Source organism: Erythrolamprus reginae, chromosome 1 (genome assembly GCF_031021105.1).
Source record: "Erythrolamprus reginae isolate rEryReg1 chromosome 1, rEryReg1.hap1, whole genome shotgun sequence".
NCBI lineage: Eukaryota > Metazoa > Chordata > Lepidosauria > Squamata > Dipsadidae > Erythrolamprus > Erythrolamprus reginae.
This window is the reverse complement of record NC_091950.1, coordinates 314,488,808-314,632,986: the sequence shown is the minus strand read 5'-3', so window position 1 is coordinate 314,632,986 and position 144,179 is coordinate 314,488,808. Positions and strand designations below refer to the sequence as shown.

The window sequence follows — 144,179 nt, the reverse complement described above, 5'->3', positions numbered from 1 at the left end:
TCATAGAGATTGCTTGCTTGTAAGAAAATATGGAATTTGGACATGTAGGACATCCACGGTTCTGTGTCCGGATTGTAGAATGCCTGTGCTTGAGCCATGACCGAGCTCATGGTTGCTCAGCGGGAGTTCGACCTCCTCGTCACCACTGTTAAATCACTGCACCAGAGACTGCTTCAGTTTAACAGGTTTATTTCGTTAGGCATAATTGAGTGAACAGCTCTCTTAACAATCAACTCCCAACAAAGGCAATGGCTAATCCGTAGCCCTATTTATACCTTTCTTTTACGCGGGAACATTTTCTGACAACCGTTTATTTTTGGCGGCATTCTAACTCAAGCCACGGTTTAACCAATCAGCGATTTAGCCATTTAATTATTTCTTACAGACATAACACCCCCGTCCAGGCAGTAGCCCACCCCTGGATAGCGCGCGCACACAGTCTTTTGGCACCCAAGGAAAAAAAGATTCGGCATCACTGGTATAGGCAAAAGAAAATGTGAATACTACTCAGCAATGGGAGAATGGACTCCAGAACTGTATTTGCATTGACCTTTTCCATCATTATTATATTTGCTGTGATCAATCCTACATGACAACCTTTTCAAGGTAAAAACAACTGCGCAGCCAGACTATGCTGGACCCATCTAATACCTACTCGGTTTCTCAGAATGTCTCTAGACTCAACAAATGTTCAAAAGTATTCCCTGCTTATGCATGAATTGCTTGATCTCATGCCAGGTTAGATAACAATACATCAGGGAAGCAAAGAACAATGGGCTGGTCACTCTCCTTTGCTGTATTACAATCCTGAAGTTATGCTCCAGTTCTTGCATTTATTGAGCTAGGAGAAAAATTCAATAAGGAGCACAGATGCAAATGCAGATTTTTATGAGCAATAACATTTACCAGGAAGAAACATTTATAGTTTCCTTTAATTTATAGCTTTTAAATGCAAAGATATAATGCAAATAAGTTGTCTCTTCTCCACTGCTCAGCTCATGAATAAGGCTGAAAGGAGCCTGGACACAGAGAGAGCTAGGAAGAGGAGACTGACAAAGAATGAGGCTTGCTTTCGCTTGCTCCCCCATCCGTAACTTAAAATGTCACAAACTACCACAGGATTCCTCACCACTCAGCATGAAAATTGAGTGCATCGCACAGAGGGGCAGCATACAAATCGAATTAATAATAATAATAATAATAATAATAATAATAATAATAATAATAATAATAATAATAATAATAATAATAATATACCACCTATACCACCAGGCATGGGGGATTTGAGACATCTTTTCCCCAGGCTCATTATAATTTATGTTTGGTATGTATGTGCTGGTTGGTTTTTAATCATGATAGGGTTTTTAGTTATTTTTAATATTAGATTTGTTTGTGCCATTATAATATTGTTTTTATCGTTGTTGTGAGCCGCCCGGAGTCTTCGGAGAGGGGCGGCATACAAATCTAATAAATTGAATTGAATAATAATAATAATAATAATAATAATAATAATAATGATAATCTTTCATGCTAGCACCATCCTCCCACCTCAGGCTTTGAAATGAGAGTGTGGTTTAGCCGCTTGTACAACCAAAATGGATGAAAATGGACTTGACCACCAGAAGGCAGGATGTTTACTTTGCAGGTGAAGCTATGTCTGTAATTAAACAACTGTTGCCCCAACAATGATTACCTAAATATTAGTGCCAGGCTGTCTGCCTTTGGTATCAGTACAGTATTCCCTCGATTTTCGCAGGGGATGCGTTCCGAGACCGTCCGAAACAGTCGAAATTCCGCGAAGTAGAGATGCTCCCATTCTTTCCTTCCTTCCTCCCCCTCCCTCCTTCATCCTGGTTTTACTTACCCCCAACAGGGCAGCAAGCAGGGGGCTTTGCTGCGCTCGCTGCAGTGGCATTGGGTGGCAGTAAGCTCGGCTTCAATTGGACCATACCAACGTTCCGAGAATTAAAGGGGTGGGATCGGAAGGCTGGGGTGGAAACGGAGCTTTTATTTAAAGAAGCAGGACAGCTGAGGTGGAGGGGGGAGGAGGAGGAGAGTTAAAATGCACAGTGTGGCAGCCCCAAAAACCCCTTGGTGTGCAAAAAGCCACGGAGTATTTTTTTTAATAATATTTTTTGAAAAACCATGGTATAGACTTTTTGCAAAGTTCGGACCCTCGAAAATCAAGGAAACACTGTACAGCATCCTAACAGTCTGGCTTAATATTATTTTACGGCCAGTCATTTCATCCAGCAAACATTATTTGGCTTTAATTTAATTTATTTAACTTCTAAGCTGCCCAGTAGCGGGCTGCTGCATGGATGGTCCGGTACGCCATCCCGGTAGAAAAAAGAGAGCTACCCACATATCTCCGCATGTCCGACGTGTGCACGTGTGCGCCCACTTGAGATTCGGCTTCTGTGCATGCGCAGAGAGATTTTCGCTGATTTTCAGTGGGTTTTTTTGCTTCTGCGCATGTGCAAAAGCAAAGAAATCACCGAAAATTGCCCAAATCTCTTCCACGCGCAAGCATCCTCACATGAGATTTTGCTTCCTGCACATGTGCAGAAACTGAATCTTGTGTGGATGCGCTCGCCCCCCGCACCAATCACCAGGAGTACACCAGTAGCACTGGCAATGGGGACCCCTTCACTAAAGCTGCCCAATTCCTAGTGGACTCTGGACGGCGTACAGTCATTGGCAATATAAAACAATTAAATATATAACATTAAATAACACAAAAAATCTAAACCAGTAAAAAAAAACCAAACCAACATTCATTCAATAATATTCATCTTTCTGGAGCCAAGTAAGCTCAATCCAGACAAGACAGAGTGGCTATGGGTACTGCCTCCCAAGGACACGTCCATCTGTCCATCCATTACCCTGGAGGCGGGGAACTATTGACCCCCTCAGAGAGGGTCCGCAACTTGGGCGCCCTCCTTGATCCACAGCTGACTTCAGAACACCATCTTTCAGCTGTGGCGAGGGGGCATTTGCCCAGGTTCACCTGGTGCATCAGTTGCGGCCCTATTTGGACAGGGAGTCTTTGCTCATGGTCACTCATGCCCTTATCACCTCGAGGCTCAACTATCGCAATGCTGTCTACATGAGGCTACCTTTGAAAAGTGTTCAGAAACTTCAAATCGTCCAAAGTGCAGCTACGTGAGCAGTTTTGGCCCTTCCAAAATATGTCCACATCTCTCGATCACTCTGCATTGGCTGCTGATTGGTTTCCGGACACAATTCAAAGTGTTGGTTATGACCTATAAAGCCCTACAAGGCATAGGACCAGATTATCTCCGAGACCACCTTCTGCCGCATGAATCCCAGCGTCCAGTTAGGTCCCACAGAGTTGGTCTCCTCAGGGTCCCATCAACCAGACAATGCCGGCTGGCAGGTCCTAGGGGAAGAGCTTTCTCTGTGGGGGCCCTGGCACTTTGGAATTAACTCCCCCCAGAGATTCTCACTGCCCCCACCCTCCTTGCCTTCCGTAAGAATTTGAAAACACATTTATGTTGCTAGGCTTGGGGTCCTTAGACCCCAGCCTCTGTCCAATAAATGTATTCGGTGTTATAGTATGTATGTGACTTTATTTTATTTTAAATGTTTAGTTTTTAAGATAATTTTTAAATTAATTATTCTTTTAAATGGCCTAGAAATATTTTATTTATTGTATCTTTTTATCAAAATGTTGTAAGCCGCCCCGAGTCCACGGAGAAGGACGGCATATAAGTCAAATAAATAAAGTAAGTAAGTAAGTAAGTAAGTAAGTAAGTAAGTAAGTAAGTAAGTAAGTAAGTAAGTAAGTAAGTAGTGGTTCTATGGCCCCCAAGCCTGCCGGCAGAGCCATGTTTTCACAGCCTTTCACAGCTTTAGTTCTAAAATCAGCACACTATCACCCAAAAAGTCACACTCTATTTTGTTTATCTTAATCATTATCCCTTCACAGAAAACCAGCCTGCCCAGGCCCCATCAACAGAGAAATATTGCAAAGCAGATGGATTAAGCTAATAATTATCTAACTTTTTATAGAGAAGTTCCAGTAACACAATAGTTTGAGAAAGTTACCCTCTTACTTAATATCAGCTTTTGTGGCGGTTCAACAGCACAGCTTTCGTTGTCTGTGCATTCTGCTCTAAGTATGAATCCTGTATTGCACAGCAAGAAGAGCAAGGACATCTAAGTAAATACAAAGAACTTTGTACTCTCTGCACAAAAGATTGTAAGTCTCTTATATCTACTGTACAGTGGTACCTCATCTTACAAATGCCTCTTCTAACGAACTTTTCAAGATACGAACCCAGTGTTTAAGATTGTTTTGCCTCTTCTTTCGAACTATTTTCACCTTACGAACCCAAGCCACTGCTGCTGGGATGAAGGGGTTTCTTTTTTTTCATTTTTTGAAGAAAGAAAAGGGAGGGGCGGCTTGGAGGGGGAAAGACTTTGCAGAGGACAGCGTGCTTGCAGAGGCACTGAAACGGTGTCTTTTGAAGAAAGAAACGGGAGGGGCACCCCCCCCTTGCCTTTCTTCCTTCCCACTCACCCTTTAGCCTAGCCTTGCTTCTTCCACCTGCCCCCTTTAGCTGCTCTTCCCTGCCCTCAGTTCGCCTCCCTTCTAAAGTTTGGGATTTTCCTGAAAGATTTGCACGCATTATTTGCTTTTACATTGATTCCTATGGGAAACATTGTTTCGTCTTACGAACTTTTCACCTTACAAACCTCCTCCTGGAACCAATTAAGTTTGTATCATGAGGTACCACTGTATATCCAAAAATTAGCATAATTTAAAAACGGGGTGTCAAATTGGATTTCTTTGTGGGTTGGATCAACACTGTAGTTCTCTGCTCTGGGCCAGCTGGGGTGGGGAGATGGGACTGATGCCTCTTGCAGCACCCTGACAGCCAAAACAGAGCGTAGGGGCTTATGTGCGGCCTTCCGTGCCCTGTTTTCACCAGCATAGTGCTGCAGGAAGCCATCCAGGCTCAAAACAGGGTGCAGGGAAGCCTCACATAGCCCCTCTGTGCCTTATTTTGGCTGCTAAAGGCATCACAGTCTGCTTCTTTGCTATTTCCAGGCTGGTCCATGGATTTGGTCCCTGGGCCTTGAGTCTAAAAGGTAGGCTGTCACATGTAATGGACTTGTTCTCTGTTGAAATCAAGGTCAGGACAAGGCCGGGTACAGGTAGTCCTTGAGTTATGACCACAATTGAGCCCAAAAATTTCTGTTGCTAAGTGAGACAATTGTTAAGTGAATTTTATCTCATTTTATAACCTGCCTTAGTTATCAAATGAATGATAGTTGTTAAATTAATAACATGGGTGATAAGTGAATCTGGCTTCCCCACTGATTTTGCTTGTCAAAAGGGTTGCCAAATATGTTCACATGACTACAGGACACTGCAACTACAACATACTGTCATTGAATTGAATTGAATTGAATTTATTAGATTTGTATGCCGCCCCTCTCCGAAGACTTGGGGGGGCTAAATATGAGTCAGTTATTAAGCACTTGAATTTGATCACATAGTCACGAGGATGCTGCAATGGTCGTAAGTGTGAAAAGTCACTATTTTCAGTGCCATAGTAACTTCGAATAGTCAGTAAATGAGTTGCTGTAAATCCAGGATTACCTGTAGGTTGAAGTAAAGGAGATCCAGGTTGAATATTAAAAGAAATTTCTTGAGGGCAAGAGCTGTTGAGCAGTAGAACTGTGCACCAAAACCAGAGGTGGACGATCATTTGTAAAGGTTTGTAAGTGAGTTGGTTGGCTCTTTACTGGACACTACCAGATTGAGCAGGTGCCTGGACTAGCTGATTCATAAAGTGCCTTCAAACCCATTTCATTTCCTATGAAATATTTATGAAGTGCTTCTGGAAAGCAGTTGATACTAGCAACAAATATTTATTATGATTTAATAGTGTTACACACTGACGTACAGAGTAAATTTGCATTGGCCAATATAGTGGCGGTAGAATTGGCCAACGTAGCGGCGGTAGAATTTAATGGCTATCAATGGCTGGCTGGGTTTCAGGGAAGCCCTTAAAAGCGGCTTGTTCTGCTTCAGCGTCGAGCCCACCAAGAAATACACATGCATAAACTGTTCTAAACACACGTTGTTTACTACTATTAAAACTACTAAAACTTTTTTAGCAGTTGTGTCTCTTTAAACTTCATGAAATCATAAATAAGTCATCTCAGTGTGCCAGCTGTTAATTAATGCTTTAACATCTGGCCAGAGTCCAAGCACAAAGCAAAGCAAACAATCCAACAAGTTAGTCTATCAGATATCCTTCACTTGGACTTATGACGGTTGGCAGAAAGCCCAGAGCAGCAGAAGAAATGCTGTTTGAAGTCAAAAGCCGAACAAGATTGTCAAAGAACCAGACAAGACCTGGAATGAATGACTCCTACACTGAAGCTTGGCATGGATAAACCTAAAATAGTCTAAGGGCATGGTCAATTAGCCTGCAGCTCTACTCATGAGGAGGCCTCCTCTTGTGTGGCCACTCTTGCCTTTTAGCAGCCCTGCCTGCCCTAGCATCAAGAAGAGGCTCATCCTCGTCTCTTGAGTCATTCATGTGCATCTCAGGATGTGCAGAAGGCCCAAGTTGCCTTTCAGCCTCTGACATTGAGTTCTCTTCGACGTCATCGCTCTCGGACTCAGGTGCAAGATTCATGGGTCAATGGTACCATGCCATTACCGCCTCTTGGTCCTCGTGAACCATGACCAGCTGCGTGGAGTGTGAATGGGCCACAACATGGCTTCCCTGCAGCTCACCAGCAGTTATTTTCAAGTATTAGCTGAAGCTCAATAAAGGTGCTGTTCTAAGTCTCGATTCTTCATTCCTGCTCAAATCTAACAAATAGATTAAATTTCCAGTTTGGTTAATTGTCCAACTGATTTTGGAGCACTTCCCATGGGTACTTCTTTGAGCCCTACTCTCACAGATAAGTATGCTTCAAAGCATTTCTCTCCATGCCAGAAAGGCACACATCTCTTGCAGGTAATTTGGGTGTGCAGCAAAAAAACACCATATCCTTTTCACACCCATTAAGGCTGAGTTGTGTTTTTTGCTTAGGTGTTTCTCTGTGAGTGAATGTATGATTATTATAATCCACCATACCTCATGTAGTGGAATGTTTCAGGCAAAGGACAAGGAGTTTAAAAGTATCTGATTTTCAGAGAATGGAAGAGCCTATTTGAGTAACCCTAAAGAGAGAGAAATAGGAAAAACAACTGAAATTTGCAGTAAATTCTACTCAGAACAAAATCTCAGTTCTGAGTAGAATTTATTGCAAACTTCAGCTACACTGCCTAGATGGATGGTTAAGAAATATGAAGTATTAAACAAACAAATTTGAAATATTAAACAAACAATTTTGTTCCTAGGTAAGTTATCAGCTTCACAATTAGTGAAATACCAATGAGTTTAATACATACGTAAAGTACATAATGCCTTTGCTTTCCTATACTTCTTGCACATTTCAATCTTTTTTTTCATCTTTTTTTTTGTGTAATCTTAGTATTTTAAGTATATATTTCATGAAGAAAGATCTTTTGTTGCTTTGATTGTTTCCTTTTCTAAATTCTGCAATTTCATATAAGCATTGCCATTATAACGTCACCTCATCATAAATGTGGTCATATTTGAATTATTTTGTAAAATTCAAGGAATTTTGAAAAATGTTGTCAGAACCCTGCCATGATTGGTAATCTGAGATGAAATTGTATCCATTAAAAGTTTATTTTGTCTAAAAGAAAGTTTTGAATGGACAGCATGGAACATAGAATCTTTTATTTCTTACACCCCAATTTCTTATGCCAATTAAAAGATTCTTATACCTGGGATATAAGAATCTTTTAATTGTCACACAAATGACAGATACAGCCTATTTTGGGATGGGCATATTGACATGCATATTGTAAAAGAAAATATAAAAATTATATATTATATTTATTTGAATATATTTACATATAATTCAACCCTTTTAATATTCACATTATCAAGATGTATAAAAGTCCCTGATCCAACCCTCAGAGTACGATTATTTCAAGCTTGTATTTTATATATAGACACTAATTGCTATGAGTAGTCTTTCTGAAATCATTTAGTCTGGATTTAAGCACTAATTTTTAATGGTATAACAGTATCTCCAGTTCTCTCTCTCATTTCCTACTGCAGAAAGAGCTGTTAATACTAACCTTATTGTATGTTTCATTAAGTAAGAAAATATACATATTGATCTAATAAAATAATTTAACCTTTGAAATTAGAAATGTATGATCAAACCAATAAAAATCAAGTCTATGACTTGTTTGGTATATAGAAGAATACCAAATCAAGATTTATATGCTAGCTGTATAAAAACATGAGACAAAAAGACAGGGAGGATAGTTATTTATTTGTCAGTATAGTTTAATAATTATTCAGTGCAACAAAAGTATTTATACACAAATATGTTTTATACACCAATGCAATTAATGAGACAGCATTTAAATGATTACAATTGTTTTGTAATTTAAAAAAATCACATAAACTCAGAAAAGGAAAAAAATGGGAATACAGGTGTACTGGCAGGTTTGAAGAACTGGTAGTGGAAATTTTGAGTAGTTCATAGAACTGGCAAACACCACCTTTGGCTGACCCCAAAGTGGGGTAGGAATTGAGTTTTTGCAATATCTTTCCCCTGCCACTCCCACCAAACTACGTCCACAGAACCAGTGGGGAAAAATTTTGAATTTCATTCCTGGTGTAGACTTATATATTTCAGCATCCCGGTAAATTCACACTTGAACAAACTGAATTTGCAGAAGACCCTCACTCAGTCAAAGATCTTGGAGTGCTCATTTCTAATGACCTAAGTGCCAGAGCCCACTGCAACAGCATTGCCAAAAAAGCACTGTCACAAACTTAATTCTATGTAGCTTCTTCTCTAGAAGCACTGTTCTATTAACCAGAGCATACAAAACATTTGTCAGACCAATTCTTGAATACAGCTCACCTGTATGGAATCCACACTGCATAACAGACATTAATACAATTGAAGGAGTCCAGAAATACTTCGCAAGAAGAGTCCTCCAATCCTCCTCACACAACAAATTACCTTACTCCTCCAGATTTCAACTATGTTTAGAAAATTTACAGCTACGCCGCCTCCAAACTGATTTAACTGTTGTTCATAAAATCATACATCACAATGTACTCCCTGTTAGCGACTACTTCACCTTTAACAACAACAACACAAGAGCATGCAATAGATACAAACTAAATGTAAATCGCTTCAAACTAGACTGCAGAAAATACGATTTCAGCAATAGAGTGGTCAATGCCTGGAATTCACTACTGGACTCTGTTGTTTCTTCCCCCAATCCCAAAATCTTCAATCTTAGGTTGTCTACAATAGACCTCTCCCCTTTTCTAAGAGGTCTGTAAGGGGCGTGCATAAGTGCACCGTTGTGCCTACCGTTCCTGTCCTAATGTCTTTTTTATCTTTTCGATCTCTACTTTATATTTATATTATGTTAAACATACTATAATACAATACTATATTTGTATGACAAATAAAATAAATAAATAAAATAAACTTTTTTTATTGAGCAAATGCAGTTGATTATCCAGTCTATTCTATTCCATCTCTTTCTTTCTATTTCACTTTTAGTGTTACTTTCAAGTTACTGCTAGCAAAATGAGAAAATACAGGGATAATATTCTTCAAATGCCTATTAACATAGAAACATAGAAACATAGAAGACTGACGGCAGAAAAAGACCCCATGGTCCATCTAGTCTGCCCTTTTACTATTTCCTGTATTTTATCTTACAATGGATATATGTTTATCCCAGGCATGTTTAAATTCGGTTACTGTGGATTTACCAACCACGTCTGCTGGAAGTTTGTTCCAAGGATCTACTACTCTTTCAGTAAAATAATACTTTCTCATGTTGCCTTTGATCTTTCCCCCAACTAACTTCAGATTGTGTCCCCTTGTTCTTGTGTTCACTTTCCTGTTAAAAACACTTCCCTCCTGAACCCTATTTAACCCTTTAACATATTTAAATGTTTCGATCATGTCCCCCCTTTTCCTTCTGTCTTCCAGACTATACAGATTGAGTTCATTAAGTCTTTCCTGATACGTTTTATACTGCAGACCTTCCACCATTCTTGTAGCCCGTCTTTGGACCCGTTCAATTTTGTCAATATCTTTTTGTAGGTGAGGTCTCCAGAACTGAACACAGTACTCCAAATGTGGTCTCACCAGCGCTCTATATAAGGGGATCACAATCTCCCTCTTCCTGCTTGTTATACCTCTAGCTATGCAGCCAAGCATCCTACTTGCCTTTCCTACTGCCCGACCACACTGCTCACCCATTTTGAGACTGTCAGAAATCACTACCCCTAAATCCTTCTCTTCTGAAGTTTTTGCTAACACAGAACTGCCAATGCAATACTCAGATTTAGGATTCCTTTTCCCCAAGTGCATTATTTTACATTTGGAAACATTAAACTGCAGTTTCCATTGCTTTGACCATTTATCTAGTAACGCTAAATCATTTACCATATTACAGACCCCTCCAGGTCTGTAATATGGTCTGTAATTAACCAGTCAACGAAGCAGTGGAAGTGATGTGCCGGTGCCTGGAGGCTGTTGGGGTCTGGATGGGTGTCAACAGACTCAAACTCAACCCGGATAAGACAAAGTGGCTGTGGGTTCTGCCTCCCAAGGACAATTCCGTCTGTCTGTCCATAATCCTGGGGGGGGGGGATTATTGACCCCCTCAGAGAGGGTCCGCAACTTGGGCATCCTCCTCAATCCACAGCTCACATTAGAGAAACATCTTTCAGCTGTGGCGAGGGGGGCGTTTGCCCAGGTTCGCCTGGTGCACCAGTTGCGGCCCTATCTGGACCGGGACTCACTGCTCACAGTCACTCATGCCCTCATCACCTCGAGGTTCGACTACTGTAATGCTCTCTACATGGGCTACCTTTGAAAAGTGTTCGGAAACTTCAGATTGTGCAGAATGCAGCTGCGAGAGCAATCATGGGCTTCCCAAGGTATGCCCATGTTACACCAACACTCCGCAGTCTGCATTGGTTGCCGATCAATTTCTGGTCACAATTCAAAGTTTTGGTTATGACCTATAAAGCCCTTCATGGCATCGGACCAGAATATCTCCGGGACCGCCTTCTGCCGCACGAATCCCAGCGACCGGTTAGGTCCCACAGAGTTGGCCTTCTCTGGGGCCCGTCGACTAAGCAATGTCATTTGGTGGGACCCAGGAGAAGAGCCTTCTCTGTGGCAGCCCCGTCCCTCTGGAACCAGCTCCCTCCAGATATCAGAGTTGCCCCCACCCTCCTTGCCTTTCGCAAGCTCCTTAAAACCCACCTCTGTCATCAGGCATGGGGGAATTGAAATTTCCCTTCCCCCTAGGCTTACAGAATTTATTCATGGTATGCTTGTATGTATGAGTGGTTCTTTAAATTGGGATTTTTTATATTATTTTTAATATTAGATTTGTTTACATTGTCTTCTTATACTGTTGTTAGCCGCCCCGAGTCTTCGGAGAGGGGCGGCATACAAATCTAATAAATAAATAAATAAACCGAGGTCAGTATTAACCCTGGGGCAGGCGGGAGGACTTTTCTCAAAGCAGAGGAGGAGGAAAAGCCATCTAAAAAACGAAAAAAATCACAGAAAATTCTGAAAAAAAGATGGCGGCGTACACAGACCAGCAGAGACAGGACTGGATCCGTGTTGCCAAAATTATATCACCAGCGGGTCACTAACAGTTCGGGCGATCTGGTCAGAACCCACCCCTGGTTTGATCACATGACTGTGGGAATACTGCAATAGTCATAAGTGTGAGAAGTGGTCATAAGTCACTTTTTTCAGTGCCATTGTAATTTAGAATGCACTAAACAAGTGAGTTGACGACTATCTTTATGGCACCAAATGAAAACTCCATTTTATTTACTGGTCCCTCTGCAATATTTCCATAGAAAAGTATGGTTTTCATTAGGTTATTGAGGTAAACATTTTACATTGAACAGGTTTTTTTTAAAAAAAATTCATATTCTTTTAGCAGTAGTTTCAACCAACTGGATAATTCAAGGAATGACAACTCTATTGAACTGATAGAAACATAGAAGATTGACAGCAGAAAAAGACCTCATGATCCATCTAGTCTGCCCTTATACTATTTCCTGCATTTTATCTTATGATGGATATATATTTATCCCAGGCTTGTTCAAATTCAGTTACTGTGGATTTACCAACCACTTCTGCTGGACGTTTGTTCCAAGCATCTACTACTCTTTCAGTAAAATAATATTTTCTCATGTTGCTTTTGATTTTTCCCCCAACTAACCTCAGATTGTGCCCCCTTGTTCTTCTGTTCACTTTCCTATTAAAAACACTTCCCTCTTGAACCTTATTGAAATCTTATTGAATCGATGAGGACCTATTATCTTCAGGGAAGACAACCTGGTTTTTACCAAATATGTTAAAATAGATGTTTTCAGTTTTTTCCAGAACCTTTTAAAAAATGCCCCAAAGCCCTGACCAAGAGACAAAACTCTAATTTGAAAAAACTGGCTCAATTAAAGTGAAGGGTTGTTATTTTTTTTTTCAATGGGTGAGATGTAGGGGTGAAATGCTATACATTCAGCCCAGTTTGGGCGTGCCAGTAGTGGTAGCCACCGATGGTTCAGAGAACCAATAGCATTGGTGATGCAAAGCTCTGCCCACCTGCCAGGACGCAGCCATTTTTGCTTTTTAATCCTCTGCGTATTCAATGCGCAGAAGGAGAAAATGTATGGACGCACAAATCACGTGACTTCCGAATCGCTAGGGAAGATAAGTATATTTCACCACTGGTGAGATGGAAGTTTTGCCCTTAGAGAACCCATCAAGTCCTCACAGCCGCTTATGATTCCACTGAACACAAACTGAAATACCCTGTTTCATCCCCAGTTCCCTGATCTCTCCCCACCTTCCTCATTACATGGTGGAAGGTTTCATGGGAATTGAAGTCCAGTTACTTAATTTGAACAGAATGTTGATTTTCAGGTTGCTTGCTTTGGATATCATATTGCCAAAACTTGCTGCATTCTAAAGCTGACCAGGTTACCTACTTTGCTACTTTCAGAAATGCCTTCAGAGTATAATAAACAAATTTTATGGAAATGAAGATTGCATAAGATTCTGCTATAAATCAATTAATGTCTACCATGTCACAAATTTGTTGTTTAAAGATTATTATTATTTTTTAAGTATCCAAAATAATATAGTTCATCAGTGAAAATTAAATAAACCACCACTTATTTGGCAGGGAAAATGTCCCTTAGCAAGATGTCCTCTAGAATAAATTTCTGTAATATAGGTGCAATATCCCAAAACATTTTGATTATACCTGGTTACCTATGCCTAGCATAAATTGCATTGATAAATTCTGAAGTTTGAATTAAACAAAACAATAATCTATAAATTATTGTATTGTATCATGGATTAAATTACATTAATGCATCAAGGTGTAAAAAATCATGGAGAAATTACCAGTATAAAAAGAAGAAAAGAAGAAACAAGAAAAAAATCCATTTAGATATGTCTTTTGAGTTATAAATTTACATAATTTGTTTCATTATTACTAGTTAAAAAGCACAAGTGCTTCTCTTTTCTTGTGTAATTTCCAGCTACATAATATAATCAATTCTATAGATTTAGGGGATTTTGAAATTATTATTATTAGCATTAAGAAAACACTTCTGATTTCCCTGCTCATTATTTAACATTTCCTGCTGATACACTCTGCTGGTAATACTGGGTCAGTTCCTGTATTACACTGACTCCAAGTGGACTTACAGAGGAAGTACAATTTTGTATAAAATAGCTGGGATTGTTAAATAAATCCTGTTCCAACATTCTTCTGCCTAGTGTCCAGCAGAAGCACAAAACTTTAATTTGCTCATTTTTATTTATTGTTAGAGTTGAAAGGGACCATGAAGGTCATCGAGTTCAACCCCCTGCCCAAGCAGGAACCCTATAGTACACCAGTCAAGTGGCAGTTCAATCTTCTCTTTAAAATGTCCAGAGTGTTGGAGTTCACAACGTCCTCTGGTAGGTTGTTCCATTGGTTGATCGCTCTGACCATCAGGAAGTCCCTCCTTATCTCCATGTGGAATCTCTCCTTGGTCAGATTCCAGCCATTGTTCCTCGTCCGGCCCTCTGGTGCCCTGAAGAATAAAGTGATCCCCTCCTCTCTGTGACATCCCCTTATATACTTGTAGACTGCTATCTTGCCCTCCTTTTCTCTAGGCTATCCATGCCCAGTTCCCTCAGTCTCTCTTCGTAAGTCTTGGTTTCCAATCCCTTAATCATCTTGGTTGCTCTTTTTTGCACCTTCTCCAGAGTTTCAATGTCTCTTTTGAAGTGTGGTGACCAGAACTGAATACAGTACTCCAGGTGTGGTCGGACCAGGGCGTAGTAGAGTGGTATTAAGACTTCCCTGGTCTTGGAGTGTATTCCCCTGTTGATGCAGCTTAGGATTGTGTTGGCTTTTTTAGCTGCTGCTGCACATTGTTGGCTCATGTTTAGTTGATTGTCCACCAAGACTCCGAGGTCTCTTTCGTAGTCGCTACTGCTAAGAGGGGTTTCTCCCAGGTTGTATGTGTGTCCAGGGTTTTTTCTGCCTAGGTGAAGGACTTATATATTTGTCCTTTATAATGTCATTCTTGCTTCACTCTGCGACAAAACCCTTGCATTTGTGGCCTGTGGGATCCATTATGACTCCATGCCAAATCATATCCTCAGGCGAATCAAACAGCTACAGTATGTTTTAGCTATAGCAGTGGTTTCTTATTTCTACTGTATTGCCATTCTACAATTGTACATCATTAGCAGGAATGAAATAAACACATATGGGAACAGTTTTATGTATAAGGCACTATTCTGGCATGCTTGCAGAATTTTGCACGTGTGAAATTCAGTTCCCAGGACAATATGGAGCACTGATGGCGAACCATCACCATTAAAAGATGGATAGAGAAAATATTAGGGTTGTGTGATAGAGAAAATAATTTTTCTCTATCACACAATACTAGGACAAGGAAACACTCCCTAAAGCTCATAGGTAAGAAAGTGAGGACAAACCAAGGGAAATATTTCTTCACCCAGAGGGTCGTTGGTTTATGGAATTCACTTCCAGAAGAGGTCGTGAAAGCTGTCAGCCTTGATAGATTCAAGGCAGGATTAGACAGATTCATGGATGCCAAGCATATAGATGGTTATTGAAACGGATGTCCAAGTGCTGTCTCTATGTTGGTTGAGGCAGGGAGGATTCCCTTGAGTACCACTTGTTGGGGGTCAAGGGAAAGGGAAGGTCTTGCCTTCTCTTTCTGCTCAAGATTCCCATGGACAACTGGTGGGCCACGGTGTGACACAGAATGCTGGACTCAATGGGCTTTGCCCTGATTCAGCATGGCTCTTCTTATGTTCTTATGTTCTAACCTATGGCATTGGTGCCACAGGTGGCACGCAGAGCCATATCTGCTGGCACGCAAACCATTGCCCTAGCTCAGCTCCAACATGCATGTATGTACCAGCCAGCTGATTTTTAGTTCGCACAAAGGCTCTGGGAGGACATTTTTGGTATCCAGAGTGCTTCCAGGGGGATGCGGGAGGGCATTTTTACCCTACCCCTGCTCCAGGGAAGCCTTTGGAGCCTGGAGAGAGCGAAACACAAGCCTACTGGGCCCACCATAAATTGGGAAACATGCCATTTCCAGCAACCAGAGGACGTCTGGGGGGGGGGAAGCTGTTTTCGCCATCCCTAGGCATTGAATTATGGGTGGGGGCACTCATTTTATTTATTTATTTAATTTATTTATTATTTAGATTTGTATGCCGCCCCTCTCCGCGGACTCGAAGCGGCTCACAACAAGACACAACAAATCGTAACAAATCCAAATAAATTTAAATATTTAAAAAATTTTTAAAAGAACCCCAATATACTAACAAGCACACACACAAACATACCATGCATAAATTGTACATGCCCGGGGGAGGTGTTTCAGTTCCCCCATGCCTGACGGCAAAGGTGGGTTTTAAGGAGTTTACGGAAGGCAGGGAGAGTAGGGGCAGTTCTAATCTCTGGGGGGAGTTGGTTCCAGAGAGTCGGGGCTGCCACAGAGAAGGCTCTTCCCCTGGGGCCCGCCAACCGACATTGTTTAGTTGACGGGACCCGGAGAAGGCCCACTCTGTGGGACCTAATCGGTCGCTGGGATTCGTGCGGCAGGAGGCGGTCTCGGAGATATTCTGGTCCAGTGCCATGAAGGGCTTTAAAGGTCATAACCAACACTTTGAATTGTGACCGGAAATTGATCGGCAGCCAATGCAGACTGCGGAGTGATGGCGAAACATGGGCATACCTAGATAAGCCCATGACTGCTCTCGCAGCTGCATTCTGCACGATCTGAAATTTCCGAACACTTTTCAAAGGTAGCCCCATGTAGAGAGCATTACAGTAGTCGAACCTCGAGGTGATGAGGGCATGAGTGACTGTGAGCAATGAGTCCCGGTCCAGGTAGGGCCGCAATTGGTGCACCAGGCGAACCTGGGCAAACGCCCCCCTCGCCACAGCTGAGAGATGGTCTCTAATGTGAGCTGTGGATCGAGGAGGACGCCCAAGTTGCGGACCCTCTCTGAGGGGGTCAATAATCCCCCCCCAGGGTAATGGACGGACAGATGGAATTGTCCTTGGGAGGCAAAACCCACAGCCACTCCGTCTTATCCGGGTTGAGTTTGAGTCTATTGACACCCATCCAGGCCCCAACAGCCTCCAGACACCGGCACATCACTTCCGCTGCTTCGTTGACTGGACATGGGGTGGAGATGTAAAGCTGGGTATCATCAGCGTACTGATGATACCTCACCCCATGCCCTTGGATAACCCCGTGCGCTATCATGCATGCACGATAGCGCACACCGACGCTCTTTTGGCACCTGAGGGAAAAAAGGTTTGCCATCATTGATATGGAGGATTTCTAAAGTAGCATGGGGGGGGGTAATAAGTTTATGCACTATTTATTGAATACTTAATAGTTTTTTTTCATTGTCCTTCCTTCTCTAGTACCTTAGTATGATCCTTAATTACTTTTAAAACAGGAAATAATTAAATAGTATGTTTTTACCCATAAATGCTTTAATCATTTTAATCATTATGTAGAGCTGAACTTTTATAGCAATTAAAGATAATTGAGTTACTTGCCTAATCTGTTATTATGCCCATTTTATTATTGCTACTGTGCTCCTCAATAAATAATGCTGTCTATCATTTGTCCTTTTTGTGGCTATTCATTAATCAACTGAAAAAGAGTCCAAGCACCTACATGAAAACCTATCTTGGTAAACCACTCTCACCCAGTCACATGACCTTTAAGCCAACCCCTGTCACATGATTGTCAAGTCACTCCCACCTGGTCACATGACCGGCAAGCCACTCCTACCTGGTCACATTACCATTAAGCCACATCCACAAAATAAGCCATGCTCACAGTGTGGCAGTAAAAATTTTGGCAGCCCATCACTGCCCCTATGTATGCATAGATTTGACAGCAAGCTATACTGTCCTCTCCTTCACTGTCTATTACTAATAACTGTCAGTTACATCCTCTTCCTTGTCTCCATTTCCTTTGTGAAATGGAAAGCATTTCTTAATTTCCTTCATAGCATGATTCATCCCATGCTGGTCCAGCCTTGTTTTCTGCTTTGTCAGTGCATGCTTCATTTGTTTTGCTTTTTCAGTCATATGCTCAAAGGAATAACTATGATAAAAACACAAATGGGAGGTATCAGCAAGCTTAAGGCAACTCCAACATCGGCCCAAAGAAAATGGCTTGGAACTCTAAATAGAAATCTATTTTCTCACTCCTTCCTTCTTTTCTTTCTGCTATCTATGTCCACATTTTATTATTTAATAAAATGTTTATTATAAATAACATGTTTATAGTGAATACTAACTTTTACTTTGCCTTGTTTCAAATGGTTTCTGGGTATTAAGACATTAATTTGGCAGGACCCAGGGGAAGAGCCTTCTCTGTGGTGGCCCCGACCCTTTGGAACCAACTCCCCCCAGATATCAGAGTTGCCCCCACCCTCCTAGGTTTCGTAAGCTCCTTAAAACCCACCTCTGTCATCAGGCATGGGGGAATTGACATGTTCCCTCCCCCTAAGCTTATAAAATTTATGCATGGTACGCTAGTATGTATGATTGGTTTTAATTTGTGGTGTTTTTTAAATTAACTTAAATATTAGATTTGTTTTACATTGTATTGTTATTGCTGTGAGCCGCCTCGAGTCTGCAGAGAGGGGCGGCATACAAATCTGATTAAACTTAAATTTAAACTTAATTGATATATCTAATGACCAAAATGCCAGTAACAACATTGCCAAAAAGGCACTAAGAGCTGTTAGCATAGTTTCTTCTCTGACAATATTACAATGCTAACCAAAGCACACTGAACATTTTCTAGAACAATTCTCAAATACAGCTTACCTGTATGGAACCTGCACTGCATATCGGATGTTAATACAATCGCATTAGTCCAGAAGTATTACACAAGAAGAGTCCAACACTCCTGTGCATGCAACAAAATGCCTTAGTCTATCAGACTTGAAATTTTGGGCTTAGATATCTTGGAACTACATTGCCTTCGTTATGATCTAAATTTAGTTCATAAAATCATCTACCACAATGTCCTACCTGTCAATGAATACTACACCTTCAACCACAATGATACACGAGCACACAATACATTCAAATACAATATAAATCGCTCCAAATTCGATTGCAGAAAATATAAATTTAGCAATAGAGATAAATGCCTGGAATGCACTACTTGACTCTGTGGTTTCTTCCCCAAACCCCCAAAAGCTTTAACCTTAGATCTGTCTACAGTCAATCTCACCCCATACCTAAGAGGTCTGTAGGGAGCGTGCATAAGCACACCATTGTGCCTACCGTGCCTGTCTTACTGACCTATTGTCCAAATTTATCTGTACCTACTTTGTTTATATTTATATTTATACCAATGCCTTCTATCTTGTACATGTTTTAGACAATAGTTTAGTTATAGTTTATAGTTTATAGTTTATTAGATTTGTATTTGAAGACTCGGGGCAGCTCACAACATAATAGTAGTACAATACATTACAAATCTAATAGTAAAAGTTACATCAGTTTAAAAACATTAATACATATTAAAATCCCTAACTATACAATCATACACATTCAACCTAATCCATCATACAGTGAGGCCGAAAACATAATAAAAAAGGGGGGAGAAGGTGGTAATTATCCCCACGCCTGGCGACAAAGGTGGGTCTTCAGCATTTTACGGAAGGCTGAAGAGGGTGGGGGCTATTCAAATATCTGGAGAGAGTTGATTCCAGAGTGCCGGGGCCGCCACAGAGAAGGCTCTTCCCCTGGGTCCCGCCAGCCCACATTGTTTGGTCGATGGGACCCGGAGAAGGCCAACTCTATAAAATAAATCAAAATAAATAAAATCAAAATATACTTCTGATGTTAATACAGTTTTTAAATATTATAATTCAATACATAAAGTTGTTTATAATGTCAGGTTTATTCTGACTAAACTGTTCTGGGGAATTTCCTTAGGCATTGAGCAAATGTATGATATAAATAAATCAAACTAATAACCTAGGCCTGTACAAGCAATGCCCTTTTGTTCAAACAAGGCCACACCTATACCAGGAAAAAGCTGTCGGCACTGTGATAATATCACACAGCTATTCAGGACTGGTTTCACTGATCCCTGAAAAGCTATCAATTCTTTGCTGGTATCTCCCTTCACTGATGTTATGAATAGTGTCCATATTATGTACCAACATGGGATGGGACAGGCGTGAAATTCAATTTTTTTTCCTTACCAGTTCTATGGGCGTGACAGGAAAAGGATACTGCAAAATTCCCATTCCCACTCCACTCTGGGGCCAGTCAAAGTTGGTATTTGCCGGTTCTCTGAACTACTCAAAATTTCCTCTACCAGTTCGCCAGAACCTGTCAGAATCTGTTGAATTTCACCCCTGGATGGGACTAAAGAAAGCAATGACTGGAGTGTCATCTATGTAAAATCTTTCACCTGCCTAAGGATGCCTTCCCTATGCCTGCTACATTCTGGATAGCAAAAACCACTTGCTTGCAAAAGCCTTTTGAAGGGCACATGAAACTAGACTGAGGTCTACTGAATTCCAAGGGTCTCCAATTGTCTTCTCCTATTCCATGGCTTCTAAGAAGCAACATCATCTTGAAATCTCAAATTCTGATCTGCTGGTGGACATGAAAACCTAATGCTTTCTCTTTTCTTATGGAATGGGCGGTCTTTTAACATTTTTCTCATGGATCTCAGGTTTGATCCCATATAGAAACTGTTCTGTCAGGCTCTCTGGCAGACTCCTCCTCCAAAAATTCACAGGTACAAATTTCAGACGCACACACGTTTGAAAATTCAAAACAATGTTCTTTATAATGAAAATTCACTTAAACTAACCCCTCTTTTGGTATAGCAAAGAGCACTCGTCTCCAAACAAACTGGTAATTTGTACAAGTCCCTTATCAGTTCTGTGATACTTAGCTTGCAGCTGTGAGGCAATTCACAGTCCTTCTTCTTTCACAAAGTGAAACACACTTTGCTCTGGTTTAGTTTCAAAGCGGGGGAAAATCAGCACACAAAAGGTCAAAGTCAGTAAAGCAGTCACGAAACATAACGATCAGATAATCCTCCACAATGGCCAAACCCACAGGCTCCTCAATGGCCAAACCCTCACTAATTACCACAGCCCCACCCAACCACAGGTGGCCTCATTTTCTTTGATAATAATCTCTCAGTTGTTGTTGCCTATGCATCGCTCTCCGCATGCGTGGCTGTATCATTAACTCTTGTTCTGAATCCAAGGAGGAGCTAGATAATTGATCTCCTTCTGAGCTGTCTGCCACACTCTCCTCCTCCCTGTCACTCATGTCTTCTTGGTCAGAGGAGCCTTCATCATCAGATTCCACTGGGGGCAAAACAGGCCTGCAGCATGTGGATGTCTCCCCCACATCCACAGTCCTTGGGGCTGGAAGTGGGCCAGAGCCAACCACAACAGAAACCAGCTGCAAAATAATCCAGTTTAAAAAATTCCTTTCTGGATTTTACCCCATTCTAGATCTGGCCAGAATGATGACTTGGTGTTCTATCTGACTGCCCTTACCATGACCTTATTAGTGGCTTCCCTTGCTTCTTTGTTTTACCCATGTACACAAACAGCAATTGGTTTTATTTCCATGGACAATTTCCTATAGATAGATTATATCTATGAGATAAATTCTATTATGTACTGCTCATAGATAACATTTTCTTGTCTGACATATCCAATGGGCCTTCCTTTGTGACAAATAACAAAGAAGGAAGGAAAACACCATAATTTTACCTTGACATTTACTTTGATTCTTTCTTGACGTGGGCTAGAAAGTGTAACTGGCAGAACCTCTGACAAAAAAGGGGAGGGAAGGAAGGCCCAATGCCTCACAACTCAGAACTTTTAAAGAGGATTCGGGCGTTCACCATTCTGCCAAGGAACTTGTATTAAAATAATTCCCAGTATTTCACTGTCCCACCATTTTTAAAAAATGTCTAGCATTTCATTGGTTCAGCATTTGAGGAAAAAATATTGGTTTGAGGTATTCAGTCAGCCTTCCCAAGTAGATCAGACAGGAATGTGTATGTTTTTCAATTATGGGTTTTTTAGTTTTTAAATATTAGATTTGTATTTTACATTGTGTTTACTATTGCTGTGAGCCACCCCGAGTCTACGGAGAGGGGCGGCATATAAATTTAATTAAATAATAATAATAATAATAATAATAATAATAATAATAATTAATAACAAACACAACCAGATACTCCAATTCTTTTCATGGTATCTTATTAAGAGTTGCTTGAACATGCATCTAATCTGTTCTCTCCAAAGGCTATTCTGAAAGCTTTGCTGAGGGATTATAAAGCAATTTTCCAAACCTCCATAAATAAAAGGTAGAAACGGTAATATCAATATACAGAACATGATTAGGATTCTTTCTTTAGTTTCACTTGTATATTACGAGGCTGAGTCAAAAAGTAATCCCATTTCATTTAAGACAGGTATAATTACCAACACAGCAACATGTAGCATACATCAAAATGAAGCTGGTCCTCTATGGATCACATCCATACATCTCAATATAGTCACTGTTTCTCTCAATAGCACCTTTGAATGAAAGCATGTATTCCTGCTCTTAAAATTTTGTTGACTGTTCTTTGAGCCACTTCTTCACTGCAGTTTTCATTCCTCGTCACTGGAATACTGTTTGTCTCTCAAACCCTCTTTCATGGGGCCTATAATCTAAAGTATTGTCCTCAAATATATTTTGTAATTGTCTGTGAATGTTCGCAAGGTTTCCCCCTCAGCAACAAGGAATTCAATCATTGCCCTTTGTTTTTGACGTAACTCTAACGGAGCAGCCGTTTTAAATTTTCCTCGCGAGTCTACAAACTGAAAAGTAAGAAACAAAATATTTCAAAACATAAACTTATAACTGGGAAAAAATTCAGGTATTTTTATCAAAAACTTCACTTGAAATAAAGAAAATAGCATTACTGTTTGACTTACCCTGGTATTTATCAAGACTTGATAAATCCCTGTCTTGCCAAGACACAAAGCTAGCAAATATCCTTATTTATGGTGCATTAGACATGTTCAAAACAAGGTTTGGTGGATTCCTTTGTTTCCTTCCTCTCCCATTGACCTACTAGCTATTGGGGAAATTCTCACTGTTGTATCTTGAAATGGCTACCTTGTATTTCCTGTAGATAGTTTGTTCCGTCTTCCAGCGCTGTCTGAGCTAAAGCAGGAAGTCGCTCCTGATTGGCTCAGACGCGGCTGGCTCTTGCTTTGGCGGGAGCCGCAAAAGTATAAAAGAAGCGGTTTCTCCAAGCAGAGTCAGTCGGTACTAGCTGAATTGTCACTTGCCTTGCTGAGCTGTCACTTGTTCTCTGAGCTGAATAAAAAGTACCGATTTGTTTGAACCCTGTCTGTGGGTCCACTTCACTGGCGACGACGGATGGAAGAAACCTCGCGTGCAACATGAGCAACGTCCAGATCGGCCGGGCTCCAGAATTCTTCGACCCCGAAAAAACGTCCTGGGACGAATACCTGGCTACCTTCGAGATCTTCCCCGAGGCGGCAGGAATACAGGACGCCGACGCCGATCGCAGACGGGCTATTTTCTTAAATTACTGCGGCCCAGAAATCCGTGGCCTTGCCCAGACTCTCACCGACCCGCAGCCAGCAAGAACCGTCGCTTGGGACGTCCTACAAGCCAAGCTAGCGAGCCACTTCAAGCCGACCAAACCAGCCATGGTTTTTCGGCATCAGTTCTCCATGATGGCTCAGAAGGAAACAGAATCAATCAACCAGTTTACAACGCGACTTCGGACGGTACTTGCACAATGCAAGTTTAAAGACATGGAAGCTCGCCTCACCGATGCCTTGGTTTTCGGCATGAGAAGCGCCACGGTGAGGAACAAACTCCTCACCGAAGACGAACCGACTCTACAAACCGTGATTAAACTAGCGCAAACCGCTGAAGCCGCCGACGCAGCGGCTAAGGAATTAAAAGAACACGGAAGGCGAGAACTCATCGCCAAGATTGACTCCGCGTCTCCCCGCGCCGAGGGATCAGACGACCTCAGCCAACCAGCTCACAACGTGGACAACTGCTTCCTGGTACAAGACCAGCCAAGACACCACAGAGCTACTCACCCCCCAGCCCCCTGCGCCGGCTGCCGAGGGAACCACCAGCGCCATCGATGCCCCTTCCGGGACGCCACATGCCACCGCTGCAACCGTCGAGGCCACATCGCCATCGCATGCAGAGCATCGGCACCAGAGGAAACATTCTCCACACCGCGCCACCAACGGCCACAAAACCAAACGCCCCAGCCGCGAGAAAACCGACCGTTCCGCTATTCGGGTCAAAGGAACTACTCAGCCGCTAACCGCGACTACTCAAGAGGTAACACTCAATTTTCCGTGAATAACACGGCAACCAAAAAAGGGGGCAAAATTGTTATCTCGCTGTTACTTAACAACCAACCATGCTCGATGGAGCTTGATACAGGGTCTAAGTATACCATTATGCCATGGGAGAAGTTTAAACTGTACATGCCTAACCTGTCTAAATCTGATCTAAGGCAAACCTCTTTAGTAATCAGAGATTTTCAAGGGGGGGTAATCTCGGTCCTGGGAACAGCAAATGTACCTATTGTATTCAAGAATGTCAAATGTACCCTACCCATGCTCATTGTCACAGGGGCTAAGCACTCTCTCCTGGGTTTGGCTTGGATGAAACCTTTGGGGATTGAAATTTCTGGTGTTTGTACTGTAAACTGTGATAATATGCCTAACTTCGTGCAAGAGTTCCCTGAAGTGTTCAGCCCCACCTTGGGATCGTATAAGGGGCCCCCTATATCATTTTCTATTGACCCCAAGGTCCCACCAGTCCGGCTCAAACCTCGCAGGGTAACCCTCCCGCTTCTCCCCAAGCTAGACCTGCAGCTAGATAAACTTATAAGCCAAGGTATTTTGGTCCCTGTGGAACAAGGGCCATGGGAAACGCCCATAGTGACGCCTCTAAAGCCAGATGGTTCTTTAAGGGTTTGCGCTGACTATAAATCCACCCTTAATAAGGCTCTCCAACATCACCCCTACCCCATCCCGGTGGTACAACAACTCCTACACTCCCTGGGGGAAGGGAAAAGGTTTGCAAAAATTGACCTCGCGCAGGCTTACCAACAGCTTCCGGTCGATGAACAAACAGCAAACGCACAAACGATTGTAACACACAGGGGGGCTTTCAAATGCACAAGGTTACAGTTTGGGGTAAGCATAGCCCCAGGGATATTCCAGAGTATTATGGAACGCCTATTGTCAGGGGTAAATGGGGCCATCCCATATTTTGATGACATCTTAATTGCAGGGGAAAATCAAGAACAAGTAAACAAAAGAATAAGGGAAGTACTTAAGAGGTTACTGGATAAAGGCTTAAGGATCAAGCCTGACAAATGTGTCTGGGGAACCAACAGTATAGAATTCCTGGGGTATAAAGTGGACAAAGAAGGTATCCACCCCACAACAGAGAAACTGAGGGCCATTAGGGAAGCCCCAGAGCCACAAGATAAGAATGAACTGCAGGCATTTTTAGGCCTCCTTAATTTTTATTTCGTTTTTTTAAAGCAGAAGGCAACAGTAGCAGAGCCTCTACATCGTTTACTCCAGAAGGAAACCCGTTGGACCTGGGGGAAAACTGAACGTGAAGCCTTTTTCCAAGTAAAGCAATTATTAACTTCTAAAAGTGTGGTAGTCCAGTACAGTACTTCACTACCCATTAGGCTCACGTGCGACGCTTCACCGTACGGCGTAGGAGGAGTCCTAGCTCACGTTCTGCCTAATAATACAGAGGCCCCAATCGCATTCTTTTCCAGCACAGAGAGGAATTATAGCCAGTTAGATAAAGAGGCTCTAGCTTTAGTGGCAGGGGTGAAGAAATTTCACAATTACATTTTTGGAAGAAGTTTTGAATTGGTTACAGACCACAAGCCCTTACTAGGCCTGCTAGCCCCCAATAAGCCCACTCCGCCATTTATGTCTCCAAGACTGATCAGGTGGGCCCTTTTCCTCTCAGGGTACCAGTATGAACTCACCCACAAGGGGGGGGAAGGAAATCAATCATGCAGATGGCCTCAGTAGGTGCCCCATAACAGACTTAGTGGAGGACCCTGCTCCTTCCACAGATGTATTAATGATAGAGCTCGAGGATAACCCACTAACCACGGCCAAAGAGGTAGCTGCACACATGCAGCAAGATCAAATCCTTAAACAAGTGGTCAACTGTGTACTTAAGGGATGGCAAAATGACTCTGTGAAACCTGAATTGTGTGATTTCAAAACCAAAAGACTTGAGTTATCATATGTAAAGGGTTGCCTGCTGTGGGGAGATAGAGTGATCATCCCCAAAAGCCTAAGGGTAAAGGTACTCAAAATGTTACATGTGGGCCATCCTGGGATTGTCAGGATGAAGAGCCTAGCAAGAGGGCATTTATGGTGGCCAGGTTTGGATGCTGATATTGAAAACTGGGTATCAAAGTGTGACCCATGCCAAGAATCACGGCCCAATCCCCCCAAAACAACTCCAGCAGAGTGGGAGCAGCCTGCTGGGCCTTGGTCAAGAATCCACATTGACTTTGCTGGTCCAGTGGGATCCCAGTATTTCCTAATAGTGGTTGATGCGTTCTCCAAATGTGTGGAAATAATAGCAATGAACAACATAACCACAAGTGCCACCATCAAGGTATTGAGTAGACTGTTTGCCACCCATGGTTGCCCGGATATCTTAGTGTCTGACAATGGGCCACAGCTAACAGCCAGGCAATTCGAATTGTTCCTAGACGGCCTAGGGGTCAGGCATGCCCTCATCTCGCCTTACTCGCCATGGGCTAATGGCTTGGCAGAACGTTACGTTCGTGTGGCAAAGGAGGCATTGCGCAGGTCAGGCCCTGGGGATGTACAACAAAACTTGGACCAATTCTTGCTCACCCAACACATCACCCCTAACTCTCACACACATGTGAGCCCTGCAGAGTTATTAATGGGAAGAAAATTAAGGTCACCACTAGATAGGTTGAACCCAAGATTCTGTGTTAATAATCAAATGTTTGTAAAACCTGAAAGAGAAATGTACTTGGGACAAAATGTATATGTAAAAAATTTTGATGGAGGTGCAAACTGGATGAAGGGAATTGTTGTTAAACAAAATGCACCAAAGACTTATATGGTAAAACTAGAGGATGGTCGACTGTGGAAACGACACATCGACCACATTCGGAAACGAACAGAAAATCCTTTACCACAAACCGCTGACATGGACTCTCCCCTTTCAACAGACTTTAACACATTGCCCGAATTAAGAGACACACAAAGGAACTTATCGGGCCAGGGAGAGCCATCCAGCGACGCCGAGCCATCCTCCTCCTCCGAGGTCCTCGTTGGGCCCGCCAGGCCAAGTCCACTGCACCGGGAGAACAACGGCGAGCCATCCTCCACAGTCGGTGTCGAAGGAGAAATTGAACTGCGCAGGTCAGAGCGAGCTTCACGGAGACCCCACCGATTGGACGACTTTGTCACATGGCTATCGTGATGGATGTGTCCAACTATGAGGGGAGGGGTGTTGTATCTTGAAATGGCTACCTTGTATTTCCTGTAGATAGTTTGTTCCGTCTTCCAGCGCTGTCTGAGCTAAAGCAGGAAGTCGCTCCTGATTGGCTCAGACGCGGCTGGCTCTTGCTTTGGCGGGAGCCGCAAAAGTATAAAAGAAGCGGTTTCTCCAAGCAGAGTCAGTCGGTACTAGCTGAATTGTCACTTGCCTTGCTGAGCTGTCACTTGTTCTCTGAGCTGAATAAAAAGTACCGATTTGTTTGAACCCTGTCTGTGGGTCCACTTCACTCACCAACCTCTTTTCTTACTCTAGATGAGGTGGGGGGGACAAGTCAGTCAGATTAAGAGGTGATACTAGCTGATGTCTCCTTTGGGGCACAAGTTAGCACTCTTCTACACTGCCTAGTAGGAAGAAAAAAGTGGACACGTCCCAATGGGCTGGAGAAACATGGGTGGGTTCCTCCTGGTCTGGACCACCCAAACCGGTAATGACCTGGTGGTGATGTCACAATGGTGTCATGGATCCAGTTTGATCAGTGCTATTTCTTGGGCACCGCCATCTTTTTTTTTCCCCTGAATTTTTTCCTGTTTGAAAGTTTTTTCTGCTGCTGCTTGAGAAAGGGCCCTCCCACCTGCCCCCGGATTTATACTTACCGGTACCTTTATTCCTTCACCCAAAGCACAGCTGATCAGTTTCTCAGCTGTGTTTTAGGCTGATTATAGCTACTGAGCATGCGCAGAAGCACAATTGCACGAAGGGACATGTGCAAAACGGTGCGGTGGCGAAGGTAAGTGGAACCACCCCTTTGTACAAACCAATATATGCCAGGCTGAATTTAGGTTTTGCTTCTAGCCAGTACCTAAAAAGTTTCAAACTAAATTGTATCTACTTGAGGTCTGTTAAATAGAGAACTGTTGCATCAGTACTACTAAACATGATTGAAAACTGATTCAAGTATTAGCAGAGAAGTAGATGAAATCTGATAGAAAGGTTACTAAGGAATTTGTGTCACAGCTAAGAGACAAATAAGGAAAAGTTTGTGGGATGTTTAGGGTCACTTGCAATGTATAAGATTAATCCATTATTTAATTAATTAATGAAAGATATTAACTGATAGTGTAACATGCATAGATGACCTGGGAGCATTTAAGGTATTTAGAGTAGTATTCGGTGTATGTAGTCTTGTTATCAAAGCTTTTACACTTTGCCATTGAAAATTTTCAAGGTAAAATAAATAAATAAAATAAAACCACAGTTTAACTTTAATCTTATTAAATGCCTTTGCTGTATTAGAGGATACCTTGGATGTTTTATAGAGTATACCATCAGAGGTTTTATTCTGGCATTAGAATAAGTATCTGTTTTACTGTTAAAACCACTAAGAAAATACATTCAGGTTTAACACTTTTGGTTATACTTTCACTATGAGGTAAACGTTTCCTGTGCTGTGGTAAATTTGCAAAAATGCAATGAATTTGTTTCATAATCTGTTTAATATGCATGACTAAATTCGCGAAAATTATGCATTAGTATTGTTAATGCAGAATTACATACAGTATGTAAATATTTCTATTGTCTCGATATACAGTATATTCCCACTGCTATTAGCCTTTCATGCTTACCACTTGCCTATTATAGGGTATTGTAATGTTTATTTTTGGTTTTTTTAAAATAAAGTTTATTAAATATTTACAATAAAATCACACATTATAGTACATATAATACAACACAACGTACACACAATTGAAATAGAAGAAAGAAAAAGAGTAAGAGAGAGGAAAAAGGTGTGAAAATAATGTTTATTTTTGAAGGATGCCTATGTAACCAATATAAACCCCACAGGTAAGGTAAAACATAAAAAATAAAGGAGTCATCTCCATTTTTAGGTCATTGAGCCACTATTGTCCGGAGACATTTCCACAGTCATGTGGTCAGCATGATGTCACCAAGCGATCTTACTTTCCCACTAAAGCGGTACCTATTTATCTACTGTATTTGCATTTGTATGCTTTCGAGCTGATAGTTTGGCAGGAACTAGGATGGGAACAGGAGCTTGCCCTGTCACATCTTGTCATATCTGTCATGTCTCAGGTCTTGAACCCAGGCTGCCAGCTTTCCAGCCAACAAGCCCAGCATTTTAATTACTGAGCCACCGCATTGCCCAATATAAGCCCTATAGACATTCCTTTAAAGATGCAAAAGGTTATTAATGGACAGCTTATTAAAGCCCAACTTTTCTCTCTTTTTTTTGTCATTGTGAAAGTATCTTATAATAAAATGGGACATTGAGAGCAGTGGTGGGATGCACATTTTTTTACTACCAGTTGTGTGGGCATGGCTTGTTGGATGTGGCGTAGTTTGGTGGATGTGGCTTGGTGGGCATGGCAGGGGAAGGATGCTGTAAAATCTCCATTCCCCACTCCTGGACAAGGTTACTGCAAAATCCCCATTCCCTACTGATCAGCTGAGACTCAGGAAGCAGAGAATAGATGGGGCCAGAGCCAGGCAAAGGTGCAGTGAGGGGCTACCAAAACTTGGCTTATGCAGGATGCCCTGCATTTTCTTTGAACATCTTTCACTGCAAAATGGGTACTCTGGGGTGGAGCTCCATTTTCACTGCCTCACTGCATTACCCCCCACCCCCGTCCGGGCACTAGTCTACCCTGAGTGAAGGGCTGCAAACATTTTTACTACCACACTGTGGGCAGGGCTTATCTTGTGACTTGCCAGTCATGTGACCAGGTGGGAGGGGCTTGATGATCCTGTGACAGGGGGGTGGCTTAAAGGTCATGTGACTGGCTTAAAGGTGGCCAACTTGACATCACTCACATCAAGGGTTAGGGTGCTTGGCCTTTTCTCGCCTCAAAGAGATATAATTTCCCTGTCTATTTACTCAGTGAAGGGCTACCAAAATTTTTACTATCATACTGTGGACGTGGCCTGCATTTTCTTTCAAAATCTTTCAGTGCAAATTGGGTGCTCGGGGGTGGAGTTCCATTTTCGGTAACCCACTGCGTTCCCCGCCCCCCGTCCAGGCAGCAGGCCCCCCCTGTATTTTCTATTTCTGAACATCCAAAATATACTATTTAATTCTATGTATATATGCCATATGTGTACATACATATTACACACAGGCACACAAAAATATACATTATCTACTATATAAACTGTATGTGTGTGTACACACACAAATGCGCACACACAGCTCTTCTAAAATTATACACATTCAACCTCATTTACTGCGGTAGGAAAAACATACCCAGAGCCCAGAAGGGGAAAAAAGAAAAAAATTCAAAAATTTTCTACCGGTTCTACATACCTGACCCAAATTTTTCTACCGGTTCTGCGTACTGACCATACCTGCAGAGGTGATATTTACTGATTCTCCAAACTGGTCAGAATCTGTTGAATCCCACCTGTGATTGAACTCTGGGTGAAAGCATATTATGTAATGTGTTCCTATTCCTGAGCATTTAGCAACTGCCCTTTGCTTTGTCCTAGTATGTATATACTGCATGTATTTATTTAGTTATCATATTGACGTGCCACCCATTTAACCAAATGTGACTCAGTGGTGTTTAACAAAATAGGCATGGCCAACTGTTTGTGTGTGGGCTTTGGGGGCATTGGCACTTGGAGAGTGATTCACAGTATCAAAATGGTGGGTGTGAGCAAGTGAAAGAAGCTCTGCCCTTTTTATATCCAAGCGATACAGATTTTTAATCAAAGAAGATTGGTTTTAATAACCTGGCTTCCTCTGCCATTTCAATTAAAATTTAATTTAATGTAATGTAATGTAATGTAATGTAATGTAATGTAATGTAATGTAATGTAATGTAATGTAATGTAATGTAATGTAATTTAATTTAATTTAATTTAATTTAATTTAATTTAATTTAATTTAATTTAATTTAATTTAATTTAATTTAATTTAATTTAATTTAATTTAATTTAATTTAATTTAATTTAATTTAATTTAATTTTTTAATTCAATTCAATTCATATTTATATTTAATTCATATTCATATTCATATTTAATTTATTTATTTTATTTGACTTCTATGCCGCCCAGTCCCGAAGGACTCCGGACGGCTTACAATATAAAATTACATATAGAGTTACAAAACAATAATAAAGAAGTCAAGAAATCTAAAATCTTAGTTAGTGGCTCAACAACACACATGTTCATCTCATTCATGCAAAGTCATATTCATACAGGTGGTCAGTAGATGTTAATTTAGGGTCCCCAAGCCTGCTGGCACAGCCAGGTCTTTGTGGCCTTACAAAAAACCAGCAGAGTGGGAGCAGTGCGAACATCGGGTGGGAGTTGATTCCAAAGAGCCGGAGTGGCAACAGAGAAGGCTCTCCCCTGAGGTCCCGCCAGTCTACATTGCTTGGCTGATGGGACCTGGAGGACGCCAACTCTCTGTGCTCTAATTGGTCTCTGGGATGTATGTGGAGCCAGTCGTTTTCGAACCGAGGCCGCCCATCGAGAAGATCCCTTCGCCCGGAGGCGGAGGCGGCCTCAGAAGCTGCAACAATTCAGCGCCAAGAAAGACCGGCTCTTGGTTCCTTGAGCTCGCCGCCGCCGCCTCCGTTCGGGCGAAGGGATCTCCTTGGTGGGCGGCGGCGGCGGCAGCTTCAAGGGACCAAGAGCCGGTCTTGTTTATTGCCCCCTCCAGATGCTCTTGCAGGGCTTCCAGGCTCCCCACGGGCAGCGAAGAAGCAAAAAAGCAGCACTCTCCCGCTCTCTCTCTCTCCCTCTCTTTCTTGCGTTATTTCTCTCTCACACTCCCTTTCTATGTCTTCCTCTTTCTCTCTCTCTCTCTCTCCCTCTCCGCAGCAGACCCCCCACATGCCAAAAGTGCCCAAGCGCGCGCAAACCTCACCGGTGCAAAAAAAAAAAAAAAAGCGGCACTGGAGGGACAAAGACGATCTGCAGCTGAGCGTCTGGAGGAGGCGGAAAGCCAGGGGGCGGAGAGGAAAGCAATTGGCCAATTTCTTTCTCAGAGGAACTGTTGCTGCTCTGCCATAGGGTGCTTTCCTCCCCGCCCCCCTGGCTTTCCTCTTCCTTGCCGCCGCCAGACGCTCGGCAGCAGAGTGGAGATGAGATTCGGGAACTTCGTATATTATAGATGGTAAAATCTCCTACGCTGCCGCGGGCCGGGTAAATGACCTCAGCGGGCCGCATCCGGCCCGCGGGCCGTAGTTTGGGGACCGCTGCCTTAGGCAGTAATTTGTCTTTTCATATTCTGAGTAAAATGCACACTCTGTAATACTGTATGAAAACAGACCTTAACAAATCATTTTGATGCAACTTTTAAGTCTTCTTAGGAAGCAGAACTGAACAACACAGTACAGTAAATCCTGCCAGTAAGACAAATTGTGACTTGCCGCCAATTTTATTTTTTATTTTATTTTATGATTCCTGTTTACTTATTATCTACTTGTTATTTATGTATTAACTCCTGCGCAAAGACTATATCCAGACTATAAAAATCTGGATGAGATCAAGTTTTATATTTCCCTTTGCTGTCCTTACAGCGCCCGTGCGGTTGTTTTGCAACCCCACATATGGTAACGAAAAGGGGGAATGAAGGGGACACAGAACAATGACCCTGAGCCCAGTGCAGATAAAAGCTTTCCTCCAAAGAAAACTGTGTCCTTGAAAACACAGTTAAAATAATAAAACGCAAAGCAGGCAGCACCTAGGCCCAACTTACAAAATTTTATCCTGAGCATCTCAAACCAGCTACCTACTGAGATCCGGATTACCCTACTGGCCTTTCAGAAAGCTCTAAAGAGCCAGATCTTTACAGCTTTCTGGCAGGCCTGAGGCCGTTGATCTGATGGGGTACCGTTGAGATCCGGCCATAAATAGCATGTATGGGGTTTTTTTAGCTGTGGGATTTAAATTGTTTTCAATTTGTTTTTTAGAAGTTTTAATACTATTTATATGTTTAATTTTTGTTGTGAGCCGCCTAGAGTCCCTAGGGAGATGAGTGGCATACAAATCAAATCAAATGATGGATGGGTGGGTGGGCGGGCGGGCGGACGGACGGACGGACAGACAGACAGATTATAGGTAGATAGGTAGATGATAGGTAGATAGATAGATAGATAGATAGATAGATAGATAGATAGATAGATAGATAGATAGATAGATAGATAGATAGATAGATAGATAATAGGTGGGTGGGTGGGTGCATGGATGGATTGATTGATTGATTATAGGTAGATAGGTAGATGATAGATAGGTAGATAGGTAGATAGATAGATAGATAGCTTGATTGATTGATTATAGGTAGGTAGATAAATGGGTAGATGATAGATAGATAGGTAGGTAGATGATGAATAGATATATAGATAGACAGACAGATAGATAGACAGATAGATAGACAGACAGACAGACAGATCAAACAAACAAGGTAAATTTATTATCCTTTTATTCCCCGACCAATAAATACAAGTCAACCTTCCCTCCCTTCCTCCGTAGCCGGGTCCAATTAACGGGCATTCTCCGACAAAAGAAATCCAGCCCCACCCCTTCTTAAAAAGTGCCAGCTAGGTGGAGCTCGTCTAAGGCTGGGGAAGCGGCTCCACTCCAGGCCGCGGTTCGGGTTGCGGAAGCGTGAGAGGCCGCCGCCTCCGTCCGCCCCGTTCCCCCTTCGGCGCCTGCTGCCGCCGCCGCGCTTCCGAGCCGTAGACGAAATCTGGGTGTGTCCCGAAGCGACGGCGTGCGGGGAAAATGAGGCTCGCGGGGGCCTGGCTCGTCCTGGCGCTTTTAGGCTGGAGCCCCTGCAGCGGGTTTCACACCCGGGAACCGCAGACGGAAAGTAAGGCGGGGAGCAAGAGTTTACATCGCGAGGTGAAAGCGGGCCGGGTTGTTACGCCTGCGGTTCGTTTCTTTACAAGGCGGAGGAGTGGGGGGGGGGGGGGGGGCAGAAGGGGAATGTTAGCCAATTATGGCTCGGGTGGCCCTTGGGAAAGACAGATATGGGGATGGGGGGGAGAAAGATCCCCCCCCCGAAGAAGACTGCTTGTTCGATCCGGGTTTGTTTTTGTGCTTTGAACCCATTCCAGTTTGTTTCCCGTCATTCGCTCTTTTCCCCCCTGTATACTCCCCCACCCACCCCCTCCTTCGTGGGAAAATAGAGTGCATTAGGCGTTTGAGGGGAGATCTAAAATCTAACCTCGATTTGAGATTCTAGATCTAATCGATGCTTTCAGAATAACAACATTGGCCAAAAGAGGCTGGATCCACTGTTTTACAACCCCCTTTGGTTTGTCGAGGGGCGATGTCTGTTCTCCGGTTGTTTAAACGCGGTTCTTCCGGGTTTTTCCCAGGGAATTTACTTTAGCTTCTGTTTATTTTCCTTTACTTTTTCCTGCAGTAAGGGACCAGCATTAGACTAGAATAGAATATTTTTTACTAGTACCAGGCATATGTTTCTTCTTATTTTTTTCTTATTACTAGTATCATGTATATGAATATTATTATATCTTTACCTACCTCAAATATGTACTTGACAAAACAAACAAATAAATACAAATAAAATAGAGTACCATAGAATAGCATAGAATAGAATAGAATAGAATTCTTTATTGGCCAAGTGTGATTGGACACACAAGGTTTGGTGCATATGCTCTCAGTGTACATAAAAGTAAAGATACATTGCACCATAAATCGATGGAGCAGAAAACCCCTAAAAACAAATTAGTAATTAAAGGGTTAAATAAGGTCCAGGAGGGAAGTGTTTTTAATAGGAAAGTGAACACAAGAACAAGGGGACACAATCTGAAGTTAGTGGGGGGAAAGATCAAAAGCAACATGAGAAAATATTATTTTACTGAAATAGTAGTGGATCCTTGGAAAAACTTCCAGCAGACGTGGTGGATAAATCCACAGTAACTGAATTTAAACATGCCTGAGATAAACATATATACAGTACATCCTAAGATAGAATACAGAAAATAGTATAAGGGCAGACTAGATGGACCATGAGGTCTTTTTCTGCCGTCAGACTTCTATGTTTCTATGCTTCTATAATATCTTCCTCAGAAGTATCCAAATTGAACACAGCACAATATACAGAACTAAAGAAAACAAACACACAATTCCACACACTAGATACAAATACCTAATATTAGATCGCTTGATAGTGATAGTCAACAATATGGTTGACAAATGATGTCTTTTATATAGGAAATAAATATATGTTTGTAGTGATAAAAAAGATAAGCAAATAACTGTGCATATATAGAATACCACTGAAACTGAATAGGTTTTATATGTTGTTTAAGTTGATATGCTCATTTGTCTATCTTGTTTTTTCTTTATTTTTCTTTGTATGTTCTGTTTGTTTAAAAAAAATTCTTTCTATTTTTATATGTAGAAACTTAATAAAGATTGTTTTTTTAAAGATACATTAGTCAAGAATCATGAGGTACTAGGGGGTGGTTTCCTCCTATTTTCCCTCCTGATTTAAAAAAAAAAAAACCCCTAAAACATGATCAAACACGTGTTTGTTAATTCCATTTTCTTTTTTGGTTCCTGTTTATTATTTATTTACAAACATTAATCAAAAAGCCAAAACTGGGAGGCTTACAAACACAGAGTACTATCAACTATGTATACAATATTAATAAATCATTATAAAAGCCACAGCTAGGACATCATCAGTAATGACTACATACATCTTCCAGACTTCAATCACGAGCTTTAAATAAACCAGGTTTGTGTTTAAATAAACCAGGTTTGTCTTTTTAATTTTTTAAAATCTTTCGATTGTCCTGTTTACTTATTATCTACTTATTATCTCCTGTGCAGACTAGGATGCTACAAGGGTTATCCGGAAAGTAAGGTTACAAGGCACGTAGCTCTCGTGAGGTATATTTGTGGGGGAAGTTGGTATTACTATCATGTAGCAGGAAGCCAGCAGAAGAGAACCAGCAGTGCTAGTGGTCAGGAGATCATCGACTGGCGTTGTGGTGAAGGTTAGGGAAGGGCGTCCTTATTCCATTTCCTTCCAAGTATAAACACACACTGGCTGTTAATACATATAGGACACAGTGAATAAATCATAGTGGGGCATTGTTTTATTTATATCAGCCTGATTTAGCTAAACAACCTATGTTAGATTGGCATCACCCTTGTCTTGTCATTTCTCAGATCTGTGCTGGAGTGAAGATAAATCATAGTTCATCAAAACCACACTTATATATTTGTCTCATTCAATTTTGAAAAAAGCTAAGAGACTTTTGTTGTGGTTCAATTTAAATGGAAAGCTGCAGAATATCCCAAGACTGTAGATTGCATAGGAAAAGCTTTATTTAAAAAATCTTAGAAGAAAATAAGAGCAAATCACTTCCATAATGTTGTGAAGAAAACAACACAGATACATCTAAAAGTCACTGTGAGTTGTGCTCTGCTTTATGACACCTTTTTACTAGGTTCAGCTTTGAGCAGAATAAAAGTTGATTGATCAGTAGATAAAGTGATCTTGGTATGTAACTTTGTTTACTAGATAAATGGTCAAAGCAATGAAAACTGCAGTTTAATGTTTCCAAATGTAAAATAATGCACTTGGGGAAAAGGAATCCTCAATCTGAGTATTGTATTGGCAGTTCTGTGTTAGCAAAAACTTCAGAAGAAAAGGATTTAGGGGTAGTGATTTCTGACAGTCTCAAAATGGGTGAACAGTGCAGTCAGGCGGTAGGGAAAGCAAGTAGGATGCTTGGCTGCATAGCTAGAGGTATAACAAGCAGGAAGAGGGAGATTATGATCCCACTACATAGAGTGCTGGTGAGACCACATTTGGAATACTGTGTTCAGTTCTGGAGACCTCACCTACAAAAAGATATTGACAAAATTGAACGGGTCCAAAGACGGGCTACAAGAATGGTGGAAGGTCTTAAGCATAAAACGTATCAGGAAAGACTTAATGAACTCAATCTGTATAGTCTGGAGGACAGAAGGAAAAGGGGGGACATGATCAAAACATTTAAATATGTTAAAGGGTTAAATAAGGTCCAGGAGGGAAGCATTTTTAATAGGAAAGTGATCACAAGAACAAGGGGACACAATCTGAAGTTAGTTGGGGGAAAGATCAAAAGCAACATGAGAAAATATTATTTTACTGAAAGAGTAGTAGATCCTTGGAACAAACTTCCAGCAGACGTGGTAGATAAATCCACAGTAACTGAATTTAAACATGCCTGGGATAAACATATATCCATCCTAAGATAAAATACAGAAAATAGTATAAGGGCAGACTAGATGGATCATGAGGTCTTTTTCTGCCGTCAATCTTCTATGTTTCTATGTATCCTTACAATTTATATTAATATTGATTGTTTCCTGATTGCTTATTTGACCCGAACTATCATTAAGTTGTATCTTATGATTCTTGATGAACGTATCTTTTCTTTTATGTACACTGAAAGCATACGCACCAAGACAATTTCCTTGTGGGTCCAATCACACTTGGCCAATAAAATATTCTATTCTACTCTCTTGACATCCACCTATAATTCTGTCCTGCCTGATACTGCTACTTTTTAAGGGTGCTTTTATTTGACAATGTTAAGTAAAGGTGAAGTTAGCCAGACATTAAAACAATCCTATGTAAACTTATTCTTACAGGAAAAAAGGATGCTTATTGTATCAAAGTGGAACTGTAGTGGAAAGTACTTTGAGTAATTGCCAGGTAGTTTTTTTGTTGTTGTTTGGCAATGACAGCTCTGGTGGGGAAAGAAAATTCTGCATTTTGCTAGAGCACTTATGAGAAGCCCTTAACATGCAAAATAGAATTGCCACTAAAAGGGACTGATCAGTGAAATAGAGCCATTTTTTTTTTCAACTGGTAGCTGGGGTCTGTAGAAGTTTAAAACCAGTTCAAGACAAAGCACTAGGCTGGGGAAGGATGCAAGAAACTCTTTTAGGTTTTAGATATTTTTTTTAGTAAATAAAATGCACTGGGGAAAAACTTTTTGACAACTTGCTGACGACTTTTAATTGTTCAAAATCATTTGAAAGATACTCCTTTTATAATATATTTCTGAGTGAAGCATTTTGCCAAGTGATTTATTTGTATCCCAGATTTTAGTATTTTTACAAATAATTCAAGGTGACGAACCTATTTAACACACTTTCCTCCCACCTCTTTTCCCCAGAACAAAAACACTGTCAGGTGAGTTGGTCTGAAAGAGTCTGGCTCACAGTCACCCAGCTAGCTTTCATGACTAAGGTGGGATTTAGCCTTTTCTCCTTCATCATGAATCCCAGCAACCAATCAGGTCCCACAGAGTTGGCCTTCTCCAGGTCCGGTCAGCTAGAAAATGCCGCCTGACGGGGCCTAGGGGAAGAGCCTTCTCTGTGGCAGCCCCGGTCCTTTGGAATCAATTCCCTCCAGAGATTTGTATTGCCCCCATCCTCCTGGCCTTTCGTAAGGCTTTAAAAACTCATCTCTGTCGGCAGGCTTGGGGCCGTTGAACACTGGTATTGTGCTCCGGACCTATATTATATGAGTGCAATGGAATGAATGTGAATGACTGGGGTTTTTTTTAATAATTGGGGGTTTTAGATTAATTTTAGATTAGTTTTAACCTTGGGTTTCTCCCCTGTCCTTTTTGTATTATTCCCGCTTTGTAAGCCACCCTGAATCTACGGAAAAGCACAGCATAGAAATCCAAATAATAAGCAAAATAATGAATAAATCATACTATAGCAGTGTGTTTTGTCATCAAATAAGGAAGTAAAAGACAGTCAAAGTCATTTCTCTGTGCAGGGTGGCTGTTTATTATTTGCCAGCAAGCAGCTTCTTGTTGCTATAAATAAGGTGTTTCTGAAGTTAAGTAAGTTTTCAGGAATTCCTGCTTTCCTTTTTACATGAGAGACTGGCATGCTGAGTACAGCCACAGGAATGAGAATCATGCTTAAGTGGCTGGCTTGTAGTTACAAAAGTCCCAGCATACATTTTGTCACTGCGTGCAACAGACACAGAAAATTGGGAACAGCCTCCCTAGCCTGCTATGTGTTTGATGACACTCTGTAAATGGAGGCAAGATGACTTTGTGTTCATGTTGAGGTGCATTTGTCTGCAGCTAAGTGCATTTCAGTAGGATAGTTACCGTAATTATCTTCATAAATGGTTTAAAGCAGGGGTAGGCAAAGTTGGCTCTTCTTTGACTTGTGGACTTCAATTCCCAGAATTCCTGAGCCAATCTTGCTATTTCAGGAATCCTGGGAGTTGAAGTCCACATGTCAGAGAAGAGCCAACTTTGTCTAGCTTTGGTTTAAGGGAATTACATTTACAAATATCTGGATTGTATTGCTGTCTCTGTTGTATTTTATACAGACAATCTCTGGATAGTTTGTCATCCCTGAATGACATACAGGTAATCTTTGATATACAACGTAATTTCAACCCAAAACGTCTGTGGCTAAGCCAGACAGTTGTTAAGTGAATTTTGCCCAGTTTTATGACTTTTCTTGCCACAGTTGTTAAGTGAATCACTGCACAGGTTAATTTAGTAACACAGTTGTTTAGGACAGTGTTTCCCAACCGTGGCAACTTGAAGATACAGTATTTGGACTTCAACTCCCAGAATTCCCCAGCCAGTGAATGCTGGCTGGGGAATTCTGGGAGTTGAAGTCCAGATATCTTCAAGTTGCCAAGGTTGGGAAACACTGGTTTAGGAGAATCTGGTTTCCCCATTGACTTAGTTAGTCAGAAGGTTGTAAAAGGTTGACCTTGACCATGGGACACTCCAACATCATAAATATATGCCAATTGTTAAGCATCCAAATTTGGACCACAAGGAGGCTACAGTGGTCTTATATAAGTGGGAAAAAAGTCATGCCACTTTTTTCTATGTCATTATACGTTTGAACACTCACTAATTGAATGTTTGTCCATCGTACATTACCTGTGATTCATTTTACAACACATGAGGAAGAGGAAGAATTTAAAAGGGAGGAGTAATAGTAAGGGGTTGTGATAGGTCACCTAACAGTTAACTAATTGTTAACTAAATGACTGTATTTTTATATTAAGGATTTTAACTTGTTTTTTAATCATTGGATTTGTACTGTTTTGTTGTTGTGAGCCGCTCCAAGTCTTTGGAGAGGGGCGGCATACAAATCTAATTAATAATAATAATAATAATAATAATAATAATAATAATAATAATCATGAGGAGGAGGAGGAAGAGGAGGAGGAGGAGGAGAAGAAGAAGAAGAAGAAGAAGAAGAAGAAGAAGAAGAAGAAGAAGAAGAAGAAGAAGAAGAAGAAGAAGAAGAAGAAGAAGAAAGCAGCAGCAGCAGCAGCCCGGTTCATCCGGGCCCTGGATATAATGGGAAGGTTGCCAAGGGAAGTAAGCTTATTCTATACAAGCTATACAATCATGTTAATAATTGCCTAAAGCAGACATCTTCAGCAAACAGTGTGCAGCTCTCCTCTCTATGGTTCTCCTGATTCAAAGCAAGATAGTTGAGTGTTTGTTGGTATCTTTCAACATCTCAGCAGCCAAACAAAACCCAGTTTGAAATTTTGAAGAAGTTGAAGATAGTTGCAGAAGTGTAGATTAGTAACTGCTGGCCTCAGCATTTTCAAGGAGTGCGGTCCTCACCATGGTGAGCATAATTACTGAAAACTGCCTTCAGAACAATTACAGTTGTTTAAGTGTCATTTCATTTTGATTTTATCAGGTGATTTTCTGCATCTAGGAGGTCTACGTTCAATGTGCAGTTGAAGGCCCAGACTCTAAGCTAGGCTCCCCAACTAAACAATGCCACTTGGCGGGACCCAGGGGAAGAGCCTTCTCTGTGGCGGCCCCAGCCCTCTGGAACCAACTCCCCCCAGAAATTAGAATTGCCCCCACCCTCCTTGCCTTTCGTAAACTTCTCAGAACCCACCTCTGCCGTCAGGCATGGGGGAATTGAGATACTATTTCCCTCTAGGCCTTTACAATTTTATGCATGGTATGTCTGTATGTATGTTTGGTTTTTACATTAATGGGTTTTTAATCGTTTTTAGTATTGGATTATTATTGTACACTGTCTTGTTATTGCTGTTAGCCGCCCCGAGTCTCCGGAGAGGGGCGGCATACAAATCCAATAAAAAAATTAAAAAATAAGAATGAAATATATCTTGTTCATTGCACATTTTGCAGGCTAGGATACAAAATGAGTTTCTACATGAAAATTAGTTAATATTGTCTAGGCCAGGATATATCACATGAATTTAAACTCTTTCTTGCCGTTGTTTCCCTCCCCTCTCTCCAATTTGTTTTCCGCTACGGTTTCTGCCCAGGCTACTTGGTATAGTAGAAGAGATGGACTTGGAAACGCTCAGCTATCAGATTGGAATTCTGATGAAACACTATCTAACATAACATACTCTTATATATATTTAGCAGTTCTGTGGTAGTCATTATAATATCCAGGTATTAACTAACAAGGCTGTAGGCTCTTCTGCTGAAAACAAGATCACTCTCCAACTTCCAGTGTCACGTACCATGATTCAGACATGTTGATGCTATTTTGAAGCATGGGGAGCAGAAGGAAAAATAGAAGGTTGCAACATCAAAATGAATTAAATGCTAAAATGATTGTTTTAATCAAGAACATCTTTGCTTAAACACAGAGCTTTGGCATCGTTAGTCATATTCAGAATACCAGCCCCCTTTTTAAATGTCACTTCTGGTAATCTCTTTTAAAAAGGAATCATCTTGATATTTTATGAAATATAATATGTTCTATGCACAAATCTCACCTTGCCCTAATTATTTTTCTCTCCTCCACTCCCCTGCCACACACTTTGTTTCAAGAATGAGGAAACTATAGTCTGTTATTGAATGAAAGCTCTAAGCAACTTTGGTTAGCATTGCTAACAGTGAGGAACACTAATATTGTAATTTTGCAGAGTACCTGGAGGACTACAGATTCTCCGTACTGAAGGAGCGGGTCCAGCAGTCACATGGGTTGCTCATGTCCAATCCGGTGGAACTGAGCCTAGTGTTAAAAAAGCTTGCTGGATCCGCCCCTTCCCCAGAATTCGCTCAGTTCTCGCATCCTGCTGTTGTATTGTGATAGCTCGTTCAACATTCTAACACCTTCCCTTCGATCTTTCCTTCAAAAGTAGTAAGAATTGTTTATCCTTATTTGTTTACTTGCACTAATAGCGCCAGCCGTTTGCGGCTCGGCTTTTTTCCTTTGGGAGAAGTTGCGGTTTCGTTTTCCCACGGCTTTCTTTGCCGTTTACGATCTCCGCTGCCGCTTGTGGATTCTTTTAATCCTTTGGCCTGGAGGTCCTTGTGCAAGTATTGCTTCATTGATTTAGTACTATTGTTAAAGGGCTTAAGAAATACCTCCTGCGGAGTGAGACGCTTGTTCTAGTCTCCTGGACTTAGTCGATCGCTTCCCCTTTAAGATTTCTATTACGGAGCGATTTTTCGGCGCGAAGGCCTTCGCGCCCTTTTTTAATTTAGGCCTCTCGTGTTGGCCTTCTGCCAGCCGCGTAGGCCTTAGTCCACCGCTCGGATCCCGGAATGGGCTTTGGGACGCTCAGGCTTAATTCTCCACCGGCTAAGCCTCCAACCAGAGTGCCTTGGTTACTTTAATTAAAGTTTAGGGAGGCTAGCCACGCTGTATTTGGGGACACGAACTCTGGGTTTGCCCAGATTGCCCTCAAGTCTCAGCAGCTCCGAGGCCTAGGAGCAGGATCCATTCCTCTTGGGAAGTCTTTGAAATTCTTCTCCCTAATTATCCAGTTTATTTGGCTCAGCCTTGTCTTCTGTTAATTGTCAGACTATGGCTACTTTTCCCAAGAGAGGCACCACTCAAGGTCCCAGAGAGGCCAGGCCTACAGGCGATGAGATTACCAGTATCCCCCAGGCCTCGACCTCCTCTTCTTCAGGGGCCCGCCCCTTGACCAAAGTCACCAGGGCTGAGAAGAGAAGGGACCAAGCCCTACAAAAAATCCATGACAAATCAGCAAAGCGTTTGAAAGTACAGGCCCAAGTACTCAGTAGTCATGACCCCCCAGAGGCTCCTAATCTGCCTTCTTCTGGGGTCACTGTGTTATCTCTGGATGAGCCAAACCTAGACAGACCCCAACCTAACCTATGGGGATTAGGTCCAGAGGAACCAGATATTATTGAAGATTCCCCCCAGCCAGGATCCTCCCAGGCTTTCAGGGATTCATCTGCCATTCCTGCTGATATTTCTAGTTTACCTCCTGAATTCCAATCTATTTTTTCTGTGTTATCCAAGGCCATTGATGCTAAACTCTCTACCATCAATGTGCCCCCCTTACCTCCTCCACCTCCTCGTTCCTCCCGCCCCTTGGGTTCTTCCCCAATGGTTAGAGCTCCTATTCAGGATGAATCAGATTCCTCTCAGGACGAATATGAGGATATGGAAGAGGATGAGGATCCCTTTCAAGGTCTCTCAGATGATGAGGAATCCCAAATAAAGGTTCCTTCTCCAATTACTATTTTTCCCTCTCAATTGTTCAAATCTCTCCTCCTCAAAGCTAGAATTTCTACGGGATTGGCGGCTCAGGAGAAACAGGCCTCCACATCCACTGATCCCCCGGAGGAGAACTTACCTTACTTCACAGAGGAACAGGAGGATAACGAGGTAATTCCTATGCCTAAATTGTTTAAAGATGCCTTACTTAAGCAGTGGGATTTTCCAGCCTCTGGGCTTAATCCCACAACCAAGGACAAAAAGTTGTACAAACTTTCCTCTTCCTATGAGGAGCTCCTATCTTTTCCTAAACCGGATGAACCTGTCAAGATCCTTCACTCGGCGGCTGCTGTGCCAGGCGAAGCAGAGGAGGTCCTCCGCCCAGAGGACAAGCGGATTGAACAGATGCTCAAAAGAGGATTCACCGCAGATTCCTGGGCCATTAAAAGTTCCGCAGCGGCTTCCTTTTTCTCCAGAGCCATGCTTCTGTGGCTTCGCCAACTTCAACAGCATATTCCTCCCGATGACTTGAGAGGTCAACAAGACTTCAACAAGGTATTTGCAGCTGCTCAGTACGTGGCTGATGCCACTTTACAATCTACTAGATTTGCTGCCAAGTCTATTGCAGCTTCTACAACGGCAAGAAGACTCCTATGGCTTCGCCCTTGGCAAGCAGGAGTACGTCAGAAGTGGCAGTTATCCCTAGGACCCTTGAAGCGCGACCTTCTTTTCGGGGATCTTCTGGATCCACTCCTCACGGAAACCACGGACAAGAAGAAGGTATTGGGTCCAACCACCAAAAAGGCCACCAAAACGCAGTCCTTTCGTCGCCCAGGGCATCAACAAGATCAAGCGGCTTCCTATCAGAGAACCCCAGGTCAGTATTCCCCCCGCTTTCGTTCCCAAGGTAGGAACTCCAGGGGCAGAGGTTTTCGCTTCCAAAGGGGAGCGTCCTCTAACAGGGCTTCAAAAAAACCTAGATGGTAGTTCTTCCTCGATTCCCATAGGTGGCCGCCTAGCCTATTTTGCCTCTAATTGGCGTCTCACCTCCAAGGACCCCTGGGTCATTGACACTGTTCAAAAAGGCCTTCTTTTAGAATTTACTTCTCCCCCCCCTAAACGTTTTATTTCCTGCCCTTCTCTCAGGTCCTCCTCAGATTGTAACCGTATGGAGGAGGCCATTTCCCACTTATTGTCCATCAGAGCCATTCAACCGGTTCCCCCCGGTCAGAAGGGCCTAGGTTTTTATTCCATCCTATTTATGGTTCCAAAATCCTCCGGAGGTTGGAGAGCTATTTTGGATTTAAAGAAGCTGAACCTATTCATCAAATATAGGAAGTTTAAGATGCACTCCTTATCATCCATTTTGGCCGCCATCCACCCGGGAGATTTCATGGTTTCTTTAGACCTCACTGAGGCCTACCTCCATATTCCTATAGCCAAATGCCACAGAAAATTTTTACGTTTCTCCTTTCAGGGCAGGCATTTCCAGTATAGGGCGATGCCATTTGGCCTGTCCTCGGCCCCTCGGGTCTTTACAAAGCTCTTGGGGTCCCTGGCGGCCTATATTCGGGCGTCACCCATCCACATTTTATGTTACCTTGATGATATTTTGGTTCATGGGAACTCCCTAGAGAAAGTGAAAGCAGACCTTTCTGTCACCATGTCGGTTCTACAGGACCATGGGTTTTCCATCAACTTTGACAAAAGTCACCTCCAACCTTCCACATCCATTTTACACCTGGGATCCATTATTAATTCAGAATCTTCCCAGGTCTTTCTTTCTCCTGAGAGAAAAATCAGTATAGGGGAGTTAATTTCACGCATTTTATCTCAACCTTCAGTTTCCATAGTAACCCTGTCTTCCCTTTTGGGGAAGATGGTGTCATGCATAGGCATCATTCCTTGGGCTCGCCTTCATGCTAGGGAACTACAGTGGCTCCTATTACCCTTTCAGAGATCGGGGCACAGCAACTCAAGTCGTCGCATTGTCATCCCACCAATTGTTCGCAGATCCTTCAAGTGGTGGAAGTCTCCGGCCATGGACAAAGGGTCCCCTTTCAGGTGCCCGGATCAATTTGTCATCACCACAGACGCCAGTCTATCGGGATGGGGCGCCCACGCCCAGGGGATGATAGCCCAGGGCACGTGGTCCCCGGAGGAAGCTTCCAAGCCAATCAATTGGCTAGAGTTAAGAGCCGTCTCCCTGGCTCTGAAGCAATTCTCTCCTCGCATCCCCAACCGACACGTTCTCATTCTCACCGACAACATCGCCACGAAAAGCCATATCTGCAGACAGGGGGGCACGAGATCCAAGGCCCTCATGAGGGAGGCCCTCAAGTTAGGCCTTTGGGCGGAAAAACATCTTCGGTCGCTCCTAGCCGACCACATCTCGGGGAGCCTCAACGTCCAGGCGGATTGGCTATCTCGAGCAACGATAGACCCCGGAGAGTGGAATCTCCATCAAGACCTGTTCCATCAAATCAGCCTCAGATTCGGCCTACCAGTTCTGGATCTCTTCGCGACCAATGCGAACGCCCAACTCCCTCGCTTTTTTTCCAGATTTCCATCCCCGGGAGCGGAAGCAATCAATGCCCTCCGGAGCCCATGGCCTCCAGGCCTACTCTACGCATTCCCTCCAATTCCAATTCTCCCGGACGTGATTCACAAGGTCCTCACCGAGAGGGCCCGAGTAATCCTAATCGCCCCTCATTGGCCCCGCCGGCCCTGGTTCGCGGATCTCCAACAGTTGTCCGTCCAGGACCCTTGGCGACTCCCCGTTTCGGGGGATATGCTGCGGCAGGGGGCCTCATTCCATCCAGACCCGGAGTGGTTCCACCTCACCGCCTGGCTGTTATCAGGAGAGACTTAGAACTGCGTGGCCACGACCCCGATACAGTGGAGGTCATTTTAAAGGCCAGAAGGGGTTCGACCAATCGAATCTACGACCATACGTGGTCCAAGTTTCACCAGTGGTGTCTACAGGAGGGCCTCTCTCCCCTGTGCATCCCCATACACAGGATCATTTCCTTCCTTATGCAAGGTTTCCATCAAGGACTTTCCACCAGCACCCTCCGGCGTCATCTGGCGGCCATTTCCTCTGTCCTAGCGGGGGCCCCGCAGACAGCCTCTCCGTTCCTTTCCAGAAGTTCAGGAATTCCTCAAGGGTATAGCCAACCTCAGACCTTCCAAGGTCCACAGGTATCCATCCTGGGATTTGCCACGGGTTCTCCATTCCCTCACGCAGGCACCATACGAACCCCTAAAATCGGCGTCCCTCAGGTACCTATCCTTTAAAGTAGCATTCCTGGTGGCTATTACCTCTGCCCGACGCATTTCGGAGCTGGCTGCCCTCTCAATCAGGCAGGACCTCTGCCAATTTCATCAGGACAAGGTAGTCTTGCGACTGGACCCCACCTTCTTACCCAAGGTCAGTTCCATGTTCCACAGAACCCAGGATATTGTCTTACCTTCCTTCTGCCTCCAACGGGACCATCCTTTAGCAATTAGATGGCACACCCTGGATCTCATTAGAGCGCTGAGGATCTATATCCAACGCACAGGACCCTTTCGGAGGTCAGAAGCACTTTTTATAGCCTATCACCCCAGAGTCATGGGGGCCAAAGTGTCTTCAACAGTGATAGGCCGTTGGATCAGAGGGACTATATCTAAGGCCTACGAGTCGGCCGCCCTTTCAGTTCCAAGGAACATCACAGCGCATTCCACCAGGAGCGCAGCCACCTCGGCCGCTTGGGCGACTCAAGCCCCGTTGGAGGAGGTCTGCAAAGCAGCCACTTGGGCCTCGCCAAATTCCTTCATCAGGCACTACAAGATTGATTCTTACGCCTCAGCGGACGCTGCCTTCGGCAGAAGGGTACTCCAATCCGTTATCTCTCACGATAGCAATCTAATCCCACCCTAGGGACCATCTATTGGGTATGTCCCATGTGACTGCTGGACCCGCTCCTTCAGTACGGAGAATAGGCGTTGATTGCTTACCTGAACGCCTCTTCTCGTACGGTGAGCGGGTACAGCAGTCACTTCCCGCCCTTGTATGTGTCTTCTTTATCTTCCTATAACCTTTCTTCCTCTAACAATGAGAGTTGAACACTAAAGAGCTTCACATCTGAGCCTAGTCTACGGATTCGCGAATTCTGGGGAAGGGGCGGATCCAGCAAGCTTTTTTAACACTAGGCTCAGTTCCACCGGATTGGACATGAGCAACCCATGTGACTGCTGTACCCGCTCACCGTACGAGAAGAGGCGTTCAGGTAAGCAATCAACGCCTATTCTCCTGAAAGCAGAAAGAAGATCTCTTGTTTATAGAAACATAGAAGACTGACGGCAGAAAAAGACCTGATGGTCCATCTAGTCTGCCCTTATACTATTTCCTGTATTTCATCTTACAATGGATATATGTTTATCCCAGGCATGTTTAAATTCAGTTACTGTGGATTTACCAACCATGTCTGCTGGAAGTTTGTTCCAAGGATCTACCACTCTTTCAGTGAAATAATATTTTCTCACGTTGCTTTTGATCTTTCCCCCAACTAACTTCAGATTGTGTCCCCTTGTTCTTGTGTTCACTTTCCTATTAAAAACACTTCCCTCCTGAACCTTATTTAACCCTTTAATATACAGTATTTAAATGTTTTGATCATGTCCCCCCTTTTCCTTCTGTCCTCCAGACTATACAGATTGAGTTCATTAAGTCTTTCCTGATACTTTTTATGCTTAAGACCTTCCACCATTCTTGTAGCCCGTCTTTGGACCCGTTCAATTTTGTCAATATCTTTTTGTAGGTGAGGTCTCCAGAACTGAACACAGTATTCCAAATGTGGTCTCACCAGCGCTCTATATAAGGGGATCACAATCTCCCTCTTCCTACTTGTTATACCTCTAGCTATGCAGCCAAGCATCCTACTTGCTTTTCCTACTGCCTGACCACACTGCTCACCCATTTTGAGACTCAGAAATCACTACCCCTAAATCCTTCTCTTCTGAAGTTTTTGCTAACACAGAACTGCCAATACAATACTCAGATTGAGGATTCCTTTTCCCCAAGTGCATTATTTTACATTTGGAAACATTAAACTGCAGTTTCCATTGCTTTGATCATTTATCTAGTAAAGCTAAATCATTCATATTACCGACCCCTCCAGGAATATCAACCCTATTGCACACTTTAGAGTCATCGGCAAATAAGCAAACCTTCCCTACCAAACCTTCCCCTATGTCACTCACAAACATATTAAAAATAATAGGACCCAGAACTGACCCTTGTGGCACACCGCTTGTAACCTGTCTCTGCTCATAACCATGCAAAATAAGCTATTTCTGCTATAACCATGCAAAATAAGCTATTTGATAGCACATCCCTGAACACTGTTCTACAGAGTTAGGATATTTTACATGTGCTTTATCTAAAATAGAATACAAGGTAGCATTTTACATACAGGGGAGGAGCGGCATATAAATCCAATTAATAAATAATAAATAAATAAATTTTCAAAATATGTTTCAGTGGGAGAAGCTCAATCTGGACAGTTATCCCCTAGATTTATGGTTCTCAACCTGGAGGTTGGGACCCCTTTGGGGATCGAATGACTATTTCACAGGGGTTGCCTAAGACCATAGGAAAAGCCAAATTTCCCATGGTGTTAGGAACTAAAGCTTCTGGCTCCTTGGAACATATTTTTACAATTTGATCAATCAGGTGTTTACAGTGGGGGTGTCCCTCTGATCTTCCTGCCAATTAGTTTAAAGCTCTGTTGGGAGATTTGGTGCTAGACCTATGGTTGGGGGTCACCACAACATGAGGAATTATATTAAGGGGTCGCAGCAGCAAAAAGGTTGAGAACTACTGCCCTACACATTTCACTATGCACTGTTTTATGTTGTGTGTAATATAAATTTGTTAAAAATTAATAAAAATAATTATTTTTAAAAAAGAGAACTACTGCCCTAGATCTATTTGTGAAGTTGCTTGCTAACTGAAAAGTTGTGTATGTGTGTTGAGCAAAACATGGAAAGTGGCAACTTCATTGCACAATGTGAGTAAAAACGTAACTTGTGGATTCCAATACAAGAGGAAGTTTCTCTATAATGTCAAAGAGAAATTTGAAGACTTCCTTTCCTAGTTCCCACCAGCGTACACAGTGATCTCCTTAGATAGTCATGTTCCCTTTGTGCTGCAGAGTTTTGTTAATCAGAGAACTGAATTTGGAATTCAGAATCGTGTATCTTCCAAGTAGATGAGAAACTGCAGTAATAAATATAGTTTATTTTTATAGTACTTCTGTGCATACAACTAACCTTTGGAAACTTTTTTATTTATTTGTAATTGTTTTCGCATCGCCCCACTTCAAATCAGGTGAAGTAAATGAACTGCATTTCTATTTAAATAAAGTAAATGGATGCCAAGCCATATAAGACCATTAAAATTAAAAATCAGTTCCTTGAATTTACTATGGAAGACAATTAGTAGTGCAGCAAGTTCAGCATAGGTGTATTAGGCGAACCTCATTAATAGCCAAAGCATGTATTTTGAACCAACCACAGCTGTCAAGTCACCTTCAAAGGCAATTTCATTTAGACCACATTATGAATAATCTAACTTTGGGGCAAAAAGCGTGTGAGTCAGTTTTGCAAGGGCATCCCAGTTCCTCAAAATATGTTCCTTCAAAGGGAATGCAACCCTCATCCAGAGTCAGCCTGGAGATCAGGATGATGCCCAGTCAAATCTGCACATGTATGGACCCATACAACCCCTCACAAGCCTCAACTTACTGGGTCAGGACCACTACAGTATGTTTGGTGTAGTCTGGCCGGAAACACTAAAATACAGTTGAGCATTGTTAGCATGGTGATGGTGTTTCACCAAAGTAATAAATGACCTCTTACAGTTATCTATATATGAGAAAGCTTTGTCACTGAAAGAACCATAAGCTTGACTTCTCTGGTCCCGTTGACTAAACAGTGTCATCTGGCGGGACCTAGGGGAAGAGCCTTCTCTGTGGTGGCCCTGGGCCTCTGGAATCAATTCCCCCCAGAGATTCGAATTGCCCCCACCCTCCTTGCCTTCTGCAAGATGTTGAAGACCCATTTATGCTGCCAAGCATGGGGGGATTAATTCTCTCCCCCACCCTTCTGACTTTAGCATTTGAGGGTGGTGTGATTGTGTAGAATTGATTGTTTTTTAGCAATAATGGGTTTTTAATATAGTTTTCTTAATATTGGATTTGTATTGTATTATATTGTTATTGCTGTTGTGAGCCGCTCTGAGTCCTCAGAGAGGGGCGGCATACAAATCTAATAAATTATTATTGTTGTTGTTGTTGTTGTTGTTGTTGTTGTTGCTATTGTTATTATTTCTTTCCCAAATGTTCATGTTGACTGATACTGTTATGCTGTGGAAAAAGCAGAATTGTTGTATTGTAGTGGTCCCAAACCCTACAGCCAGGGACAACGGTATCAAACTACTGAGATATTTAGGACCTAGAACAGGTCAATAATGAAGAACCTACATGTTTCTGTCCTATGTTTGGGCCTAATTCCTGCCTGAAAGGGGTTTAGACCAGGGCTCCTGAGATTTTTTAAATGGGGCCGATTCATGGTCCCTCAGACTGTTGTGGGCTGGACCAGCTAGGCGGGCATGGCTAGGTGATCACGTGACTGGGTGGGCATGGCTAGGTGGGCCTGGTTTTGGTCCCAGGAGGTTGCAGGGAAATCTGCTAGGCCCAAACGGGGCATGGGGGTTGCGTGTGCACGCACAGTATGTGTGTGTGTATGGAACTTGGGGGAGTCACACACCCATGTGTGGAGGGAGTGAGGGGGGTTGTGCACGTATGCGCAGGGGGGAGGAATGCATCTCATTATGGGTACCAGAATACACACCATGCACTTGATGAGAAAAAGGTTAACCCAGGGGTCGACAAAGTTGTTCAGAATCTAGGAGCCAGCCAAAAAATTTAGGAGCCAGAATTTTTTTTAAGCAAACTTGGTTTTTAATTTAACAAAAAAAACATTACAAACGTTATAAACCAGTGTTTCCCAACCTTTTTTGAGCCGCGGCACATTATTCGTATTTTCAAAATCCTGGGGAACACTGAAAGGGGGGGGGGGGGGGCTAAAGAAAAGTTTGGACAAAAAAACCCTCTCTCTTTCTCCCTTTCGCTCTATTTCTCCCTCTTTCTCTCTTTTCCTTCCTTCCCTTCATTCTCTCTCTCCATCCCTCTTTCTTTCTTCCTCTCTTTTTTGCTCTCTTTCTCTCTCCCTCCTTCCCTTCCTCTATGTCTTTCTCTCTCCCTTGCTCTCTCTCTGTCTCTCTTGCTATCTCTTTCTTGCTTTTTTCTCTTTCTCTTGCTCTCTCTCTCTCTTTCACTGTCTTGCTATATGTCTCTTTCTTTCTCTTTGCCTCTCTTGCTATCTCTCTTTCTCTCTCTGTCTCTCTTGCTATGTCTCTCTTTCTTTCTCTTTCTCTCTCTCTCTGTGCCTCTCTTGCTAAGTCTCTCTTTTTCTCTTGCTATGTCTCTCTTTCTTTTTCTCTCTCTCTGCCTCTCTTGCTATGTCTCTCTTTCTCTTTCTCTATCTCTCTTTCTCTGCCTCTCTTGCTGTCTCTTTTTCTCTTGCTATGTCTCTCTTTCTTTTTCTCTCTCTCTGCCTCTCTTGCTATGTCTCTTTCTCTTTCTCTATCTCTCTTTCTCTGCCTCTCTTGCTGTCTCTCTTTCTCTCTCTGTCTCTCTTGCTATGTCTCTCTTTCTTTCTCTTTCTCTCTCTCTCTGTGCCTCTCTTGCTAAGTCTCTCTTTTTCTCTTGCTATGTCTCTCTTTCTTTTTCTCTCTCTGCCTCTCTTGCTATGTCTCTCTTTCTATTTCTTTCTCTATCTCTCTTTCTCTGCCTCTCTTGCTGTCTCTCTTTCTTGCTCTGTCTCTCTTTCTCTGCCTCTCTTGCTATGTCTCTCTTTCTCTCTTTCTCTGCCTCTTATATGTCTCTCTTTCTCTCTCTCTCTCAGCTGACTGCAAGCGGGAGCCCTGACGGCGGCAGCTGGACGTGGTGCTGGACACCGTATATGCCAGGCACGCAGCGCCAGCATGTACGACGTCCAGCAGAACGTCCAACCGCCACCGTCAGGGCTCCCACTTGCAGTCAGCTGAGAGAGAGCGAGCGAGCGATCCCTCTCGCCGCCGCCATCTCCCCCGACGCCCCCCCCCCCCCCGCTCCCATCGGACACTTGCCGTCGACGAAAGAGGAGCTCCAGCTGGGCGGGGCGCTGCCGGTACTTCCGTCCTGGGGCTTCCGCTCGCAGCTGTCCCCCGCCTCCTGCTCGATGCCGCGGTTTTCGGCGCTGGCCTGCTGGGCCCCAAAGAAAGAAGGCGGGAAAAAGGTGCGAAGAATGGAGCTCTCCTTCTTCCTGCCTTCTTTCTTTGGGGCTCAGCAGGAGCGCGGCATCAAGCAGGAGACAGCTGCGAGCGGGAGTACCGGCAGCGCCCCGCCCAGCTGAAGAACACCGCCGCGGAACACCGGTTGGGAAACGCTGAGGCGCCAGACAACATTTTCTAGGCGCCACTGGCGACCAGGCGCCTGGGTTTGTCGAACCTTGGGTTAACCATCACTGGTTTGCGCCACCTGTTTCTTCTAGAATGAATGTCAAAATCATCCCAGTAAAAGAAGATGGATAGCATCTTTATAACAGTTTTAAAACTTCACTAACATCTGTATTATATTTTTTTTAAATTTTTAGTTCCTCCTCCAAAAAATATCACTGTGAAATCATATAATGAGAAGATGTCGGTATCCTGGGATTACGAAAGCTCATCCTTAAAACCTCTATTTACGGTGCAGATCACTTGCTATAAGTAAGACTATTTTGTTTTTGAACTCTGTGTTTAGTCTTATAATGCTTTCTTCAATATTTGTCACTGATTCTGTTGCCCAGTAAATCAGCAGAACCAACAGTCAGAGATTTTCTTGTTACTTTTTAAAAATAGTTTGATTATAAATTAACTTTTTTTTTTCATTTTGGACAGCAATGGTGCTAGCAAGGAAGTTGATACTTGCATAAACATAACGCAACACTATTGTGATCTTGCCAACAAGATTGATGACTGTGAAACTTTCTGGGTAGGAGTGAAAGCTCTTTCTACACAACACCAATCTAACTATATTGAACAAAAATTTGATGTCATCAGGGATGGTAAGTGACCATTCATATATAAGGTTTGGATCAAAAGCATTTACCACTTTTTAGAAGTTAAATATTGAAGTGTTTTTGTTGTATCTATATTTTATGATGTAGCATAGCAACTGGTTTTTCACATCAAATTTTAAGATCGTGTCAACGTATTAGAAACTTTTAAAAGCCTTTGTCAACATGGTACCTTCCAGTCCTGTTGGTGGGATAGCAAAGCTCATTTCCAGGTTGCCAATCAGGATGATGCCAGAATGATGAAGCATGGGGCTTGACACCACAGCACAATCCTTGTGTGAGAGATAAATCATGATGGACAGTTCATCACATGTCTCCTTCCGGTAGATAACTATGTTCTGAGGACTCTAGATAGAAGACGTTCCAGTCCTAACTGGCAGAACCTTGGTGGTGCAGTGGTTAGAATGTAGTAGTGCAAGCTACTTCTGCTGATCACCAGCTGCCAGCAGTTTGACAGATCGAATCTTAGTGAGCTTGAGGTTGACTCAGCCTTCCATCCTTCCAAGATCGGTAAAATGAGGACCCAGATGGTTGGGGGCAATATGCTTACTCTCTGTAAACCGCTTAGAGAGCGTTTGTAAAACACTGTTTGTTCAGAATCCGTTTTGGAGTGAGTGGCATATAAATGCAATAAATAAATAAATCTAAATGATATTGCTATTGCTATTTGGAGCCAAGAATTTGCTACCACTGACATGTAATTTCAGTCCATCTTGACCATTCTCTTCAATGCGATTATTAGAATTTGTCATACAGTCAGCCAGATGTTTAGATTGAATTTGGCATTTTTGTCCACCTATCAAATCCCTTCCAAGGACCTGGGATAGACAGATGCTGTTTAGAACATAGAATCATAGGTCTGGAAGGGACCTTAGAAGTGTTTAAGTCTAATCCCTTGCTCAAGGCAGGAGACCTTATATCCTCTCGGTCAAATGGTTGTCCCATCTAGTTCTTAAAACCTCCAGTGATGGAGCACCTATAACTCCAGGGGACAAGCTAAGATAAATTTTCTGACTGTCAGAATTTTTTTTCTAGATTGGATCTCTCTTTTACAAACTTCTCACATTACCTCTAGTCCCTCCCTTTAGTTCTTTGGAGAATAAATCAGTTCCCTCTTTTCTGTGATAGATTTCTCTGTGGAAGATTGTTATCGTGTTTCCTGTAAATCTTCTCTTTAATAGGCTAGATAGCCATAGTAATAGGCACCTTGGGTGCAATACCAAAGCAACTGGAGTACCACTTGAATACCATCAGTATTGACAAAATCACCATACATCAATTGCAAAAGGCAGCTTTACTTGAAAAAACTTTCTATCCTATAACAATACTTTAACACCATCAAACTTCCAAGTAAAGTTATTTTTGGTTATTTTATCAATAGTGATAATAGTCAAATGGTACTCCAATTGCTTTGGTATTGCACCCAAGGTGCCTATTGCTATTTCTTTTGTCAAAGTTGTTCTTTCAGATATCTTTATGTTTTGTGATAGCTTGCTTTTGAGCAGTCAAAATCGAGGGTTTTTTAAATGTTCTATTGTAAGCCATTGCCAAGGTTTTTTTATGCCCTATATTACTCACCTTCAGCATCTGGATGTGAGTTTAAAAAGAAAACATCACTTCCTAAAGGGAACACCCAGACCATCTTCGGACAGCCTCCAGTGGACTGTGAATTAAAGATGCTAACATCCTTAAACTAGGGCAAGGCGTTTCAGTGGATTTGACCTTGGCAGTTAAGAAGAAATTCTATTCAGCATATTTCCTACATCAAGGCTCCCCAGACGTGGCAACTTTAAGACTTGTGGACTTTGTTGTACATATTCCTGGTCAGTTGGAGGATGATGAAGATATTGAGGACTCGGATTCAGATAGTGTTTATGAATTAGTGGGGGGCCCGGGGTTATAGGTAGTAGAACAGGTGGGAGGCCAGCCACAGGATGGGGCGATGAGTTCAGGATCTAGCGAGGGAGAATCAGACGCTCACTGGTTTAACCCTAAATTCAGAAGGGCCCAAAAACGTAGAGAACAGGTGTCTGGAAGAAGATATTAAGGAGAGGAATGGGTTAAATATTGTAGTGATGTATTTGGCACGTCAGGGGGTCAGTGGGGAAGAAGGGTGGAGTTTCAACGTTGCCGAAGAAAAAAAATGGAGTTTTTTCTTGCCGCTCCCAAGTAAGCAAAAGTAGTCTGTGTTGATTAACAGTCAGGGCTGCTGTTTTAGAAATCATGCTGTTAGGAAAATAAATCTTGTTAAGTGGAGAAGGAGAAGGAATGTGAGAAATGCCGTTAAGGGAGATAACGGACCAACAGATAAGTGCCTGTATGAAATGTGTTTGAATTCCAGAAGAGCAGAGAAATAAATGGAGTTTCTTTATTCATGAAATAATGCATTTAATAAGAGTTATTTGTAATTGCTAAATTTCTACCAGAAACCAGAACAGACTTCAACTCCCAGAATTCTCCAGACAGCATAACTGGCTGGAAAATTCTGCAAATTGAAGTCCACAAGTCTTAAAGTTGCCAAGTTTGAAGTCCTCTGGTGGCCTACATCTTCAGTAGTTGTGGGAACAGAGTCACTTTCCTCTTTCAGTAAGAAATAGTGGCTATGTAGCTCCTTTAAGGCGCATAGAAAAGAATATTTCAGAATTGACCTGTTGGGTTCTTGGTGCTGCTATGATGGCACCTAGTTTGATAATGAAATGTTTGCAAGAAAACAGCCAAGCTGAAAGAGCACCCACCAAAGATCCCACAGTCCTTCAAGTCGGGCTCGTTCTCTTCTCCTGAGAAAAGGGTGCACATTGGCTCTTTCTTGCTTTGTTACTTTTCTCCAAGGTGGGGTACAGATGCCAACACCCTGAGATTAGCTGGAATGGGTCAGAAGCATGTCATCCCAAAAATGTTCACGCATTCTCTAATAATAATAATAATAATAATAATAATAATAATAATAATAATAATAATAATAATAACAACAACAACAATAACAATAATAATAATGAAAATAATAATGATAATAATAGTTATAATAATAGTTATAATAATAATAATATATATTATTATTATAATTATAATTATAATAATTTATTAGATTTTTATGCCACCCCTCTGCACAGACTCGGAGTGGCTCACAACAATAATAAAACAATGTACAATGTGAAAAATCTAATGTTTAAAAGAAAACACATTAAAAAAACAACATTTAAAAACCATGCAACACAAGCATACCATACATAAAACTATATAAGCCAGGGGGAGATGTCTAAATTCCCCCATGCCTGGCGATATAGGTGGGTCTTAAGCAATTTACCAAAGACAAGGAGGGTGGGGGCAGTTCTAATCTCTAGGGGGAGTTGATTCCAGAGGGCCGGGGCCGCCACAGAGAAGGCTCTTCCCCTGGGGCCCGCCAGACGACATTGTTTAGTCCAGTGTTTCCCAACCTTTTTTGAGCCGCGGCACATTATTCACATTTACAAAATCCTGGGGAACATTGAGCGGGGGGGGGAGGGGTGTAAAAAAAGTTTGGACAAAAATATCTCTCTTCCTCCCTTTCGCTCTATTTTTCTCTCGCCCTCTTTCTCTCTCTCTCTCCCTTCCCTCCTTTCTTTCCCCTCTCTCTCCATCTCTCTTTGTTTCTCCCTTCCTTCCTCTCTTTTTTGCCCTCCTTCTCTCTCCCTCCTTCCTTCCCTCTCTCTGTCTTTCCCTCACCCTCCTTCCCCCCTCTTTCTCTCTCTTGCTTTCTCTCTCTTGCTGTCTTTCTCTCTTTCTCTCTTCCCCCTCTCTCTCCCTCTCTCTTTCTCTCTCTTGCTATCTCTCTTTCTCTCTCTTTTGCTTTCTCTCTTTCTCTCCCCCTCTCTCTCCCTCTCTCTTGCTATCTCTCTTTCTCTCTCTCTCTTTTGCTTTCTCTCTTTCTCTACCCCCTCTCTCTCCTTCTTTCTCTTCCCCCTCTCTCCCTCTCTCTTTCTCTCTCTCCCTCTCTTGTTATCTCTTTCTCTGTCCCCCCTCTCCCTCTCTCTCTCCCTCTCTTGCTATCTCTTTCTCTCCCCCCTCTCTCCCTCTCTCCTTCTCTCTCTCCCTCTCTTGCTATCTCTTTCTCTCTCTTTCTATCCCCCCTCTCTTCCTCTCTCTTTCTCTCTACCTCTCTTGCTATCTCTTTCTCTCTCTTTCTCTCCCCCCTCTCTCCCTCTCTCTCCCTCTCTTGCTATCTCTTTCTCTCTTTCTATCCCCCCTCTTCCTCTCTCTTTGTCTCTCTACCTCTCTTGCTATCTCTTTCTCTCCCCCCTCTCCCTCTCTTTCTCTCTCCCTCTCTTGCTATCTCTTTCTCTCTCCCCCCTCTCCCTCTCTCTCTCTCCCTCTCTTGCTATCTCTTTGTCTCCCCCCTCTCTCCCTCTCTCCTTCTCTCTCTCCCTCTCTTGCTATCTCTTTCTCTCTCTTTCTATCCCCCCTCTCTTCCTCTCTCTTTCTCTCTACCTCTCTTGCTATCTCTTTCTCTCTCTTTCTCTCCCCCCTCTCTCCCTCTCTCTCCCTCTGTTGCTATCTCTTTCTCTCTCTTTCTATCCCCCCTCTTCCTCTCTCTTTGTCTCTCTACCTCTCTTGCTATCTTTCTCTCCCCCCTCTCCCTCTCTTTCTCTCTCTCCCTCTCTTGCTATATCTTTCTCTCTCTTTCTCTCCCCCCCTCTCTTCCTCTCTCTCTCCCTCTCTTGCTATCTCTTTCTCTCCCCCCTCTCTCCCTCTCTCCTTCTCTCTCTCCCTCTCTTGCTATCTCTTTCTCTCTTTCTATCCCCCCTCTTCCTCTCTTTGTCTCTCTACCTCTCTTGCTATCTCTTTCTCTCCCCCCTCTCCCTCTCTTTCTCTCTCCCTCTCTTGCTATCTCTTTCTCTCTCCCCCCCTCTCCCTCTCTCTCTCTCCCTCTCTTGCTATCTCTTTCTCTCCCCCCTCTCTCCCTCTCTCCTTCTCTCTCTCCCTCTCTTGCTATCTCTTTCTCTCTCTTTCTATCCCCCCTCTCTTCCTCTCTCTTTCTCTCTTTCTCTCTACCTCTCTTGCTATCTCTTTCTCTCTCTTTCTCTCCCCCCTCTCTCCCTCTCTCTCCCTCTCTTGCTATCTCTTTCTCTCTCTTTCTATCCCCCCTCTTCCTCTCTCTTTGTCTCTCTACCTCTCTTGCTATCTTTCTCTCCCCCCTCTCCCTCTCTTTCTCTCTCTCCCTCTCTTGCTATATCTTTCTCTCTCTTTCTCTCCCCCCCTCTCTTCCTCTCTCTCTCCCTCTCTTGCTATCTCTTTCTCTCCCCCCTCTCTCCCTCTCTCCTTCTCTCTCTCCCTCTCTTGCTATCTCTTTCTCTCTCTTTCTATCCCCCCCTCTCTTCCTCTCTTTCTCTCTCTACCTCTCTTGCTATCTCTCTCTCCTTCTTTCTCTCCCCCCTCTCTCCCTCTCTCTTTCTCTCTCTCCCTCTCTTGCTATCTCTTTCTCTCTCCCCCCCTCTCTCTCCCTCTCTTGCTATCTCTTTCTCTCCCCCCTCTCTCCCTCTCTCCTTCTCTCTCTCCCTCTTGCTATCTCTTTCTCTCCCCCCTCTCTCCCTCTCTCCTTCTCTCTCCCCCTCTCTTGCTATCTCTTTCTCTCTCTTTCTATCCCCCCCTCTCTTCCTCCCTCTTTCTCTCTCTCCCTCTCTTGCTATCTCTTTCTTTCTCTCCCCCCTCTCTCCCTCTCTTTCTCTCTCTCCCTCTCTTGCTATATCTTTCTCTCTCTTTCTCTCCCCCCCTCTCTTCCTCTCTCTATTTCTGTCTCTCCCTCTCTTGCTTTCTCTTTCTCTCCCCCCTCTCCCCCCCTCTCTTTCTCCCAGTAGCCATGGGGCGACGGCAGGGTGATCAGCTGTGAAGCGGAGCTCCAGAACGGAGGCACAGACGGCGGTGGCTAGACGCCGTACATTTCTGGCGTTGCGCTGGGCATGGACGTGGGCTTGAGCCTCCGTCCTGGTCCAGCCAGCAGGCAAGTGCCAGCCACGCAATTCCAGCATTTCCAGCCGCCGCCGTTGGTGCCTCTGTTCCTCTGTTCCGGAGCTCCGCCTCCGGAACAGAGGAACAGAGGCACCGACGATCACCCTGACGTCGCCCCACGGCTACTGGGAGAAAGAGAGAGGGAGAGAGGGGGGAGAGAAAGAGAAATCAAGAGAGGGGGAGAGAGAGAGGGACCACCCTGCCACTGCCCCACGGCATGGCTCCTGCCCGCTGCCGCTGCCGCCGCCATCACCCTCCCCCTGCGCGCCGCCCTCCCGCTGCCGCTGCCCTCCCACCAAGCCCCAAAGCTCACCTGCTGACAGGGAAGCTCCAGCCGGGCGGGGCGCCGCAACTGCTGGAAAACTTGGAAGGCGCAAAGAAGCAAGCTCAGCTTCCGGTCTCACAACTTTTTTCTCTTCGCAAAAAGTTGCAAGACCAGAAGCTGAGCTTATTTCTTCGCGGCACACCTGACCATGTCTCGCGGCACACCAGTGTGCCGTGGCACACCGGTTGGGAAACACTGGTTTAGTCGACGGGACCCAGAGAAGGCCAACTCTGTGGGACCTTATCGGCCGCTGGGATTCGTGCGGCAGAAGGCAGTCCCAGAGGTATTCTGGTCCGATGCCCTGTAGGGCTTTATAGGTCATTACCAACTCTTTGAATTGTGAGCGGAAACTGATCGGCAGCCAGTACAAGCCATGGAGTATTGGAGAGATGTGGGCTATGTTTTATAAGGCAGACGAGATTTTGAGTTTTGACATATTTCATCAGTTTGTAAAAGTGGCATCCTAATTGCATGTCCTACATTTTGTTCCCAGAAAATGACTTATACCGTTGCACCCTACTTCTATATAAATAAGCAGTTTCTTAGAATGTTGTGTTGTATTGTCAACATTTGATATTGACGGAAAAATTTGCAATTCTTTCAGGCCAAATAGGACCTCCGAAGTTCAATCTTTCCATTGATAATCAGGGAATACTAGTTAACATTGAACCTCCTTTATTGCCATTTGAGAACTGGATTGAGGATTTCAGCTTCAAATTGTTTGTTTGGGAAAATGGAAACCCAAAAGAGGTATATTTTAAATCTCTGTTTTTTCTTCCTAATATTTTTGCCTTTTGATGCTGTATTCAAAAGAAGTAGTTAAACTTTGTGAACTTGGTGGCTGCTCTAGCTGTGTCTGACATTGGTCGTAGCAGAGTAGAGAATGGCAGGTGGTGCAGTATGTTGCCAATAAGGCAGAATGCCTTTTGCCACTGTTATCAGCCCTTTATCAGCCCTTCAAGATCAACCTCACTGGGAATCACGCAGTTCAATATTATTTTTATGCTAAAGGTATAGTAACAGAATCTTGCAAGACTGAATGTGACTCTTATGAATTTCAAAACTTACAGGTTTGGAAACTACATTCCAGAAAACTCTGAACTACTTCTGCAAACCATGCCCTCGTTGTTTGGTAGTTTTCTGGAAGTAAATGTTTTGAGCTGGCAATGGCGCAGAGTATTCTAGACCAAGGGTCTCCAACGTTGGCAACTTTAAGACTTGTGAACTTCAACTCCCAAAATTCCTCAGCCAGCAAAGCTAGGTAAGGAATTCTGGGAATTGAAGTCCACAAGTCTTAAAGTTGCCAAGGTTGGAGACCCCTGTTCTAGATTAAAATGAGAGTCAAAAGGTTTGAAGAAAGAATTGGTTTCTTTGCAGATAAGGACTGCATATTTCTGTTTTATTATGTTTATATTTAATAAAGGAATATATTTTACTTTTTTATAGCGAAAAGAGATTATCTCAGAGAACTGCGATTTCGAGCAATGCAATGAATCTCTGGCTGTTCCTTTGGATACCACTTACTGTATTTCCATCCAAGCCTTTTCGGAGGGTCTATCAAAGGTTGGTGAAGAATCAGAAGAAAAATGCATCTCAGCAACTCCTAAATCCAGCCTAGGTAATGATTTTAAATCTTCGATAAATTGAGAATTGTATAAAATATTCTGTCCTGAAGCTCAGTACATTTCTATCAGCATCTAATTTTTGCATGTCTGTGGGGAAACGTTTTCTCTCAGTGTACAGTATTGCACAGTATTATTTATCGAGGAATCCAGAGGGGCATAAGAGCAAAAAAGCAGAAGTTGGATTTGCCTTCCCTCTCCTCTCCTCTCATTTCCTTTTTCCTTCTTATGAATTCCAACTGATACTAAGAGAAAAGAACTGTTATTTTGAAGTGATACATTTAATATATCACATTTTAAATTGTTGGAATTTGAATACAGTGATCCCTCGATTAGTGCGGGGGTTACGTTCCAAGACCTCCCGCACTAATCGATTTTCCGCGTTATAGTGGTGCGGAAGTAAAAACACCATCTGTGCATGCACATCCTTTTTTTTGCCCTTTTTTTTGCGATTGCAAAGCTGATTGGCCGAGATTTCGGCCAATCAGCAATGGCCGACGTCAGTTTGGTGATGACGTATGACGTCATCGGGCGGGAAAAACCGTGGTGTAGAAAAAAAAACGAGGACTATTTTTAAATGTATTATTTTTTGAAAAACCGTGGTATAGCGTTTCGCACTAATCGAGACCGCACTAATCGAGGGATCACTGTATAGTGTATGTCTAGGTTGAACCTCTTTGTGTACTTTGAATTATGCATCATTGTGATCAGTGGAGCTTTTTCCCTACCAAATTTTACAAAAGATTATGCTTTTAAAAGCATGTGCTAGACTAAGAATCAAAATGTATAGTTTGAGAAGTTAGGTGGATTTTCAACTGGATTGCAGCATATTTTTCTTTCCCATTCTTTGTTCATCCAAAGCCCATTAAAAAAGAGAGAAGGGCTATTCAAATTTTAACTCTGGACAAACAATGTAAATTCTACACCTTTCCAAATTGTTAGTTTTCTCAGTTGGTGATATATTTTTATGAAAGAATAAATATGTTTTATAATTTATCATACTGACTTTTGAAGTTGCAACTAAGGAATACCATTTTAGTGGTCCCAAATATAGGCAATTCTGTCCACTCATAAATCTTGGAAATGCAATTTATTTTTAAAAGGAAAAAAAAATATGTCTATAATTTTTTAAAGCTTTTTAGACAAAGAGTTTCAGAGAATTTTAGGCTGGAAAAATTTATGCGTGGAAAGTAAATGCTAGCTTATAAACACCCACATTGCAAGAATTAGTGTCACAGTCTCGTTGAAAACTCTTGAAGGATACATTAACATGTTGAGACAGTATAGTCATAGCAGGAATTAATACCAAAGTGTATCTGTAATTGATGCTGCAATTACCATGTTCCCCCAAAATAAGACCCAACTAGAAAATAAGCCCTAACATGATTTTTCTGGATGCCTGTAATATGAGCCCTATCCCAAAATAAGCCCCAGTTAAAATTGTCAGCCAAACGGATGCATTTTAGTACCATATTTTCCCCCAAATAAGACCTAACCGAAAAATAAGCCGTAATGCGGCTTTTGGAGCAAAAACAGTCTTATTTTCAGGGAAACACAGCATTGACAAAGTTTTTATTGTTGCATTAAGCAATGTAGAGATCCAGAAACAACCAATTCCTGCCAACTAATTAAAATCAATACATGAGAGAAGAATCATCTCTTATTTTGAGGAAAAGATATGTTGGGAGTCCTGAATGTGTTTTATAGGATTTGCAATTCTATTCTGGGCTGCCGTTTTTTTAAGTAGCATTTTTAAGCACAATATTTGTATACATTTGTATACAGTTTAACATCCAAAAGCACCAATGCAAGGGTTAAGGCCAAGTGAAATATTTCTAATGATACTGTTTCTGCTGTGGTATGTAAGGTACTTGTTCTGCTTTTTTGAGTGCTTTGCTTTGCATGAAGCTTTTTCTCTCATGAGCTTTGTGCTGGAAACTATACAGTAATACCTCGTCTTACGAACTTAATTGGTTCTGGGACAAGGTTCGTAAGGTGAAAAGTTCGTAAGATGAAACAATGTTTCCCATAGGAATCAATGGAAAAGCCAATAATGCGTGCAAGCCCATTAGGAAAATCCAAAACATTAAGGCTTTTTTAAAAAAAGGCGGGGGGGGGGCAGACTAAGCTGAGGCGAACAGAGTGGGGGGAGGGACAGCGAGAGGTGGCAAGAGGTGGCAGTCCCAGCGAAGCAAGGTGAAAAGAGCCTCTATTAAGCTCCATGGGTCTTTCCCTCCTGTTTTTGCCCACCCCGTTCTGCTCATTTTCCTCATACCTTTCTCCTCTTTAGCTCCATGGGTCCTCCCGTTTTTGCCCACCCCGTTCTGCTCATTTTCCCCACACCTTTCTCCTCTTGAGCTCCATGGGTCCCTCCTGTTTTTGCCCACCCCGTTCTGCTCATTTTCCCCACACCTTTCTCCTCTCTTGAGCTCCATTGGTCCCTCCCGTTTTTGCCCACCCCGTTCTGCTCATTTTCCCCACACCTTTCTCCTCTTGAGCTCCATGGGTCCCTCCCGTTTTTGCCCACCCCGTTCTACTCATTTTCCCCACACCTTTCTCCTCTTGAGCTCCATGGGTCCCTCCCGTTTTTGCCCACCCCGTTCTACTCATTTTCCCCACACCTTTCTCCTCTTGAGCTCCATGGGTCCCTCCCGTTTTTGCCCACCCCGTTCTGCTCATTTTCCCCACACCTTTCTCCTCTTGAGCTCCATGGGTCCCTCCCGTTTTTGCCCACCCCGTTCTACTCATTTTCCCCACACCTTTCTCCTCTTGAGCTCCATGGGTCCCTCCCGTTTTTGCCCACCCCGTTCTGCTCATTTTCCCCACACCTTTCTCCTCTTGAGCTCCATGGGTCCCTCCCGTTTTTGCCCACCCCGTTCTGCTCATTTTCCCCACACCTTTCTCCTCTTGAGCTCCATGGGTCCCTCCCGTTTTTGCCCACCCCTTTCTACTCATTTTCCCCACACCTTTCTCCTCTTGAGCTCCATGGGTCCCTCCCGTTTTTGCCCACCCCGTTCTACTCATTTTCCCCACACCTTTCTCCTCTTGAGCTCCATGGGTCCCTCCCGTTTTTGCCCACCCCGTTCTACTCATTTTCCCCACACCTTTCTCCTCTTGAGCTCCATGGGTCCCTCCCGTTTTTGCCCACCCCGTTCTGCTCATTTTCCCCACACCTTTCTCCTCTTGAGCTCCATGGGTCCCTCCCGTTTTTGCCCACCCCATTCTACTCATTTTCCCCACACCTTTCTCCTCTTGAGCTCCATGGGTCCCTCCCGTTTTTGCCCACCCCGTTCTACTCATTTTCCCCACACCTTTCTCCTCTTGAGCTCCATGGGTCCCTCCCGTTTTTGCCCACCCCGTTCTACTCATTTTCCCCACACCTTTCTCCTCTTGAGCTCCATGGGTCCCTCCCGTTTTTGCCCACCCCGTTCTGCTCATTTTCCCCACACCTTTCTCCTCTCTTGAGCTCCATGGGTCCCTCTCATTTTTGCCCACCCCGTTCTGCTCATCTTCCCCACATCTTTCTCCTCTTGAGCTCCATGAGTCCCTCCCGTTTTTGCCCACCCCGTTCTGCTCCTTTTCCCCCACACCTTTCTCCTCTCTTGAGCTCCATGGGTCCCTCCCGTTTTTGCCCACCCCGTTCTGCTCATTTTCCCCACACCTTTCTCCTCTCTTGAGCTCCATGTGTCTTTCCCTCCCATTTTTGCCCAACCCATTCTGCTCATTTCTCCCACACCTTTCTCCTCTCTTGAGCTCCATGAGTCTTTTCCCCATGCAGTTTGGAAGGGGGGAGTTTGTCGCTGGGATTCAAACAGCCTGGCAAAAATGAAGGGAATCGAGGAGCCTCAGGGAAATCCTGGCGGCTGCTCGGGGTTCGTAAGGTGAAAATAGTTCAGAATAAGAGGCAAAAAAATCTTAAGCACTGGGTTCGTATCATGAAAAGTTCATATGAAGAGGGGTTCGTAAGACGAGGTATCACTGTATCTGTATACTTGTACTATTGGCAAAAGATATATAAAATATTATTGTGGAAGTATTTCAAACTGTTAGTGTTCTCTAGCCCTAATTTAAGCTGGGGAGAAAGATAACCTACTATTGCTAGCTACCTCAATATAAAATGATTTTATAATTGGACCCCTTTAAATACACTGGATTGTGCTTTTTTGGACAGTGGCTGCATAAATTTGTGATTTTAGAGAGCTGCATGAGTTCATTGTGCTTTATGAAAGAAGGACCAGTTAACCTCTGGATAACTGTATATCTTTTGTCTCATTGAAGTATATAGAAAATGTACATCATATGGTGGTATTATGTATTCAGCATTAATTCTATGTACAATAACATGTGTCTTTTTTAATTTTGTAGGTTTTACACTATTGATAGTTTTTGGAATTGTTGCTGTCGTTATTTTGTTAATCGTTCTTGCTATATTCTTTATAAAATTTCAAGAGCCAAAAATTCCATTTCCGAAAAATCTGGTAAGATATCCCAATATTTTGTATTCCTTCTGAGTTATTAGCATTATGTTTATTGCAAGGTTCCTTTAACACAGTCCTTCTCAAATAGTGGGGCAGACCCCTCTTGGGGGGGGGGGGCTTGGAGCGATGCCAGTGGTGGTCGCGTGACCTCGGGGAATGTGCTTTTTTTTGCCCAGGAAGTAGGGGTTTTTTGCACCAAACAATGGCACACAGCATAGAGCAGGAGATATGAAGTGCAGATAACAAGCCTTTAAGAGACACCATGGAAAATATTTAACAGGGATGAAAAGAAAGGAGAAAGACAGAGATATTGAGACAAACGTAAGTCTCCCAAAAGCTAAGACGAGGAACTATGACAAAGCATATGTAGTGCTTGGCTTCACTGTGACTACGGTGGGAGACAAGGAAAGACCAGTATGTTTACTGTGTATAAAAATGTTGGCAGCAGACAGCATGAAGCCAAATACGTTAAGGCATCACTTAAACACATTACACCCCAAACATGCTGATAAGCCACCTGAGTTTTTTCAGTGAAAACATGCCGAATATTGCACACAATTGTCCCAGTGGAGAGTTAGGGAGGTGTGAAATGTTTACTTCTTACTGAGTGTTCTGTCTAGTAGAATCCTCCCAAAAATTCACAGGTACAAATTTCAGACACACACATGTTTGAAAATTCAAAACAATGTTCTTTATAATGAAAATTCCCTTAACCTAAGCCCTCTCTTGGTATAGCAAAGAGCACTCCTCTCCAAACAAACTGGTAATTTGTACAAGTCCCTTATCAGTTCTGTGATACTTAGCTTGCAGCTGTGAGGCAATTCACAGTCCTTCTTCTTTCACAAAGTGAAACACACTTTGCTCTGGTTTAGTTTCAAAGCGGGGAAAATCAGCACACAAAAAGTCAAAGTCAGTAAAGCAGTCAGGAAACACAACGATCAGATAATCCTCCACAATGGCCAAACCCACAGGCTGCTATTTATAGCAGCCTCACTAATCACCACAGCCCCACCCAACCACAGGTGGGCTCATTTTCTTTGATAATAATCTCTCAGTTGTTGTTGCCTATGCATCGCTCTCCGCATGTCTGGCTGTATCATTAACTCTTGTTCTGAATCCAAGGAGGAGCTAGATAATTGATCTCCTTCTGAGCTGTCTGCCACACTCTCCTCCTCCCTGTCATTCATGTCTTCTTGGTCAGAGGAGCCTTCATCAGCAGATTCCACCAGGGGCAAAACAGGCCTGCAGCATGTGGATGTCTCCCCCACATCCACAGTCCTTGGGGCAGGAGCTGGGCCAGAGCTAATCACAACACTGAGGGGGGCGCAACAGAAAATAATTGAGAAGCACTGCTTTAACATAATCTTGCAAATCTGAAAGTACCCCACCTATTCCTCTCTTTTACTCTCCCCAAAACTAGGGAGGGTCTCTTCTGAAATGTTGTTGCCATGATTTTTCCTTTAAACTTAATTTTCATTTATCAGATCATTGTCTACCTGCAGCTCTTCCTCCCCCAAGGTTATTCCCACAGAATATAACAGTGGGTTTGTAAGTTTGACATTTCTGTTGCTAGAAGTGCTCCCTAGTAAGGCTTGCACTGTTACAGTGAGGTTTGGCTTTGCGGAGAAAAATATCAAAGGCACCTCACTACCCCTTCAGCCCATAGAAGGACAGCACCAATCTCAATATTTACTTAGCCAATAAACATTGTAAATATGATCTGAAAACCATTAGTAAAAAGGGATCGTAATGAAGTCCTAAAGTCAAGTTATCCCTTTTTAAGCCAAATTATTTGTCCTTGAGGTAGAAACTAAAAGCCAATGTTTTTGGTTGCTTAACGATACCATTCATTTGGTCTTGTGATAATAGCTTGCAGTTGTTTGAACGCAATAATCCCTTTTAACCAATCCCTTTTAAAAGGAGACGTTCCTGATGATTGGAGAATGGCCAGTGTTGTGCCTATCCACAAGAAGGGCAGTAGAGAAGAAGCTGGTAACTACAGGCAGTGTTCCCTCTAATTTTTTGGGGGGGTGGGCAGAAAAGTATAGTGTCTGAGCGGCAGTTCCTTCAGGACTGGGCGGCACAGAAATAATAAACAAACAAACAAACAAATAAATAAAAAACCCACCCTGTTTTGCCTCAGAGAATATCAAAATAAAATACTGTACTGTGTGTCTATAACAGTGAGCTCATAATAGGGCAACTATCAATATCAAAATGCCACTTAAATAGTTGAGCTAGTTTCAAACTAGATTTTGATTTTCTTTCTCTCTTCCTTACTCCCATTCTTTTTCTTTCTCTTTTCTTTCCTCTCTTTTTTCTATCTGTTTCTCTCTCTTCCTCTCTTCCTCTCTCTCTCCTTCCCTCTCACTCTTTCCCTCTCGGCTTCTGGGCAGGTTTGGAAAACTCTGAGTTGATGATGATTTTTAAGTGAGCAATTGCTCACTGCTCAGCTTAGAGGGAACTATGAGTACAGGCCAGTTAGCTTGACATCAGTTATAGTTAAAATGATGGAGACTCTACTCAAAAAGAGGATAAATCAGCACCTAAAAACCAATAACTTTAAACCAATGGCTTTACTGAGGGCAATTCATGTCAGACTAATCTCTGATTTCTTTGACTATGTCACAAAGGTGTTGGATGAAGGTGGTGCCGTGGATATTGCTTATCTGGACTTTGATACGGTTCCACATAAAGAGCTGATAGATACGTTAGTGAAGATTGGACTTAAACCCTGGATTTGCAGCGGTCTGAAGCGTAGATATAATAGGGTTATTGTTAATGGTGAGGATTCTGAGCAGAGCCTGGTTACAAAAGGTGTGCCGCAAGGATCAGTTCTGGATCCTATTCTTTTTAATATCTTTGTGAGTGACATAGGGGAACGTTTGGTAGGGAAGGTTTGCCTATTTGCTGAAGTGTGCAATAGGGTAGGGAAGGTTTGCCTATTTGCTAAAGGGTAGGGAAGGTTTGCCTATTTGCTAAAGGGTAGGGAAGGTTTGCCTATTTGCTAAAGTGTGCAATAGGGTTGATATTCCTGGAAGCGTCTGTAATATGGCAAATGATTTAGCTTTACCAGATAAGTGGTCAAAGCAATGGAAACTGCAGTTTAATGTTTCCAAATATAAAGTAATGCACTTGGGCAAAAGGAATCCTCAATCTGAGTGTTGTATTTGCAGTTTTGTGTTAGCAAAAACTTCAGAAGAGAAGGATTTAGGGGTAGTGATTTCTGACAGTGCGATCAGGTGGTGGGGAAAGCAAGTAGAATGCTTGGCTGCATAGCTAGAGTTATAACAAGCAGGAAGAGGGAGATTGTGATCACGCTGTATAGAACGCTGGTGAGACCACATTTGCAGTACTGTGTTCAGTTCTGGAGACTTCATCTACAAAAAGATATTGATAAAATTGAACAGGTCCAAAGACAGGCTACAAAAACGGTGGAAGGTCTTAAGCATAAAACCTATCAGGAAAGACTTAATGAACGCAATCTGTATAGTCTGGAGGACAGAAGGGAAAGGGGGGACATGATCAAAACATTTAAATATGCTAAAGGGTTAAATAAGGTTTAGTAGGGAAGTGTTTTTAATAGGACAGTGAACACAAGAACAAGGGGGCACAATCTGAGGTTAGTTGGGAGAAAGATTAGAAGTAACGTGAGAAAATATTATTTTACTGAAAGAGTAGTAGATGCTTGAAACAAACTTCCAGCAGACGTGGTTGGTAAATCCACAGTAACTGAATTTAAACATGCCTGGGATAAACATATATCCATCCTAAAATAAAATACGGGAAATAGTATAAGACTAGATGAACCATGAGATCTTTCTCTGCCGTCAGTCTTCTATATTTCTATGTTTCTATAGCTGTATGACTGCCAAGTAATTCCGGCAATTAAGTTTTGTTGGGGGGGGGGGTGTTCCATTAATTTCCTTAGAGCTCTTAAGAAATTTCTCAGGAAAGGATATAACAATCTTAACAGTATGTTTTTATATTCAAATAAAAGACAAAATCAAATAAAAGGCAAGGAATATTTATTGGGCAATGTTAATTTCGGAATCTTGTTATCTACTAGTTGCAACCAAATCCAGCAACTAGTATGATCTTTATTCAGGAAACAGAAGAATCTGTCTTATTATTCATGCAGAAATACTTTCAAGCAAAGCAACCAATGTTAATAATAATAGCATAGCAGAAGTAATATGTGTATTCCCATCAGTCTTATGGTGTGACTTTCAGCGCAGTTCTTTATATTTACTTTCTTACTGGGTTCATTTAACTTGCATGATGATGGTGCTTGGTTGGTTGACCAATAGGCCAACAGTTTAGACAGGATTTTTATTTTTATCCACCGATTGAAGTCTTCCCAAGCACTGGGATATATTGCTAAATTTACGTATGTTTGGATGATTTATGATTGGATGAATGTAATATCTACATTGCTAATTGCTGGTCTTCCAAGATCTTTCCTCTTAGTTTTATATCAATATCCATTAAAACTGAAAACCAAGTGACTTATGAATCATGGACTGCAGAGGTTTTGGTCACATTCACTAAGTTTATGAAGTTTATAACCCGCAAATGATAGTGTATCGTCAAATAAAATGTTTAACTTTAGAATGCACATTGCATTATAAAGATACTTCCTCTAAATTCACTACTCAGTAGGCGAGGAAAATTTCACCATTTTTCAGTGACTTTGGATTTATTAATTATTATGTGATATCAAGTTGTTGACTCATAGCAATCACATAGTTTTTTTTCTATGATGATCTCACCTGGTCTATCATTAATTAACTGATTGCATATCACATTTATATGGTACCAGAATCACACAGAGGTTCTCAATGTGTTAACTGATTATGTCAAAATAACAGATACCACTTAAACTATATAGTCACATATGTTAACTTGGTGTGTGTTCCCCTTTGCTCAGTATTCATTTCAGTGTAAGGGGTATGATGCATGGAAGAGCGCCATTGGATGTATAGGTCACCCTTGATTTATATTCATAGTAGAGACTTTTGCAACCTTTTTCCCTATAGTCGTTAAGGGAGACCATGAGTTACAAAGTCTTGCTGACTTCTCCATTGACTTTGCTTATCTGAAGCCACTTAGGCAGGTCACAAATGGCAATCACAAGAATGGAGGACACTGCAACTGTTGTAAGTGCAAACTGATTGCCAAGCACTTGAGTTGCAACCATGTGAGTGCAGAGACATAAGTAGGAGGACTGATCACATGTGAGCACAATTATAACTTTAAAAGATCACTAAAGGAACGGTCCTAAACCAATCATTACAATCATTGCAACCTATCATTACAATTCTATGGAGTTCAAATTTGACTATATAAGATCCAAATATAAGCAAAATAAGAATGAAAATGTAAACTATGTTAACCTTAACTTATATATGTTATCCCTACTTAGTGATACGTTACTATATATTAAGTTGATATACTGTACAGTATTTATAAAAATCACTTTTTATAGTCACAGCATTAGGTTTTTACTTTTGTGATGTGTACCACCTACAGTTCACATTGTGGAAATGTTCATTTAATATTTTGTTATGTCCTATGTGTTATGTTTGGGGGTTTTTTATATAATCAATAAAAAATATTTTTTTAAAAGAAGGAACAGTCCTAAGGCAAGAATCAATTGTACAGAGGGAGAGGGAATTTGTTCAATCTCAACTAGAAAAAATGTAGACAGATCAGGACCTCTCTGTCCTAGTTTCACCTGCTAGATATGAGATGGTGTAGCCCTCTGATATAATTTCTATTTCATCCCTTTTTGCAGTTCTAAAAAAAATGGAATAGATGATTGACTTGATGTTGTTGTTGCCTTTTTTTTTAAGATCAATGTGGTAATACACCACCGAGGTTATGCTGAGCCAGAATGCAAATGTGACCCTATAATATCCTACAAGCCAATTGAACTGAGTGAAGATGAAAAACCAGCAGAGAAATTAGATGTCACTGAGAAGGCAGAAACCACTGATCCCAATTATAACAAAGACCTAGTTATCGATGGTTCCCAAAGAACCCAGAAAGGAGAAAGGAGCATCCAAGATGATACAGCTGTAGAAATCTCTGAAGATGAACAAATTCATGAAGACGGTATCACAGATTACTCTAAATCGATCACTGGCCAAGACCCATGTCCTGTTCTTCAAAATCTGGAACTTCCCAGAACAGATGTCATAAACCTAAAACCCACTGTCCTAAGGTGCTCACTAAAACCATCTGGGTATGACAAACCCCACTGGTTTGACTGAAGTTCTAGACATGAATTTTGATGACCCTCCAAAAATTCGGAAAGCCATTGAAAAGAGCATTACATGTATTGAAATTTTCATAGGAAGCATCCATTACCATGCTTGTGAGCACTTTAATCCTTGCAGTAGAATGAATATTCACATAGCTTGATGGCATCAAACCTGAACTGAAAACCTGTAGGTGCCAAAGAACTGAACTGAAGTTACTGAAGCTACCAAGTATCTTCTGAGCTAGATACTTGTAGACATTTGGTAAAAAAAGAAGTCTTATTGTATTCACTCCATTTTGAATAGATAGTTGTAAGATTCTGATAGAATGATATCGTGATATCACATAATGCTGCATTGACATCCTTTTGTTAAGAAGCTGGTATGTTTTAAATATGTTAGAATATATACATCTTTGCTAGTGGCCTTGATGATTGTGTGTTGGTGGGCTAGAATGTTTGGAGAGCACCATTCTGCCCTTTGTTCTCAGAGGAATTACTTTTGTCCTGCCAATTTTTATAGATAGGGGGATTAACTAACAAAAGGCTTCTGTTCATACTGGTCAGTGAAAAAGACTGGGAATATTAGGAGCATATATGTATTAGGGACAGTTTGTGAAGTTGCCTTTTTTTCTAACGGAAGAAAAAACCCAAAAGACCAATTTTTAAAGAAATGCTAGAAAAGTATGGGTTTCAGCTAAGACAGTGTCAAACTCAAAGCTTGTGGGCATTCAAGGTGCTTAGATCTGGTCCTGGCCGGCTGAAAGGGGGACTCCAGGAAGGACGTCTCAGTGACATCAAAGCTCCATCCCTGGAATACACTTGTGGGATTCCCCACCTCCTTTTGCACCTCCCGACTGGCCGACAGCTCCCCGGCTGTTCTGAGAAGCACCACCGCCCGGCTGTCACCTTCAGAAACAGCCAGGGCGCTTCTCGGCGGTCTCCCGAACGCCAAACCTGGAAGTTTGGCAAAAGTTTGGGTTCGGGTTCGGGTTCAGGAGAGCGCCGGGAAGCGCTCAGACTGTTCCGGAAGGTGACAGCTGGGCGGCGGTGCTTCCTGGCGCTTTCCCGAGCGCCGAACTTGAAAGTTCAGCAAAAGTTCGGGTTCGGGTGCTGAACCCGAACTTTTTTAAAAATTCGGGTCCCGAACCCGAACTTCATTGGGTTCGCCCAACACTAATTACAACCATAGAGACCCAGGTTCAAGTCACACTTCACACATGACTTCCAACAAGCAGAATCAATGGAGATGCTGGTAGTAAAATCATAAGTTGCAATCCACACAATGTCTTGTTTAACAGCCACAGGTGTTTCTCTTAATGGGGTCGTTAGGGCCACAAGATATAAGAGCCATAGTGGCATAATGGTTGGAATGCCACATTGCAGGCTACTTCTGCTGACAGCTGATTGACTGCAATTTGGCAGTTCAGTTCTCACCAGGCTCAGGATTGATTCAGCCTTCCATCCTTCCAAGGTGGGTAAAATGAGGACCCAGATTGTTGGGGGCAATATGCTGACTCTGTAAACCGCTTAGAGGGCTATAAAGCAATATCTAAGTTTAAGTTATTGCTATCTTACTTAATGGCCACATCACATTGCAACCAAGTTGCAGGTTTCAGTCATTAAGCAAGTTCTACCTGTAAAGTTATCTGTGTCTCTACTCTTAACCTTTTTTGTTGTTGTTAGCAGAAAGCAAACTGAAACTCACTAATTAGCAGATAGGCATTTTTTAGAATTACTTATAAGGTTATAGTTATAGATTCTCTTGTTTCCTATTCTCCTTGAATATCTTCTTGATCTTAAGACTGGCTGCCAATGCCTCGGTTCAGAAGGTGCACAGTCCCACTTTGTATTGTGTATTTGTTGTGAGATCCAATAGAGTTTAACTTTCCTCTTTTGGATTGTTTTAGCACATAGTTAAGTAATTGAGACAAACCTAGTTTTCTTTCCAGTTGGAAAAACTATGGCAACAATTCAGTAAACAAATTATCTATGAAATTAAAACTACACAACTTTTGAAATCGTATCCTTACAGTTTGAAAGATGTTGCAAGCAATAGCTTAAGAATAAAAGTATCTCCCAATTACATTATCGTTTAGTTGACTGGGGAGGGTAGCTTTTTAAAATTTGATCTACGAAAGCTATGCTTGCTTTGGGGGAAAGATTCAGATCTCATGACAGCAACACACCAGATGCTCCAGCCTCATAAATTAGGAAAAGATTATGCATAGCCAGCTGCACCATATAAATGCCCAGTGTTTTTTATACTACACCATGACTTTTTGTATTTGTCATATGGTCTAGCATCTGGTCAGCCTAGTCCACCTCCTATATATCTTCTGGAGTCAGACATATATTTATTTTGGTGTTATTTATGTTCAGAGTTTCTTCCTATATTGGATGATTGTTTTGGTTTTGATGGTGAAAGAAAACACACTAACCAAAATGGTCAAGAAAATGGGGAAAAAAACCTCAAACCAATCATAAATTGATACTAAGAGAAAATACTGAACTAGGCAAAGGCAGCTTATTCTGATGAGTTTGGGGGTTTATACCTAATTTACTCAAGTTTACAATTTGTGGTTTTGTTTTGGGGGGAATTTTTTTATATATGTTTTTTTGGGAGGTGACTTTTTAAACACCATAGAACAAAATTTTGCAGAATAAGGTACAGTATTTTGTCTTCCCGTAGATACATTGTAGTATGACTTTGTGGATAAGTATTAAAAAGGAAGTAAACATGCACTGGTTTTTCAGAATGGCTGCAAAGTATCTATTTGTATTGCACTTCCCATTTGTAGCGAGACGTTCAACATAGGAACTATGGTTTTTTTTTACTGTGAATTGGCCTTGTGTGCCTTTAATAACATCACACAGATCAGGATGTTTGCTTAACATTTGTAGCAAGTTCCCTAATTGACTTAAGAAGCCGTCCCAGTGACTAAATAGTAAGTTTGAGAAAACCTCTCAGACAATACCTTGTCAAGCGGTGGATTGCTCCCGTTCATCCCAGTTCTAAGAACCTATAGCGCTGGCAGCCAGAGGCTCTGCCCACCCTCCCAGGATGCTTCTGTGGAGAAGCAGCGCGCACACAAGCAAACCACTAGTAAAAGGTTTTAGAACCCACTACTGTACCTTGAGTATTCCAAAGCTTGTTTTCAACACAAATTTACACACACAAAAAAATTCACAGAGGACACTTATCCAGTCCTAGTTTAAACTGCTGCTTTTCAAACTTGTGATGCTCCAAATTTTCATTTTGGGTGAACTAGTTCTTTTCTCATATATGTTTAACCAGGTTATGGCACCGTTTGTAGCAAAGGTAATAACATTTTCAATTCTTGTTTCGCTGTAGTCTTGAATACAATTGATGTACAGTGTTCCCTCGATTTTTGCGGGTTCGAACTTCGTGAAAAGTCTATACCACAGTTTTTAAAAAAATATTTATTAAAAAATACTTCGTGGGTTTTTTCCCTATACCACGGTTTTTCCCGCCCGATGATGCCATATGTCATCGCCAAACTTTCGTCCGCCTTTAATAAATATTTTTAATAAATTTTAATAAATAAACATGATGAGTAATAATCTAAATGGTTCCTAAGGGAATGGGAAATTGTAATTTAAAGGTTTAAAGTGTTAAGGGAAGGCTTGTGGTACTGTTCATAGCCAAAAATAGTGTATTTACTTCCGCATCTCCACTTCGTGGAAATTCGATTTTCACAGGCGGTCTTGGAATGCATCCCCTGCGAAAATTGAGGGAACACTGTACTATCTTTTCAACTGTTTTATTAACTGAAGTTTGGGACATTAATAGAACTCATTTCTTAGTGCAACACTTTATTATGCCAAATTCATATTTAAAACTTACTTTCAAAGACTGAAAAAAATCAAAACAATTCTGGTACCTTTCCAATTTTCTCCCACACTTTAATTACAAAAACTTAGAAACGCCAATGTATATGATCATTCAAGAGTTAGGAAAACAAGCCTTTACAGGACTAGAAAATTAATTATTGATGCTGAATATTTTGGTCACAAGTTCCAATTTGATTTCAAATTAACATTTTTAGTATAAATTAAAGTACATATATCCAATCAAATACCTATATCATGTTTGAAGATTGGAATACATCTATATTTTTTAAAATCAAAGGAGCCCCTTTATTACATAAAATATTTACATCACATGCTGAAAACGCTTTCAGATCCTTATAGTCTGAGAACAGGGCTACAGATGCAAATTTCATAAGTAAGACTGGAATTGTTTTGGGTATATAATTCCTTTTAAATAGAATGTTCAAAGTTGAATTTCTGTTATTCTATAAATATGATTATAAATGCATATATGTAAATATATAGTAAGAGTTTGTTTTTGTGTAATTCATTTCATATTCTTTTATGTTTTCAATATATTTTGCTAATTGTCTAAATAAATATTTTTAAATTAACTCAGAATTCCCTACTTTAATATTGTAGCATTCTTTTAAATTTTGTACAGAATTTTATTTTATTTTAATATATCATGTGTTTAAATATCTTTATACCTTAAAAATCAATGTTCAAGAACACTACTTAATTTTGAATAGCTAAGAAAGCAATTTTCTTGAGAGTGCAATATAATCATATCAGGAGAGAGTTTCGGGGATCTTGAATCTAGACAGACAGTTTAATAAGAGCTTCAAGCATGCAAGTTACAAATCATATTAAATTCAGAAATATTGTCAGTAGATGGCACTCTTGTTTCGCATTCAGCAAACGTAGGCATTATGTGGACAGTACAGTAGGTAATTCCAAGAGACTGGGAGTCTGCTTTTCATGCGCAAAGCTGTAAGTTTTTCTAATGAGAGGTTACCATTTTTTCTTTCCAGCAAATCTTACACAAGATTTCATGGTGCATAGGTGACTGACTGATAACAAAACATGTATTTAGCACATTTATAAACTACTGTAAATCCCTAAGGATTCTTAATAAATTGCAATGCTAAAACTACATTATGAGCCAGGGTGGCGCAGCAGGTAGAGTGCTGTACTGCAGGCCACTGAAGTTGACTGTAGATCTGTAGGTCAGCGGTTCAAATCTCAACACCGGCTCAAGGTTGACTCAGCCTTCCTTCCTTACGAGGTGGGTAAAATGAGGACCCAGATTGTGGGGGCAATATGCTGGCTCTGTTAAAAAAAAGTGCTATTGCTAACATGTAAGCCGCCCTGAGTCTAAGGAGAAGGGCGGCATAAAAATCAAATGAATGAATGAATGAATGAATGAATGAATGAATGAATGAATGTGTAGAAACAGCCTGCAATACAAAGGTTTTGATATTACCGTAATAGTAATTCTGTTTTGCTACAGTTCAATTTAAGAATGATACCCCTGCCCTGATGTAGTTTTGCTTCTTTCCAGATTCTACTTTTTAAAATAATTAAAAACAACAACAACAAAACCAGCTAAAGAAAGGTTGGGCAAGAAGACCCTTGTGGAATACTAATGGTGCTATCTACAAAAACACAGTTGCAATAGCATCTTGCCTCCTTGATGCACTTCTTATATTTGCCTTATGCCCTTTCCAATGTTGTAGAACAGGGGTGTCAAACTTGATTTCATTGAGGGCCACATCAGGGTTGTGTTCGGGGAGACAGGGAGTGCATGACCAAGGAGGCCGGAGGTGTGTGGCCAGGGTGGGAATGATGTCATTCATGTGATCAAATGCCACTTTTGCAAGAAGTTTGCTAGCATTCCATCAGCAAAAACAGAGCTTAGGAGCAGTGTGTGGCCCTCCCATCCTCCTGCAGTGCTCTGATAGTCAAAATGGAGCTTGGGGAGGTTGTGTGGCCCTCCTGGGCTCCATTTTTGGCTGCAACATCCTGCAGCCCTCTGCAGGTGAAAACAAAGCTTGGGAGGGCCACATGCTCCATTTTCATTGGCAGAGACACTGCGGCCCAGTCCTCTGTTTCCAGAGTGGCCCCGTGGGCCAGATCTAAGCATCCCATGGTCCGGACCTGTCCTGCGGTCCTTGAGTTTGACACCCCTGTTGTAGAGTAGAGTTCTCACCCTTACATAGCATGCCCATGGGTGATTAGGAATGAATTCAATAACCCTCCAAGATAGCAAGTTGAATAAAGCAGATAGGAATGAAATACTGTAATGTTGGATTCACTTCAAACCCAATACTGTATTGGCAAACCTTGGCAACACAAGGAACTGATGAGAAGTTGAAAGACCAAAGTGGGCAATGTCCCAGCTGTTTAAATAAAATTAGCAAAGAAATAATAATCGTGATTTATGCTATCTAGCTGATATCTGATTATTAGGCAATGCTAAAAATTTGAAGGAATCCAAGTGCTACTTGCAGATAGTCAAGTGTGGCATTTGTCATCCAGGATGTAGATTGCCTTCCTTCCTAATGACACATACAGTATGGTACTAAGCCAGTGATGACGAACCTATGACATGGGTGCCACAGGTGGCAAGCGGAGCCATATCTGCTGGCACGTGAGCCGTCGCACTAGTTCAGCTCCAGTGTGCATGTATATGCAGGCCAGCTGATTTTTGGCTTGCAGAGAGGATATGGGAGGGTGTTTTTGGCTTCCAGAGAGCCTTTGGGGGGATGAGGGAGAGGTTTTTTACCCTACCCCGGCTCCAGGGAAGCCTTTGGAGCCAGAGGAGGGTGAAACATGAGCCTACTGGGCCCACCAGAAGTTGGGAAACAGGCTGTTTCCGGCCTCCAGACAGCTTCTGGGGGGGATGTGTTTTTGCCCTCCCCAGGCATTGAATTATGGGTGTGAGCACTCGTGAACATGCAATAGCGTGTGCACACGCTCTTTCGGCATCCAAGGGAAGAAAGGTTTGCCATCACTGTACTCAGCAATGGTGGTGAGGGATCAACTGAGACTTCTAATCATGTCCAAAGGGTAAAATGAAGGCTTATTCATGCATCAGAAATTATTCTCAGCAATAAATAATAGATATTTTCATCATCTAATTATTAATATGCCCAAACAAAGAGGACTTTATTATAGAACAATGGTAGAATTGCAGTTGAACAGTTTAACATTTTTCCCCCAGGATCTGTTTCCTATCTAATTATTTGCCCAGTAAGTGTGTGAAAAACAGATAAATTATAAGATAGTGGTCATCCCAAAATGGTCTTAATGAGTCTCATAGCTACAAGCAGCTTTGATGTTGCACCTGCCTATTCCAATTGGATACTTTCACTCTGTGGACCACACAGAATCTTCGGTATCTATGAAGGGCTCTACCCTATATAACATTTTTATGATAGGAAACTAATTTCTGTAGCAAAGAAATAATATTTTGTATCCTGCAACTTTCAAAAATATATTTGGGCTCTAATATACTCCTAGGAAAATCTTCTAATTTTTTACAAAGTACTTCATTGTTGGAGTAAACCTGGGCTACTTTAATGCATTCTGCTTGAGACTGCCCTTAAATCAGAGTTGGTCCAGAATGATCCAAACAATGATGGGTGCGCCACATTACGTGTGTTACCAGTTCACTTATTCTGGGTAAAATTCATGGTTCTGATGTTGTTGTTGTGATGGTGGTGGTGGTGGTGGTGGTGGTGGTGGTTATTATTATTGTTGTTGTTGTTGTTGTTGTTGTTATGTCAATACAACTCAGCAAAAGAGATCACTATGCTGGATTTCATATTTCATCACCAGTCGGGCGCTTCCCAAGCACCTAGGACTGTGTAATGTAGCAGCATAATTATGCCGATCCCAGTAAAGCGACCTTTTGCAATTGGCAGATGGAGATTTTGTCAATTCCAATGGTTTTCAAGTGTTTTCTGAGATCCTTTGGCACTGCGCCCAGCATGCCAAGGACCATTGGGACCGCTTTCACTGGCTTATGCCAGAGTTGTTGCAGCTCGATTTTCCGATTTTCGTATTTCGCAAGTTTCTCTAGCTGCTTCTCCTCAATTCTGCTATCTCCTGGGATTGCAATGTCGATGATCCATACTTTCTTTTTCTCCACAATCGTCATCATCATCATCATCATCATCATCATCATCATTATTATTATTATTATTATTATTATATGTGTTTAAAATTTATTTGCAGGTCAATTCCACTACACATTTTAAAGCAGGATGTCAAACTCCCATCGTCACAGCATCGTCATGTGACATATCACTTTTCCTCTTCACTAAACCAGGCATGGGTGTCGCCAGAGCATGATGCATCCGGCCCACGAGCCACAAGTTTGACACCTCTGCTTTAAAGCCTTTAAAGCCTTTCAAGGCACAGGATCTGCCTTTCTGAGGAACTACCTAACTTCTGTTGTCTCTACCTGTCTGGCACAATTCAGTGGATAGGTATGCTTCGGGTCCCATCAATTAAAGAATGCCATATCCCGGGATTTAGGGGAACTACTCTATTGTAATTAGTGTTATCTGGAATAATCTCTCCATCCCAACCCTGGAGATTTGTGTGGCTTCTATCATCATGTTATTCAGGAAACTAGGCCTTGGAGGCAGGGAGATTGTGAAGCATCATTTTGCCAAATTTATTTTGAGCTGCTTTGGCCATGTTTTAAATACTTTTGGTCAGTGGTATCTTTGATATATACTAATATATAGAATTGGTTCTTAGTTGCAATCATTTGTCCCATTGGGATTGGAGGGCATAGAAGTCAAATTAATTAAATTAAATTACATTAAATTTGAGAGGCTTATCTTTTGAAAAGAAATTAAGAGCAAAGACCCTTTTTTCCAGTTTAAAAAATGTGGTAGATGGTTGTTAGATAAAATATAACAACATACTGTATCAATGCCTCACAACTTTTAAGTCATTAATCATGTCTCTTGACCAAGCTAAGAATCACTTTTATTTTAGCTTACTCAGCTCTTTTTTTCTTGACACCTCTGAATATTTCAGTATAGTGGGAAAAAGCAACTATTTACTGTTATTTACAGTTACTATTAGGACAAGATACAATCTGAAAAAGGGTAGAATTTTGAGTTGCATTTTCTTTTTTTGGTTGATTTTCTAAATGTTAACATCTAAATACTGTACAACATCATTTCAATTACATTAAATTACTGCATTTTAATTAAAAAAATATTCAAGAAATCACAAGTTTTATAACAAATATTTTTTTGTTTTGAGACTGATAGTTTAATTCTGTTGTATGTGTATATGTTTGAATTACTCTCTGGATTCTTTCCATCCAAATATAATTGTGTTTTTTTTTTTAAATGCTTTGGCTATCTGGCTGAGATTGTTTAAAAAAAATCTCTTCATATAATTTCATTCCAAATTCTTGTATGGTTTCCCTTCAGTCCATCTGGCAATATGTGATGCTATTTGGACTAAATCTGAGAATATTATTTACATCTCTAATTCAGAAGGCTTCCAGCAACATTTGTGTGCCTTGGTCTCCTAAATGCAATTTATGCATTTTCAATTTATGCATTTTGGGCGAAGAGAACATTATTTCCAGTTCAACAATTGAAAAATCAGGAAAAGTGAATTCTTTTTATTAAGAGGGTTACAAATTTATAGGTGCCTTCAGTCACAGTAATAAAACAAAATTTATCATATTAACCATTTGGTGTTTTTTTTTTCAAAAACAGAGTTATTAGATGTAATAAAACATAAGTTATGTAATCCACATTTATTTCTTGGCTTATTCAGACAAGGTATATTTTTAAAAAGTCCCACTGACTGAGAAACAAGGTTAACGTTTTTTAAGTAGTCATAATTTTATAACTAGAACAGCTGTTTGAAAGGGAAATCAGATAGCCACTATTTCTTATGCATAATCATAAGAAAGTTGGATAACTAAAATTAAATAGCTATCTTAAATACAGTTCTGTTTTTTAGATGGAGTTTCTGTTCATTTTTCTAATACCACTGTTTAACACAGTCCGGTAATATATTATTGCATTGTATATGTTTATTATATTATATTATATTATATTATATTATATTATATTATATTATATTATATTATATTATATTATATTATATTATATTATATTATATTATATTATTATTTTTATTGTGTTCATCAATTGTGTTCAGGTTTTTCAAATAATTTTAATTTAGGGGAAGGAACCAGAATCTCTTATAACAGGGTACACACACATCAAATTGAATTGACAGATACATAAAATAAATAGAAGAAATAAAATGCAATTATAATTATAATCATAAACTTTTTTTTCACTGCATGGTAATTATATAGACCAGAAGTCTTCAAAATTGGCAACTTTAAGACCTGTGGACTCCAACTCTTAGAATTCTAGGGGTTGAAGTACACAAGTCTTAAAGTTGCCAAGTTTGGGGGGCCCTGATATAGACAGTGTCTAAGGACAAAGGTCATTTTTTTTACACTGATTGACATATTCTGTCCAATAGCTCTCCTATTGCCCTTGACAAAGAAGTCATATAATTAACGACAAGGTGATTTTTTCTGTATAAACTTACGCCAATCCATAACAATAGCCAAAACCACATTATTTTTTATGGCAGTGATTCTCAACCTTTCTAATGCGACCCCTCGTGTTATGGTGACTCTGAAACCATAAGTCTAGCGCCAATTCTCCAAACAGAGCTTTAAGCTGATAGGCAGGAAGGACAGAGGGAAACCCCCACTGTAAACACCTGATTGGTCGGATTGTAAAATACGTTCCAAGGCGCCAGAATAGAAGCTTTAGTTCCTAACATCAGGGGGGAATTGTATTTTCCCATAGTCTTAAGCGACCCCTGTGAAACGGTCATTCGAACCCCCAAAGGGGTCCCAACCCACAAGTTGAGAACCACTGCTTTATGGGAATCCAGTCTGGAATGGAAAACAGCATGAAAGTCTGAGATTAGGTCACTATGTTTTTTTATTGAAACCCTCCCAGTGTCATGATTATGGGCAGCTATATAAATAAAGGGTACAGGGAAAAGTACATTTGATGGATAGGTTTAACACAATGAAAAAGTACTTTATGATATCATTATCATATGGAGATCCATATGTTATGCCAACTTCAGAACAGTCTAAAGATCTTTCAGTCTTATTTGCAATAAAGTTCAGACTTCTTTAACACTTTTAGCTCCTTAGCTGAATTAAAAGGTCAAGAGTAAAGGAGGTTGAGTCTACCCATCTTATTAAAGTGGCTAGTTTGGCTTCAGTTCAGAGAATGGCTATCAAACTCATGGTGTTATGTTACCATTACGTGACATTTAGTGGCATTTTTCCCTTTGTGGAACAGGGTGGATGTGGCCTACACATGATGCAATTTGACACCCCTGGTTTAAAATCTTTTATTTATTTATTCATTCATTCATTCATTCATTCATTCATTCATTCATTTATTTATTTTGTCCAATACACAATGAGAGTTTTAGTGGGTATATATTTATACCCACTAAAGGCAGAGAATTATCCTCTAGGCTACAGTATCCAATCCCTTCAGCTTTGCACCAGGGAAGGGTTACATATTTTTGTGTAGAATCACCCTGGTGTATTGAAGGAACATCACAGCTCCTTATTTGCCTCTCGGCCCAACCCAGGGCCATTTCCAAGGCAGTTAATTTTATTGATAGCCGACAATTCTATCTGTATGTGTCACATGTTTTTTTGCTGTATTTGAAAATTAAGGGAGACTAGGATAGATCTATTTCGGCCTTATTTTGGCCTCATCAGCTAGCCATATCCACTGGGACTTATATACACACACATAGTAAAATACATGATGAAGGTTATAGAGGACATAGTCATAGTAAAATATATCTATGAAGAATAGAAAAGAAGATATAGTAATAGAACATATAAATGGAAGAATAGAAGAGATATAGGAATAGAAGAAAGGTATAGGAGATATAGGAGAGCAATAGGACAGGGGACGGAAGGCACTCTAGTGCACTTGTACTTGCCCCTTATTGACTGCCTAGGAATCTGGATAGGTCAACCGTAGATAATCTAAGGGTAATGTGTTGGGAGTTTGGGGATGACACTATGGAGTTCCACACTTCGACAACTCGGTTACTGAAGTCATATTTTTACAGTCAAGTTTGGAGTGGTTAATCAACCTTTACCTCTTGGTGTGATTCAATTATCATTATTTAGGCTTTGAACCATGGTTTATCCCACTATGGAAACTCAGAATCAGTTTCACCTTTTCAAATATCCACTAAGTGTGAGGAGGTTCTGAAGGTGAATTAAATCAGCAGTGCCCACTTTGAAATGATCAACAGGTACATCCTTGCCAGAATAAATGCACAAATTTTTATCTACACAGACACTTGCAGATCAGTCACATAGGATTGCCAAGTATTCTAATAAAATAATCCCATTTTTATTTAGCTTTCTGTTTTAGTGCAATGGGTGAATCAAGTCTCAGAACGAGAACAACGAAGTTCTATATTCATTTTTCACCGATAGACCTGTTGCCAACACATTGGCAGATGATAATAAGAAACTGACACACCCCAAAGGATAAGAACCATTGAGGTGGTGCCTCAACTTGTACAAAATGAATAAGGGCAAGAAGCCAATGTTGTTGGCCTTGTGGCTATTGATGTCATGTGATTAGCAGCATAACCCTATATGTGCCTAGTACAAAATAGAGACATTTTCTATAGGATTGCTGCAGTTTCATGTACAATTTATTTATCATTTATTTATTATTTGGACCTCTAGGCAGCCCTTCTCCGTAAACCCGGGGCGGCTTACAAAACAAATGTCCTAGAAATGAATTGAACCCAGTGGGGTTTATAGTGTAGGGTTGCAGTATAAAGAAAAGTGGTACAATCTCACAGCCGATTGTAATTGTTGAGTAAATCAATTCAATATTCATGAAATGAATATAAAATAATGGTTGATTTTGAGTGTGTCACAGCATTTCATTTCATTTCATTGGATTTGTATGCCGCCCCTCTCCGTAGACTCGGGGTGGCTAACAACAGTGGTAAAAACAATATGCGACAATCCAATACTAAAGCAGCTAAAAACCCTTATTTTAAAACCAATCATACATTCAAACGTACCATACATAAATTGTAGAAGCCTAGGGGGAAAGAATATCTCAGTTCCCCCATGCCTGATGACAGAGGTGGGTTTTAAGAAGCTTACGAAAGGCAAGAAGGGTGGGGGCTATTCTAATCTCTGGGGGGAGTTAGTTTCAGAGGGCTGGGGCCGCCACAGAGAAGGCTCTTCCCCTGGGTCCCGCCAAACGACATTGTTTAGTTGACGGGACCCAGAGAAGGCCCACTCTGTGGGACCTAATTGGTCGCTGGGATTCGTGTGGCAGATAACAAATAACAACCTTAAAATGTATCCTCTTATTTGACCCCAGTGACAATCATTAAGTGTTGTACCTCATGATTTTTGACAAATGTCTTTTCTTTTATGTACACTGAGTGCATCTGCACCAAAGACAAATTCTTTGTGTGTCCAATAACACTTGGCAAATAAAGAATTCTATTCTATTCTATTCTAGAGTTAAATCCCCAGGAAGAGATTCCTTGGTTGTAAAGCTGTGCTGGCCAACTCTAGGTTTTGGACTTTTTTAAAAAAATAAACAAAAGTTTTTCTGCCCCATAAATTATGAATGTCTTTTCATTCAACTGAAACGTTTTTCATCAATTAATCCAAATGATTAATCAAGTAAAATACCATAGGATACACCACTCCTTAAGACTGTGTAACAGGAAACAAAAATTAGCATAATCCTTCTAGCAGAAAATGCTGGTGTAAGTCCCATACCAAGTTGTCGCTAAAATTACAAACTTCCACAGGATTTTCTACCAGCGCCAAGAATGGTGGCTTTGTGTCCCATGTGCATTTGCCTACAAAAGATGACAAAACTTTTTTTTGGGTGGGGGGGACCCACTTCTCTGTGCGGTTTCTGTAAAGCTAATAATAATTCATAATTAATAATTTATTAGATTTGTATGCTGCCCCTCTCCGAGAACTCGGAGCGGCTCACAACAACAATAAATACAATAGAATACAAATCCAATACAAACTATATTTTAAAAAACACATTATTATTCAAAACTAGCAGTTCTAAAACAATCACACCAATCTCATATAAAGAGCTGATAGATAAATTAGTGAAGATTGGACTAAATCCCTGGATAGTTCGGTGGATTTGCAACCGTCTAAAGCGTAGACATCAGAGGGTTGTTGTTAATGGCGAGTATTCTGAGCAGAGACTGGTTACAAATGTGTGCCACAAGGGTCTGTTGTGGGTCCTATTCTTTTTAATATGTTTGGAAGTGACATAGGGGAAGGTTTGGTAGAGAAGGTTTGCCTATTTGCCGATGACTCTAAAGTGTGCAATAGGGTTGATATTCCTGGAGGCGTCTGTAATATGGCAAATGATTTAGCTTTACTAGATAAATGGTCAAAGCAATGGAAACTGCAGTTTAATGTTTCCAAATGTAAAATAATGCACTTGGGCAAAAGGAATCCTCAATCTAAGTATTGTATTGAGTTCTGTGTTAGCAAAAACTTCAGAAGAGAAGGATTTAGGGGTAATGATTTCTGACAGTCTCAAAATGGGTGAACAGTGCGATCAGGCATTAGGAAAAGCAAGTAGAATGCTTGGCTGCATAGCTAGTGGTATAACAAGCAGGAAGAGGGAGATTGTGATCCCGCTATATAGAGCGCTGGTGAGACCACATTTGGAATACTGAGTTTAGTTCTGGAGACCTCATCTACAAAAAGATCTTGACAAAATTGAACGGGTCCAAAGACGGGCTACAAGAATGGTGGAATGTCTTAAGCATAAAACTTATCAGGAAAGACTTAATGAACGCAATCTGTATAGTCTGGAGGACAGAAGGGAAAGGGGGGGACATGATCAAAACATTTAAATATGCTAAAGGGTTAAATAAGGTTCAGGAGGGAAGTGTTTTTAATAGGAAAATGAACACAAGAACAAGGGGAGTCTTCAGAGAGGGGCAGCATACAAATCTAATAAAACTAAACAAAACTAAACTAGTTGTGAGGAAGATCAAAAGCAACATGAGAAAATATTATTTTACTGAAAGAGTAGCAGATGCTTGGAACAAACTTCCAGCAGAGGTGATTGGTAAATCCACAGTAACTGAATTTAAACATGCCTGGGATAAATCCATCCTAAAATAAAATACGGGAAATAGTATAAGGGCAGACTAGATGGACCATGAGATCTTTTTCTGCCATCAATCTTCTATGTTTCTATGTTTCTATATGTTGAGTCAGGAAAGGTGAGGGGGGAAGATGAGGGGGGAAGCTGTGGCACTTCACAGCTTCCCAATGCCCCCACACGTAGCAATTTAGAAACAGGAAGATTTCATAACGCTAGGGTAAATACCGTAAGAGTTAAACCAAAATCAATCCATCAATGAGACAACTTTCTGGAAGAAAAGCCTTATGTAAAATTGTATTTGCCCTCAGCGAAAAGTGGGGTGGGGGTGGGGGAGGGAGAGAAAAGATGAAACAAGAGCTTAGTTGTTGACGAGATTGGCCAGCATCTTAACCCTGCAATTCGACTGCCTTCCCTCCCTCCCCCCCGAAAAAAATATTTAAACCCCCAGCCAGGGGCCCTACATGGGGCTAGCATTCCGGCGGAGGGCGTTCTTCACCCCGATCCCATCTCGCCCCTATTCAGCTTAATAAGCAGGCGTGGCTTCTGACTACTTTTGGATTCGGGAAACCAGGCGCGAGAGCGCATCTTGCAAGCAATTAGCCCGAGCCCTGGAAATCACGCCAAGTCCGCGACACTATTGCTCCCTTTTCCGGGGGGACGACCAAAAGTTCGGCCCGGCAGGAGTAGCTAAGTGGGGTTCAGCCCTGGGAAGGGCGGAAGTTCTCCGCTTGGGCTGGTGGCGGGGGCGCCGCTTGCTGTCGCCCTTTGCGTCCGGATCCAATTGGTGGCGGAGACGAGCATCATGCAACGCACAGGCGCTGTCCCTTCTCAATGAGTGACCCCGCGGCGGCAGCTCTCTGGCTCCTCCTGCTACGGCTGGTCTTCCCCGCGCCTCTTCCAGAGGCGGCAGGTAGGTTATGGAGGGGGGGGGGTCTTGCAAGGTGGGGCAGCTTCCTCGCAGCTTTGGACTCGAACCCCAAAACGATGAGCCGCTTTTGCTCCTGGCACGATTTTGCTGAGAGCGATGGATGGAGTCGATCGATGAAGATGATCATCTATTTTTTTAAAAAGGCGTCCAGCGTCAGCAATAATGATGATGATGATAATAATAATAATAATAGCAATAACAACAACAACAACAGTAAGAATAAGAATAGAATACAATTTTATTGACCAAGTGTGATTTTGACGCACAAGGAATTTGTCTTGGTGCATATGCTCTCAGCGCACATAAAAGAAAAAGATAAAGATATTAATAACAACAATAACAATAACAACAATAACAACAACATCAACAACAACAACAATAATAATAATAATAATAATAATAATAATAATAATAATAATAATATTATAATGGGTCGTAGTTAGGTCTTGGAATCTGCTTTAAAGCTGTTATCTGCAATACAGTATTAGGAAAGGGGTTGCCTCTGAATACACTTGCAGAGTGAATGAATCACCAGTGGGTGGTAGGTGGCAACCAAGCTGGCTTTTATAAAGTGGCGCTCTGTTTATACAAAATGTGTGCAAGTCGGCTTAAATAGGCTTAGGGAAAAAGTGCAAGGTTTTAAACAGGTAGCTGAACCCGATCAGACAGGTATTTGGCTTAGAATGGGGCTGGGCTGTTTTTCCCATGTGAGCTTTTCAAATTGTCTCTGGTGATTCTTCAAGATTTCTCGCATTGTTGGACAGCTCACTCAAAAACAGAGCCCTGCTGTTGCTTTGAAGTTACTTCTAGGGATGGGTACCTCCTCCGCCCTGCAGTTTTGATAGATCTAAGTATCAGCTATTGCGCAGGGCGAAGTGTGGAGCGATTAGATGGTTACACTAAGACCCAGACCCAAATCTCCATTCAGCAATGAAGCTTCCTGGCAGATTTTGAACAAATTGTTTTCCTAGAGAGAGGGTGAAAAATCCACATATGCTATCTTGATTTTCTTGGAGAAAAAGTGACATACCAGTGCAACTGGGTTGTAAATGTTTTTTTTTTAAAGAATGGTAAAAATAACTCCATATTATGATGGGCCTACATGAAAATGATACTTGCAAAGTCACCATGTATCGTTAAAAAGATAAATATACAATAGTTAAAATCAAATGCATAGAATTCTGCATTATATACTGAGCTCTCACAGACATTTGATCAGAGTTATAATAAACTTGACAGCTTATTGGTTAAATTTAATCACTAACTTCAATTAGTGAATCCAGCTAGTTTGGTTATTTTACGATTGATTGTTTTATGCAAATTCAAAACGTGGTTAATTCTATAACCAGATTAAGTAAACTATTGGCTGTTTGCACACATATAGTACAAATAAACACAGACTTGAAACAGAACTTCAGTCTTTTATTTCAACTAGGCTTATTTATCTTTAAAAGTTTTATAAGAAAAATATGTGCAAAAATGGAAAACTTATTTAAAAAAAACAAAAAACCATAACTAGCCCTTAAGAAAAAAGGGTAAATAAATAGAGATATCCTAATATATCATAACATACTTAAAACCTATCTAAATTAAAGAAAATAAATTATGACTGTTTAGTGTTACAAATTGTTTCAAAATCTGTGTCAAAGGGGAGCATGTATCATTTTTATTAGTGCAGTAGATAGAATTGCCTTTTCAAAGATAAATAAATTGCACATCTCATGAATCTACTCCTTAATGTCAGGAATAATACTACCTTTCCAATTTGTCAAAATAATTATTTTAGCAATACTCCAGATTTGATATAACCATAATTCCCCAAAAATAATCAGAACTCAAAGTTTTGGAGCATAATTTAATATAATATTAACAGCTTTCGTTAAAAGATCTCCATAAATACATTTAAGTAATTAAAAATATTATCCCCATATTTTGTCAGTAATTTACAAGACTAAATCATATCAGTCAAGTAATTTTCAAATTCAGGTGCTGGCAATCTCTTGCTGTTGCTAAGTGACACAGTTATAAATTGAATCATCAAGTGACCATGCTCAACATGATATCAATTCCAGCTACAGTTGTGAATTGAATCCATTATGATCCTTAAGCATGAGACCATATGGCTACAACTGGTAACTTCCAATCAGCTTCCCCATTGATTTTGCTTGTTGGAAGCTGGTTATGAAATTCATAAATGGCAATCATGGGATGCTGGGACCATAGAAACAGCATTTAGATTTATATACCGCTTTACAGTGCTTTACAGTTCTCTCTAAGAGGTTTGCACAGTCAGCCAATTGCCCCCAACAATCTGGACCCCTTTTTTTTTACCAACCTCATAAGAATGGAAGGCTGAGTCAACCGTGAACCTGATGAGATTCTAACTGCCAAACTGCAGTCAGGTAGCAGTTAGCAGAAGTAGCCTGCAGTATTACATTCTAACCACTGTACCACCACGGTGCACCATCATAAATGCATGCCAGTTGCCAAGCGCTCAATTGCAATCATGGATAGGTCTTAAATCTCCTCTTTTAGCACCATTCTAACTGTTATAGAGCACCACACACCAAGACAACAACAATATTTTTCCCAAACGCCGTCACTCTGCTAAACAAATAATTCCCTCAACACTGTCAAACTGTTTACTAAGTCTGCACTACTAATACTACTACTTTTTTTTCATTATTTCTATCACCCATCTCCTGCCACTTATGACTGCGTGACTGTAACTTGTTGCTTGTATCCTTAAGATTGTTATTAATATAGATTGTTTTCTGATTGCTTATTTGACCCCTATGACAATAATTTAGTGTTATGCCTCATGATTCTTGACAAATGTATCTTTTTATTTTATGTACACTGAGAGCATATGCACCAAAGACAAATTATTTGTGTGTCCAATCACACTTGGCCAATAAAGAATTCTATTTTATTAATGGTTGCTGGAAGAGCAACCAATAACCAAGGGCTATAGTTGGTCCTTAGTTAATAACCTTAATTGGAACCCTCAATGCCACTGCTGAGGAAAGCAGTCATGAAGTGGGAAATCATGTGATCACCACTGTATTTTCCTGCCCGAAAAAATGAAACTACTCAATTTTATACTTTATACTCTTTACTTTTCATGTATTTGGTTGCTTCCTTTAAAAAAAAATATTTTTATTGTTTTTCAAACAAACATGACAAACACAACATATAACATTTAATGGAGCTATAATCGCTCCGCTTAAAATAGAAGTCTTCATTTTATAAAAGGAAAGAAGATCTTATTATTATTTAACACCGTCTAAACAAATATGTAAAAATATCTATTATAACACACTACATAAAAGCACTTCTAATATGTGTGTGTGTGTGTGTGTGTGTGTGTGTGTGACATGTTTTTTTGCTGAATTTGAAAATTAAGGGAGACTAGGATAGATCTATTTTGGCCCTATTTTGGCCTCATCAGCTAGCCATACCCACTGGGACTTGAACCTGCAACCTTTGCCTTGTAAGGCAGAGAATTATCCTCATAGGCTACAGTCTCCAATCCCTTCAGCTCTGCACCAGGGAAGGGTTACATATTTTTGTGTCGAATCACCCTGGTGTATTTGAAGGAACATCACAGCTCCTTATTTGCCTCTCGGCCCAACCCAGGGCCATTTCCAAGGCAGTTAATTTTATTGATAGCCGACAATTCTATCTGTATGTGTCACATATATATATGTGACACATATATATACATATATATATATATTGTTGATTTGTAGATTAAATCAAACAAAAGTAAAGAAGATAAGAGAATAAGAAATTACATTTATGTTATATATAATCACAACAACTAACTTATATCTTCTTTTTGTCCCAACAAGTATATACCTTCTGCCAAATATTTGGTTGCTTCCTAATCACTCCCCTACTCTTGCAGTACTCAATCGCCTGCTCATTGCTTTGTACACATCAAAAGCAATGTGTTTACACTGCAGCCCAGGGCTGGGAGCAGGGGTGAGCTACTGACCGGACGGGGGTGGGCCGTGGGAACGCAGTGGGGTAGCGAAAATGGAGGTCCACCCCAGAGCACCCAATTGCACTGAAAGATGTTGAAAGAAAGTGCAGGGTGTCCTGCATAAGCCACGCCCACAGTGTGGTAGTAAAAATTTTGGTAGCCCTTCACTGGCTGGGAGCCTTGTCTGTGCTACTCAAATAGCTTACTCTCATGTGACTAGAGGATAGCAATAGCATTTAGACTTATTTAGAGTGCTTTTACAGAGTCAGTCTGTTGCCCCCAACAATCTGGGTCCCCATTTTACCCACCTTGGAAGGATGGAAGGCTGAGTCAACTTTGAGCCTAGTGAGATTCGATCTGCCAAACTGACGTTAGCCGGTGGTCATCAGAAGTAGCCTGCAGTACTGCACTCTAACCACTAAGTCACTGCAGCTCCTGCTAGGTGCTGCAAAGGTGGTCATACATTTATTGTTATTATCAGTCTAACTTCAAACGATGGCTGAACAAGGGATTGGTAAGTGAGTACTATCTGTTTCTGTAGAGTTTTTCAATAAAGTTAAATATTCAGTGAATCTCATCATCAAAATCTAATCTGCAACCAAACAGGTCCTTACAGGCCCATCTGTTTGCTATCCCAGAAACAGAACACTTTCATACTGTACATCAACCCCAGAAATTGCCAGGAGTTTCCAAAAAAAGACCACAAAACTTGATACTCTATTAAATTTTCCAACTTATATTCTTAGAATTAGTCAGGAAAATATAAACCCAATGATCATTTTTAACTTCAATCTACCAGTATTGAAATTGTATCCTTATAATTAAAACAAACTCACCACATTAGCATTAAAAAATGGGAATAGATATTATTTTTATGTTATTTATTTGTATTCCACCTTTTTTATTTTTACAAATAACCCAAAACATCAAACATATCCCACACACCTTCACTCTGTTTCTTCACATAAACAACCTTAATCACAATAACGACCTTAATACAATAACAACCTTGACCACCAAACTCTCTATTAAAATTTTAGGATTGCTTTTTGCAGGTGAAAATACTAGATGGCAGCAAAAAGCAACCTTTCTTTTTCAATGCCTAAGAAGGGAGATGGAACAATTGTCCTGCAACAACTTCTGCTCCAACCAAAAGTGTTCATTCTGTCAAAGCCCCTCCATCTATTTTAAAAACAACCCCCCCCCCCCATTTTTAATGTGTGAATCATAATCTAATTGTTCATTTGTGTAATTTGGTTTTTTTTCCCCCTAATAGCATCAAATTGTCTTTTGCCCAGCCCACGGGATGTCCATTTTATCTCCAGAAACATGAAGAACATCCTGCATTGGTTGCCACCAGAAGGAATAACGGACAACAAATTAAATTATAAAGTGAAGTATTTGATGTATGTTGGCCATTGAATTTTACACTCTGTATATTGTAAAAATCAGCTGTTTCCATGTGCAAATGCATCCTTCTGCTTCCATAAGAGTCTGAAGACTATAAACGAGGGAGGCAGCTCCTGTGGTCCTAAGGTTAATTTTCAAATTTCTACATCAGAGGTTTATTCAGTCTTTCACTGAGAAATATTTCTTCTGCAACTGGCTGCCTGGGAGAGTATTAAGAGGAGAGAGCACATAGCAAAGAGCTAATGGGTATTTCTACTCACTCCGATTTACTGCTTGCTGAAGTTCTCAGTAGAGTACTGGGTTCACTTAACAACCATGCTAATAACTTAACAAATGCAATGATTCACTTTACAACTCTGCCCAGAAAAGTCGTAAAGTGGGGCAAACTCACTTAAGAAATGTCTCACTTAGCAATAGAAATTTGGGGTTCCATTGTGGTCATAACTCGAGAATTACCTGTATGCTGAAAAATGCAATATTGGACATTGAAAAGCTGCCCACTTCTCAGGGATAATGCTAGATGTTTGAAATAGTTCATAGCCCTTGAAAAATTGGTCCTTACATCTTATTTTTGCTGCTTCATCAAATACCCCTCCATACTAGCACCTAATTAAGGAAGAAAATATTTATTTTAAAGTCATAGTGTTCCACAAGAACTGAACATAAAATAACTTTATTTTTCTTGATGTATGGGAATATTTGGACCGTGAGTCACTGCTCACAGTCACTCATGCCCTCATCACCTCGAGGCTCGACTACTGTAACGCTCTCTACATGGGGCTACCTTTGAAAAGTGTTCGGAAACTTCAGATCGTGCAGAATGCAGCTGCGAGAGCAATCATGGGCTTTTCCAAATATGCCCATGTTACTCCAACACTCTGCAGTCTGCATTGGTTGCTGATCAGTTTCCGGTCACAATTCAAAGTGTTGGTTATCACCTATAAAGCCCTTCATGGCACCGGACCAGGGTATCTACAAGACCACCTTCTGCTGCACGAATCCCAGTGACCAGTTAGGTCCCACAGAGTGGGCCTTCTCCGGGTCCCGTCAACAAAACAATGTCGTTTGGCGGGGCCCAGGGGAAGAGCCTTCTCTGTGGCGGCCCCGGCCCTCTGGAACCAACTCCCCCCGGAGATTAGAATTGTCCCCACCCTCCTTGCCTTTCGTAAACTCCTTAAAACCCACCTCTGTTGTCAAGCATGGGGGAACTGAGACATCTCCCCCTGCCTATGTAGTTCTAGTGCATGATATAACTGTATGTATGTTTTTTATATTGGGGTTCCTTGCTTTTAGATTTTTTAAATGTGTAATTGTTACCTTAGATTTTAATTATTAGATTTGTCAATATATATTGTTCTTGTCACTGTTGTGAGCCGCCCCGAGTCTGCGGAGAGGGGCGGCATGCAAATCTAATAAATACAAATACAAATAACATAGAATAGTAATACTCTGCCTCCCTTCAGGCTGGATTCTAAAAGTCCACTTTGCAATAGGTGTATCATGAATGTAGCAGCCATAGCAACTCCTTAAAATAACCCTGACTTTTTCCAGGATTGTATATCAATTCTACAGTTAGCCAGGGATTCCAGGGAACAATATAGCTGCTTTAAAGAGTTGCAGACACAGCCCATATAAAACTCAGCAGCAGATAATTCCAGAAACAGAATTTATTGTGCTATTTTTGACACATCTACCCCTTCCACGCCCCAATGCACTTTTTTTGGAAGAGATTCCCCAAGTGCAGTTTCTGACATCTCAAAACAGACTATTTAATGTTTAAACAACAACAAAATCTTACAAAACTCCCTCTTTCTCTCTTCCCCAGAGCAACCCCAACTGAGGTTTAATCGCTGAAGTACTAATTTTGACTCTTTTTCTTTTACCTTTTGATATTCAGATATGGCACAGATAAATGGATTAAGTATCCAGAATGTAAGAATATCAACCAGACCTGGTGTGACCTCTCACATGGAACGTACAACCACAAAGAACAATATCATGCCAGAGTGAAAGTCTCTCTAAACGGAAATTGTTCTGTCTGGGCAGAATCACCCAGGTTCAATCCATTTACAGACAGTAAGGACAACTAATGTATGTTCATAACAGTGTTGTGAGATGCAGGAGGACAGCCACTGCTGTTAGATATTTGTGATTTCAACCCATGTCAGTCACCACTGATTTCATGCAACAGACACATATTGAAATATCCAAAATGTATGATGGGTGAAAGAGGTCTAAACACAGCCTGAGGATTGTTCTATAGCAATGTTTCCCAACCTTGGTAACTTGAAGACGTCTGGACTTCAACTCCCAAAATTACCCAGCCAGCCAAAGCTCCAAGTTGCCAAGATTGGGAAACACTGTTCTATAGCAAGGATGTCAAATTTGGTTTCATTGAGGGCCATATCAAGTTGTGTTTGGCCTTGAGGGGCTGAGTGGATGTGGCTGGAGTGGCCATGGATAGCTTGATGTCATTCCTGTTGGGGGCACCTGTGGTGGCCCAGGCAGGGCTGAGTGGGATGGAGAGTCTGCGGAGTCTGCGAGTCTGCGGAGAGGGGCGGCATACAAATCTAAATAAACATAAACATAAACATGGCCTACTACAGCACTCTGCCAATGAAAACTGAACTTGGGAGGCCCATCGCAGCCCTCCAAAGCTCCATTTTTGGCTGCCACAGCTTTCTCTAACATCCTGCCAGTTGCCACCAGATTGTAGATCAACACCCGGTCAGCCTGGGCCAGACTGAGGAACCACGGGCTGGTCTTTCACTGTTTCCAGGGTGACCACACAATTGTCATAGGGGTCAAATAAGCAATGAAGAACAATAAATATTAATAAAAATCTTAGGACACAAGCAACAAGTTACAGTCATACAGTCCTAAGTGGGAGGAAAAGGATGATGGGAATGATGAGAAAAACTAGTAGAATAGAAGTGCAGATTTAGTAGAAAGTCTGACAGTATTGAGGGAATTATTTGTTTAGTAGAGTGATGGTGTTCGGGGAAAAACTGTCCTTGTGTCTAGTTGTCTTGGTGTGCAGTGCTCTGTAGCGACGTTTTGAGGGTAGGAGTTGAAACGGTTTATGTCCAGGATGCAAGGGGTCAGTAAATATTTTTCCCGCCCTCTTTTTGACTCGTGCAGTATACAGGTCCTCAGTGGAAGGCAGGTTGGCAGCAATTGTTTTTTCTCCATGGGAAACAGAGACAGATACACACTTTCATTTCCCCAATACAGAAATTAAAAATCTCAAAATCTCTTGTTCAATATAACTTGTGTCTCTGTCTTATTTAATTTCGGTGGCCTTCTGTGCTTGTAGGCACCCATAACAATCCTAGCATGTATTAGCAATGTTTCTTAGCATGCATCCTAGAACAGAGGAACATATTGTTTCAGAAACTTATTTTTATTCTAGAACAGGTGTGGTAAATTAAATCCGTGGGCTGGGTACATCACACACAAGTCATACTCACCACAGTTTCATAAAGGGGGGGGAAGTGATGCGTCACGATACATCATGTGACGTGATCGAATTTAATGCCCATGTTCTACAATATACACTGCTCAAAAAAATAAACAGAACACTTAAAGAACACAATATAACTCCAAGTAAATCAAACTTCTGTGAAATCAAACTGTCCACTTAGGAAGCAACACTGATTGACAATCAATTCCACATGCTGTTGTGCACATTCAACTTTGTACAGAACAAAGTATTCAATGAGGATATTTCATTCATTCAGATCTAGGACGTGTTCTTTGAGTGTTCCCTTTATTTTTTTGAGCAGTATACTTTTGAATGAAGGCAAATATATGTGCCCCAGAATAATGTCATAGGATCCATCTGGGTCAATCACTGGGACCAGTGATTATGATTTTTCGAACTGGTGCTGGAGCACATCCTCAGGAAACTCCATTCCAGTGAGAGAGAAGTTCCCTGCGGATGGATTCCAACACAGATCCAAAGGTTACCAGATTAAACTTCTAATTCCAGTGGCTGACCCAGATTGAATAGGAAAGTGAACACAAGAACAAGGGGACACAATCTGAAGCGAGTTGGGGCAAAGATCAAAAGCAACATGAGAAAATATTATTTTACTGAAAGAGTAGTAGATCCTTGGAACAAACTTCCAGCAGACATGGTTGGTAAATCCACAGTAATTGAATTTAAACATGCCTGGGATAAACATACTGTATATCCATCCTAAGACAAAATACAAAGAATAGTATAAGGGCAGACTAGATAGATCATTAGGTCTTTTTCTGCCGTCAGTCTTCTATGTTTCTATGTTTCTATGAATCCTGATAAAATATACTTGACATCAGAGGAAAACCAACCTGCACAGGGTGACAGCATGAATGGAAAGGCAGAGGCATTCAGGATTACATTGTCTTATTGTTTACGACTATAGAAATAGTTTTTCTTGCACATAGAATAAGTATTTTATTGATCAGACTGTCTTTATAGAACTAAAATCATTGCCCTGAGCTTTGAAGGCATGCTTCCTAATAGTCCAAAATTCATAAAGGGTTTTTTTACAGCTCCTGAGGAGATTTATTGCAATATGTAGATTCAGTGAGAAGTCTGGACTAGTCTAGTAGCTTCATTTTTCTCTCACTTTGATTTTTAAAAATCTTCATACTTCATCAGGAACTAGTTTTTAATCTTCCTTCAATTTCAAAGCCAAGGTGGCCCCATGGTATGCATTCAAAGGCAAATTGATTATGAAAACCAATATAAATGTCTTTTGACTCATGGAGAAACTGTCTTGGGTGGTTGGATTTTTTTTTTTTAGATCCTACTCAATATACTGAATTTTCTAAATACATACAAATTAACAACACAATTGAAGGGATGTTATTAAAACTTTTCTTATATAAGTCAGACTACCCAACCTGGTCCTCTCTGGTTGTGTTGGGCTCTAAGCTTCCTCATGTCTAGCCACAATGATTGATGCTGATTGGAAGGACAATCAATGTAGTGAAACAATATGGTGTGGTACCAGTTGGAGTAGGCGAGCCTAAACATGTGTTCCTGAAAAGTTCAAGATAAAAAATATACCAGATAGATCAACAAAGGAATTCTGACTCAGTTGGTTTTGTGTTCTTATTGAGGGGGTTCTTGATGTCTTCTTGAAGACATTTCATTACCCAAACTAGGTAACAACATCACTGCTAGATAATATCATCATTAGCACTGAAGACGCTACCTACTTTGGGTAGTGAAACATCTGCAAGAAAACAACCAAGCTTAAAGAGCACCAAGGAACCCTCATTTTAACCCTGAGCTACAAATAGTCTCCTCTATTGTGTTCTTACTTGAATAGAATAGAATAGAATAGAATTTTATTGGCCAAGTGTGATTGGACACACAAGGAATTTGTCTTGGTGCATATGCTCTCAGCGTACATAAAATAAAATATACATTTGTCAAGAATCATGTGGTACAACACTTAATGATTGTCATCGGGGTCAAATAAGCAACGAAGAAACAATCAATATTAATAAAAATCTTAGGATATAAGCAACAAGTTACAGTCATACAGTCCTAAGTGGGAGGAAATGGGTGATAGGAATGATGAGAATATTATAAATAATGATATATGTTTGTTTTTTCAGCAACTATCGATCCACCTGCATTTATCCTCTCGTCTACCGAGAATTCTATTTCAGTCACTGTCGTTTCCCCCGAGAAATGGAAGAGAAATCCCAGGGAAGAACCCGTATATTTGGACAAAATATACTCGGGCCTACAATATAACGTGTCAGTGTTCAACAAAAACATAAATAAAAGGGTAAGTTGGAAATGGAAACGATTGCTCGGCAATTTGAATGGATTGTGCTACAGGCGAAACAGAAGTGGCGTTCTCCTGGCTCGTGAAGATATAGCTCAAACTCAGTGACTTTAAGATGAGCAGATGCCAACTCCACCCGTACTAAAGGTGCTGGGATTGAAAAACACTGATGTAGATGGACAAAGATAAAATCCAAGCCTGTCTTCAGGGACGGTAACTGTAGATGCAGCGAGAATGTACCTGTGCCTGCTGTCTGTGTTTGTAGATGTTCCCAGTTTAATGTTTTGGGGTTTTTTTAGAAGCACCTATGTAGTAGGAAACTTGCAGTCTTTAGAGCAGATGATTATATGTTGGAGGAGAACTGCTCCATGTTGGAGGGCGTTCTTGTTTTCAAAATGTGTTTTCTTTCCCAAGCTTCCCCTCCTCCCCCACCCCTACTTGAGGAGTTGCCAATGTATATGAATTCCTGGAAAAGAAAGATGCACCTGGAACTCCAGGGCAGGTTGCCAGGTCAAATCAATGCTTATCCTCCATCTAATTACCAAATATGGCAAGTGTGGACTGAAAAAAAAAAACAATTCAAGAAACAAGGCCAGAAGTAAAAATGAGAAGCAAAGCTATGAAGCAACTACAGAGCACGACAAAGCCCCAAAGAGAAGCAATCTAAATATAATCTGGAACCACTGTACTTCCTATGGTATCACTGTCCATCTGCCTTGCTGACTAATACCTTAAATAAGGTCCCTCTCAAAAAAGAGGATAGATGATAAATAGGTAGGTAGGTAGGTAGGTAGATGATAGATAGATAGATAGATAGATAGATAGATAGATAGATAGATAGATAGATAGATAGATAGGTAGGAGATAGATAGATAGATAGATAAAGATAGATGGTAGGTAGGTAGGTAGGTGGGTGGGTGGGTGGACGGACGGACGGACGGACGGACGGACGGACAGATAGATAGATAGATAAAGGGATGATAGGTAGGTAGGTAGGTGATAGATAGATAGACAGACAGACAGACAGATAGATAAAGAGATGATAGGTAGGTAGGTGATAGATAGATAGATAGATAGATAGATAGATAGATAGATAGATAGATAGATAGATAGATAGGACAGAGGGAGAAGGAGAGGGAAAGAAACGGAACTGATACTTTCTGCCCTTCTAGGCAAGTGCTTTGAGATTTTTGCCTGCTTGAAATATTTTTCTCTACCCCGATTCTTCACTTTTCTTTGCCTGCCCCCCTCTCTCAAGCATGATGTGTGCATGAGAGGAAGAAGGGGGGGGGGGGAATATAGAAATGTAGAGACTGGATATTCCACTTAGCACAAAGTCAAAATGGAATTAGATGATGCTACAAATGTAGCAGACCCAATAATGCCATCGGTAAAGAAAGACTAGGTTAACCCAGCACATTAGGGAGGATGGAGATTTTCCCCCAAGATTAGCGGAGGAATTTTAAGGTCATCCAATGGAATGGCTCCAAAATATGTCATAAGAAGGGAGTAAACATGATAGAAAGGCGAAGTAACAGGGACAGTTTTATTTTTTTCCAACTTACTTTTGAGTTTGTAGTTACTACCCTGTTACCCCAAAAATAAGACAGCGTCTTATATTAATTTTTGCTCCCAAAGATGTGCTACGTCTTATTTTCAGGGGATGTCTCTTTTTTTCAATGAAGAATTCACATTTATTGCTGAACAAAAAAATGAACATTTATTATATACTGTACAGTAGTTGTCATCACAAAGCAGCATAACCAGACAAACTGTGAATCCCATCAAGAATTTCTTACTACTACCATACCATTATGTACTACTGCAACACTCTCTCTACATGGGGCTACCTTTGAAAAGTGTTCGGAAACTCCAGATCGTGCAGAATGCAGCCGCGAGAGCAATCGTGGGGCTTCCAACATTCGCCCACGTTTCCTCAACACTCCGTGGCTTGCATTGGCTGCCGATCAGTTTCCGGTCACAATTCAAAGTGTTGGTCATGACCTTTAAAGCCCTACATGGCATTGGACCAGATTACCTCTGGAACCGCCTGCTACTGCACGAATCCCAGCGACTGATAAGGTCCCACAGAGTTGGCCTTCTCCGGGTCCCTTCGACTAAACAATGTTGTTTGGCGGGCCCCAGGGGAAGAGCCTTCTCTGTGGCGGCCCTGGCCCTCTGGAACCAACTCCCCCCCGGAGATTAGAATTGCCCCCAACTACTCAAGACTCATTTATACCACCAGGCATGGGGGAGTTGAGATATTCCTTCCCCCTAGGTCATTACAAGTTATGCATGGTATGTTTGTCTGTATGTTTGGTTTTATAATAAGGGTTTTTAGTTGTTTTATTATTGGATTGTCACATGGATTGTCATATGCTGTTTTTATTATTGTTGTTAGCCGCTCCGAGTCTACAGAGAGGGGCGGCATACAAATCCAATAAATTATTATTATTATTATTATTATTATTATTATTATTATTATTATTATTATTGTTATTATTACCATGTTGGATGCGTTTTAAATCTGATTGATGCAGCGTTTTGGGATGCAATTTATGGACAGCAGTGTTATATATGTTCTGTTTGGGAATGCTGCAAAACGAAACGTCTCCTATGTCTTACTTTCGGGGAATGCCTTATATTAGGCAATTCTACGAAACCTCTCCTATGTCTTACTTTCAGGGGTAACTTATTTTCGGGAAAACAGGGTATCATATTTCACTACAGGCCGAAAATCCAATTTGTTTGCCACCCAGATACAGTATTTGTTTCCACATCTACCCTCATTTTTGTATATAAAAATAATTCCTAAATAGTACATTGTTGGAAATTGAACATTTTGCTGCCAATTTCAGTAGGACAATTGAGGGTTTAGGAAAAGCTGGATACAGATTTTCCCAATTCTCTGCTTAGCCAAACCACAAGAGGGCGCTATGAACATTTTAGAATGTCCTCAACTAGATTATATGTGACCAACCATATCTCACAAATTTTAACTGTTCCCAAAGCACCTTTTTTTAAAAAAACAAAAACCAAATGTGCCCTCAGAGGATTGGGAACTGTTAACCAGCTAATGACTTGTTTGTGTGTGCCATATTTAACACAGCTTGCACATTCATAATAGATTATAAAAATAATACGTCTTTGACTGTTATAGCTATATCACAACGTGGCATAAGTGATATCATATCAAACCAGGAGTTAACTTATGATGTTTGAATTGCAAGCATCTGTTGCCTGCACAAAGCTCTCGCTCAAAATATTGTTGAAGGCCAAAAAACCTCCTTTTTAAGGGCAGAACAAACTTTTATTTCCCCAAGTATAGTCAGGAAGTACTGTATATGACATTGCATGATCTACTTGTTATATAGTGCTTTCAGCTAGGTTTTTGAAATCCAAATATATGTCATGTTTTCTGTTTTCAAGACTATAGAGTTTTTAGAAAGGGTTTGTTATCTGGTGTTTTTTTGTTGTTGTTCAGTAGGTGACATCTTAATATAGGTTTTTTTTTAAAATAAATATTTTTTATTGATTTTTAACAATTTAAAATCACACAACATAAAACAGTGCGTAGTGAAATGTGAATTGTGCCCACCACCCCGACATACACACATTCCCCACCATCTTAATATAGTTAAGTTTAAAATGTAAAAATATTTTCCTTCTTCCTTCCTTTAGTGGATGTTTTGCATTCAAAACCACCAATTGGAGGTGCAGCAGTTACAGCCAAATACGATATACTGTGTCACCATACAGATATATATTACTCCACTCCTGTTTAGTGAATTATCTGAAGAACACTGCATCGCTACTCTGAAAGGTAAGCGAAGGAGTACAAAATACACAAAACCTCTGCGTGTCATCAATACTACGAATAGATGAAAGTTGCTACCTTTGAAAAGTGTTCGGAAACTTCAGCTTGTGCAGAATGCATCTGCGAGAGCAATCATGGGCTTCCCTGAATATGCCAATGTTACACCAACACTCTGCAGTCTGCATTGGTTGCCGATCTGTTTGCGGTCACAATTCAAAGTGTTGGTTATGACCTATAAAGCCCTTCATGGCATCAGACCAGAATATCTCCTGGACCACCTTCTGCCGCACGAATCCCAGCGACCAGTTAGGTCCCACAGAGTGGGCCTTCTCCGAGTCCCGTCAACTAAACAATGTCGTTTGGCAGGACCCAGGGGAAGAGCCTTCTCTGTGGCGGCCCTGGCCCTGTGGAACCAACTCCCCCCAGAGATCAGAATTGCCCCCACCCTCCACGCCTTTCGTAAGCTCCTTAAAACCCACCTCTGCCGTCAGGCATGGGGGAACTGAGATATTCCTTCTCCCTAGGCCTATACAATTTGTGCATGGTATGTCTGTATGTATGTTTGGTTTTTAATATGGGTTTTTTAGTGGTTTTAAATATTAGATTTGTTACATGCTGTTTTTATTACTGTTGTTAGCCGCCCCAAGTCTATGGAGAGGGGGGGCATACAAATCTAATAAATAAAATGAATGAATGAATGAATGAATGAATGAATGAATGAATGAATGAATGAATGAATGAATAAGAATTCTACACTGGTTTCTAATTCTCTTGAAAATTATTCAGAAGAAACTTTTGGCTTTATAAGATACATAACATTTCCTGTGTTGCATCTGTTACATCTGCCACAACTCAGTTTCTATACCATCACAATGATTTTGGGTTCTTTTAGATGTAAATATTTTTATTGAACTATTATGAAATATAAAATACAAAGTAAATAGAAGAACACAGTGGGGGGGGGAGGAAAGGAGAAATGAGGAAAGAGAAGAAAAATAAGAATTGACTTCCAACTCTCTCTATTTGCTTTCTTTTTTTAAGAGTAACCAAGATCTATCATAGTTGACCTTAGGTTTCCATTTGAGTCTCGTGATGGATAGAAAAGACAACATTCCTACTAATATGGCCTCTGCTAGTTGCTCTTACAAAAATAGATCTGTTTTTAACCACTCCTTTTCAGCTCTAAGTAGTTGCATTTTTGCTTTGATGGGATTCTGAAGAGCATAATTTTAAATCTTTTATTAGAAACAAGCAACTCAGTCCTTTTTAGTCGTTATTAATTGCCTATGTATTCCTAATAAATGCAGATAAATTAGGCGAAGAAAGAAAGTGCTGGCAGGGAAATCAATAACTTACTCGGGATGAACAGCCTAAATATAGAACTTAAAAGAACATAACCCAGCTGTTACACAAGCAAGAAAAGACCTTATTTTAATGCTTGCTAACATGCAATATATTTGGGGAAATAATATATTTCATAAGCATGCTGGCTGATACGTGGGCATATGTTGAGGGCAAAACTGTCAAAATTCTCCACCGAAGCTAAAGGCCATATTTCAGTTCTGAATAACCCTCCAATCTAATTAAATTTTTATACTAGAAATTAGAAAGAGTTCAAAATATGTGAAACTTCCAAATAGATATAAATATTATGTATATTTTCTTGCTAATGTGCAAGTAATCCTCGACTTATGACAGTGGAGACCTGAGCAAAACAGGGCAGTTGTTAAAGTCAGTTGCACCGGATTTTACAACCTTCTTTGACCCAAGTGAATCTCTGCAGTTTTTAAGTGAATCATTTATTTATTATTATTTATTATTTAAATTTATATGCCGCCCCGAATTTCCATATTATATACATAACTGTGCTCATTTGCCTATTACTTACATATCCATTCTTTGACATATCGCTATAAGAGTAATTCATACATAATATTTACATCTTCTTTCACCCAAATCTATTTATTAGCTACCAATTGGAGCCGATAATAATAATAATAATAATAATAATAATAATAATAATAATAATAATAATAATGCTTTTTGCTTGCTGGCCCTTTGACAAATGGATAACATCTAACCTATGTTTTCTCAGCAGATCTAGCTTTCAAGCAAACTGCAACAGTGATTTTTGGATATACTTTACCAGGCCTGTTATTAGTCCTGATTATTTTGGTGACAAGTTGCTGTCTTTATAGATACACTCATCTTGTGAAGCAAGCATATCCCAAGAACTTGGTAAGGATTCTTTGCCATCTTTGAAATATACTGCTCAAAAAAATAAAGGGAACACTCAAGTAACACATCCTAGATCTGAATGAATGAAATATTCTCATTGAATACTTTGTTCTGTACAAATTTGAATGTGCACAACAGCATGGGAAATTGATTGTCAATCAGTGTTGCTTCCTACGTGGAAGTTTGATTTCACAGAAGTTTGATTTACTTGGAGTTATACTCTGTTGTTTAAGTGTTCCCTTTATTTTTTTGAGCAGTGTATATTTAATTGCATTGAATTTAAGGCAATGTGTAATGAAGCCTAGTTTATACTGGGGGGGAAAGTATTATTGGGGGGGAAGCTCTTTAGCTGAAACAATGATTGATATTAAATACAGACAGCAAGTGCAGAATTGCTGGTGCTGTAATTTCTCCCATGCTCAAGTGGAGAACAACAAGAATTAGCAGCTGTATAGAAGTCAATTTTGCATTTCTTGTCAGAGTTATTTTGAACTTGCGTTGAAAACGTGGAGAATACCAGCTGCTGGAAAAGTTTCTTAATGAAAACACTACAGCAGGAGTTTCTTCAAATAGTTCTTTACTTCTTCGGTGGTAGTATCAAAAATAACTATTCACTCTATACTATATTATAAACAAACCACTATACTAAACACTAACCAACCTTGTTTCACAGCAAACTACATTATACTACCAAAATAAATCACACTAAACCAGACCACAAGACCATACTAAACCACACTCACACAAAAGGTGTATAATATTATATACCGTATATACTCGAGTATAAGCCGAGTTTTTCAGCCCCAAAAATGGGCTGAAAAACCTGACCTCGGCTTATACTCGAGTCACCACAGGAGGGCGCCGAATCACCACAAGAGGGCGCCCCGCCAGCAAGCTAAACGGGGAGGACGGGGACGGCATGAACTCTCTCCAGGCTTTAGAAGCCTCCAGCTGGAGAGAGAAGCAGATTTGTTACAGAGATCCACTTGGTACGGCAGCAGGGGAAGGAGGAGGAGGAGGACAGCTGTTCCCTTTCCTCCTCCTCCCCGTGGCTGTGGGCTATTCTGGCTCTCCACCTCCTCCTTTCCCTGTTGCAGTCCCAAGTGGATCTCTTTAGCAAATCTGCTTCCCTGCACAACACATGGGGCAATAAAGGGAGACGAGGAGGAGGGAGGATCAGGGGTGGGAGATCAAGCCAACGAGTCAGCCAGCAAGCTAAAGAGGGGGGGGGGAACAGCATGAACTCTCTCCAGGCTTCTAAAAACTCAAGTTTAAAGAGCCCTGGGTTAGAGTTAGAAATGCAAGAGTCTTCAAACCTGGAAAAATTAGGGCTTGTGGACTTCAACTCCTACTCCTGAAGTAGCATGGCTGGTGCAGGAATTCTGGGAGTTGAAGTCCACTAGTCTTAAAAATGTCAAGTTTAAAGAGCCCTGGGTTAGGGTTAGAAATGCAAGTCTTCAAATCTGGAAAGATTAGGGTTTGTGGACTTCAACTCCTACTCCTGAAGTAGCATGGCTGGTGCAGGAATTCTGGGAGTTGAAGCCCACTAGTCTTAAAACTCAAGTTTAAAGAGCCCTGGGTTAGGGTTAGAAATGCAAGTCTTCAAACCTGGAAAGATTAAGGCTTGTGGACTTCAACTCCCACTCCTGAGGTAGCATGGCTGGTGCAGGAATTCTGGGAGTTGAAGTCCACTAGTCTTAAAACTGTCAAGTTTAAAGACCCCTGGGTTAGGTTTAGAAATAGGTTTTAGCTTGGTTGCTGATTGAGCTACTTTTTTTACTTTTTAATTTATTGTTATTACCAGATTGCTTTCGTTTACCCTCTTTTAAATTTACAGAGCTAATTTTGGTTTTCTTTAAAATAAATATTCTAAAACATTTAATCTACTGATGTCTCAATTAATGTAATTTTATTGGTTTCCATTTTTATAAGTTACCAGTAGCCACTGCATTTTCTAACCTCGGGTCAATAAGTTTTCCCAGGTTTTTGTGGCAAAAACTGGTGCCTCGGCTTATACTCGGGTCGGCTTATACTCGAGTATATACAGTACATGCACTGACCAGTCAGGCTGTAGAATAGATTGCATCATTCTGCTGAAGCACCATGACTCAGCATTATCTTTACATTACAGTAATTACAACAATTCTACTGTACTTGCAATATTACTTCAGGTTTTATATCCTGACATTTCTCCCCCGTCACCACCACCTTGAATCAGTTTACACAAGCAGAAGAATTATCTTCTGATAAATACTGAAGAAGCAAACCACATCAGGGAGCAATTGCCCCAAATTCCTTTTCTTAAAATAGCAATTGCCAGATAGTGGTTATATTTCTGGTAGGAAGATGTCTCTTTTTCACCTGTGCAACTATCTGGAAAGCTCAAAGTAACTATTTGGAAGTGCTTTACTTGACCATGGAGAATCTCTACCAGTGACTTACAGCATCTTCTAGAGTTACTCGGACAACATTGTGCCAAATCAGTAATAAGCTTTACCCATAATGACGGGGAAAATGGCATTAGAAGATGTCCCAAATGTGCTTTTCCAAAAGGCAACTGGATTTTCTTCAGTTTTTCTCCTCTTTGAAAACGTTTGCTTCTCATCAAGAATCTTTTTCAGTTCTAACTGACTGGTGGGTATTGGAAGGATTTACAGTATAGTCTTTGCAATCATCTGGTCGTTAGCATTCTGAAAGCCATTGAGTCTTTAATGAAAGCTATAGAATGAATTGATTTTTAAAAAGTTTTTGCGTTTTTCACTGAATTTAACACTCAACATTTTACAAGTATTTAAAAATACGTACATGAATCATATATGTTGTTTGGAAAACTGGATTTTTAAAAAATTTAATACATTTATTTGCCTTACGAACTGTCCATGGGCTGAAGCATAAAGAATCTTTCAGTTGAAGTGTCCACCAATATATTACATTATTTGTGTTCATATATTGCATTAAGACATAATTTGGTTTTCCTGCTTGGCAATATTGGTTATACAATGTTGACAATAATATACAATGAACCATGATTAAAAGCAGCCATGGCTCAATGTAATGTACAAAGCCACCATGAGTAAGTCAGTCAGTCAAGTAAGAAAGAAATTGTTTTCTTTTTAAACTGCTCATCATGACACATATATATTGTGGGACAGGCTGAACAGCAATGATATGTTATTGCTAAAAAAATTACAGCAGTAAATAAGTGAATTCTTAAGTACATGTCAAAGAAAGAAAGGTATGAAATATTAACCATAAGATCTTGGTAAAAAGAAAAAAAATATAGAGAAGAAATTCCAGGGGAGGGAGAGATAAGAGGTAAATGGGTGAAGGAGTAGATCAAAATCTATTTCTAATTATTAGAGAAACGTATAAAACTGTGGATGCCAACAAGCAATATCTCTCTTAGTTACTAATCTTTTATTCTTTACTCAATATTGCAGGTTTTATAGGAAATATAAAGTATGTGTGTATGTGTTGTTTGGTTTTTAAATATGATAGGGTTTTATATGCTTCTTTTTTAATATTAGATTTGTTTCGCTATAATATTGTTTTTATTATTGTTGTGAGCCAACCCGAGTCTTCAGAGAGGGGCGGCATACAAATCTAATAAATTATTATTATAATTATAATTATTAAATGTTATTGAGGAAATGTTCATGCAGTTATGTCACAGGCATATTCTACCAGATTTACTCAATATTTAACAGACAGGGCCATTTTCTTTCTAAGGTCTTACCATTTTTCCCCCTACAGATCTTGAAATACAGTCAAGGCTTTGGAAGAGAGAATTTTGTTCCTTCTGAAAAAATAGTGGTTAACTTCATTACAGTTAGTGTTGTAGAAGAACATAAATTCTTTCCGGAGAACCATCAGCGGAGAATCATCAATGGCTACATCAATGCTGAGATTGGTGAGGAAAGCTGTGTAGAAGAGAAAGCTTCAAAAAAAGTTCTGGGAAACAATAATTTCTTAGAAAGGGACAATGTACTAAAAAATGAACAAAATGGAAGCCATGAAAAACTGGCGGAGTTGGAATCGCCCCAGATGCACAATGACGAGGCGGTGGTATACGAATTTGACGTGAGGGCTGAACAGATGATTCCAGTTCAGGAGAAACAACAAATGTTTAGCTGTGTTCGTGAACCAGATTGTGCACCGCACAGTTCACAAGCAACAACGTCAGAGTTGCCTATCTGTGGAACAAAGCAGGACTATTGCCCCCAGTTTGGCACACAAGATCCAAATACCCCTTTGGGGGGACAATTAAAAGAAGTCCTTTGGAATGAAAGGAAACCTGCTTCTTTGCAATTATACGATGCTGAAGTCCCTCTGATAAATTTGATGGCTGATGAGCCCAACCGGGCCTTCTGTTCTGAGTGTAATGTTATAGCAGACATTTGTTTGGTGCCTGACCGAAAAGGGTCCTTTTTGGATGAAAAAGAAGCTGCCCCCAAAGAACCACAGACTTTGCTATCTCTCCTAACTCAAAAGACAACTTCAAAACATCACCAGAATGGAACAAGGACCAAGGAAAGCCAAGAAACAGGGATGGAAGAAGAGCAGAACCAAACAGTTGATTGGAATCCCTGGACTGGGAGAATGTATTTGTCCCCGTTACTTAATATAACAAAAGAAGATCAAATTGACCCCAAAAATTATGAGGAATCTCTGGAAGAAGCACTTCTATTCAGGCTTTATGAGAGCCACTGTTCTGAGGACTTATTACGAAAATATGAGAATATGTATCTCCTCCGACTCAAAGAACATTGGGGACTACATATAGAAATGCAAACTTAATCTGTCTTTCATTTCACGATTTATTAACTCAGTCTCATGATTATCAACAAAGTCATGGGTTCAGCCCACAGTCAGCTCTAAACAAAAGATCCACTTCCGGTCAGCAAAGACTTGCCCCGTGCAATGATTTGGTTGACCCAAACTTCAAGAGCTTTTTCTAGACTTTTGCAGATAAGGAACGCTGCAGACTAGCTGAATATTGCTGATAAGTAAAGATTTTTTGGCTATCTTCATATCATTAGACTTCAGCAATTCAATACATCTATTTTTTTTTAAAGACAGTCTTGAGCATTATTGGTTTGTTTTAATTAAGACTGCCCATACAGAGCAAAAAAAAATGGTTTGGTTTGAATAGTATGATAAGATGAACTGGCTATGTTAATGAAAACAGAAAAACCTACAATATTAGAAGAATAATTCAGCCTAGGGAACTAATAGCACCAGGGATTAATATAGGTAGTTGGTGACTTTTACTGTTTGTTTAATGACAGCTCAAAGTTGCGATGATCTCAGAAAAAGTGACTTATAATTTGTCCTCAAAGTTACAACCATTGCAACACCCCCATGGGCACATGATCACAACATGAGTACACTCGGCATCTGGCTTGTACTTACAATTGCAGTATCTTTGTGGTCACAAGAATGAGATTTGTGGCTTTCTCAGCCAGTTTCCAACAAGTCAAGTCAATTCACTTAACAAGCACATGAATTACTTAATGACCATGGTTATTTGTTTAGCAACCTAATGGTTGTAAAATTGGGTCTGGTTACATGGTGATCATTTAAGAACTGCATTGTTTAGACCTAACTTCTAGTCCCAATTGTTACCATAAGTCAAGAACCACCCATACACATTTTTACTGGACTTTTAAAAGTTTTTTTAAGGTTTTTAGCTGTCAATGGGTCACAGTTAAGTTGGCCATATGATTTCACTATCTGAAGTGCCATGTTTCTCAATTCAAATAAGAGGATGCAATCATGTCTTTCTTGATGGCTTCCCACTTAGATTCAATAGGCTACTCTTATCTTGTGATACAGTGCTCTAAACTGTAAGAGATGATTAACATCTTTGGAATGTTGGGAGGGCATTCTGAATACAGTCACAAAATGTACTATTTATGATGGACTTGACCAATCACTAAACACCTGCCATATTTTTCAGAGTATAAGAGGCACCGGAGTATAAAACGCACCTTAGTTTTTGGCAAGGAAAATAGGGAAAAGAATCTGTTTACCAGATATTCATCTGGCTAGCATCCTTAGTCTGGTCAGTTTCAGCACATTATTTTATCCCCTGCTTATTTGGAAAGACCTTATTTGGAGAGAGTAACAATGAAATAGCTTGCAAGCCAGTAAGAGCTGGGAACATTGTTAGAACTTGGTTAGGGCTGGAAAGAAAAAATCTGAGCAATAAGAAAAAACTGCAGAGACGGGGCTTGGAAAACATTCTTAGCAGAGAGTAACAATGAGCCCTTGCAATTGGTAAAAGCTGGGAACATTGTTAGCATCTGGTTAGGGCTGGAAAGAAACTTACTTGGAGCAAGTTAGAGTAAAAAAAAAACTTTGCAAAGACTTAGAGCTTGAAAAACATTTTTTGCAGACAGTAACAGTGAAAGAACCTGTAAGATAAGAGCTGGGGAAATCGTTAGCTCCTAGTTAGGGTTGGGGAAAAAAGTTTTTAAAAAAGCTGCATTCAGAGTATAAGATGCACCTGAATTTTCAGCCTCTTTTAGGGCGGAAAAAGGGGCGTCTTATACTCCAAAAAATACGGCATTCACAAACAGCTGTCACTACCCATTCCAAACTCCCAAAATGCTCACAACTTTTGCTTCTTAGCCCTTTCTTCTGTCAGATGGGAACACAGCCAAATCAGATGGACTGCAGCTTCTTTTTAGGAATGTCTATGAAATATATTGTGGGATCTGAAATCAATAAATATATGTATATATTAATGTTTGAGGATGGTGCCTGATTTTGCTAGCTTCCCATTTATTTATTTTTAATTAAATTATCATTTTTTCCAGAGAACTATCAGCCATCAACCCTAATCATTTTTGTTGCTAGCAAGAATCTAGAGTGCACCATTTACAGATATGTAAAACTTCAAATGTGTATCTGGGAAATTTTCTTTACTTTTAAAAGATAAGCAAATAGAAATTTGGGTACGGACTTATGAAACCTGGGAAGGTCCAGGCCTCTTTCTTCTGCTATCCTGTTTTTCCCTTTTCCAATTTTTTATTCTTTTTTCGACATTGCTGATATTGAGTTGGGACCAAAGGACCGGTCAGATACCAACTATTTAATCTAATCCCTGGGAAACAGCCGAGAAGATACAAAAGGCAGTTTGTGTAGGAAACAAAACAATATTCTCTTCCTGTACCGCCAGCTTGTTCTGGTCTCTTACTTACTAAGAAAGGGAAGTGACTTTCTGAGAGCAATATATCATCATTAGCTGCAATGCAGTACAAGGTAGCGTCCCTAGCATTACCCCCTTGCTGTATTAAATTGCTTTCCGAGTATTAAAAAAGCATATGAGGCTTCCGTAAGTCAAGGCCTCCCAGCAGAAATCTAACGAATATTGTTTCATTAATTTAAGACATCATTGCTCAACCAAGACTTCCTAAAATACCAGCCAATCAATTATTGTTGGCTGGCTCTTCTGCGCCTTGGGACTCATCTATCATTGGCACATGGGTGCTGCCAATTTACTCACAAGCAAACAGACTGAAAAGGCTTTCTCGTCCCTAAGGTGCAAAATGCAGCAGTACCAAAATATTATCGCCATGGTGATTTTGTTTTCAAGTGTTGCTTATTCTGTTTGACTAATTAGGCACACCAAAGTCACATCCCAGTTCTCCGTGCGGTAAACATTTCGCTGATGAAAACAGAACCAAATATTTTATTTTAGGGAATGAGGCACACCAGAGGCTTGGCTTTATTTTGATGTGTCTGATTTTATTTATTTATTTATTTATTTGGTATTAATTATTCCATTTTTGTGGTGCCTCTTTATTCCTTAATATACTTTCGGAGATTCATCTATCTTCTCTCAACTTCAGGCCTCACATCTTCTCAGCTTCAAGCTCAAGAGTCTTTTTGTCTCAATTTTAGCTCAATTTTCCTTTTTCTTTAAAGGAACTGTAAACAAGCAAACAAACTAATAAATAAATAATGATAAATAGGGATAAATAAATAATGATAAATTAATAGATTGATAAATGATAAATAAATAAACAAACAAAAGATATATAGAAAGAAAGAAAAAAGATAGATGATAGATAGATAGATAGATAGATAGATAGATAGATAGATAGATAGATAGATAGATAGAGTGAAGGGCAACCACTTATCTTGCTACCCAACATGTGCATGCGTATGCCGCACACCAGATTTGGCTTCTGCCTATGCACAGCAAGCAAAATCTCACAAGATTTCATCGAGTTTTGCCGATATTTTTGCTTCCGCGCATGCACAGAATTTAAAAAACGGTGAAAATCAATGAAATCCCGTTAGCACAAGTGAGATTTTGGCTATTTTCACCAGTATTTTTGCTTCGGTGCATGTGCAGAAGCAAAAAAATGGCAATTTTTGCCGTAAATCTGTTGGTCATTCCATTCCTGGGCCATTTCTGATACCCGAACAGGGAGGATCCCATGACTAGATAGATAGATAGATAGATAGATAGATAGATAGATAGATAGATAGATAGATAGATAGATAGATAGATAGATAGATAGATAGATGATAGATCGATCGATCGATCGATCGATCGATAGATAGATAGATAGATAGATAGATAGATAGATAGATAGATAGATAGATAGATAGATAGAGATCAGTATTCCTAGCCCAACTGGAAACTCACACAAGTTTCACAAAAATTCTCTCCAGTGGAAAAATAATTTTTAAAAAAACAGAAGGCATTTTAAGCTATGTATGCATCAGTGAGAACCTTTGCCCACTCCTGCTTTGACACAGTTCTCCTTTGTTTCTGCAAGATTCCCTTCATCTCCTCCATAGCCTGTGAGTGAGACAGCTCGTAGACTTGTCATTAGCTGCACTGTGGACAGCTTACAAGGATTGTTGTCCTTTATCTAACATTGCCCAAGGACAACCTGAAGGTGTGCTCTCATTATTCTGGAAACACAGTCAGGTAAACAATAGCAAGAGAGAATGTATTTTGGGAATCTTCTTCCTCTCAGTAATTAGCTATGTTTCACCCAGACATTTCTCTCCCAACCGTTGCCCACTCCTTTAGTGTCTTATTTTCTGAATTTTCTTCTGGTTTCTCACCTTGGTCCCTTCTTTTTCAACATGAAGACATCCAACTAGACAAAGAACGGCAGAAAAGAGACCTCAAATTTTTCATTAGAAAAAAAAGATGGGGATATTTCCTCTTATTTGCTCATTTTCCAAAATAATTATGGTAGGGTTAGTAACAGACCAGACCAGTTTCTAATTTTCTACTGTGTAGAACCTAGATAATCATAAAATCACCACAGGTTTTTCCTTCCTCCTTTCTTAAGCTATCCTTGCCCTAATATCTTACCACTTGCTTCTTTATTTCATATTATTTTAATTATGGAGATACCAAAAATGAGGTGATAGAGGACAGAGCAACTAATTTAGAAAGAACATAGTCCTGAAGTCATGCTCAACCTATTCCTTATCTGCTCCACTGAACCTGTAGATGAAGGTTAATATTTGATTTTTAAAAGCTGTAGGACAAGAATGTTTTCCTTTTTACTGAAATGGTAGGTGTCTCTAGATACTTTACTGGAAGTGATTCAGGGCTGAAATCCGAATTTTCCCCCTACAGGCTCCGTGGGTGTGGTTTGGTGGGTGTGGCCTGGTGGTCATGTGACTGAGTGGGTAAGTCAACATCACTTCTTTGCCTTAATGACCAAAAAAAAGAAGATATACCAATTATTATACAGAAAACAATAAAAGAGGTACAAACCCGGAGTTTAAGATTTTTTTGCCTCTTCTTCCAAACTATTCTCACCTTACAAACCCAAGCCACCGCCACTGGGATGCCCCACCTCCGGACTTCTGTTGCCAGCGAAGCACCCATTTTTGCGCAGCTGGGATTCCCCTGAGGCTCCCCTCCATGGGAAACACCACATCCAGACTTCCGTGTTTTTGCGATGCTGCAGGGGAATCCCAGAAGCGCAAAAACGGGTGCTTTGCTGGCAACAGAAATCTGGAGGTGGGGTTTCCCAGTGAGGAGAGCCTCAGCAAAATCGCAGCATCACAAAACCACACAAGTCCGGAGGTGGGGTTTTGAGGACTTCCATGTTTTTGCAATGCTGCAATTTCGCTGAGGCTCCCCTCGCTGGGAAACCCCACCTCCGGACTTCCATTGCCAGCAAAGCACCCGTTTTTGCGCTGCTGGGATTCCCCTGCAGCATCACAAAAACACGAGGTGAGGTTTCCCATGGAGGGGAGCCTCAGGGGAATCCCAGCAGCACAAAAACGGGCACTTCAGCTGGCAAAAGGGGTGAGTTTTGGGCTTACACATATTAATCGTTTTACATTTATTCCTATGGGAAACATTGTTTCATCTTACAAACTTTTCACCTTACAAACCTCATCCTGGAACCAATCAAGTTCGTAAGATGAGGTATCACTGTATTTGTGTACCTCTTAACTGTTTTGTGAATAATTGGTATGAGGGTCACCCAGAAAGCAATGCACTGAATTTTTTTCCTCAGCCTACAGTAATGGTACAAATGCCAAACTTTAGATATACACTATTTGAATTGTCAGGAGTGTGTGTATACATTTTGAATTTCTTCAGACAGATAGCATAGCTGCAGCAGATTTTTGAAATGGCGTTTGTAAGTGATGTACATAACAAGCAGTGTGTTGTCATTGAATTTCTCACTGCAGAGAAAGAAACTGTTGGGAACATTCATGAACTTTTGTGTACAGTTTATGGAGAATCTGCAGTCAACAGAAGTACAATTAGTCACTGGGCACAGAGGGTGAGGCCATTAGAAGAACAGAACAGAAGAACAGAAAGTGAGACCATTAGAATAAGGAGTGGTACCGACAGGGCATACACACCCTTGTGTCTCACTGGAGGAAGGCAATAGAATGGGACGGAGATTACATGAAAAAATAGGTAGCGTGGAAGAAACATCATTCTTTCTTGTGTGTAAGTTTCATTGTGTTCAATAAATAATTGTTGGAAAAAAAATGTGGTGCATTACTCGCTGGGCGACCCTCGTATATCTTCTTTTTGCATTTTACCACTGATCTACAGTATTTTTTCCCCAACCTGGTGCTTTCCCGTTTGTTATTAATCTACTAAATTAAATTAAATTAAATTAAAATATCTCAGCCAATAATATATAAATGCAACCTTAATCACAGAATTGTCACTGTGGGGAAAATGGAGATAAAAGTGCTATTGATGTCTGAGCTTCTGAAGGAAAGATTGGATTAAAGTCTAACAAAAATAAAATATGGATTACAAGTTTTTACTTTGAAGATAAAATGGATTTCCAGTTATTTCTGAAAACTGACAGCCCTGATATTGGCAATACACTAAGGAAGAATGTGTTCTATTAAAATAATACCTCTTGATAAAGATTTCATCATTCTGGAGTAATTTGGGAAGAAGAATGAACAGTTTTTCCTGTCACACCTAAGATTTAAAAGTGGCATGTTCTTCAGCTGTTTTTTGAAATAGTTTTAATTGTACCCAGGAGCTGCTATAAAAGCAGAACCTGTTTTAGGGTGGTGTTAACAGCCAATGTACATGCATTATATTGCATGTTCTTTTAGGCAAGCCGCCATCTTTAAAGACCAAAGCCAAATCCTGTAAACACACGTCAATGCTAACACTTTTTTTTCCTACATAAAAATAGACACATTATTCATGATAATTCAGGTGTGGGCAGAATCTGTGGGTTATATGTTTTTGTTTTAATTTTTTTTTCATTCTGTGATTGCTGCAATGAGTAGTGTCATGGTGCAGGAGCATCTTAGAAATCTTACATCTTTGGCCTTTTTTTCCTGTGTGAAATTTCAAAGGAATTTACTTACTTACTTACTTACTTACTTACTTACTTACTTACTTACTTACTTACTTACTTACTTACTTAAAGCTTACTTCATTTTTTAAAAATGCAGTCATCATAACAGTACAGTCAATTTGCTTCTAGGTTTTCAAATAATACTCATGGAATTCCTGGAAATCTGAAAATTAGTGGAATTAAGAACCCAGCAATGATTTGAGTAAAATACATATAGTCTAGGTAGGAGATACATTCTTGCAGAAACCAAATAGAAATACAGTGATCCCCCGGTTATTGCGTCCCCGACCATTGCGAACAGGGTAATTTGCGATTTTTCAACCCGGAAGTCAAAATACCATCTACGCATGCGTGCCCTTTTTTTTCTATGGGCACGCATGCGTAGATGGCAACCGGGAGATCAGCTGCTGGGCGGCTTCCCTGGGTCTTCCCCCTCTTGCTGGCATCAGCGAGGAGTTTCCCCACCGCCCACGCAAACTCCTCGCTGCCGCTCGCCCGCCCTTCGCCTGCCCACGCCGTTCGCTCCCCCTCTTGCTGGCGGGAGGGCGAGAAGCCCTCCCCAGCACCCGCTCGCCCGCCCTTCGCCGCTCACCCGCCCTTCGCCCTGGCGGAGAAATTCCAGCCCCCACCTGGTCCCGCCCGATCCTCCTCCCTGAGGCAGCTCGCCCTCCCATGGCCGCTTCCTCCACCCTCCCTCGCCACCGCAGCCAACGCGCGCTGCGATCTTCAAGCCCGGCTCCTTTCGGCCCAGCATCCCTGGCCAAGCAGCTGCCTTCCGTGACTGAGCCTGGCTGGCCCGGAAGATCGTAGCGCGCGTTGGCTGCAGCGGCGGCGACATTGCTGCCGGCTTGGCTTCGCTCGCTCGCTCGCCGCGCCGCCCCCCAATCTTCGGCTCCTCAGCGGCGAGCGAGCGAAGCCAAGCCGGCAGCAATGTCGCCGCCGCTGCAGCCAACGCGCGCTACGATCTTCCGGGCCAGCCAGGCTCAGCGGATCAAGCCCGGCTCCTCTCGGCCCAGCATCCCGGGCCAAGCGGCTGCCTTCCGTGACGGAGCCTGGCTGGCCCGGAAGATCGTAGCGCGCGTTGGCTGCAGCGGCGGCGACATTGCTGCCGGCTTGGCTTCGCTCGCTCGCCGCTGAGGAGCCGAAGATTGGGGGGCGGCGCGGCGAGCGAGCGAGTGAAGCCAAGCCGGCAGCAATGTCGCCGCCGCTGTAGCCAACACGCGCTACGATCTTCCGGGCCAGCCAGGCTCAGCGGATCAAGCCCGGCTCCTCTCGGCCCAGCATCCCGGGCCAAGCGGCTGCCTTCCGTGACGGAGCCTGGCTGGCCCGGAAGATCGTAGCGTGCGTTGGCTGCAGCGGGGGCGACATTGCTGCCGGCTTGGCTTCGCTCGCTCGCCGCGCCGCCCCCCAATCTTCGGCTCCTCGCTAGCGCTGCGGAAGTTTAAAACACCATCTGCACATGCGCAGATGGTGTTTTTACTTCCGCAGCGCTACTTCACGAAAACCCGCTCGTTGCGGGGGGTCCTGGAACGGAGCCCTCGCACAATGAGCGGGGGATCACTGTATGTTGATAAAGACAGTTTGAAGATAGTCTCACCAAAGAGCCACAGTATAGAAGATGGTACAGTGTTCCCTTGATTTCCGCGGGGGATGCGTTCCGAGACCGCCCGCGAAAGTTGAATTTCCGTGAAGTAGAGATGCAGAAGTAAATACACCATTTTTGGCTATGGACAGTATCACAAGCCTTCCCTTAATACTTTAAATCCCTAAATTACCATTTCCCATTCCCTTAAGAACCATTTACTCACCATTATTACTGGTACTCACCATTGAATAAGACACTTAGTGATCCTGATATTTATGAACATAATTATTTATTAACAATATTTTTTTTTGTTATTTATTTGCAAAAAGTATTAGTTTGGTGATGACATATGATGTCATCGGGTGGGAAAAACCATGGTATAGGGAAAAAACTGCGAAGTATTTTTTAATTAATATTTTTTGAAAAACCGTGGTATAGGCTATTCGCAAAGTTCGAACCCACGAAAATCGAGGGAACACTGTACTCATGGGAACTATTGAGCAATAGTAAATAAGTCTCCACCCTATTGAAATATAAAGATGGTTACTAACTGTCCATCCCAGTAGCCAACGTGCACTTTTTTGTCCATCACTGATCAGATTGGATTGCATACCCCATCATTTCTCACTATACCATCATATATGCTAGACTAATGGGGCATTCTATAACAGCTAAAGAGAGAATTTTGCATTATTCATTCAGTCTTGATGTTTGCTTCAGAGCCATTCATCCTGTTTCAATTGTTGACCAGATTCTAAAACCTCTTTGCAATAAAAGTACCATTGGAGGAAGGGAAGGTACATCTGGAAAATACATGAGTAGAGTACAACAAGTATATTAGCATCTAGCCAAAAATGTTTTTTTCATTGCAAAGTCATGTCTGATCCATTGTGATCCCATGGACAATGTTCCTCCAGGCCTTCCTGTCATCTACCATTCTCTGGAATCCATTTAAACTCATGCCTACTGCTTCAGTGAGTCAATCCAGCCACCTCATTCTATGTTGTCCCTTTCTTCTTTTGCCCTCAATCTTTCCCAGCACTAGGCTCTTCTCCAGTGAGTCCTTCCTTCTCATTAAGTGGCCACAGTATTTGAGTTTCATCTTCAGGATATGGGCTTCTAAAGTGGAATCAGTGTTGATCTCCTCTAGAACTGATCAGTTTGATTGCCTTGCAGTCCAAAGGACTCACAGGAGTCTTCTCCAACACCATAGTTCAAAGGCCTCAATTCTTTGGCACTTCTTTATCCAACTTTCACAGCCATACATCGCAACTGGGAAAACCATAGCCTTGAGTATACGCACTTTTGTTGGCAGGGTGATGTCTGTTCTGCCGGCGTGTCTCAACCGCCCGTAATTACAGGGTAATTAGTCCAGGAAGACACACACCACACGATAAAAGGAAAACCCAAAAGTTTTTATAAACAGAAAAACAGAAACAGCTCCCTTTTTAAATGTCAAAGGGATTTTCTGGTATACACAAGGCACAGGTTCAATGCAGTCCAATTGCTCACCCAATAACTGGGAAATTGAGTCCAATTCTAAAGTCCAGAGAGTCCACACACACAATCCTGAACAGCAAAAACCACGATCTTGACGAAACAATGAATCAGATAAACTGCCATGAGGCTAAAACACCAGGCTGCATTTTTATCTGTAGCACTAATTACAGCAGCCCCACCCAACCACAGGTGGCCTCATTTTCTCTTGTAATAATCCTTCAGTTGTTGTCTCCTATGCATCAAATCTAGACATGCGTGGATGTGTGGATGTATCATTAATTCTTGTTCAGGATCCAGGGATGATACAGATGACTGATCTCCTCCTGGGCTGTCTGTCAAACTCCCCTCTTCCATGTCACTCACGCTTCCTTGGTCAGAGGAGAATTCGTCGGCAGATTTCACTGGGAGCAAAACAGGCCTGCTGCATGTGGATGTCTGCCCCACCTCCACCTCCACATTGCTTGGGGCAGGAGCTGGGCCAGAGCTAACCACAACAATGTCTTTGTCTTTTAATATGCTGTCTAGATTTGCCATAGCTTTCCACCCAGGAGCAAGCATCTTTTAATTTCTTAGCAAAAATATAAACAGCCAAATATGCCCATAAAGTAGGTAGTATTTTTTAAAATCAAAATGTTAATCCTCTTAATTTTGTCAAATATTTTAAAGGTAAAAGTACCTTAAATATTTACCTTAATTTTATTTAACTTATAATATTCTAATAATTTTAAAAGGAGAGATTAAAATTAATGAATTATCCTCATTTAGTGACAGAGCACAGGGTTTTTATCCATTTGGTTAGGATAAAGTGCTCTGATAACAGGATTAGGAAAAATTATCTGATTGTATCCCCAGAAACATATCAACCATTTAGAAAAGGCAAAAATAAACCTATCAAAGCCTTCATAGAGGGTCTCAATCTTGAGGACTTTGTGATCCTCAAACAAGAGTAGGAAACTTGGTGCCCTCCAAATTAATGAAGCTAATTGCATTTCATAGATCAGTGATGGCAAACCTTTTTTTCCTCAGGTGCCAAAAGAGCGTACGCGCGTGATATTGTGCATGTATGAATGCCCACACCCATAATTCAATGCCTGGGGAGGATGAAAACAGCTTCCCTCACCACTACCACCCCCAGAGGCTCTCTGGCGTTTGCCCAGGTTTGCCTGGTGCGCCAGTTGCGGCCCTATTTGGACCGGGAGTCATTGCTCACAGTCACTCATGCCCTCATCACCTCGAGGCTCGACTACTGTAACACTCTCTACATGGGGCTACCTTTGAAAAGTGTTCGGAAACTTCAGATCATGCAGAATGCAGCCGCGAGAGCAATTATGGGCTTCTCTAAGTATGCCCATATTACTCCAACACTCCGCAGTCTGCATTGGTTGCCGATCAGTTTCCAGTCACAATTCAAAGTGTTGGTTATGACCTATAAAGCCCTTCATGGCACCGGACCAGAATATCTTCGGCACCGCCTCCTGCCGCACGAATCCCAACGACCGGTTAGGTCCCACAGAGTCGGCCTTCTTCGGGTCCCGTCGACTAAACAATGCCATCTGGCGGGACCCAGGGGAAGAGCCTTCTCTGTGGAGTCCCCGACCCTCTGGAACCAGCTCCCCCCTGAGATTAGGATTGCCCCCACCCTCCCTGCCTTTTGTAAACTCCTTAAGACCCACCTCTGCCGTCAGGCATGGGGGAACTAAAACATCTCCCCCTTGCCCATGTTGTTTTGCCATTTGACTGATTGACTGTGTGCCTGTTTTTTAATATATATTAGGACTGTTTTATGAATTTATTAATTTTAAATTGTAATTAGATTGGTGGGCATTGGATTTCTTATTATGTACTGTTTTGTTGTTGTTTTTTATTATTGTTGTTGTGAGCCGCCCCCAGTTTGCGGTGAGGGGCGGCATATAAATCCAATAAATCTAATCTAATCTAATCTGGAGGCCAGAAACAGCCTGTTCCCAAATTTTAGTGGACCCAGTAGCCTCGTGTTTCACCCTTTGCAGGCTCCAAAGGATTCCCTGGAGCCCGGGGAGAGTAAAAACAGCCTCCCCCATCCCTCCGGAGGCTCTCTGTGAAATGAAGCAGACCACACAGATATCTTGAAGACGGTTCCGTTTATTCAGCTCTCTTGCAAGTGACTCCAGCAAGGAACGCGTCTGAGCTGTCAGTGTCAAAACAGCTCTATTTATACTTTAAAGGCTCGCGCCTAAAAGAAACGGTCGTGCGTCTTAACCAATCAGACGCGACCTTGATTTATTCACATTTTAAATTGACAGAGACAGTATTTTTACAGAATTTCTTTTTACAGACTTAACACCCCTCCCTCATTGGTTGAGTACAACTGTCAATCAGTGAGCCATGTGATGTAATCCTCCAGTCTGCTTGGCCTGCGTGAAGTCCGATCAGACCTGCGCAGATCATTTGCGTCTGGGATTTCTACGGAGGAGGATGGCTCGCTGTGATCTCTTGTTTGCGGCTGGGCCCGAGTTGGGGCTCCGGCCTGCGGTCGAGGATATGTTGGCGTTGCACCGATTCCTGATGAGGAGGACGGCTCGGAGTCGTTGGAGGATACTTCTGGCCGTGGTGAGTCCATTTGGTAGTCAAAAAGTTCAGGCTGTGTGTGAGAGTCTGTTTGGGGGGAAGAATTTTTGTTAGCGGCCTGTTCGTTGTCAGGTGTTATACGCCCCCGCAAGTGATCTATGTGCCGTTTCCATGTGCGGCCATCCTCTAGTAAAATAATATATGTTTTAGGAGCTGTTTGCTGGATTATTTTTCCTTTGAGCCAATTTAAACCCCCATCAAAAATTTTTGCAAATACATTTTGCCCTAGGTACAAACTTCTTTCAGGGTTTACACAAATTGCATCATTATAATTATTTGTACAGTAACGGGGGTGCAACCTGTCCAGAGGGGACCTTATTTTCCGACCCAATAGAATTTCTGCAGGGCTTTTATTTGTGATGGAATTTGGGGTTATATGCTGCATTAATAAAAATTTATCTAAATTGTGTTGTATTTCCCCTGGGCCTGCCCTGCGTAGTGCTTCCTTGGCTACCCGAACATAACGTTCTGCCAGACCATTAACCCATGGGGAATAAGGAGATGTGAGGGCGTGTCTGACCCCCAAATTACTTAAAAAACATTCAAATTGTCTGGCAGTCAATTGTGGCCCGTTATCAGAAACCAGGATGTCTGGACACCCATGAGTGGCGAACAAATGGTACAGAGCCTTTATAGTGGCACAAGTAGTGATGTTTTGCATGGCTATTATTTCTACCCATCTAGAGAAAGCATCTACTACAATCAAAAAATTCTGAGATCCAATAGGGCCCGCAAAATTGATGTGTATACGTGACCATGGCCCAGTGGGTTTCTCCCATTCAACCGGTGTTGTCTTAGGGGGATTGGGACGTGACTCCTGGCAAGGGTCACAGTTTGCTACCCACTGCTCGATGTCAGTGTCTAGGCCTGGCCACCACAAGTGTCCCCTGGCCAAACCCTTCATTCTAACAATGCCTGGGTGGCCCTCATGCAGCATACATAACACTTTCTGTTTTAGACTGTTGGGAATGACCACCCTGTCACCCCATAACACACAACCCTTCATGTAGGACAATTCCAACCTTTTTGATTTAAAATCTGTTAGTCCTGCTTCCTCAGGGTCTCCTAACCAACCCCTTTGAATACAATTGATAACTTTTAGCAATGTTGGGTCCTTCCTGGTGTATTCAGCTACCTCTTTGGCTGTGGTCAAAGGGTTTTCCTCGAAGTCTAAAAGCAATATGTCCTCTGACGGGGTTGGGTCTTTAACTAAGTCTGCCATGGGGCATCTGCTTAGGCCATCTGCATGGTTTATTGCTTTTCCACCTTTGTGGGTTAATTCATATTGATAACCTGATAAAAATAGTGCCCACCTAATTAATCTGGGGGACATGAAAGGAGGAGTTGGCTTGTTAGAAGCTAGTAGACCTAAAAGGGGTTTGTGATCTGTGATTAGTTCAAAATTCCTCCCACACAGGTAGTTGTGAAATTTCTTCACGCTAGATACTAGGGCCAATGCCTCTTTGTCCAGTTGGCTATAATTTCTTTCGGCCATGGACAATGTTCTGGAGAAAAAAGCGATTGGGGCTTCTGTTTTGTTAGGCATTATATGAGCCAATACCCCGCCTACCCCATAAGCCGAAGCGTCACATGTTAGCCTTATGGGCAATATTGAGCTGTATTGAACCACTACGCTTTTAGATGTTAACAATTGTTTTATTTTGCGAAAAGCTTCGCGCTCAGGTGTGCCCCAGGTCCAGGGAATTCCCTTCTGCAGCAGTCGGTGTAGAGGTTCTGCTGCCGTTGCCTTCTGTTTTAGAAAGACAGAATAAAAATTAAGAAGGCCCAGAAATGCTTGGAGTTCTGTCTTGTTATTTGGCTCGGGTGCTTCTGTTATGGCTTTTAATTTTTCTGTTGTGGGGTGGATTCCCTCACCGTCTATTCTGTAACCCAGGAATTCGATGCTGTTGGCTCCCCATACACATTTGTCTGCTTTTACTCTCAAACCCCTAGATTGTAGCCTGGACAATACTTCTCTAATTCTTTCATTTAATTGTGATTGGTTTTCCCCTGAGATAAGGATATCGTCAAAATATGGGGTGGTTCCTTTGATGCCTGCCAATAAACGCTCCATGAGGCTTTGGAAAATGCCCGGGGCTATGCTAACCCCAAATTGTAAGCGGGTGCATCTGAAAGCACCCCTGTGAGTTACTATGGTCTGTGCCAGAGATGTGGCCTCATCGACCGGAAGCTGTTGGTATGCCTGTGCGAGGTCGATTTTAGAGAAGACCCTTCCCTCTCCTAGTGAATGCAGGAGCTGTTGGACTACCGGAATTGGATATGGGTGGTGTTGGAGGGCTTTGTTAATGGTTGCTTTGTAGTCTGCACAGACCCTTAACGAACCATCAGGTTTAAGCGGTGTTACTATAGGGGTTTCCCATGGCCCTTGCTCCACCGGGACTAAGATGCCCTGAGCTATTAATTTATCCAGTTGGATGTCCAATTTAGGGAGGAGCGGTAAAGGAACCCTGCGAGGCTTGAGTCTGACAGGGGGAACCTTGGGGTCTAGAGAAAAAGAAATAGGGGCCCCATTATACGTGCCCAATGTAGGGCTGAAAACCTCAGGGAACTCATGCACAAAATCAGGAATATCATTATCAGCATTAATTTTACAAATTCCCAATATTTCAATGCCCAGAGGAGACATCCACGTTAACCCAAGGAGGGAGTGTTTGGCTCCCTCAACCACAACCAATGGAAGAGAACATTTACATTCCTTAAATTGTACAGGCACATCTACTTTCCCTAATACAGGTATAACATTTCCCTAAAAATCCCTTATGACCAGAGTTGTTTGCATAAAATCAGATTTAAGAAAATTAGGCATATACATTTTAAATTTGTCCCAAGGCATAATAGAATACTTTGACCCTGTGTCCAATTCCATATTACAAGGTTTGCCATTTAACAGTAACGAAATGACAATTTTGCTCCCTTTTTTCGTATTTGCGCAATTTACGTAAGTTTGTGCGTTACCTCGTGAGTAGTCACGGTTAACGGTGGAGTAGTTTCTTCGGTTGAAGCCTCTGGAAAATTTGTTGTCTCGGGGTTGTTGTGCCTGGTTGTTGAATCTTTGTTGGCGGGGTGCAGAGAAGGACTCCTCGGGAAGGGGCGCTCTGCATGCCTCGGCGATGTGCCCGCGCCGGTTGCAGCGGCGGCAAATAGCGTCTCAGAATGGGCAGCGTTGTCGTGAGTGGTTCCCTCGGCATCCGGGGCAAGGGTTGGATGGTCGTTGGTATCTGGGCTGTCTGGGTTGGTCAGATGGGAGCAGGAGACAGGTGTCGTCGTCCATGGCAGCTGGGCTGAGGTCATCCGATGCCTCGGCGTGGGAGACAGCAACGGAGATTTTAGAAACGGTTTCTTTTTTCTCGTGTTCTTTGAGTTCTTTTGCGGCCGCGTCAGCTACTTCGGCAGTTTGAGCCAGCTTAATAACAGATTGAAGCGTTGGCTCGTCTTCAGTTAGGATTTTATTGCGGACTGCGGCGTTTTTCATTCAAAAAATAAGAGCGTCGGTGAGGCGAGCTTCCGGGCTGTCAAATTTGCACTTTGACAGCACCGTACAAAGTCGCGTGGCGAATTGGTTTATGGATTCCGACTCACGTTGTGTCATTCTTGAAAATTGGTGTCTGTAGACTACGGCAGGTTTCGTTGGTTTAAAGTGATTGGCGAGTCTTTCTTGGAGGTCGTCCCAAGGAACAGCTTTAGCCGGGAGCGGGTCGGTCAGCGTTTGGACGAGGTCGAAGATTTCAGTACCGCAATAATTTAGAAAAATCGCCCGCTTCCTGTCGGCTTCGGCTTCTCCCATTCCTGCCGCTTCGAGGAAAATCTCGAATTTTGCCATGTAGGCGTCCCATGATGACTTTTCGGGGTCGAAGTAGTCGGGAGCCCGGCCGATCTGGAGGTTGTTCATTCTTGACACGTGGATTCGTCGCTCTCTCGTCGCCAGTGAAATGAAGCAGACCACACAGATATCTTGAAGACGGTTCCGTTTATTCAGCTCTCTTGCAAGTGACTCCAGCAAGGAACGCGTCTGAGCTGTCAGTGTCAAAACAGCTCTATTTATACTTTAAAGGCTCGCGCCTAAAAGAAACGGTCGTGCGTCTTAACCAATCAGACGCGACCTTGATTTATTCACATTTTAAATTGACAGAGACAGTATTTTTACAGAATTTCTTTTTACAGACTTAACACTCTGGAAGCCAAAAATGCCCTTCCAAAGCCTCTGTGTGAACCAAAAATCAGCCGGCCAACATACACATGCACATTGGAGCTGAGCTATGGCAAAGGTTCACGTGCCAGCAGATATGGCTCCGCGTGCCACCTGTAGCAACCATGCCATAGTTCGCCATCACTGTCATAGATCATTGCTATACTGTAGGCATAGACTCTAGTCGTTTAAGAAGTGGAGAAGTTGTTATGAGAATACTTCTGCACCTTTTGAAAATAAATATTTAATATCATTTAGAAACCTTTGCCTACTAAACATATTAAACAAGCTCCCACCTAAAGTACCACTTGATATTTTGCAACTATTCCTTGCCCAGCACATAAGTAGCAATTTCTAGATATGGGAGAAAATGTTTCCCCTAATTCAGGGTTTAACTGCTTCTTTCTTGCTAATAACACATTACCTTCTGCAGCTAAATTGGCATCTCTATTTCAGTAAACGTATTTCATGCTATTTCAGAGTTCCGAATTTAATTTAATGAAGGGCACTGCCATATACAAACTCTCCCAGTCTAAAGTACTCATGCTGGGGTGTATAGAAGATTTAAACTGTTCCCAACAGAGCTCAAGCCCTTGCTTCTGCATTTCAAAGGAAATGATGGTGTAGGATGTGCATGTTTTTCTTTAGCCCAAGGCACAATGTGTACTTTGAACTTAAGGATCTGGCTCAGGTCCCTTTCTGTTGAAACTCAACTTGGATGCTTATCCTTCCTTCATCTACTATATGCTAATGATGAGTGAAATACCTTAATATGAGGCAGAAGGAATGATCAGCGAAATTGGCTAGAATTTATCACCCCACTTCTCTCAGTTATGAAAAGGACCAAATTCTGAGATATTTTATCAAGAGGGTAAAGATTTGAAGCTAAACCCTGAGAGGACCTTGCAGAAAAATGATCAAATGTGGTAAGATCAGCTTTTTATACCATCTTGCTGTCCTGGGGTGGGGGGGGAATCTCTCAATCTCTCTCTCTTTTCTCCCCTCTTTCTTACACACACACACACACACACACACACACACACACACACATACATACAGAGAGAATGATGGGCTACTATGGGTACGGTCAGGTACGCAGAACCTGTAGAAAAATTTAGATTTTTTTTCTTTTTTTCCCTTCCTATCGCAGTAAATGAGGTTGAATGTGTATAATTTTAGAAGGGCTGTGTGTGTGTGTGTGTACATACAGTTTATATAGTAGATAATGTATATTTTTGTATGCCTGTGTGTAATATTTATTTATTTATTTATTTTATTTATTAGATTTGTATGCCGCCCCTCTCCGTAGACTCAGGGCAGCTCACAACAGAATAAAACAGTTCATAACAAATCTAATAATTTACAATTTAAAATATTTTAAAAACCCCATTATTAAGCAGACATACGTACAAACATACCATACATAAATTGTATGGGCCCGGGGGAGATATCTCAGTTCCCCCCTGCCTGACAGCAAAGATGGGTTTTGAGGAGTTTATGAAAGGCAAGGAGGGTGGGGGCAGTTCTAATCTCTGGGGGGAGTTGGTTCCAGAGAGTCAGAGCCGCCACAGAGAAGGCTCTTCCCCTGGGGCCCGCCAACCAACATTGTTTAGTTGATGGGACCCGGATAAAGCCCATTCTGTGGGACATAATCGGTCGCTGGGATTCGTGCAGCAGAAGGCGGTCTCGGAGATATTCTGGTCCGATGCCATGAAGGGTTTTATAGGTCATAACCAACACTTTGAATAGTGACCGGAAATTGATCGGCAACCAATATGTATGTACACATATGGCATACAGGGCCGCCGATAGACGGGTATTACTGGTAGCGGCGTCCCGGGCCCCGGCCAAATTGGAAAATGGGGGGGGCCGGGCCCGGTGCCCGCCAAAAACTCCCCAACTCCGATTGAGACAAACTCTGCCTCTGGGGCCCGCACCTTCTTCCCACCCCCACGAGGAAAGAAGGCAGGGAGGCCGGCAGACAGGCAGGGAGCCCCGATGGCAGCCGCGGAAGGAGGAAAGACCGCGGGGTTGGCTCAGCCCTCTGGAAGCCAAGCCGCGCTGCTGGGGAAGCGGAATTGGGGAAGCCGGGAGAGGGCTGAGCCCGGCCGGCTTCTCCGCCGGCCTTGTGTCCCCCCGAGGATTGCAAGGGCAAGAGAGCCGTGCCTTTCGGCTTCCGGAAGTGCTGGGCCGGGGGTTCGGGGGGGCCATGAACGCCGCCCGGAGCCAATGGCTTCTTTTGGGCTTACTTGAATTCCTGCTGCTGGTAAGCGCGCGCGGGTGGCCGGGTGGGAAGGGCAAGGCGCAAGGGGGAGGCAAGTGGAGAAGCGGAGAGAGAGAGAAGTGGACCAAAAGAAAGAAAAGGGAAAGAGAGGGAGGGAAAGAGAAATGGAGAGGAAGGAGGGAGGGAGGGAGGGGAGAGAGGGAGAGAAGGAAGGAAGAGAAAGGTGGGTAGAAAGAGAGGGAGAGAGAGAGGAGAGAGAAAGGAAGAGGAGAGATAGAAAGGAAGAGAGAGAAAGAAAGAGGGATAGAAAGAGAGAGAGAGTGAGAGATGCTCAGTGAGCCTTTCTTTGAAGTTGCCTTTCTTTCTTTCTTTCTTTCTTTCTTTCTCTTTTTCTCTTTCTCTCTTGCTCTCTTGCTCTCTTGCTCTTTCATTCTTTTTTCTTTCTCTTGCTTTCTTTCTTTCTCTTTCTTTCTCTCCTTCCTTCCCTCCTTCCATTTCTTTCATTCCCCCTCTCTATTTTTATTTCTCTTTCATTCTTTCTTTCTCTCTTTCTTGCTTTCTTTCTTGCTCTTTTTCTTTCTCTCTTTTACCTTCCCTTCCTCTATTTCTTCTTTTCTTTCTCCTTCCTACCTTCTTCCCTCCCTCCCTTCCTTCAGTCCTTCCTCTCTTACTCTCCCCTTTCATAAGTTTCCTTGCTTCCTTCCTCTGTTCCTGTCCCTTCCCCCTTTCTTTCTTTCTTTCTTTCTTTCCTTCCTTCCTTCCCTCCCTCCATTTCTTGCTTTCCTTCTCCTTCCTCCCTTGTTTCCTCCCTCATTCCCTTCTTTCACTCCTTCTTCTCTTACTCTCCCCTTTCACACCTTTCCTTGCTTTCTTTGCACCCTTCCTCTGTTCCTGTCCCTTCCCTCTTTCCTTCTTTCCTTCCGATGTGGGCCCGGGCCGGCAGAGTAGTTTGCTTTTGCACCCCGTCTCGAGCTCCCTTGGTGCCAACCCGGCCCTCCCCACTTCAGAGAGAAGGGGGAGAAAGAGAGAGAGAGAAAGAGAAAGAGAGAGATAAAAAGAGAAAGATAGAGGGAGGGAGAGAAAGAGATAGAAAGAGACAAAGAGAGGGGGAGAGAAAGAGAGAGAGAAAGAGAGAAAGGGAGATAAAAGAGAAAAAAGAGAGAAATAGAGATAAAAAGAGGAAGAGAAAGAGAGAGGGGGAGGGAGAGAAAGAGAAAGAGAAAGAAAGAGAGAAGGGGAGAGAGGGAGAGAAAGAGGTAGAGAAAGTGAAAGAGAGAGGGAGGGAGAGAAAGAGATAGAAAGAGAAAGAGAGAGGTTGGGAGAGAGAAAAAAGAGAGAAAGAGATATAAAGAGAAAGAGAGAGAAAGGGAGAGAAAAAGAGAAAAAGAGAGAGAAAGGGAGAGAAAAAGAGAAAAAGAAAGAAAAGTAGAGAGAGAAAGAGAGACAAAAAGAGAGGGAGAGAAAGAGAGAAAGAGAGAGAGAGAGATAGAAAAGCAGGTGGGGGGGGCACACCTATTTTGCCAGCCCTCGGATGGGCCATAGGGATCCGGTGTATGTGGAGGGAGGGATCCCCAGCTTCTGTTCTGCAGAGAGGAAGCCAAAGCCCCCGCATGGGTTATGCAGAGTGCCTGTGTTTGGGGCAAGGTGGGGGGTGGGGGTCTTCCTTAACCCCCATTTCTTTGGTGGGGCTAAGAGGCCTTCCCAGCAGGGCTGATGTGTTGCGGAAGGTCTTGTCGAGGGAGACCAGTGGAGCCCCCCCCCGCTCCCATCCCCAGGGAAGGGGGTTCTGGCATCACTGCCACTGGCTTTGGAAAGAAGCCCCCGGCCTCTTCAGGGGGTGGAGGGAGGGGTCCATAGCACAGGGCTGGACAATGGCTGAAGACAGTTGACTGCAGCTTTCAGAATTCCTCAGCCAGGAATATGAAGAAGACAGTTTGAAAATTTAAAAGGGAAGGAAGGAAGGAAGGAAGGAGGGAGGGAGGAGGGAAAAGAAAAAGAAGAGAAAAAAGGAAAGAAAGAAAAAGAAGAAAGAAAGAAAGAAAGAAAGAGGAAGGAAGGAAGGGGGAAAAAACCAAAAGAGAAAAAAGAAAGAAAAAGGGAAGGAAGGAAGGAAGGAAGGAAGGAAGGAAGGAAGGAAGGAAGGAAGAAGGGAGGGGGGCCCCAGACACTTAGGCTGTATGGGGCCCCAAAATTCCTGATGGCGGCCCTGATGGCATATATACATAGAATTAAATAGTATATTTTGGATGTTCAGTATTAGTAAGGGAAATTGTATCTCTTTGAGGCAAGGAGAGGCCAGGCACCCTAACCCTAACCCAAACTCTTGATGTGAGTGATGTCATGTTGGCCATCTTTAAGCCAGCCATATGAACTTTAAGCCACCCCTGGACACATGATCGTCAAGCCACTTCCATCTGGTCACATGGCTGGCAAGCCACACCCACACAATAAGCCACGGCCACAGTGTGGTAGTAAAAAGATTTGCAGCCCTTCACTGCACACATGCACACATGTTTTTCCTCAGCCCTTAAGATGACCTAAGGGCAGATCTCTCCTAATTAACTAATTAAAGTCACTTATTGAAACCTGTGCACAAACAGTTTCCTGAAGGTGGGAGTTCCAAATTTAATAACAGCATGCTGCTACATTGGATCCCATGCAATGACGTGTTTTTAAGTATGTTTTTTTCAAATAAGTACTCAGACAACCCATTCCGAACATGGACCAAGGCTGCAGTGAGTTCGTAAAGCAAATTACCTGTACTTTTAAGTGAAGTGATTATAAAAGGAGTCATATATTACTCTGTCGAGCTCTCTGGCAGAATCCTCCCGAAAATTCACATACAAATTTCAGACATACACACGTTTGAAAATTCAAAACAATGTTCTTTATAACGAAAATTCACTTAAACTAAGCCCTCTTTTTGTATAGCAAAGAGCACTCGTCTCCAAACAAACTGGTAATTGGTACAAGTCCCTTATCAGTTCTGAGACACTTAGCTTGCAGCTGTGAGGCAATTCACAGTCCTTCTTCTTTCACAAAGTGAAACACACTTTGCTCTGGTTTAGTTTCAAAGTGGAGAAAAAGCAACACACCAAGGTCAAAGTCAGTAAGGCAGGCACGAAACACAATGATCAGATAATCCTCCACAAAGGCCAAACCCACACGCTGCTCTTTATAGCAGCCTCACTAATTACCACAGCCCCACCCAACCACAGGTGGGCTCATTTTCTTTGATAATAATCTCTCAGTTGTTGCTGCCTATGCATCGCTCTCTGCATGCATGGCTGTATCATTAACTCTTGTTCCGAATCCAAGGAGGAGCTAGACAATTGATCTCCTTCTGAGCTGTCTGCCACACTCTCCTCCTCCCTGTCACTCATGTCTTCTTGGTCAGAGGAGCCTTCATCAGCAGATTCCACCGGGAGCAAAACAGGCCTGCGGCATGTGGATGTCTCCCCCACATCCACAGTCCTTGGGGCAGGAGCTGGGCCAGAGCTAACCACAACATATATCTTCTGGGTTCTTCCATTTGAGTTTTCAAATACTCTGAAACATATCCTGACACAACAATTGTATTTCTGATTGCAAACCAAGAGAAAGGCTTTGCAATGAAACTCAGCTGAAGAGACGGCTTGGTAGCAAAGGATTTGTATTTTTCTTTTATTCAGTTCACGGTACTGATTTTATTTTATTTTGGGATGGAAAAACAAGTCTAGTTTCTGAAAATGGAGAGTATCTATCTCCGTATCATCTTTTGTTCCACTGACATCAGGGTTCTTGAGAGATTTATTTAGGGAATCAAACAAGCAGGGTCATTAACGCTGCTTTTTTTGTAAATTTAGCTTCTTCTCTAACTTCTGATCACAGCGATAATGCAGCAGATGGCTCTGTTGTGTTCGGTTTGATTTGATTACTTGTTAACTTCTCTGCATGTTCTCCAACAATGTACGTGAAAAGAGGCATAGAGCTGTGAGAGAAGAGGTTCAACCTTGCCTATAATTTGTTTATGCTATTTATTTGTCAAACATGTATAAGATAGTAATAGTTTGTATAAACATAAGATAAGTAAAAAGTAACAATAAAAGAGGACAATAGGACAGGGATGGAAGGCACAGGGGTGCGCTTATGCACCGCCCTTACAGACCTCTTAGAAACAGGGAGAGGTCGACTGTAGACAGTCTAAGGTTAAAGTTTTTGGGGTTTGGGGAAGAAGCAACAGAGTCATGTAGTACGTTCCTGGCATTGATCGCTCTGTTGCTGAAGTCATATTTTCTGCAATCGAGTTTGGAGCAGTTTATATTGAGTTTGAATCTATTGTGTGCTTGTGTATTATTGAATTGCGTGGGGGGTTTTGTCTGCTGGAGTACAAGGCCTTTAAGAGCCATCAGAAGCCTGGATAAAATCCGCCAACCAGAGTCATCTTATTGGGGAGATGGGTGTCATATAAGTTTAATTAATTAATTAATTAAACTAATTTAGTTTTTCTTGATAAACATATACAATAGATTATTTCATGTATTCACTGTTGCGAATGTAATTCACTTAATTTTAATTTTAAAATATACGGGCTTATATAATAATAATAGTAATAATAATAATAATAATAATAATAATAATAATAATAATAATTTATTAGATTTGTATGCCGCCCCTCTCCGAAGACTCGGGGCGGCTCACAACAAATGATAAAAAACAATATTATACAGGCACAAATCTAATATTAAGAAAAAACTAATATATATTATATACATATACAGAGCACTGCACACCAAGACAACTAGACACAAGAACAGTTTTTTTATGAACGCCATCACTCTACTAAACAAATAATTCAAATAATAATAATTAATAATAATTAATAATCAAATAATTCAACAAATAATTCCCTCAACACTGTCAGACTTTCTACTAAATCTGTACTTCTATTTTACTAGTTTTTCTCATCATTCCTATCACCCATTTCCTCCCATGTTGACTGCGTGACTGTAACTTGTAGCTTATATCCTAAGATTTTTATTAATATTGCTTCTTCATTGCTTATTTGACCCCTATGACAATCATTAAGTGTTGTACCACATGATTCTTGACAAATGTATATTTTATTTTATGTACGCTGAGAGCATATGCACCAAGACAAATTCCTTGTGTGTCCAGTCACACTTGGCCAATAAAATTCTATTCTATTCTATTCTAAGTTTGGGCGCATTATTTGCCTATTACTTGTAGTTGGAAAATGTAAAATTTATTTATTTATTATTTATTTATTAGATTTGTATGCCGTCCCTCTCCGTAGACTTGTCCAATGAAATGTCCATTGCGTGAAAACTAGACCAAACTAACACATTCCATTATTATATTTGAATTCAGCATGAATGCACATTTCATTTCTGCAACTAAAAAACCCCCTGAAAATTTGTAGAACAGTGTTATATAATTGTCTCTCGGTACTTTCTCCCTTAAACCAAGGCTCTAGAAGTTATGCCACAGCTTGATGGTGACCATTTCTCAATTCTGCTCTAGTTAAACAAATTTAAATTCAAGAAACGTATAAGGAGAATTGCTACCCTCTCTTTCTAATGTAGACCCTCCATCTAAATCAAATGATAACTGAGCTATTGACCTCATATCACCTACAGTACTTTTATTTTACCCTAGAATAAAATTAAGGGTTTCAGCTGAATCTCTTAATGCATTTTTGGAGAACTATAAAGGACCCAAAAGCTCCACTAGCGTCTAACTCACAATAATAATTATATTAAGGCAACAATTCACCACTCCAAGCCTGGCTTCACAAACAATACAGTATATTAATGCCAAAAAAGAGCTTTTGCTACTACTTTCCAGTATTCCAAACTGCACCAACAGCTGCACTTTCCAGCAGAAGAGATTCTACAAACAACTGCTGGCATGCAAGAAAAAGGAAGCCATGAAAAACAACTGGACAAAACTCATTCAGGCAGCCAGATCCAATGCCATGACTTCATTCTGGCATTATCATATCAAGCTTCCAGAGCAATTGTCGATTCATGGTGGATTGTCACATCTCCCCAGGGACTTGAGAGGCATTCTTTCATAAACTCCACATAAGCACCATTGTTGTGAATGGATGTCCTAGTCAAACTATAGAGCAGTGGTGGAGAACCTTTTTTACTTCAGGTGCCAAAAGAGCGTGTGTGCGGGCAAGTGCCCACACCCGTAATTCAATGCCTGGGGAGGGCAAAAACAGCTCCTCCTGCCCCCCAGAGGCCCTCTGGAGGCCGGACGCAGCCTTATTCCCAACTTTGGGTGGGTCCAGTATTCGGATGATGAAGTGTTAGACCCACGCAGGTGCAGACTTATGCATCGAAGAGACCAATTGAGGAAATATTACAGGAGATAAGAGAGGCCACCTGTGTTTGGGTGGGGCTCCAGTAATTAGAGCTGCTGCTATAAATAGCAGTGTGCTAGTTTGGCCGTTGTGGAAGATTATCTGATCGCAGTTCTTCAGGATTGTGCCTTGCTGTTTCTGAACTTTGTTTGTGGATTTTTCATGCCTTTGACACCAAAGCAGAGTAAAGTGTGTGTGTGTTTCACTTCGTGGGAAGAAGGAGGGCTGTGACGTTTCTTCACAGCTACTAGCTAAGTACTTAAGGACTGATTAAGGGACTCGTACAGCCGACAAGGTTGTTTTGGGGAAGAGTGCTCTTTGCAATACCAAAAGGGTGCTTTGTTTCTTTTGAATTTTGTGATAAAGGACATTGTTTTGAATTTTCAAACGTGTGTGTGTCTGAAGTTTGTACCCGTGAATTTTTGGGAGGCTTCTACCAGAGAACCCGGCAGAACAGCGTCCAGGAATGGGCAGCTGCCTACATGGCTGGGAATGCCACCTGGGTAGTGGAAATGGAGCTGCACATACCACTCCAGCTGACTGGTGCACCCAGCATGAGATTTGCTTCCTACACTCGCGTAGGAAGGGAAATCTCACCTAAGGATGCATGTGACCATAAGATTTTGGTGGGTTTCGCCATTTTTTTGCTTCTGTGCATGTTTCTTTTTTTCTTTTTTTGCTTCTGCGCAGAAGCAAAAAAAGCAAAAAAGGGCAAAATCTAACAGTCGTGTCTGTCCTCGTGCAAGATTTCACTTTCCATGTATACACAGGAAGCAAACCTCACACCGGGCTCGCATGCCCACCCACCACCCGTGCGCCCTCAACCACCGCCTGCATGCCCACGACCGCCACCCTCCCAGAGGTGTCCCACTATACAAAGGTGTTGTGGTTGGCTCTGGCCCAGCTCCTGCCCCAGGGAATGTGGAGGTGGATGCAGGGGAAACTTCAACATGTCATAGGCCTGTGTTATTGCTGACAGAATCAGTTCAGAGTTTAGTTTCCTCAGACGAAGAAGAAGGTGGGAGTGACTTGGAAGAGGGGGGCTTGGCACACAGCCCAGGCAGTCAATCCCCATTATCTTCCATTGATTCGGATGAAGGCGTCTTGGACCCACGCAAGCGCAGAATTATGCATAGAAGAGACCAAGTAAGGACATATTACAGGAGATAAGAGAAGCCACCTGTGTTTGGGTGGGGGCTCCAGTAATTAGGGCTGCTGCTATAAATAGCAGCGTGTGGGTTTGGCCGTTGTGGAAGAGTATCTGATCGCAGTTCTTTAGGAATCCTGTGTTGCTGTTTTCTGGACTTTGTTGATTTTTCATGCCTTTGAAACCAAAGCAGAGCAACATGTGTGTGTGTGTGTGTGTGTGTGTCTCACTTCATTGGAAGAAGAAGGGGTGTGAAGTTTCTTCACAGCTGCTAGCTAAGTACTTAATGACTGCTTAAGGGAAATTGTACAGACTACCCGGTTCTTTTGGGACGAGTGCTCTTTGCAATACAAAAAGGGTGCTTTGTTTCTTTTGAATTTTGTGATAAAGAACATTGTTTTGAATTTTCAAATGTATGTGTGTCTGCAATTTGTACCCTTGAATTTTCTGGAGGCTCCTACCAGAGAGCCTGGCAGAACACAAAGGTAAGTGCAGCCCTTCACTGGCAGTGTCCCTTTATGCCACCTACATAGACTTAAAAGCAGCATTTGTTTCCGCATCCTGAACTAAACTGTGGGGAAAACTAGAGGCCGTCTCCACTGACTAATGTCTACTTAATTTAATATACTGTATTTAATATATGCTACATCAAGGGACTTCACTAAAAGTAAGATGTAATCTCCAGGGCCATCTCACTACTGCCACTGAAACTGAAATAAAGAAAGGCTTGCATGTTGGTCCTTAATTGACTTCCTTTTCTTTTTCTTCTTACAACTTTATTGAATTTCCAAAAAGTACAAAACACAAAGAACAAGAAAGAAAAGAGATTTAAACAACAACATAAAAAGAGAGGGTGCAGTGGAAATTTTCAGTTGGAGCTACCAGAAACAGCAACCCATTAAAATTCTTGATCTTTAATCGTTTGAATTCTTCCAGAATTAAAATACTTTTCTCCATTCTGTTAAGATATTTATGAACTGGAAGAGCTGATGGTAACAAGGTCAGTCAATGTAACTAGCTGGGGTGGCGCAGTGGTTAGAGTGCAGCACTGCAGACTACTTCGGCTAACTGCTAGCTGTAGTTCAGCAGTTCAAATCTCACCACCGGCTCAAGGTTGACTCAGCCTTCCATCCTTTTCAGGTGGGTAAAATGAGGACCCAGATTGTTGAGGGCAGGATGGAAGGCTGAATCAACATTGAGCCAGTGATATGATTTGAACCGCTGACCTACAGATCTACAGTCAGAATATCATTCTATAAAGCCTTAGTTAGACCACAGCTAGAATACTGCATCCAGTACAAAAAGACATTGAAACTCTAGAGAACATCCAGAGGAGAGCAACCTCTGGAATCAACTCCCCCTGGAGATTAGAACTGCCCCCACACTCCTTGTCTTTCGTAAATTACTCAAGACCCATCTATACCGCCAGGCATGGGGGAGTTGGGACACCTTTCCCCCAGGCTTTTTTATATTTATGTTTGGGTATGTATATGTTGTTTGCTTTTTTAAATATGATAGGGTTTTATGTGCTTTTTAATATTAGATTTGTTTTTGCTGGAATATTGTTTTTATTATTGTTGTGAGCCGCCCCGAGTCTTCGGAGAGGGGCGGCATACAAATGTAATAAATTGAATTGAATTGAATTGAATGATTAGAGGACTGGAAACTAACATTGGAAAAGTGGTTGCAAGAATTGGGCATGGACAGTCTAGCAAAGAGAAAGAACAGGGGAGACATGATAACAGTATTCCAATACTTGAGGGGCTACCACAGAGATGAGGGGGGCAGGCTGTTTTCCAAGGCACCAGAAGGCCAGACAAGGAATAATGGATGGAAATTGACCAAGGAGAGATTCAACCTGGAAATGAGAAGAAACTTTCTGACAGTGAGAGTGATCAACCAGTGGAACAGCTTGCCTGCAAAGTTGTGAGAGCTCCAACACTGGAGACCTTCAAGGGGATATTGGACTGCCACCTGTCTGAAGTGATGTAGGGACTCCTGTTTGATCTGGAGGAAGGGGAGTTGGACTAGATGACCTACAAGGTCCCTTCCAACTCTAGTAACCTGTAATCTGAGTTTGGGACTGGATCTCATTGGACTACACTGGATCATGGACCTTGAGATCTAATGTTACTTTCAATAGATGTTCAGACTTGTTTACCTTGCTTTTGTTTTGTAATAAAGCCAATTTGTAATTCAGAGACAAAAAGTTAATTTTAATACTTAAAAGAAAAACTTACGAAGTTAAGAGTTGACATTCATTTTGCCAAAACACAGAATGGCTTCTTCCTATATGCACCCAAGGGAACACTTACTCATTAATTCTTGGAATCAAGCCATAGGAATTGGCTAGCTGCAAAGCTGAATAATGTTTCTATAGATAATAACTTCAGAAATTCAATTCATAGGAATGATGAAATACCTTGCTGTTGAAAGGGGAATGTTGAAGAAGATAAGAAGACTTCCATAATTCATGAGAGCATGTCCTGAGTTTGAAAACTTCTGAATCAAAATGGTAGCTGACTCCAAAGATAATAATTTGTTCTGTGTGGAAGAAAGGGGTCTTACTTGTTTTTGACTTGGGTAAGGGTGATATTCCAGCTTGCTCCTTCTTTAGTGGGGAATGCTTTTAGGCAGAGAGCTCAATGCAGCTTTCATGTGATAGACTGAAGGTGAGGAGAGGAGGAAAAAGTATTGAGATCTCAAGGAAATTACAAATGAAATGTATCGTTGTCTTTGCTAAGCATCAATTAATGCAACTCTGCAGATCATCTAAAATAACTACGGTAATATAGCCATAGGATAGTAGACTGTATTCTTTTGCTCTGTCAGGATTTTTAAAAATGAACTGGTGGAAACTGTATTCTGAATGAATAGACATAAGCAAAAATAAGAGGAAAATAATTCAGATCAACTCTGTTCACCATTTATAAAATATTATTCCTTAGTGGTCTAGAAAAGCCCTACATGGCATCAGAACAGAATACCTTCGAGACCGCCTTCTGCCGCACGAATCCCAGCAACCGATTAGGTCCCACACAGTCGGCCTTCTCCGGGTTCCGTCAACAAAACAATGTCATTTGGCGGGATCTAGGGGAAGAGCTTTCTCTGTGGTGGCCCCAACCCTCTGGAATCAGCTGCCCCCAGAGATTAGGACTACCCGCACCCTCCATGCCTTCCGTAAACTCCTGAAAACCCACCTATGTCGCCAGGCATAGGGAAATTGATTCCCCCACTGTCCTGCTTTATGTATGGTCTGCTGAGTTGTGTAATTGTTTTTTAATAAGGGTTTCTTAATGTGTTCTGTTTTTTTAATATTGGATTTGTAGACTGTACTGTTGTTGGAAACCACTCCCAGTCCTTGGAGAGGGGCGGCATGCAAATCTAATAATAAATAAATAAATAAAAGTAACAGTAACATCATATCTATATATATATGTCCCATGTTTTTTTTTGCTGAATTTGAAAATTAAGGGAGACTAGAATAGATCTATTTCGGCCTTATTTTGGCCTCATCAGCTGGCCATACCCACTGGGACTTGAACCTGCAACCTTTGTCTTATAAGGCAGAGAATTATCCTCTAGGCTACAGTATCCAATCCCTTCAGCTCTGCACCAGGGAAGGGTTACATATTTTTGTGTCGAATCACCCTGGTGTATTGAAGGAACATCACAGCTCCTTATTTGCCCCTCGGCCCAACCCAAGACCATTTCCAAGGCAGTTAATTTTATTGGTAGCCGACAATTCTATCTGTATGTGTCACATGGGTTTTTTTTGCTGAATTTGAAAATTAAGGGAGACTAGGATAGATCTATTTCGGCCTCATCAGCTAGCCATACCCACCGGGACTTGAACCTGCAACCTTTGCCTTGTAAGGCAGAGAATTATCCTCTAGGCTACAGTATCCAATCCCTTCAGCTCTGCACCAGGGAAGGGTTACATATTTTTGTGTCGAATCACAAGAACACATAGCATAAGAAACTCATTTAATACGGTCTCACAAATTTACAAATAAACAGTTAGAACATAATCTGATTTAGATATTTAACCTTTTTCTCAAAGTTATATTAACTTATTTAGTGATTTGAAGTCAAAAGAAAGGAGCGAATAATATTAATAAAAATGATGCAATACAAAAACAACTAGTTGAAAACAAGCTCTTTCTACCTGAGCAGGAAGGAAACAAACAGCAGAAGAAAAGATCAGCTCCTAATTGACAAGATAGTTTTCAAAAACTGGAAGAGAAACAAGACCAACTTGAATGTAGCTTGCACTGATTACCAACAAGGAATTGCACTCCCTACCACATGATTGGATAATCAAAAGCCTAGAAAAAACAGAGATCAGTTGAAATGTCAGAAACTCTGTGCAAAGATCAATAGCACAATGGAAAACACAGTTGTTGATCAGTGATGACAGCCTAGGAGAGGTTAAGATCAAAATAGAAATCTTTCAAGGGGACTCACTATCATCACTATTGTTGTCACTGCATTGATTCTTCTGCCAACAATACTGAACAAGTCAGGCCATGGCTATGAAACATTAAACACATCTGCCAAGCTATCTCGCCTCCTTATAAGGACCTCCTTTATTTGGATGATATGAAGCTGTATAGAAAAGCATCATCTGAAATAGAATCACTAACTGGATGGGTGTGGGGGGTGGATGGATGGATAGATTAATGGATGGGTGGGTGGGTAGGGTGTGGGGGTGGGTGGGTGGGTGGGTAGGTGGATGAGTGGGCGGGTGGACAGGGAGGCAGGCAGACAGAGAGACAGACAGAGAGACTAGATAGATGATAGATAGATAGATAGATAGATAGATAGATAGATAGATAGATAGGTAGGTAGGTAGGTAGGTAGGTAGGTAGGTAGGTAGGTAGGTAGGTAGGTAGGTAGATGATAGATAGATAGATAGATAGATAGATAGATAGATAGATAGATAGATAGATAGGCAGGCAGGCAGGCAGGCAGGTAGGTAGATGATTGATAGATAGATAGATAGGTAGGTAGGTAGATGATAGATAGATAGATAGATAGATAGATAGATAGATAGATAGATAGATAGATAGGTAGATAGGTAGATGATAGATAGGTAGGTAGGTAGGTAGGTAGGTAGGTAGATGATAGATAGATAGGTAGGTAGGTAGGTAGGCAGGCAGGCAGGTAGGTAGGTAGAGCCATAACATTGCAATGGAATTGGACTAGATAAATGTGCCACCCATACCATCAACAGGAGAGAAATTATAAAAACCTGAAAGAATCAAGATATCTTAAAGAAATAACATAAAGAATCTGGATAAGGATGATCACTACCAATACCTAGACATCCTTCAAGCTAACAACATTAAGCACAATGACATCAAGAAGATTAGAAGCGAATACATCATAGGAACCAACAGGATGTTAAAGTCCAAACTCAGTGGCGGAATTACCAAATGCAATCCCTCCCTATCTTAGATCACCTATTAAAAATACAATGATTTAAAATATTAATTCTTTGTTTAGCCAACCACTCTGACAAAACATTTCCTTTGTTTTCAGATTTGAATTATACATGTCACTTTCTCATGTGAATCAGGAGCAAATATAACAATGACCTAATAACAGGTAATTGTGTCTGGCAGCTTTTAAAGCAGGGAGTAACCTAATTTAATATACCTACACCCTAAAATTTACTGAGTTGTTATAATAATATATTTAAAATGATAATATGGTTCTAAGTAGCTAGTGTTGTTGATATTTCAGAACTTTAGGTCCATCACACCTAGCTATTTTTGAGAAGTGTGTAATAGAAATTGTTCTACTGATATCTCAATACACTATTTCTTGTAATAACATTAATCTTCATATTAATTGCTACAATTATTGATTTTAAAAATCAAGTCCTATTAAGCAATCTTCCAATACTAAGCATTCTATGAAGAACCTTGAGTTTAGTGATACTGTAATGGCTAAAGGTAAATTTCAACCTTGATTTCTCTGGTCCTAATCCAACACTTCAGTTACTATAGCACCCTGGAAGATTTAATCCTTTAATCCCAGATTCTGCATTAATCTGATCTGTATCTGATCCACAGCCACTTGACTAATCCAGGGGTGAAATTCAAAATTTTTCCCTTCCGGTTCTGTGGGCGTGGCTTGGTGGGTGTGGCAGGGGAAGGATACTGCAAAATCTCTATTCCCACCCCACTCTGAGGTCAGCCAGTTATTCAAACTACTCAAAATTTCTGCTACTGGTTCTCAAGAACCTGCCAGAACCTGCTGAATTTCACCACTGGACTAACTCCTAAATTGCACTGTTGTTGCCCAGTGGATAAATTGTGGGTTTAAGGGTAGATGAACACCAGATTGCAAAATTAGTCCTTCTAGGAGAAGGGTGGGCAATTGTAATTTCCCCAAGATGTCACATGAGAAACTGAAATTGTTGTAGAAGGCTAAACCAATAGGGTTGTGAAAGTGCTAGGCATGCATACACACACCTATGCACATTGGGAAAAAATCAGCAGTAGCCTTCAAAATCAAAGCAATCCATGTAGGCTGGACAGAAATAGCCAAGAACCATAAAATGTCCAGGTCTTTTTTTTATGAGAAATAATCTACATGGAAGCTAGAATCAATAGGAACACTGACTGAGCCTGAAAGAGGACAGCTGCTGGGAACTTTATAAAACAGTATGAAAACTAAAGTTGCTGAAAGTTTTGTTTCATTTTATTTTAGGCTCTAAGCCAGGGCTGTCAAACTCCTGGCCCACGGACCAGATGCATCACACACTGGC

General features: G+C 41.5%; 2 protein-coding genes across 3 annotated transcripts; both read left to right on the top strand.

The window, feature by feature from the left end:
- Positions 1 to 33,798: 33,798 nt before the first annotated feature.
- On the top strand, positions 33,799 to 73,081 carry IFNGR1 (interferon gamma receptor 1). 2 transcript variants are annotated; one of them, XM_070733580.1, is made up of 7 exons: positions 33,799 to 34,146; positions 53,526 to 53,640; positions 53,812 to 53,978; positions 60,902 to 61,047; positions 61,744 to 61,915; positions 66,285 to 66,397; positions 72,253 to 73,081. In XM_070733580.1, exons 1-7 carry the CDS (start codon positions 34,059 to 34,061, stop codon positions 72,670 to 72,672), a joined length of 1,221 nt encoding a protein of 406 aa, XP_070589681.1. In that variant the 5' UTR covers positions 33,799 to 34,058; the 3' UTR covers positions 72,673 to 73,081. The 2 variants fall into 2 exon arrangements, with proteins under 2 accessions (XP_070589681.1, XP_070589682.1); XM_070733581.1 differs by having other exon boundaries at positions 33,877 to 34,027.
- A 15,358-nt stretch (positions 73,082 to 88,439) lies between these two features.
- On the top strand, positions 88,440 to 110,999 carry LOC139161153 (interleukin-20 receptor subunit alpha-like). Its single transcript, XM_070739912.1, has 7 exons — positions 88,440 to 88,658; positions 93,941 to 94,070; positions 95,972 to 96,150; positions 99,691 to 99,866; positions 103,548 to 103,689; positions 105,779 to 105,921; positions 109,675 to 110,999. Exons 1-7 carry the CDS (start codon positions 88,580 to 88,582, stop codon positions 110,716 to 110,718), a joined length of 1,893 nt encoding a protein of 630 aa, XP_070596013.1. The 5' UTR covers positions 88,440 to 88,579; the 3' UTR covers positions 110,719 to 110,999.
- The last annotated feature ends 33,180 nt before the right edge of the window (positions 111,000 to 144,179 follow it).

Bases quoted from the DNA above. Each gene is read 5' to 3' on its own strand.
- LOC139161153 (XM_070739912.1), top strand. From the start codon at position 88,580: ATGAGTGACCCCGCGGCGGCAGCTCTCTGGCTCCTCCTGCTACGGCTG. The intron at 96,151-99,690 runs GTAAGGACAACT...TTGTTTTTTCAG, and splicing joins GTTCAATCCATTTACAGACA to CAACTATCGATCCACCTGCA. The intron at 103,690-105,778 runs GTAAGCGAAGGA...ATGTTTTCTCAG, and splicing joins CTGCATCGCTACTCTGAAAG to CAGATCTAGCTTTCAAGCAA.
- IFNGR1 (XM_070733580.1), top strand. From the start codon at position 34,059: ATGAGGCTCGCGGGGGCCTGGCTCGTCCTGGCGCTTTTAGGCTGGAGC. The intron at 53,979-60,901 runs GTAAGTGACCAT...CAATTCTTTCAG, and splicing joins ATTTGATGTCATCAGGGATG to GCCAAATAGGACCTCCGAAG. The intron at 61,916-66,284 runs GTAATGATTTTA...TTAATTTTGTAG, and splicing joins AACTCCTAAATCCAGCCTAG to GTTTTACACTATTGATAGTT.